This window comes from Pituophis catenifer, unplaced genomic scaffold, assembly GCF_029215685.1.
Source record: "Pituophis catenifer annectens isolate HBS135680 unplaced genomic scaffold, rPitCat1.0.hap2 SCAF_13, whole genome shotgun sequence".
Taxonomy (NCBI): Eukaryota; Metazoa; Chordata; class Lepidosauria; order Squamata; family Colubridae; genus Pituophis; species Pituophis catenifer.
The window spans coordinates 22,230,981-22,374,304 of NW_027256893.1; the positions used below are offsets into that span (position 1 = coordinate 22,230,981).

The following is a 143,324-nucleotide window of genomic DNA, read 5'->3' on the forward strand; positions in this document are numbered from 1 at the left end:
TTAACTGTACTTATTACACTCATCCCATGCATAACGCATCCATCTCTGGCTCACCCCGACATCCCATTTATTCGAAGATCCATTTGTCATGTCTGCAATCACCAAAATGAATGGAAACTTCCTGGCATGATGGATAGCACTCCTAATTAGGACTAAAGACAAGATCTACACTCAGGTGAAGTTTTTTCTCTCCTCCCTCTCTCCTCCCTCCCTCTCTCTCTCCCCGACTCTCTCTCATTTCCACATATAAGGATTGCCCAACTGAGTTTGCAACTCATGTCCTTCTGGAGTACTTGTCCACTGTAGATCAAGTGACCATGAAAGAATAAAATGTCCTCAGGCAAAGGCTGAATTTTCTCCTGGTTTCTTGAAAGTTTTCTTCTCCTACAAAAGGAGTTTCTAGTTATGATCTCTTTCTACAGAATGGGCCAGCTCACCAAGGCCAACTTGCTGTGGGACAATTCAACCATTCAATTGAATTATTTAAAATAATTTTGAAAATAATTTAATTCTTGTATTCACATTTCATTTTGTCGTAGGTAGGTAGATGGATAGATGGATAGGTAGAGAGAGAGAGAGGTAAATAAAAGGTAGGTAGGTGGATGGATGGATAGGTAAATAGAGAGATAGGTAGAGAGAGAGAGAGAGAGAGAGAGAGAGAGAGAGAGAGAGAGAGAGAGAGAGAGAGTAGCTATCATAGATACGATAGGCAGACAGACACAATAGATAGATAGATAGATAGATAGATAGATAGATAGATAGATAGATAGATAGATAGATAGATAGATACGATAGATGGATGGATGAGCTAGATAGATAGATAGAAGGTGGTTTCACTAAAACCTTTGCTTCAAATTGCCAAATTTTGAACTCCACTTTGATTTCAACCTAACTTTTAATTCAATCAAATTGTTGAGAATGCATATCATGGATGGCTCTTCTCATTGCTTCTTGAGAAAGAGTCTCATTGTCTTCTTGGAAACCTTCAGAATTTTGGAAAGAGACTTCAAGGATAAGCATAATGGAGACCTTCCCCCCAGCCCCCATATACAGAAAAGTAAGATCTGTATGAACATTTTCCAAGCGGCCTCGCTGCTTCTACGAAGATAGATAATTTAATCTCTGTCATTGGCCTGTCTCTGTCACAGAGAACAATGGATAGTCTATTCACAATTTATAACTATATAGAAATTAATATTAGTAAAAGGTGTCCATTTAGTGTCTCACCTTCAGTGCTAAAGGTGACAAAGATGATGGATGCCTCCAAGACAATGGATTTATCTTTAAAATGGGGTAATTACACACTGGATGCATGGGTGACATAATGACATTGTGGTTTTATATTAATAGAAAGAAGGAATGTCCCTCCCGTAGCTGAAAAAGTGGTCAGCCAGGACATAGCAGTTTTGATTCTGATTTCTGCTAACCACAGTAAAACAGAAACAGCAGCAGTGGGTCTCTCTCTCTCTCTCTCTCTCTCTCTCTCTCTCTCTCTCTCCTCTCTCTCTCTCTCTCTCTCTCTCTCTCTCTCTCTCTCTCTCTCTCTCTCTCTCTCTCTCCATAAAAGTTTTTCTCATGCTTTATCGTCGTTGCAAGGCTCCTGGGGAGCTGTTGGGTTAAGAAATGGAAATCAACAATATTGCATTAACGTCCTACAACAGGAGTGTGTCAAGCTCAATTTCATTGAGGGCCACATCAGGGCTGTGTTTGACCTTGGGGGTGGGGGGGCGGGGGGGGGCGTGGCCAGCTTGACATTGTGTCGGGGGCACCTATGGCAGCCCGAGTGCTCTGTCAGCAAAAATTGGCTCCCAAGCTCCTTTTTCGGCTGCAACCCTCTGTCAGAGAAAACAGACCACACACAGCCCTCCCAAGCTCCATTTTCACTGGCAGAGGCACCGCAGGCTGGTCTTTCATTGTTTCCAGGGTTGCCCCCCCCCGTCCCCGTGGGCTAGGTCCAAGATCCGGCCCATGGGCTTTGAGTTTGACACCCCTATCCTACAAGATTGGCCCCTAGAGCTGCAGGTTCTACTCTTCTTTGGGGCTATGAAGTATTCATAAGTCTTGATGGAACAGCAGACTAAAGCACTGTTAAGTAACACCAGCTGCCTGCAATTACTGCAAGTTCAAATCTCACCAGGCTCAAGGTTGACTCAGCCTTCCATCCTTCTGAGGTAGGTAAAATGAGGAGCCGGTTTGTGGGGGCAATAAGCTGACTTTGTATAAAATAGAACACCGCTGGGGGGGGGCAAAAGCCCTACTAAGCAGGTATGTACAAAAGTATGAAGGCTATTGCTTAATGCATTGTAAGCCGCCCTGAGTCTCCGGAGAAGGGCGGCATATAAATCGAACCAATAAATAAATAAATAAATAAATAAATAAATAAATAAATAAATAAATAAATAAATAAATCTTGCCATGGCCCAACCCATCATGACACGTAGAGTATCTTGAGATCATTATCAAATTATGTGGTCCGATACAGTCTCCGTTCCTCCCAAAGTTAAACTGATGTTTGGATGCTCTGGACACAGAGCGTGGCCCGATCTTGGTGTGTGAAGGTGTTGACAAGGATCGAAGTTTTCCAAAGAATGAAATTACTTAATCATAATGGGAGGTTAAACTGTTGTCTAGGAGTCACTGATTCCTTTTCCAAGCATGCTGGTCCTTGGTGTCCTCTGAGCTTGGTCGTTTTCCTGGAGAATGTTTCATTACCCAACCACATAATCATCAGTTCTAGAAGGGAGTGAGGTTTGCAGAGATGATGATGAGGAGGAGGAGGAGGACTACTGTGGGGTCCTTGGTGGCCCCACAGCTTGGTTGTCTTCTCGCAGTTGTTTCATTACCCAACCAGGTAACATTATCAGTGCTAGAAGAGAGTGGGGTTTGCAAAGAAGAGGAGGAGGAGGAGGAGGAAGAGGAGGAGGAGGAGGAGGAGGAGGAGGAGGAGGAGGAGGAGGAGGAGGAGGAGGAGGAGGAGGAGGAGGAGGAGGAGGGGATTGTGGGGTCCTTGGTGCTCTGTGAACTTGGTTGTTTTCTTGCAAACATTTCTTTACCCAAGATAGGTAACATCATCAGTGCTAGAAAGGATTTATTGAACAGAAAGAGAGGGATTATGAGAATTATAGCAGCTACAGTATTTGCCATTTAGAACTAATATTTCTTGTCTGCATGAGAGTGGATTTCCCCCCCCCCCCGAAATTTCTTTTCTAACAATCTTCCCGAGAGTTGGTAAGAAGGCAGATCTTTTCATCATTAACAAAGAAGCTTGAAGCTGGCTGTTGACACAACAGACCCCTGAATTTCTATCAGCCTGAGAATCAACTATTACTGTTGAGTGGCAGAACACATGTTTTGCAAGAAAAATCCCCCGGCTTTAGTATTAGCATCTCCTATTAAAATAGGATTTGGTTATGGCTTGTATATATTCGCAAGAACCCAGGGCAGCTTGCCATAAATTTGAAAGCTCTTTTGTTTCTTAGGGATTCTTGCAAGATTATTTTCTGACACGAGAAAAGATTGTTGATAACTTATGAAACAGATCACGGATTGTAGCATTTTCTAGAAAATGATTTAAAAAAACCTTTTAAAAACATTTTAAATCAGAACATGATTTAAAAAAAGAAAAAGAAAAACCTAAATCCCTGGTCGTTAAGAAAATCTTTAAAGAGAAAATGACATGAAGTATCAATGTCCCAGAAAATTAAAAGGTAAAGGTAAAAGTTCCCCTCGCACATATGTGCTAGTCGTTCCCGACTCTAGGGGGCGGTGCTCATCTCCGTTTCAAAGCCGAAGAGCCAGAGCTGTCTGAAGACAGCTGTTCTGTTCTGTTTTATGCTTTTTATTACGCTCCAAATACATAAACCTAATGCTGAAGCACAAGAAGGACTTAAAGGAAACTACCTAGACTGGCTGTGAATTCAGCTTGTCTTCTGTTTGGGTGGGGCGAGACTGGGGGAATCATAACACAGATTTCATGTCCACTGATGCCGACACACAACAGGAAGAATCGTAGGCAACTGTGGCATAGCAGTGTGACACTTCTGGGTGCAAAACCCTAGAAATTCTTATAATACATGTTGATGTTTATCATGCATTGTTGACCCTGCTCATTACAACGCGAAGGTAGTTTGGAGAGGGGGGAAAAATGGGATTTCTTTTTTGAAACTGCGTGGAATGGTTTCTACCATAAATGGTTGCTAACGGGTCTTTTATTTTATTTTTATTTCATTTATTTAGTTTGTCGAACATGTCCTAGACAACAGGTATAAGTATAAACATGGACATGAACAAAGAATGAATACAAATAAATGGGGACTAGGGGTTAAGTTTCGTGTTGTTCATTTTACGGATTGTATTCTGATTGGTTCAACGGGCAAAATAAAGCTCTCCCTGACTTGCTATAGCTAATTAAACTTTTTTTTAAAAGACTTTCTCGAGTAGATTCGTTTGGTGAACATGGCTTATTCTTAGTTCTTTTTTGGGGGGCAGGGGAAGGCAGATTGAAGTGGTTTTAGTTGGTAGTCCTGGATAGTTTCTTCCCTGACCTTTGCAGTTGCAATGATGCTTTTAGCGGCAGGAACATAGAGCGTGGTATTCCGTCATTAATTCATGGTTGCATTATTACAACCCATAGTTAGTAACAGAAGATGAATGGAGTCTTAATAAGTAAGCTGTCCAATTTCCTTCTCTCTGTGTGTATGTGCTCTCTCCCTCTCTCTCTCTTTCTCTTTCTCTCCCTTTCCCCCCCTCTCCCTCTCTCTGTGTCAGTCTCAGAGGTGGGTTTCAGCAGGTTCTGACTAGTTCTGGAGAACTGGTAGCAGAAATTTGGAGTAGTTCGGAGAACTGGTAGCAAAAAATCTGACTGGCCCTGCCCTCATCTATTCTCTGCCTCCCAAGTCCCAGCTGATCAGGAGGAAATGGGGATTTTGCAGTAACCTTCCCCTGGATTGAGGAGGGAATGGAGATTTTACAGTATCCTTCCCCTGCCACGCCCACCAAGTCACACCCACAGAACCATTAGTAAAAATTTTTGCAACCCACCACTCTTTCCTCTCTCTCTTTCTCTCTCTTTCCCCCCTCTCCCTCTCTCCCCCTCTCTGTGTCTGTCTCTCCCCATCTCTCTTTCTCTCTTTCTCTTCCCCCCTCTCCCTCTCTCTGTCTCTCTGCCTCCCCCCTCTCTCTGTCTCTCTCTCTCACTCTCTGTCTGACTCTTTCTCTCCCCCTTCTCTTTCTCTCTCTCTCAACTACGGAAATAACCCACCACAGGACTCCACGCTCATTGGCAACCCGGAAGCCAGAAGAGTGCAAATTTTATGCAAAAGGCAAAACATCTGGCATTCTCATTTACTCAGAACATGTACTGGGAGTACAACTCTATCTCCATATGTGGAAAAAGCAAAATGTCCCAACATCCTGTTCTTCTTTGTACATTGCAACAGAGGACATAAAGGCATATTTATATAGGTACTCAACTTCCTTTCATTCATCAGTTCCCGCAGAGAACTCTGGGGTGACGGATACCCATTCACTTTCATTTAGGCTCCACTGAATATAATAAGCAGACTAAGGGTAAACTACCCAGTTGAAAAGGGAAATTACGTTCTTAACTCCCTTCTCTATCCAACTCACTGGGTTGAATTTTTTTAGAAGTCTAGATCAGTTATATGGACCCTTATACTTTTCATGACTTACTTGGAAACTTTGACCCCAATGTAAAGGCTTCTTGAATTCCGATATGGCCCTAGGGAATTCTGGGGTTTCCGTCTCAGCATCTTTGGAAAGCACCAGACTAGAGAACGTTGGGTGTTCCACTTGGCACAGACGCAAGTGTGAACAAAGCATGTAGAGATGAAGTCTATAGAATCAAAGCTGGGGAGAGTTACTGAATCCAACTTTATGGCTAGCACAGTTCATACTTGAGGGATGGTGGACCATTTAACCAAGGAGACCTCTCAAAATGGTGTAGCTTTCATGGGTAATTTGTAGGTAGAATTGGGTTGTGTTATTGAACTTGGAGATGACTTCTGAAGACCCAAGTATTTATTGGCAAGCGTGTTAGTGTGGATAAGATCTATTCGGCTCTTGGAAAAACAATTGCTTTATTCTTGTTACTGGAGGGATGAATCTGGGTCAATAGATGCATTTTGGATATGTACCAATTCTTCAATGATTTAGGACTCCATACTGAAAATAAAGAAATAAATGGAAGAGTGAAAGAGGAAAATAAATCTCAGTGACAAGAACGCCCTTCATCCAGTGTCTCCTTTCATCTGGCTGCTTACAGCCTCCATCTTTGCCATCGTTATATATTACAAAACGTGTCTCCTATAAACTAAAAAGGGATTCTGTTAAATTGTTATAATGTACCGCTCTGGATTATAACTTGATACAAAATTCAAGTTATTTATATGTATTTTCAGCTGAAAACATCCTGTCTGGATTTCCAATATCATAAGATTAAATCTTGCTAAGACATAATAGTACAGATGGTCAGGCCGGAAGAAATTAGGCAAATATGAAAGAAAAGAATATTATACTCTTCTTGTGCGATGGGGAAAAAAATATGATTTATCTTCCAAGGAGATTATAACCACAGCTATTAGAATCAAGAAAATCTGATCTTGCAGGAGTGATCATTATTTTAACTCATTTTTTTGTTTAGCCTTCGAAGCGCGCGCCTCACTCAGCTAAAGGTTGAACAAGAAGCCTAAACCCAGGGAAGAAAGGGTGATCCTCACCTCCACTAAAGTTTAAAGTTTTATTAAGTCAACGTTCATTGATTCAATTGTGGGAGAAAACACATTATTATCTCTGTAACCTCCTGCAAGATTAATATAATACTCAGTGGACTGGGATATCCCTAAGAGCAAAAGCTTTGTTTTGAATGAATTAACCAGCAATCCATATGGATCAACGTGGCCTTCTATCAAGATATGTTCAGTATCTTTAGAGGTCATAAACAACATATGGTAGAAACAGGCCTTTGCTAATGTTTGACCATACAGTCAATATGAAGGTTTCGGATTCTGGTAACCCGTTTAAAAGAATTTGTCCAATTGGTTTTTAAGCCAACTGTGTCCATGATATTTCTTGTATGTTGAAGCATGAAGCAACAGTGCTGCTATGTTTTGAAACTCAAAATATTTCCTTCTGAATTTCGTTACTAGCCACTATTCTATATTCTGCATTTCATCCCAAGTCACTAGTGGACACATTCTGCTGGTCCATGTTCTACTTAAAATATAATATATTGCAGGGGTGAAATTCAGCAGGTTCTAACAGGTTCTGGAGAACCTGTAGTGGAAATTTTGAGTAGTTCAGAGAACTGGCAAATATCACCTCTGGCTGGGGTGGAGTGGGAATGGAGATTTCGCAATATCCTTCCTCCAGGAGTGGGGAGGGAATGGGGATTTTGCAGTATCCCTCCCCTGGAGTGGGGTGGGAATGGAGATTTTGCAGTATCCTTCCCTTGCCATGCCCACCAAGCCATGCCCACCAAGCCACACCACACCCACCAAGCCACGCCCACAGAACCGATAGTAAAAAAAATTTGAATTTTACCATTGGTATGTTGCCCATGAGAAGATACGTATCTTTATAGTTAATTCCAAAAAACTTAGTAAAAGTCAATGTTCCAAGTTTATCTGGACTCATAATCCTTATGAGTTTTTAGATCAAAATCTTATTTAGCTCTTTGCTGTTTTATTTCAAATTATTTCAAGTTCTTAAGCTTATAATTAATTTTTCCTTTGTTCAGAGTTAAAGATAAAACTCACCCAATGAGTTTTCAAAGTTATCATTCCAAAGGTCTCTAATAACTTTAGGGTGCTTACTAGGCAGTTTCCAAAAGTGATTAGAAAGTGAGGTTTTTGAATTTAGGGTCCTTTAAAAGTCTCCGCTGCAGTTGTGACCAACTTGGTTGATCTCGATGTCCCTTGGTGCTCAAACCCATGGAAAATCGCTGTCCTGCAGTCTCCTTGCAAGGACCAGCAAGCATAAATGGGCAATCTCTGGTCCTTTCTTTATCCAGAGAGATTCCAAGGAAGTGGTTTATTAATAGGTTTCTTGGTCTCTGCTGCAGTCATCAGCTCCACTTGATTTTTGACCTTCTACATGTAGGTCCCTGATAGTAGATACAAGAATCAGAATTGTGTAACATGGAAGCATACACCCAAACAATGACTACACTTGAGACATGACAAAAAGGAGTGATGCCTTCGAAACAGGATAAATGAAAATCATTCAGAATTACCTCTACAGGGAACAATGAAGAATAATGTGGCTCAAAGGAGCCATTTCCAACAGGACATGTGTCTTAATGAAAGGGAATGTTTCTGTACCTCCACAATAGGATAGCAGAAGACAAATGCATCCAACATGGCACATTTTCAGGGCTGTGATAAATGACAGATAGGTGGCTCCATACATCTTGGAAAGATGCCATTGCTGCAATGGTCAAATCCCCAAATATTGATGGGTCCACAACCAAGAATTTAGTAAAGTAAAGGTAAAGGTTCCCCTATCTATGTGCTAGTTGTTCTCGACTCTAGGGGGAAGTGCTCATCTCCGTTTCAAAGCCGAAGACGTCTCTGTGGTCATGTGGCCGGCGTGACTCAATGCCAAAGGCGCATGGAATGCTGTTACCGTCTCACCAAAGGTGGTCCCTATTTTTCTACTTGCATTTTTTACGTGCTTTCGAACTGCTAGGTTGGCAGAAGCTGGGACAAGTAACGGGAGCTCACCCTGTTACATGGCACTAGGGATTCGAACCGCTGAACTGCCAACCTTTTGATCGACAAGCTCAGTGTCTTACCCACTGAGCCACCGCATTCCTCTAAGAATTTAATACTTCGATGCAAATTTGCATCCAATTGCCCCATTTTGAAAGGAGCTGAAACGGCTTGCTTTCAAAAGTTGCATGTGCTTCATCACTCGAAATTTTTAAGAAGAGATTGGACAGCGATTCTTCCAGAGTAGTATAGGGTCTCCTGTTTGGGCAGAAGGTTGGACTAGATGACCTCCAAGGTTCCTCTCAACTCTGATATTCTGTATTTGTCCAACTCGAACTGAAATTTGAATTCATGACATTATCATTATGAATTAAGAAGAAATAAAAAACACTGAATAAAATTAAGCTCTGGGTGTTTGGTAGATGTTCTCTTTCAGTTTGCGGGGGTGGAGCAGAATTGAAAGTGCTCTGGGGACCAGCATCCCAGCTGTATAGGCCAACCTTGATTTTTAAACTCTTCAGGGAAAGGATAGCAGGAGATTCTGGTAGAAATGTAGTGAGTCTAATTAACTGGAACCAACCAGCAACTCAATTTCCCAAGAGGCTAAACGACATTCAGAAACCACATTCATTTTCCAGAAAGATTAACCCCACCAGAGTCTGTTAGAATGGTATTTATCAACCATGCACTTTGATTTCAAAAGAGAATTGTGTTTGTGTGTGTTTGTTGAAAAGTGTGGGGGCGGGAGGGGGGGGGAGAAATTCACTCCCCTTTGGGTTCGAGAAAAAACAACAACAGCACCACATCTTTCGGGTTTATTCTCCAAGGCTTTCTGCAGTGTCACATTTATATAACAAGGATGAATCCCAATTTAATTAAACTGCCCAGGGACTAAGTATCTGTGTTCAATATAATATTTGAACAAGAGTGGAAAGGGGGGGGCTCCATTTACATGGAGTGGGGGGTGTCATCCTGCCAAGCATCTGCCTCCATCGTCTCATCTGATTCGTAGGAACGAGCTACAATTTTTGCATTTTTGGAATTCGACAAAGATCACCCAGCTGCCAGGGTACTTTTCAGAGCTTAAAGACCAAATCAGGGCTTGAATTGCCTCCAACTTCCTTTTTGTCGCCCTTATTGTTACTGACAATGGAGTCGGAGTCACAAAGGCAGCCGGATTGCAAATGTAACCACGCGCCAGGCTTTTAAACATCCTCAGCAGCTGTTATAACAGGAGTTCTTCAAACAAACAAACAAACAAACAAACAAAAAACGAGAACAGTCACAACAGAGAGTATCGTTCCAAGCAGATGCATGCAAAATCTGACCCATTTCGGAGCCGGTAAATGCATTTTTTTCTCCATATTTTTTTTTTCCATGGCCTAATGTGAAAATTGTATCTTGATGGGCTCTCAGAATCTAGGGAAAGAATTTGAATGTTGAGGCATAAAATGCTTCTGTACCTTATCTCTTGGGAGATAAGAAGAAGGAGCACAAGTAAAGGGATAATGTGCTGCAGGATTATTTTCCATAGCTCTGGAAACAGAGATGGCTATGCATTCATTTTGAAATGCCTGGGGCACTAAATGAAGTCCTTGGTGCTCTCTGAACTTGCAGAATTTCACTAGAAATCGTAGTGCGAGTGAGGTTATCTCCTCAATAATTCCTCGATTAGGGTATTGTTTTCTGCTTGATGGTTTGTCTGGTATTAATCCCTGCTTATCTGGGAGCTGGAAAGTATGTGCTCTGATCTTTTTGGTTCCTTCTTAAAAGGTAAAGGTTCCCCTTGCACATATGTGCTAATCGTTCCTGACTCTAGGGGGCAGTGTTCATCTCCGTTTCAAAGCCAAAGAGCCAGTGCTGTCCAAAGATGTCTCCATGGTCATGTGGCCAGCATGATTAAACACCAAAGGAGCATGGAACACTGTTACCTTCCAAAGGTGGTCCCTATTTTTCTACTTGCATTTTTTATATGCTTTCGAACTGCTAGGTTGGCAGAAGCTGGGACAAGTAACGGGAGCTCACCCTGTTACGCGGCACTAGGGATTCAAACTGCTGAACTGCTGACCTTTCAGTTGACAACCTCAGCATCTTAGCCACTGAGCCACCACGTTCCTTCTTAGCTTTTGCAATTGTCTCTTTTGAATGGTAGGTAAGTGTGTTTTATCTCTACATATCTATTCACGGTGATTTGATTGGTACATGGAACTCAAGGAACTTTTTGCTAAATTATATATATTTTTAATACAATTGATCTTTTAAATACTTTGAATTTCCCAAAAGATGGTTTGGAGTCTGCAACTCTTTAAAGCAGCTTCAGCTTCTGCAGATGAATTGCACAGGCCTATTGAAGAGGTCACTCAAAGGGAAATCATACGGATGACATTTCATTCAAATGAAAGAAAGGAAAAGAAATCTCAGTTCATTGTTGTACACTCCCCAGGGTCACTTTCAACAGATGAGTAGTTATACAAATTTGATCAATCAATCAATTTATCTATTTAAATCTACTTACTTGGCACTTTTATCTCACACAGTGATCCTAGGTGGTTCATAGCAACCAGGTCAGTACTGTATTTGATTATATTTTAATATATTTTTTTCCATTCAGTATTTTTGGGTAATCACAAGCATCCTCCCTAAAGGGTAAGTTATTCCTTTTATAACTAAACCTTAAAAAAATAAAAGATCAGAATCCCAATAGTCAGTAAATAATAAGTATCTATAATGGACATCACCGATAAAATACATCTATCATTACCAACTGTGTGTCCTCCTGTCCTTGGAGCAAGAGACTAAATGCTGTTTACACACACACACTATTATAACCAGCAGCCTCCTGCCAACTATCAAAATCAATCTCACTTTAGGTTCACCCTCTAGGGAAAACATGGCCATCATTTCTTGGCCTTTGGGCTAAGATCAAGTGTGGTGTAAACATTATTTTTCTTGGTATGTTAAACAAACAAATACATACATAGTAGCTCATGTCCCTTATGGCCTGCCATTGTTTTCCATCTGTAGAACCATGCCATCTGGGGGAGGCCATCCTAGTTTTGATCTATTTTGTCTTTGAAGCTATTCTCTCCAAATAAATTTGGCTTCTTGACTTCAAGGTTATGATTTTGGCAGGATTTCTATTTCTCTACCGGATCTTTCTTTCTCCCATTTTTAATAGATTCTTTCTTCAATTTGGGAGGCAATCTGCGTCATCTTCCAACCAGAGATGAGAATTTAGTCGTCGTTACATCTTGTATCTCAGAATAAGATGAGGGCAAACGCAGTTTCCAGGATCAGTCAAGGTTGTTTTGGGTGTAAGAATTGTAAGGAAAAGTAGACCCAAAGGGTACATCAGGATACCCAATTAGCCCATCTTAAATATAGATACAGGGACGCGGTGGCTCAGTGGCTAAGACCCTGACCTTGTTGATCGAAAGGTCAGCAGTTCAGTGGTTTGAATCCCTAGTGCCGCATAATGGGGTGAGCTCCTGTTACTTGTCCCAACTTCTGCCAACCTAGCAGTTCAAAAGCAGGTAAAAAGTGCAAGTAGAAAAATAGGGACCACCTTTGGTGGGAAGGTAACAGCGTTCCGTGTGCCTTTGGCGTTGAGTCATGCCGGCCACATGACCACGGAGATGTCTTCGGACAGCGCTGGCTCTTCGGCTTTGAAACAGAGATGAGCACCGCCCCTTAGAGTCCAGAACAACTAGCACATATGTGTGAGGGGAACCTTTACCTCTACCTCTACCTTTATCTTAAATATAGATACATTATACGGAACCAGAAGAAAGCATTTAAAACAAAATAACAAGGATGCCACATGAGAATGTAGGGCATCGAAATAACTTTTGTTCGCTTCCTCGTTTCTAAAGGGAACCCAGTACATCGCATCAGACAATCTGCCTATTTAATTGGGAATATATCGAAACCCAGAAGAAGTTTTTCAAACAGTAGTACTTGGCTTTAGACATCAGAGAAGCTCACGTTATGGATTGAGGTGTATAGTCTCCATTTCTGGCTGAGATGTTCCTTCTGCATTGTCAGCAAGCCACAGACATGAGCCAGGTTGCGTCTAAGGATGGATGGTTGGTTTGACTTTAAGAAGATCCCTTCCATGGCAGCCAATTCAGAGCAGGTGGATACCTCCTAGGCCTTTTCCATAGAGTGCTTATCCCCTTCAAACAGATGGTGCCTTAGCTCTATCGGCTTCCCCACATCTTGCCTCCCAACAGGCATCCTGCTTTAATAATTTCCCTGCCAGAGCATTGAACATCTCGTACTATTACAAAGGACACCGCCAAAACGAGAGCTCAGACCTTCCAGAGATGACACCAATCCAGTTCCTCCATTGTTTGCACGATTTGGAAGGATCTTCCTGCAAGGCTAATCCAATAGCATCTCTCCCTAATGCTCTTCTTGCCATCGGGGAGAAATATAGATGCTTGACTAGAGGCTTCCACCACCCCAGTGGTGGAGGCAAAACTCCCTAAATCAGAAGTCACTAAGTAACTCTGGGCAGAGTTTGGGTTTGAAGAGCCAAGGAAAGGAAGCTGTGCAAGAGTTTCCGTAAAATACTTCTGAAACAGAGCCCCAAAGAAAAATGAGATCAAAGCTTGGAAAATAAGGGATGCATTTCAAAACAGGAAGGAGAACCTGGACTTTGAACATAGCAGCAGCTATCATCATTCAAAAGATCTCAGATCTTCCAAACTTTTTTGAGGTTGAGTGGGATGTTCTTGGTCTCCATGGTGGGAGAGACTTTCCGTGAAAAAGGAAGTCTTCTCAGGTTTCTGCAAAATCCAAAGAAGTGCAGATTTGGCCGTATAACCGAATTTCAATCCACATCAAGGTTTGGAGACAGACAGTTCCTCATTAAAATGTCAACCAAACAAAATTCTCTATTTTCCCTGTTCCTAAGGTAAAAGGTAAAGGTTCCCCTCACACATATGTGCTAGTCATTCCCGACTCTAGGGGGTGGTGCTCATCTCCGTTTCAAAGGCAAAGAGCCAGCGCTGTCCAAAGACATCTCCGTGGTCATGTGGCCAGCATGACTAAAGATCTTGCTAGGAATATAGTAGGTTCCTTAAAGTGAGGTGGAGATGCTCTCAAAAAGAAGAGTTGGGACTTATTGTTTATTGGTTTATTCAAGATCCTACCAGGAGCACAGAATGCTGTTCCCTTCCCACCAAAGGTGGTCCCTATTTTTCTACTTGCATTTTTTATGTGCTTTCGAACTGCTAGGTTGGCAGAAGCTGGGACGAGTAATGGGAGCTCACTCCATTACGTGGCGCTAGGGATTCGAACCACTGAACTGCCGACCTTCTGATCGACAAGCTCTTAGCCACTGAACCCTGTTCCTAAGAAACTACTATTCCCATTCTATTCCATCTTCCCAACAACCCAACAAGGTAGGAAAAGATGGAAAGAAAGGAACTAAGCTGAAACAGTCTCAAACAACTAGGAAAGGAGATTGCATCTTGAATCCCTGGATCAATTGTTTCCTCCTATATTGCACTGTGTATTAATCATGTGCATCCTCCATCCCAGTTTGTCATGCAACATTCAACAACACAACTGCAATTCTATAGGAGAAATGAAGAGACAAAAATGCATGGAACAGAATGTTAAATTTGCGATGGTGGCAAGTATCTGTAGCTCAGGTATAGAATGAAGGTGGATGTTTGTTGTCTGAGCTTATGGGTTGGTTTCCAAATATTTCATTACCAGGCTAGCAATAGCACTTGGACTTATATACCACTTCACAGTGCTTTCCAGCCCTCTCTAAGCGGTTTACAGAGTCAGCCTATTGCTCCCAACAATCTGGGTTCTCATTTTACCCACCTCGGAAGGATGGAAGGCTGAGTCAACCTTGAGCCAGTGAGAATCGAACTGCTGGCAGTGGGCAGAGTCAGCCTGCAATACTGCACTTTAACCACTCTGTATCTCTTTATGTCTCTCTCTCTCCCCCTCTCTCTGTATCTCTCTGTCTCTGCCCTGGCCGCTTCTCCATCCCACACTGTCGCCCTTACCTTCTCAGGCCAGGTGAGGAATGACTGGGAGGGGAAGGCGAGGGGCAGGGTGGGGCCGGGTCAGCTAGTAGTGGAATCACCCGACAGGGAGCCACAGCAGAGGGCCCAAATAGCCGCATGCGGCTCCAGAGCTGCAGGTTGCTGACACCCGTTCTAGTCTAACTAGAGTGTGACATTGTCTTTTTCCCTCAAAACCAGAGATCCTGGTTTAGAAAAGCTCTAGGATCTACAGAACTATTGCTTAGAATAGATCCTCCTCTGCCTTTTTAATTCAGTGCTGATGCTAAATTAAAAAGGAATTTTGAAATCCCTGCAGGGAAAACCAGTTGGGAAAACCAGTTGGACGGGATCAAATGAAACAAGAGTAAAAAGTGGATTACAACATCTGTCCGCCAGGTGGAGATATAGAATCGCCTTCTACTTCTTGCAAAGTGAACTCTTTAAACACCCGCTGGCAGAAACACACAAACATACATCACTCAAATGGCCTTGGAAATTTGGAGCATTCCCGAAAGACAAAAGACTTGTATATGGCCTAATTGAGCTGTTTCCTTTTCAAGCCTTACAAAAATCACTTTTGTTGCCACATGCGAGGCTTGCAAAAGCGATAGGAGCTTTAGGAATGCCACAGAGAACATCTAGCTCAGCTGATGCGGAGATGATAACGAAATAATTAAGTCAGTCACTCCAAACGAGGAAATCTCAATTATTCTTATGATCAGCCAGTTCATTTTGCCTGCAACTAAAGCAGCGTTTCCCCCCCCCTTCCTCACAGTAAGAACTGCGAACTTATTGGATGACGTACCGAAATATATTTCACAATATTTTTTGAAGTACAAAATCGATCAGGGTTTTGATAGAATTCTTCCAGAATTTTAACTTCAGCTTGGAAAGAAAGAATTCGTGCAGCTTTTTGGGCATTCATTTTAGAAGTGCTTCTGTGTAATTGTAAGCCTCCCACTTGTTTTCACAATCACCATCACGTATTGTCCAAAATACACAGTGTAATCACACCCAACACGCAAAAACATGTTTCCAGTCTCCGGAGTACCTCAGGGGGGGGAAGGCCATTTTCACCCTCCCCAGGCTCCAAGACTTGTGGACTTCAGCTATGCTGGCTGGAGAATTCTGGGAGTTGAAGTCCACAAGTCTTAAAGCTGCCAAGTTTGAAGACCTCTGAACTAGAATCTAGATTCTAGATTAATCAAGGATGGGTTTTCCTGATACTTTGGCTTCAGAAGAAATCATTAAGTAATCAAGACTCTCTCTGGATTTCTTCTGCAGGAATCTGCCCAGTTCCGTGATTCCATAATTGTTTATTTAACAATATTGGCATGCCCTCCTTTAACATAAATATTAAATCACTGTTGTCCTAATAAACATTGAGACTGTATATCTGTGAATGGAACTACCCAGATTCTAGGACGACTAACAAATTTCTCAGCTCCCACCAGATGGCGCTTCATATTTCAAATTAATTCTAGAAAGTGAAAGAAGGAATCAAATCTCTGAATCTGACTTTTCCAAACAATCTTTGAAGAAGAAGAAAAAAAAAAAAACAGATGCGGAACACATGATCTGGAAAGAGAAGCACTAACAAAGCTTTTCTCTTCCGTCAACTTTCACAATAATGTTTATTACAGCTGGGATAGCAGTGGATCTAACTCAATTTCTAGCCAAAGCTGCTGCTGCTATTATTCCTCCTCCTCCTCCTCTTCCTCCTTCTTCTCCTCCCCCTGTTCTTCCTCCTCCTCCTCTTCCTTCTCCTCCTTCTCCTTTGCCTCCTCTTCCTCCTCCTCCTCCTCCTCTTCCTTTTCTTCCTCCACCTCCTCCTCTTCCTCTATTTACACGACAAACATCCACCCTGTTGCACTGTATGGAACTGAATGCTGGGCAGCAACAACAGGGACCTAAAGCTCCCTCTATGCCATGGAAATGAGAAAGCTCCATTGGATATCGGGCATCTCTTTTCTTGACCACAACATAAATGACATGATTCTACAACATTTGGGTGTGGCACCAATTATAGAGAAGATGAGAGAACACTGGCTCCACTGTTATGGACATGTCCAGAGAGCAGCACCTTCCACCACGGCCAAGACTGCCTACCAACTAGAAGACAATGGCTGGTGATTTTGTGGGCATCCAAAGCAGAGATGGCAAGACACCATCAACAGAGATATGCAGGCAATGGGCCTGCACCCCAGAGACACAGTTGACAGTTCAAAGTGGCATTCAATGATCCGAAAAGCGGGTCCTGCACCTGTGGGAATACACGAAGGAGGAGGAGGAGGAGGAGGAGGAGGAGAAGAAGAAGAAGAAGAAGAGGAAGAGGAAGAGGAAGAAGAAGAAGAAGAAGAAGAAGAAGAAGAAGAAGAAGAAGAAGAAGAAGAAGAAGAAGAAGAAGAAGAAGAAGAAGAAGAAGAAGAAGAAGAAGAAGAAGAAGAAGAAGAAGAAGAAGAAGAAGAAGAAATGGAGCTTGGGAACCCGTTTTCACTGGCAGAGCTTTCAGACCCCCACAGGCACCAACACAAGTGGTATCGAGCTGGCCACATCCACCCTGGCAATGCCTCCCCAGGACCCTCAAAGTCAAACACAACCCTGATGCGGCCCTCAATGAAATTGAGCTTGACACCCCTGCTTTAAAGGATCAAGGAATTGGTGATGGGAAAATTTGTGCCTGAATTTGTGCCAGGGTGGACACCCCCAAGATAGAGGAAGGAGTGACCAGTTTTAGATGCTCAAAATGGCATATCTGTTCCTTCAGAGAATCCTCTCTAAATTGCATGTTCCTTCAAAATTTACTTTTTTATGTGATCAGCAGATTTATCCTTTCCTCCATCAAAAGTTTGTTGGAATGTAGCAAAACCTATCTAACTACCAGAAGTTGTAAATGCTCCAACACTGTGTGGCTCCCAGAGTTGGTAGGTTAATTGATAGGTTGATGGGTAAAAGATGGTTCATCTTTTCAGTTTAGAGTTAGCAACTGCCCTAGAGTTCAAAACTGGCCCAGTTTTTTCCATACCAAAGGGAGTTCCTCCAGTATGTTAGCCAGGAGATAGATTTCTAGATTGATTGATGGATTGTCCGTCACCAAGACACAGAACTCTGTTATTCTATTCAAGTTTGCTGAACCTTTCTCAGTCTTTCACTTTTTTCCTCGAAGTTCATAATAGTTGGTTTCCTTCAAGCAGTGAAAAGATCCTGCTTGGTAAACAGCTATGTCCGACATAGGATTAAATAATGCAACCTAAGCTCTTGGATTTCACTGCTGTGTTGTAAGAGATCTACTTGGTAAGGAACAGGCTTATTTATTTATTTTTAATTAAAATCAGATGTTCAAGTTCAAGGAGAGGAGAGAAGAGTCAGGAGGAAGATCTGGTTGCGTGCCGTTTTCCATATTTAACCAGTTTTGCTTTTGGGAAAGCAGTTTTGCTATATTAACTGTCTAAATGTGGAATCATGAACGTAGAGAGGAGAACATGTAGATCATGGTTTTTGAAACCGATTTCCTGGCTATTGAATTGAAAGGCCATTTTTTCCTTTTTTCCAGATTCTTTCTCCTTAAAACACGTGAGAGTTTGAACCTAAACAATTCCAACTTTCTTGGGCATAAGGATGCTGTTTGATGTGCCGAATCAATGACATTTGTTCATCTAAATTTGCTATTAGTATTCAGGATGTTGGGGGGGGAAAAAAGAAAAGAAAAGAAGTGGGTGGAACTTCACTGTTCTTTGCTCTGGAAAAAAGTTTTCATCCGTTTTGGATTTCTACCACTCTTTCCCAGATGCTGACTAAATGTTTCAAAAACCTGAAAAAGCTGCATGTGCTGGCTTCTCTGCCAGGCAAGTATATTCAAGGACTTCTTTTAACCAAATCACAGACAATATACCACTGGTGAGAGAGAGAGAGAGAGAGAGGGGGAGGGAGGGAGGGAGGGAGGGAGGGAGACAGAAACAGAGACAGACAGAGAGACAGAGACAGAGACAGAGACAGAGACAGAGACAGAGACAGAGACAGAGACAGAGAGAACAGCTAATTTTCTGAACTATTGAGTGCTTCTACATCCCATGATCAAATAATATAGGTTTTGTGTCCATATATGTGTGTGTTGTAACTCATAAGCAAGAAGCATCAGTGATATACTAGCTCTGGGCTTCATGAAGAGTTGTAGAGGGTAAGAAGGCAAAAAATAACAGATTTAACAGATTAACAGAGTTGGAAGGGACCTTGTAGGTCATCTAGTCCAACCCACCACCCAAGCAGGAGGCCCTACACCATTTCTGACAAATGGCAGTCCAATCTCTTCTTGAAAGCCTCCAGTGATGAAACTCCCACAACCTCTGAAGGCAGCTTCTGTTCCATGGGTTGATTGTTCTCACTGTCAGAAAATTTCTCCTTGTTTCCAGGTTGAATCTCTCCTTGTTCAGTTTCCATCCGTTATTCCTTGTCTGGCCTTCAGGTGCTTTAGAAAATAGCTTGACCACTCAAATATTGGAACACTGCTATCATGTCTCCCCTGGTTTATAACTTTCTATGTATATAATTCTTGTACATGAAGAAACAGCAGCTGTTAAGGTCAGACCTCAAGGTCATTGTCCAAGACTCACAGCCTGAAGGACATAGATTCAAGACCTACCTGCAAGAAGTTGCAGATGATAAGAGCAGCAATAAACTACCCTACTCCAATTCTTGATCTGATGTCATCCATGAGCGCAGCTGGTCATTATCTCTTCCTCTTCTTCTTCCTCCTCCTCTTCCTCCTCTTCCTCTTCTACTACCTCCCTACTAATCCATAAATATAAAACTTATGTCCCTAGTTATTGTCCCTAGCTATTTTCAAAATGAAAATCTTGGATGCTGCTGGTCCTTGGAGAGAGTTGCTTTCCACAGGCAACAGACCCTCCCCTTCAAAATTTGCTCTTGGTTTTAATCAACTTCTATTGCCAAAAAAGAAAAAAAAAGTTATGTAATTATCATCCAGCTGGATTGGATAAACCTCATGCTTTCGCCCAAACGTGGTGCCAAGGGAGTCCTGGAAAAACCCTCTTTGTTGGCCTTTGTATTTGAGCTTGTTACCATTGTGACTCATTCTGAAAAGCCACAAAGTGTCTGTTCATTTCATAAGAACTTTGTGTTGAGTTTTATGTACACAGCTGGGGACAATTCCTTCGTTCCTGTTCACTGATGCATCATTTAGATAGACTAGAAGTCTGTCAATTTAGACTTGATACATCAGAGAATTTCCTTGTTCCCTCCCTCCCTCCCTCCCTCCCTCCCTCCCTTCCTTCCTTCCTTCCTTCCTTCCTTCCTTCCTTCCTTCCTTCCTTCCTTCCTTCCTTTCCTTCCTTTCCTGATCTGTCCTTTTGTTCAAATTCACCAAAATTCAGATTGTGACATGATCATTGCTGGGCTATATTTGGGGATGGAGAAGCATTGGACATAATGGCACTCACATACTTTCAAGACTTCCAGTCACAATCAACACAACTAAACAACCAACACATATGTTCCAGGAGCAAATCCTGTTGCTTCCCACTTTGGCGAAGTAAGCAGAGCTGAGGTTCACAGGTGCTATGTTTCAGTGGCCATACCTGTTCTCTACAACAGCTTCCCTTTAGAGACCTAACTTGTCTTAAGTTGCTGCCCTTCCAAAAATGTTTAAAACCAGAACTGTTTCAGAGGTGGCATGGAAAGTGAGATGACCCTATATCTACATGGTTATATGTAGTGGCTGCTACAAAGAAGAGGGGGTCAACCTATTCTCCAAAACATCTGAAGGCAGGACAAGAAGCAATGGATGGAAACTAACCAAGGAGAGAACTAACCTAGAACTAAGGAGAAATTTCCTGACAGTGAGAACAATCAACCAGTAGAAAGACTTTCCTCCAGAAGTTGTGAGTGCTCCAACACTGGAAGTTTTTTAAGAAGACATTGGACACCCATATGTCTGAAATGGTATAGGGTTTCCTGCCTGAGCAGGAGGTTAGATTAGAAGATCTCCAAGGTCCCTTCCTTCTATTCTTCTGCACGAAGTCACCAAGATCTGAGTTTCGCTCAAAGGAGGCTTTGATTAGACAGAATCTGTAGATGAGTTCAAATATTCTTTAGGGAGAGAACCTTCAACCATGACAAGCCAGCAATTAACTGCAGCAAGACAGAACTGAAGCAACCCGCGTTAATCCACTGCTTTAATTTCCCAGAATCCTCTGGTGCACTGCATGGTTGAAAGCATTGTGGGAAATGAAAATGGTAGCTTGGAGTCCTCCAGCTGCTTAATGCCCCAAGTGACAGCTGTATGTTATTTCAAGATAATATGTTCTGATAGTAGATTACGGGGTCCATAATGCATCACAATTTGTTGTTGATTTAAGCAGATGCGGTCATCTGAGGAATGTGAAGCATTTAGACTAACCGCAAAGTGACCCTGGGTATTTGGTGGCCTTTAAATCCAGATGTCAACTCTTGGGAAATGAAAACTATTTTCTGTCACTGATATAGTTTTGACCTCCTTTCTTCCTGACTGTGTTGATAAGCTCTAGGGCATGTCCTTTATAAATAGTGGAACAATAATTAAAAAGGAAAATGGAAAGAATGCCAGAGCTCAAGAAGCAAAATATATAATAGTTTTATCAGCCTCTCTCTCTCTCTCTCCCTCCCTCCCTCCCTCCCTCCCTCCCTCCCTCCCCCCCTCTCTCTCTCCTACTCTATCGAGACTTAATGTTGCAATAGGAAACAGAACCCTGTGAAGGTCAGGAAGTTTTCAGATAGTCCAGTTAAGATCAGATGGTGATCTGGATAGTTTCTTGGGGAAAACACACGTAACAAGCAATTAAATGCTGTCCTGGTTAGCTCACTTGCCAAAGCCAGATAGCATAACTCAATGATAAGTTGGTGAACTGAATCAACAAGCTGCTAGGATGTCTTGACTTTGCAAATTAAGTAGCAGAATTGTAAGAGGTTGGAGAAAGAAAAAGGGAAGGGAAGGGAAGGGAAAGGAAAGGAAGGGAAGGGAAGGGAAGGAAGGAAGGAAGGAAGGAAGGAAGGAAGGAAGGAAGGAAGGAAGGAAGGAAGGAAAGAAGGAAGGAAGGAAGGAAGGAAAGGGAGGGGACAATGATCATCTTTGTTTTTTAGCCAAGGGAGCCAGCATTGTCCGAAGATGCTTACCTGGTCATGTAGCCACCATGACTATACACCAAGGGGCACAGTACACTGTTACCTTCCAATGAAGTGCTAGCTATGTTTTTGAACTGCTAGGCGGGCAGGAGCTGGGGCGAGGAACGGGAACTCACCCCAACCCCATTATGCAGTGCTCGGGTTTCGAACCTCGGCTATCAGCTTTCCAGCTGACAAGCTCAGCATCTTTAACCACTGAGCCATCAGCCCCCTGTCCTACATGAAACAAAACAAAACAAAATACTTTGGTCTCTTTACTAGCAAGAGGGGAAGTCATTTGCAAAGAAGTTACAAAACCAATTCGAATGAGTTATTGATCCAGCTATCCTTTACTTTCATGCCTATTTCAAGAAGTCAAGCATTTAAGGAGACCTTAAACATATACTGTAGATCTACCTACCCACCCCGTGGTTGGTTCCTTTGATTTGAGATCGTTTCAGTCGATCTGTCCCAAATCAAAAGAGAAAGAAAAACCATCCTGTAGTTTGGTGTCGGATTAAAACTACTTATTAGTTTTACAGAGGAATTATTGAGTCTGTCATCTGCACCTCCATAACTGTCTGGTTTGGCTCTGCAACCCAACAAAACAGATACAGACTTCAGAAGATAATTAGAACTGCAGAAAAAACAATGGCTACCAACCTGCCTTCCATTGAGGACCTGTATACTGCACGAGTCAAAAAGAGGGCTGTGAAAATATTTACAGACCCCTCGCATCCTGGACATAAACTGTTTCAACTCCTACCCTCAAAACAATGCTATGGAGCACTGCACACCAGAACAACTAGACACAAGAACAGTTTTTTCCCAAACGCCATCACTCTGCTAAACAAATAATTTCCTCAACACTGTCAAACTATTTACTAAGACTGTATTACTATTATTCTTCTCTTCCTTACTAGTATCTATCTTTTCCCACTTATTACTATAACCATGTCGCTTGTATCTTTCAATTTATATTGTTTTTATTTGTTTCCTAGTACGATTTGATAGCTTATATATGAACGTATCTTTTCTTTTGTGTACACTGAGAGCATATGCACCAAGACAAATTCCTTGTGTGTCCAATCACACTTGGCCAGTAAAAAAATCTATTCTATTCTATTATTAGTAACCTTGACTATCACTAAGTGTTGTATCTTTTTATTCTTGATGAATGTATTTTATTCTCCTTATGTGCACTGACAGCATATACATCAAAGATAAATTCCTTGGGTGTCCAGTCACACTCGGCCAATAAAGAATTCTATTCTATTCTAGTTTCTAAGAACCACAATGGAAAGATTCATTGAGGAGTAGGCCCAGCCTGCTGCCTTATTTAACATCTAATTTCAGAAACAGAGCAAGTTTTTTCCCTGACATTCATTCCCAGTTAATTTTAATTAGTGCCCTTCTAGTCTCTCCTGATTCCTGGCTTTTCTTTAAGATAACCGTCTTGTGCAAGCTACCTTAAAAAGTAAGTGAAATATATATATATATATATATATCCAGCCTGACTAAGTCCACATCTGGTTTTTTTTTTCCCCTTTCCTTCAGACTTCCTCTGGCAGCCACTTAGGAGCCTGCGCATCTGGGGATGTTTGAAAGCATACAAAGGAATTGCTGGAGCAAGCAGAAGTGGAAAAACCTCTCAAGAAGGAAGTGAAGATGTGCTCATAAAAAGAAAAAGGGGAAACAAAGAAGTTTTACAACTCAAATCTCTCTCCCCGAGGTATCTTGGACCGACCGAGGAGGACTAGAAGGAGGGAAGAAAAAGTGGAGAAGATGAAGGTGAACGTTTCTTTCAGGATTGTGGACTGCGTTTTCAAAATCCTCCTGCTGCTGCTCTCCATTTTAAATCCAGCTTCTGCACCTCCGCCGCCCACCTTAAGGCTCTCGGAAGAGGTCGCAGGCAGAGACCTCATCCCAGCACCCATCATTAAGTTTCCAGGTGACGTTTCCCCCAAAACAGACAAAGAACTGGCATTCGTAAGTTGAACATGTTGTTATTATTGTTGTTGAAATAGTCTTGCAATATTTGTGCAAGACTCCTTCCAAAGTTATAGACCAGAGACCAAAAAATTGTTGGCAGACCGACTGACTTCCTGGTCTCAGAAAAGCCTTTCTTTCTTTCTTTCTTTCTTTCTTTCTTTCTTTCTTTCTTTCTTTCTTTCTTTCTTTCTTTCTTTCTTTCTTTCTTTCTTTCTTTCTCTCTCTCTCTCTCTCTCTCTTCTCTCTCTGTCTTTCTGTTTCTTTCTTTCTTCTCTCCCACTCTCTCTTCTTTCTCTTTCTCTCTCTCTTTCCTTCCTTTCTTTCTTCTCACTCTTCTCTCTCTCTTCTCTCTCTATCTCTCTGTTTCTTTCTTTCTTCTCTCCCACTCTCTCCTTTCTCTCTCTCTCTGTCTCTCTTTCCTTCTTTCTTTCTTTCTTCTTTCTTTCTTTCTTTCTTTCTTTCTTTCTTTCTTTCTTTCTTTCTTTCTTTCTTTCTTTCTTTCTTTTTCTTCTTTCCTTCACCAAGGCAGAACAGTGTATTTTTGAACACTCTCACTCCAGAGTGAGAAATTTTCAGATTTCTGAGCCTTGAATAAACAAATCTGAAGCAAGCCCTACAGGTTTCTTTCAGGATGACCTACAATATGCTTGTAAGTTTTTGTTTTTGCTTTCTTTTATGTGCGTATAAAGTATAAGCTTTAAGAGTTGGGACTACCATCTGGATGATTTTCTTACTCTGTTTTTTTTCTTAACATATGATTTATGCATAGTCAGAGAGGCCCCCTTACTATTTAAAGCTTAATTTTTCAGCCAACTTGCTAACGAGTCTCAACTCTCATCTTGAAAGGCAGTAATTGCCCCTTAGGGCTCTGCCAGGGTTATGTTTTTAGCAAATCTGTTGGAAAGGGTGTGGGGGGGGTCTATAAAATGTTAGTTATTATAATTACAATTTCTCCTCTGCCTGTACAGTGATTCTTTAAAAGTTGACTGTCTAGAAAACACATTAGGAAGAACACGCTCCCGTGACTTAGTAGCCTGAGAGTTTATTTATTTATTTATTTATTTAGAAGATTTATATGGCTGCCCACTCACTCTGTGATTCTTGGGTGGCTTGCGAACAATTAAAAAAAAAACCCCAATATAAAAAAGAATAAAAATAATAAACCCGCAACAAAGAGTGGTTTACTTTGTCGTACAAATTCCTTTTTTTCTCTTGACCTTCGTCATGATACTGTATAACACTGCGGCCAAACTGCAGAATTCAAATCCTCATATCAATACAGGAGAATATTTGTAGGTCAGGAGTGAAATGAGAGTCCTTGGCGCTCTCTGAGTTTGGTTGTTTTCTTGCAGATGTTTCAATATACTAGCAGTAATGATGTTACCTAGTTTGGATAATGAAACATCTGCAAGAAAACAACCAAGTTCAAAGAGCACCAAGGACTCAACAGTCTCCTCCTCCTCCTCCTCCTCCTCCTCCTCCTCCTCCTCCTCCTCCTCCAACCTCACTCCCTTCTAGCACTGATGATGTTACTTAGTTGGGTAATGAAATGTCTGCAAGAAAACAAACTCAGAGAGCACCAAGGACCCCACAGCTGCCACCACCTCCTCCTCCTCCTCCTCCAACCTCACTCCCTTCTAGCACTGATCATATTACTTAGTTGGGTCATGAAATCTCTACAAGAAAACAACCAAACTCAGAGAGCACCAAGGAGCCCTCAAATCATGAGGGATGAAAGACTAACTCAAGACATGGTTGATACGAGCTTCTGTCCTTGTTCTCCAGGTACAGATTCAAAGCCTTTGACCTAGCTGTTATTCCAACCATAGATGACATCAAGGTGTCCTCATGTTATGGTCAAAAAGTAAAAAATGGCAGCCATGATGGAATGACTGAAGCTCTGCCTGTTTGGTTTGAGTTTGGGATTTTTTTGTGCACCACATTGGCTTCCCTCTTTACCATTTAACCATCCTCTAGGACACCCATCTACCATATTGTTATATGAAGCAATAGTTACATTGCCCAGCCTAGTTTTAATGTTGACGTCAACTTCCAAGATGGACAAATGATGACTTATTTAACCTGAAACATGCTGATCGTTTTTGACTTGATTCTTGTCCAGCCAATTAAGACCAAGACAAAGGCAGGATTAGGCAACCGTAGGTGTCAGCCCTGGAGGCCAACTTTTTTTTGGATCTTCAGGGCTGCCATATTTAATGCTGTGAGAAACTGGGAGAGGGATTGCATGGAGTGGTGGAGATATCTAGCCATAATAACATTCCTTTCTCTGAGAGTCAAGGACATTCAGCCCTGCACCTGGAATGGCATGACTGGGAGGCATCTCCAGTTGGAACAGTGCACTGATTGGCCCATGTGATGGACATGTGGGTGGAGGGGAAGGAATTTAGACTTTCTTTTGGGTGGGGAAAACCTGGAAGCTTTCCGATTTGGATTTTCCCAGATGTGCCAATATGACATCTCTAATAAAATGGAACTTTGAGGAACTTTTAGCCTTGGAGTTTTCTTTCGTTGGGGGTGTTTCTTGGAACCCTGACAGTAGGGCTGATCTTTGCTTTGGGGCCATCGTTTGAAAATTTTGATTTTTTCTTTGTTTGTTTTCAACAAGAGAGGTAGCCGCTAAGATCCATTGCTTTCTTTCCATGTTCACTGCCCATCTTTTTCTTCTCTCCAAAAGCAATACCTCAACAAGTATTATGGATGTCCCAAAGATAATTGCAACCTACTCGTCCTGAAGGACACTTTGAAGAACATGCAGAAGTTCTTTGGGCTTCCTCAGAGTGGAGAACTGGACCAAAACACTATAGAAACCATGAAAAAACCAAGGTGTGGCAACCCGGATGTGGCCAATTATAATTTCTTCCCCAGGAAACCAAAATGGGAGAAAAACCTTGTCACGTACAGGTAGGTACCAAACTGGCACAATGTCTTTTGAAAACGATTACCCTAAGAAGGAGAACCTTTTTTAGTTGTTCAAACCACTTGGAGGAGAAAGAGCATCAGCTTTCAGAGGAACTTCCATCTCCAAATCTAGTTGTTGAGGTTGGCTTGGTTGAGGTTGAAAGGGCTTCTTGAAGGTCCAGTATTTGTTTCCTCCACTGGTCTTATGTTCGCAACTGCCCAGCAAGAAACCAGTAAAAAATTAAAGGATTCTACTCTATTGTTCATTCTTCTCAGAGTTTTTAGAGGAAGACAGCATCACTCAAAGAATTAACATTGATGTGACAGCCCATAAATCTATAGGTCCGTGATGGCAAACCTATAGCATGCGTGCGGTGGCCAGTTGCTCTTCCGGGTTTCATTGCACGCATACGCAGCGGCTAGTTGGTCTGGCACACATGCATGCAGTGGCCAGTTGCTCTTCCGGGTTTCGTTGCATGCATACACAGCAGCCAGCTGGTCCGGCATGCATTCATGCAGTGGCCAGTTGTTCTTCTGAGTTTTGTTGCGTGCATACGTGGCGGCCAGCTAGTCTGGCACGCATGCATGCAGTGGCCAGCTGCTCTCTTCTGGCTCCGACGCTCGCAGGGGCTCCAGGTTCAACACTCAGTGCCAAAAAGGTTAGCCATCACTGCTATAGGTCAATGTAGACTCTATGCAAAGGGTTGGCAGAAATCTTTGCAGCTTTCCTGGCAGGAAGTGGTTTGTCATTGCCTTTTTCATAGGGAAGAGAGAAAGTGACTGGCCCAATGCAGCTGGCTTCGTGCTGAGGCAGGACTAGAATTCATGGTCTCCAGGTTTCTAGCCAGGTGCCTTTACACTACAAACTGGGCTCTCTCTTTAACCGGTGCATAGAACTGGATTACCAAAATGTGGTCAAAGAGAAAAATGTCCCATTTTTCTACAGGACCCAATTTTACCCATCTTTGGCTGCATCCGTTTCTTTGGTATGCTTAAAAAAACAGCAAGTAATTCCAATCCAAAGTAATCTGTGAATTCTTGGTTTACAGAATTACGGATGGAAACTAATCAAGGAGAGAAGCAACCTAGAATTAAGGAGAAATTTCCGACAGTTAGAACAATTAACCGGTGGAACAACTTGCCTCTAGAAGTTGTGAATGCTCCAACACTGGAAGTTTTTAAGAAGATGTTGGATAACCATTTGTCTGAAGTGGCGTAGGGTTTCCTGTCTAAGCAGGGGGTTGGACTAGAAGACCTCCAAGGTCCCTTCCAACTCTCTTATTCTATGTTCTTATTCTATAGACTAGGTCTTTCCACAAACTCTAGAGGAGTCAAGGGGTCCTCCATGCTACAGAGGGACAACCTTGTCCTTCCACCAACTGTTCTTTAAGAAAAGAGCCGTCTTCCTATTTGAAAGCTTGCAAGCATCCTTCCAGAACGGTCATTTTTAAGAGTAGAATGTCTCTTTTTTTGCTGTTCTTTAAGGGGGAAAAAAATCAAAACCTAAAACTTGCATTCCGTTGAACTCCATGGAACAGCACACCACAGGCTCCTGTGTGTCTGCCTTTCTCTTCTCAGAACTTTTGATTTGGCACTTTGAGCTGGAGATGATATTAATCCCACAGCCGTGTTGTGTCTGCAGCAGCAAAACTGAGCAGAAATCACAGGGTGACTAGGACAGGAGATATTTGAAATGGCTCTTCGTAGACTATGGGTTGCACAAGGTTCAGGCAGAAGAAATATACTTTTTTTTTAAAAAAAAAAATCCATCTCGGTTTCAGCTGGAGATTACTGTTTACAAGCTTCCTCCTTTTCTGCACCTCATTCAGATGACTTGGCTGGCCAGGAATTAGCTGTGGAACAAAAGCAAATTGGCTAGCGGATTTGGGAGTCAATCCAATGAAACAAGAGTTTCGTATAGAACACATAGCCAACAAGGATTGGCTTTGCAAGGATTTTTCTTGTGTTTGCTTGAAAAGAGGGTTAAATTTTAGGATGCATAAAGTTATTCCAAGCTGGCTTGTCAAGCTTTGCAGATCCCAGTCAATCCAAGATGATTCAGCAGATAAATTTACAAGCACAGGTATTGGAGGATTAGAAGTTTGCAAGAATGCAAATTCCTCCTCCCCTCCCTGCCCCCTCCCCCAAAGGAAGAGTGGTAAATGATTCCATTCACCATCAGAAGGTTTTTTTAAAAAAATAGAACAGAAGGAGGAGTGGGGGAGGGAGAAGGAAAAAAAAACAGGGAGAAAGGGAGTGAAAGGGAAGGAGACGAAGAAAGGGAGGAGGAGGAGGAGGAGAAGGAGAAGGAAAGGAAGGGAGATGGAGGCAATGAGAAGAAGGAAGAGAAATGGAGAAGGAGAAGGGAGATAGGGAAAAGAGATGGAGATGGAGAGGAGGAGATGGGAGGGAGGGAGGGAGGAAAAGGGAGACAGGAAGGAAGAGGAGAGTGAAGGGAAAGGAGATGGAGACAAGGAGGAGAAGAAGGAAGGGCAATCGAGAAGGAGAAGAGAGAGGGAGATAAGGAAAGGAAGAAGGAAAGTGAAGGGAAAGGAGATGGAGAGAAGAAGTAAGGAAGATGGAGACAGGAAAGCAGAGAGTGAAGGGAAGGAGATGGAGATAAAGAGAAGGAACAGCTTTGGAAATTAATTCCCATTCTGCATCTGCTGGTGCTATCTGCTGACTCTGGCCCAGAAAAAAAATACAGCATTAAATGAACGGGTTTGTATGCAGGATTAAGCATATGAGGTCTATCACAAAGATAGAGAACCTGAGGACCTCCCCATGTGTTAAACTACTCTTCTCAGCCTTTCTCCTGTCTGGCTATGTTAGGGAGAGTTATCGAGAACTATAATTCTGCAGTAACAAAGTGGGTCTCCTCCAGGGCTGGAGCCCAAGAGGACAGATGAAATCATGTCTGGTGCCATCCAATGGCCGTCCAGCTTTTGTGTAGCCCAGAGGAGACAGACTTTTGAGTCAGAGGTCTGTATCTTTGCTGACAATCATCATCATCATCATCATTATTTTTGTCTTAAGAATTCTAGGCTATACCCCAGATCTGGATTCTGAAACGGTTGATGATGCGTTTGCCCAAGCCTTCAAAGTCTGGAGTGATGTCACGCCGCTGGAATTCTCCCGAATTCATGATGGAGAGGCAGATATCATGATCAATTTTGGACGATGGGGTATGCACATAATAATACCAGTGGTGGGATTCAGCCGATTCAGGCCAGTTCGTGCGAACCGGTAGTTAAATTGCTGACTGACCACGCCCCTTCCTGCCCTACCCATTCCAGGAGTCCCCACACACCCCATTTTGACTCCCAGGTAAGTGCAGGGAGGCTTCCTAGGCCCAAAATGGAGCACGGGGAGGGCGGTGCACACCCCCCACCCCCGTGGCCCATTTTCACTCCCAGGAGGCTTCAGGGAGGCCTCCTAGGCCCAAAATGGGGCACGGGGGGGACCATCCCCCTGCAGCCCATTTTTACTCCCAGGGGGGTTTAGGAGGCCAAGTGCTGCCTGTCACACACCCCTGGCCACACCCACCAAGCCACGCCCACAGAACCGCTAGTAAAAAAATTTGAATCCCACCACTGAATAATACAGTGTATCAGTTCCTACTTTGGTTTCTTGGTTGAGTTGAGTTGATTTGAGTTTCACCTGGGTTTTACTCCAGTGAGTAAGAAGCCCAGTATAAAGACCAACCACCTCTAATGGGTGTGTGATTCAAATGGCTCCAAATGAAACCTTGGATGGTGTCAAAGAAGCCACAGGCAACCTCAGGAGCCCTGCCAGCCATGGAAAAGTGCCAGGACCTCTCTATTCAAAGAGAAAAAAAATCTGTAAAATAGAAGAGATCTCAAAAAGGGTTCTGTGCCCAAGGAGACAATGGAAACTTGCAACAATTGGATTCCTTAATCGCCAATAGTCAAAGGAAGGGATGGCTTCTCTTAATCCTAGAAAGAAATAAGATCAAAAATAAGGAAGTCCCAACTCTCTCAAGATCTTGGGAAGCTAACTTGTTTACTGGACTCAGGAACCACAGTCTGGATTAAAGGACGTTTTGCCCAATCCTCCCAAATCCAGTTTGTCTAACCTACCCTTCTGCTCCCAAAGCTGCTTTCCCAAGAGGCAACTGGACTTTCTGGTTTTTCTTTGAAGATATTTCGCTTCTTATCCCAGAAGCTTCTTCAGCTCTGACTGGATGGTGGGCAAGAATTGAAGAAGCTTTTGGGATGAGAAGTGAAACATCTTCAAAGAGAAACCAGAAAGTCCAGTTGCCTCTTGAAAAAGCACCTTTGGGACAACCATGACCTGGAGGACGGAGAATCTCCAAAGACATTTACCCTTCTACTCAAGAGTTTAAGAGGGTATGGGTATGTATATTGCTAATCCATAACCTTTTGTGGTAGTAAGATTGCATTTTATTCATCCCTCGCTCCGATATAAGCCTCAGATTTCACCCAACAGCAGAAATAATGCTTAAATTAGCACTCCTGCCCCAAACGTGTCCTGATGCCAGGATCTGATGCCGTTTTGCTTTTGTTCCTTCTTCTGCAGAGCATGGGGATGGGTATCCTTTTGATGGTAAGGATGGTCTTCTGGCCCACGCTTTTGCTCCTGGACCAGGCGTTGGAGGTGATTCTCATTTTGATGACGACGAATTTTGGACTTTGGGTGAAGGCCAAGGTAAGACAGCTGTTTTCACTTCAGAGCCTACTCAAGGGTCATTGGCTGCTATTGTAGTTTTTTTGTTGTGGTCCGCCAGTGCCCTGTGGAGCTGGCAGCAGAGTTGGACAGTGAGGAGGTTGGGGAGGAACACGGGCCAGTCCTGGGGTCTGGGGAAGGCTCGAACGAGGGCTTCTGTGTCGGAGGCAGAGAAAGGGCCATCTGGGAGGTACGTGCTACCTCCAGAGCCTCCAGAGTTGGACCTCAGCGAGGCAGAGGAACAGGGGGAGCCTGTGCCCAGTGCGCGCATGCGCAAAGCTGCCAGAAGGCAAGAACAGTTAAAACAAAAGGGATGACTCGGGAGTAAGGCTTGGAGATGATTGGCCCCTCCCATAAGACTTAAAAGAGGAGCAAAGGCACGTGGGCCCTTTGCAGGAAGCAACATTGTTAATTCTGTGCAGTTTAAAGTCTGAAGCTCTGTTTGATTCTGGACTCCATGTGGCTTTGCCAGTTAGGTCTTTGGCAGCGTGTCAAGGGAGATAAAGGTGGGTGATTATCAGCCTTATCCCAAAGGACTCTTTGCAACTATTTGGGACTCATCTGTGAATGAACAGAATTCACAGCCGTTGAAATAAAAGAGGTTTCTGAGATTACTCGTGTGTTTTACTGACTCAGGAAGCCTAGGTCAGAACAGTTCTGCTGATGAATCCTCTGTCCTCTCCTTTCTAGTGGTCAGGGTGAAATACGGCAACGCGGATGGAGAGTTTTGCAAATTCCCCTTCCTATTTAGCGAGAAGGAATACAACAGCTGCACTGATGCAGGACGAAGCGATGGGTTTCTGTGGTGTTCGACCACCTACAACTTTGATACAGATGGCAAATATGGATTCTGCCCCCATGAATGTAAGTCGAAGGGTGGCTGTGGAGCTTTAAGGAGGCTGCTTTAATCGGGTATTGGCTTATGGTCTCATGACAGGGTAGATGCGAACCATTGAATCTTCTCAACCTTCGTGTGTGTTGGTTTCCATAAATTCATTTGATCTCTCAAGGGACAAGGGCAGAGGTGAAATTCAGAAGGTTCTGACAGGTTTTGGAGAACTGGTAGCAGAAATTTTGAGTAGTTCGGAGAACCGGCAAATATCACCTCTGGCTGGCCTCAGAGTGGGGTGGGAATGGAGATTTTGCAATATCCTTCCCCCAGGAGTGGGGTGGGAATGGGGATTTTGCAGTATCCTTCCCCTGCCATGCCCACCAAACCCCACCACACCCACCAAGCCACGTCCACAGAACTGGTAGTAAAAAAAATTGAATTCCACCACTGGACAATGGTCTCACCATTGGGTGAGGGGATTAAAATAAAGAGCCAGGATGTTGAGGAGGAGCTGCAAAACACCACTGGATTCAAAAGTTCAGGGAAATTGATGATGTGATACCATGGTTCCTTCACTGCAACAGAGAGGTTGACAAAGCCAATGAGTTCATGAGTGGGCAGGAAACCAGAATCCCTGCCAAGTGAGAACCATCTAATTCCAAACGCCAGTTTTATTACTGCAGTAATTTCTCCCTACCGGGCATTTATCGTATGCTCGGCTACCATCAAAGAGAAACAATAGTAAGCAAATGTCCATTTCCCCTGAATGAAGTCAAATGTATATGTCCCAGGATAATGGTGCAGCAGGATCCAATCTGGGTCAAGCACCAGAACCAGAGATGTAGTCTTCCAAACTTTTGGATTCATGCTGGAGACCATCCTCAGAGAACTTCTCTTTCACCAGAATGGAGAGAGAGAGACGTTGTCAGGGTTCCAAGTAACACCCCCAACGAAATCAAACTCCGAGGCTTGAAATTCCTCAAAGCTAATTTTTATTAGAGATGTCACATTGGCACATCTGGGAAAACCTGAATCTGAGAGCTTCCGGGTTTTCCTCACCCCCCAAAAAAGTTCAAGTCCTTGCCCATCACCCCACATGTCCATCAAACAAACCAATCAGGTACCCTCTGGAACAGAAGATACCTCCCCAGTCTTCTCAGCACAGCTGCAGGGCAAAGTGGCCTTGACTTTCTGGAAAGAATGTTATTTTGACTACATATCATCTTCACTCCAGACAATCCCCCCTCCCATTTTCCCACAGTAGAATTTGTGGCAGGCCTGAAGGGTCAAAGGTAAAAGATCTCTCTTTCTGTCTTTCCCTACCCTACCCAACCCAACCCTTCTTCAGTAATCCCTTCCCTTCTTCATCAATTCCCTTTTTAAAGAACTATCATGGTAAACGTAACAATAAATCAGTCCCTCGATCCAATTTTTTTTTATCACAACACTCATCATTTCCAGCTACCATGGCTAATTCCCATGAATGATGTCATCGCTCGTAATGTATTACTGGTTACAATTCTAGTGTCTCAGCTTTGACTCTTTGATTTGCGTTTGATAGGAAAGCAGGATTTAAGGACCATAAATCGTATATATAAAAACAAAATCTGTGTGTCTCAATATTTCCCCAACCTCCCTCTAACTTTTGACGTAGCTGTTGAGAAGCGGATATAATAAAAGCCATTGAAACGGCAGCTGGTCTGAATGTAAATGTAGATATTTTGACGTTATTGGCAGAGAGGAAAAACAAGCCCTATCTCTCTGCAAATCTTATAAATACATACATCCTTGAGAAAGTGTTTGTCTTGAAATTCACCAGGAAGGAAGGACCCTTATTTAATCCGTACTGTTCTTTCCTTGCCTATTTTGTTTTACATCTTGCGGCTGTGATGATCTGTCCTTTGTGCCCGTTACTTTAGAACTAAACTTGGAAATGCTTGTTAAGCAGGGAATGAAGACAGAAAGAAGACTTTTCTTTCATGGATCAATATTTTGGGGAACCTCCCAAAACTCACTGCCCTTGAGAATGGCGAAACAGGGAAATTCTGCGAACAACCTTTGAGAGCCTCTGTCCTTTGGGAATTGGGATCCTGCCTTCCAGCATTGTTCCCCCATTGAATAGTCTTAGATTCTCTTTTTAATTATTGTTATTCCAGTGCTAACGTTGTCTCTGCTATCAAAACTGCAGAAGCTGCTAAAGAGAATTGTGGAAAAAACAGAGGATTTGGAAACCTTTGGTGGCTGTGCTCACCAAACAGAAAACAGCCTTCTTTGGACATGGAGGCAATGATTATTTCCAGCAACACTACATTAACTTTCCATACTGTTTTTTTTTTCTCCTAAATTGTCAGTGGTTAAGCTAATAAGATATGTTGTTAAAAGGCCAACATTGGCCGAGTTTATAGCCCAAAGCTGCTTCCCCAGTAAATGAATATGCCTGTCTTAGCAGCCTCCATTCCCTTTTCATTCTCCAAAGAAAAGCTGTTTTAAAGGCAGTCTTGGAACTCCGATGCTGGCTGCATCCAGACGTGCATTTTAACTAGCGTTTCTGGAATGGTCTTCTGAACAAACAAGAAACGTGGCTGGAAGGCTAAAGGAAACTCATTCTCAAATCACTGAGTCAATGAATGACATCTGTTGCAACTTAACCAGCCACAACAGGTTGTGGTGGGTGGATGTAACACAATTAGCTTCAAGTTTTTTGGGGAAAAAAACCTGGATATTGACTAAAGCAATGATGGCAAACTTTTTCGGCATGGAAGGCCCAAACCGGAATGCCTCTGCATGTGTGTGCACCGGAAATCTGAAGACAAGCTGGTCAATGCACATGCATGCGCTGGCCCGAAAATTGGCCCCAAAATGGCCTGAAAACAGCCTGGAAAATGGCCTGAAACCGGCCTGAAAAACAGCCTGAAAATGTCCTGAAAAATGTCCCAAAACAGCCAAAAAACAGCTCAAAGAAAAGTGTGTTTTTTACAGTTTTTGGCCATTTTGGGGGCCATTTTCAGGCCATTTTCTGGCACTCTGATGTACGGGCGGGTGGGCGGAGCCTTCTGCCACTGGCGCTACTGGATCGAGTGATCCAAATAGATCTGGCTGAATTTCACCACTTTTAATTGTACAGGGATGCAGTGGCTCAGTGACTAAGACGCTGAGCTTGTTGATCGAAAGGTCGGCAGTTCAGCGTTTTGAGTCCCTAGTGCCACGGAAAGGGGTGAGCTCCCGTGACTTGTCCCAGCTTCTGCCAACCTAGCAGTTCGAAAGCAGGTAAAAAATGCAAGTAGGAAAATAGGGACCACCTTTGGTGGGAAGGAAACAGTGTTCCATGCACCTTTGGCGTTGAGTCATGCCGGCCACATGACCACGGAGATGTCTTCGGACAGCGCTGGCTCTTCAGCTTTGAAACAGAGATGAGCACCGCCCCTTAGAGTCGGGAACGACTAGCACATATGTGCGATGGGAACCTTTACCTTTACCTTTAATTGTATGCCTCTTACCCTGCAGCTCTTTTCACCATGGGTGGAAACTCGGATGGGCAACCGTGCAAATTTCCCTTCCTGTTTGAGGGAAGATCCTTTGACAGCTGCACCACAGAAGGAAGACAAGATGGGTATAGATGGTGTGGCACTACCGAAGATTATGACCGGGATAAGAAATTTGGATTTTGTCCAGAGACAGGTAAGAAGATCTTTGGTACAACTGGCATGGGTTTGTTTGGAGGAAAAAAAAACATATACTACCTTTTTCTTCGGTGTCATCAGACCCAAATTATAGGCTTCTGGAAATCAAAGCGATAATTCATAATAATTACAACAAAACTTCTAAATGACCAAGCAAGAATTTGATAGTATACTATTAACTGCTCCTGCTTTTATTGATTTAGAAAAGAGTGCAGAGAAGAGCAAGAAAGATGATTTGGGGACTGGGGGCTAAAAATATATATATAAAGAACAGTTGCTGAAACTGGGTATGTCTAATTTGATGGAAAGAAAGACTAGGGGAGACATGATAGCAGTCTTCCAGTATTTGAGGGGCTGCCCCAAAGAAGAGGGAGTTAAGCTATTCTCCAAAGCACCTGAAGGCAGGACAAGAAGTAATGGGTGGAAACTAATCAAGGAGAGAAGCAACCTAGAACTAAGGAGAAATTTCCTGACAGTTAGAACAATTAATCAGTGGAACCACTTGCCTCCAGAAGTTGTGAATGCTCCAACACTGGAAGTTTTTAAGAAGATGTTGGATAACCATTTGTCTGAAGTGGTGTAGGGTATCCTGCCTAAGCAGGGGGTTGGACTAGAAGACCTCCAAGGTCCCTTCCAACACTGTTATTCTTTTTTTTTTTTAATGCAGCAATGTCTACCGTGGGTGGGAACTCTGAAGGACAGCCGTGTGTTTTTCCTTTTATATTCCTTGGGAATAAGTATGATTCTTGTACTACTTCGGGACGGCAAGATGGGAAGATGTGGTGTTCTACAACTAGTAACTACGATGAAGATCGCAAATGGGGATTTTGTCCGGATCAAGGTACAGATTTTTCTCCTTCTCTTCCTCCTCCTTGTAAATGTTACAGCATTTCTTCCAGTACTCCAAGGTATCAAAAACAAGGAATACACCACAGTTTTAATGGACCAAAATAAAGGTCAAAGAATCAAAAAACATAGTTCTTACAAAACAGCCTACCCTTGCGTTGTTTTCTATGTTTTCTTATGTTTCAAACCTAGCAAAATAGGCTAGAGTTTTAGGTTGCATTGCAACATGTCCTTGGTGAATCAAAACATTTCTCTTACAAGCTTCCCTCATTCTCAGAAGTATAACTGAGATCATCAAATGTTCAGAAACAATTGCAAAAACACTCCCCCCCCAAAACATCCTAAGAAACTCACAAATGAGTCAACTGTGAAGTTAACCATAAATCATTCCTTCTCACACAGTTTCCCAACAGCTGGATCGGGAATGTTTGAACATGACTGAAAAGTAGAGTTTAAATATCACATGTCTTTTGTCTTCGTAGTTAATTTGGATTTTACAGTACTCGGTATATTTCATGAACCCAGCTTTAGACACCTCTAAGTCTTAGTTTTTGACTTTGTACAAGTGACGCCAACTATAGTTTAGCAATAACAGTAGCACTTATATACCACTTTACAGTGCTTTATAGCCATATCTAAGTAGTTTACAGAGTCAGCCTATCGCCCCCAACAATCTGGGTCCTCATTTTACCGACCTTCTTTTTTTCTCAATTTTTAAAAATTAAACTATAAAGCATTATAAAATGCAAAATACAAAAGTAAATAAAAGGGCAGTGAGAGGGGAGAGAGAGAAGTGAGGAAAAGGTAGGGAAAAGAAAAGACCAAGAAGCACTGACTTCCATCTCTCTCTGTTGCAGTAGAATAAGGCATTAATATCAAATCACCGCTTTTTGTTTTTCCATAATAATACGAACAAGTCATTCCTATAAAGATCTATCAATCTAATCTGTAAAACCCAAAGTCAAAAGTTACATTCTTTTACACATCAAGCATGAAGTTCAGAAGCGGTTTCCATGTGGAAACAAAAGTTACTTATGTTCTTTTCTTTCATTGTGACATCTTCGGTCTTGGATGTCTTTAAAGCCCCAGAAAGTGCTTTTGTAAAATGGTTAGGTTGACTTCACAAAGAGATATGTATGGACAATATCATCCAGCAGTCATAAAAGCTGATTTATTTTCTTCCAGGGTACAGTCTGTTCTTGGTTGCCGCTCATGAATTTGGCCACGCAATGGGACTCGAACATTCTCAAGATCCTGGCGCGCTCATGGCCCCCATCTACACCTATACCAAGCACTTCCGTCTTTCTCAAGATGACATTCAAGGGATCCAAGAACTTTATGGTGACGTTTCCAGTTGGTTCAAACCTATCTGAAACATTTGAGTCCATATCAGGGGTGAAATGCTACCGGTTCGCTCCGGGGTGGGGGGGTTGGGAGGTCATGAGACTGGGTGGGCACCGCCCGAATCGGTAGTAAATAAATGCTTTAAAAAGTTTTTTAAAAAAGGTTCTGATATCACACCTGTGCCACACGATTATCAGAACTTCTTTTTTTTACTTTTTTAAAGCATTTTTTTACTACCGGTTCGGGCGAATAGGTAGTTAAAAAATGCTTTAAAAAGTAAAAAAAAAAAGTTGGCCACGCCCACCCAGTCACATGACACCCCCCCAAACAAGCCACGGCCAACAAGCCACACCCACAGAACTGGTAGCAAAAAGATTTACATTTCACCACTGGTCCATAGCATGATTAATCTTATTGCTCAAGCTTTTCCAGGAGAACCTGAAATGGTAGAATAATTGTGGCGAACCGTTTGAAGAAAACCAGATGCCCTGTTCTCTTTCTTTACCTCTTTTATCTAACCCCCCCTTTTTTTTTGCATTACGGGTGGGGGAGAGAAAAGGCAGAATGAAGGAATCCTGATATTGCTTCTCTTTCTGATTTCTAAGCTTAAAAGAAGAACGTCCAGATCATTGTTGACTTTTCCTTGATTTGTAGGGGGTTCTACTGATGTTGGACCAGGACCAAAGCCAACTCTTGGACCTGTCACTCCTGAACTTTGTGGCCAAGATCTTGTCTTTGATGCCGTGGCTCAAATTAGGGGCGAGATCTTTTTCTTCAAAGACAGGTGAGTGGTGGGGGAACCAGAGAAGGATCTATTCGATATTTATCTCTTCCTTTACTCTCCAGAAAACGAGGGAAGGTCACTGCTTTTTCCCCCACACTTTTCTGTGGCCGGAAACATGCTTTACATGCTGGTTGTCTGGTCTGTAGCCTTCCCTTCTGTCTCACAAGGCCATTCTCACATACTGTTACGGGTAGTTCTACCATTCATTTAGTGACTGTTACAATGTTACAACGGCACTGAAAAAAGTGACTTGGGACCATTTTTCACCCACCTGTTGTAGCCTCTCCATGGTCACATGATCAAAATTCAGATGCTTGGCAACTGACTCATATTTATGACGGATGCAGTGTCCCAGGGTCACGTGATTCCCTTTTGTGACCTATTGACGAGCACAAGTCAATGGGGAAGCCAGATTCACTGAACAACCGTGTTGCTAACTTAACAACTGGGGTGATTCACTTAACAACTGTGGGAAGAAAGGTCGTAAAATAGAGCAAAGCCCACTTAACAACCGTCTCACTTAGCTACAGAAATGTTGGGCTCCATTGTAATCATAAGTCAAGGTGTACCTGCGCAAGGAGCCACGCTTTGTGCGATAACAGCTGGGACTGAACCATGTTTTATTCTCTAATAAGAGCCAAAACAGTTGTGTTTGTAGTTATTTGGTTATTTGGGAGTACAGTTTAGGGAGTGGTATGGTGGCCTAATGGTGGAGCTCTTGTCTCACAATCAGGAGGCTGTGAGTTCGATCCTAAGTAGAGGCAGATATTTCTCTCTCTGGGCACAATGAGAATATATCTGCTGAACAAAACTCCGCATTAGTGACAGGAAGGGCATCCGGCCATTAAAACACTCTGCTAGCTCCATTCAGCTGTCCAGACTCCACCCCACAAGGGATTATGGTGTCATTAAATGAAAATGATGAGTTTAGTTTTGGATTCAAGGCAGTATAATAACACACGCAATGAAAAAGTGCTTACAAGAAACAACCAAGTTTAACATGTGAATCCGGACCGACGTGTTGAAAATGCCAACTGAGCTCGTGTTGCTGTTACCAGCTATAAAGCTGGGTGGTTTTTTCCTCCTCACACAACCGGAGAGCCAGCTCTCGTTTAAAAACAGGGAAAAAAAGAAAGATAATGCAACTAAAAAGCCTAATCTGACAAGCCATTTGCTCAACATCTATCAAATGGCAGCCTTGTCTGACTCTTTATACACTGGCGTTTCCAGACTTGCTGCTTGAGAAATGGGCCAGCTGGTTTCAGCTATTAGTTTTGGAGTTCTTTAAACAAAACGAACTGCTCATCAGAGATGGAGGGAGGGAGGGAGGGAGAGAGAGAGAAAAAAGAGATTACACAATAATGTTTTTATTAACATCCTGTCCCATAATTTCCTACATACTGCCGCTGAAATCAAACCAGAATTAAGTTGGTTTTTCTTTCTTTTTCTTTTTTTGTCATGTTCATAAATCGAAAGAGGATATCAGCTCAACAGCTTCCAAATTGCTCCTTTCATTTCCACTGATGAACAGTTTTAATGTTCCCGGGTTTCATTTACAGCCAAGCTGTTTTGATCGATGATTATTAGATTTGATCTTTTTCAGTTGCTACGATCATAATCTTCCAGAGTAATGGAATACAATACAAAGGTTGGCTTTTGCCGAACGCGTATCCATCTGTTCAGTGTACAGCGCAGGGGAAGGCTGAAAGAGTTTTAAGTGCCTTGTAAATCAGTTTATTTGCTAGGATAATTGAAGCACCCGCTATTCCATCTTTCTTTCTTGCTTGCTTGCTTGCTTTATTTTCTTATTTTTGTTGTTGTTGTTCTTTGCTAAGAATTAATGTGAGTGCTGGAGAAAATTGTTATAAATGGCAAACGTCTGGGTGCCACACATTAAAAAAATTCATGGGACAACCCCCACCAATAAAAGATTGATGCACTGAATAATAACAAAACCCTCCATAATTTAATGTTTATGTTATTAGTAGAATGCGAGCATTGGTGTGTGTGTGTGTGTGTGTGTGTGTGTGTGTGTGTGTGTGTGTGTGTTTGTTTGTGTGTGTGTGTCAGTAGTGGGTTTCACTTACGGTTGCTAGCGGTTTGGAACTCTGAGCGCTTGTGCGTGGCACTTCTGCGCATGAGCGGGGCATCCGTGATGACATCCTGGCAGGTGGGCGGAACCTCCCGCTGCCACTACCGGTTCGCCAAACCACAGCGAACTGGTAGAAACCTACCACTGGTGTGTGTGTGTGTGACACATGAATGCACTTTGCTCAGTTTGCATAAAAAGCACCTCTGCCAATAAAGTTGCTTGTCATTTTTTGGCTAGATTCTTCTGGAGAACAGCTAATGAACGGAGTCGTCCAACGGGACCTTTGCTCGTTGCTGTTTTTTGGTCTGACCTTCCAGAAAAAATTGACGCTGTCTATGAAGCCCCTCAAGAAGAGAAGTCAGTATTTTTTTCAGGTAAGATTTGGGCTGAAGTCATCTAAACACACATATGCAAACACGCACCTGGATTTCTGTAAAGCCAACTGCTCCAACTAGAAGAATAGAATAGAATAGAATTTTTTATTGGCCAAGTGTGATTGGACACACAAAGAATTTGTCTTGGTGCATATGCTCTCAGTGTACATAAAATAAAAGATACGTTCATCAAGAATCATAAAGTACAACACTTAATGATAGTCATAGGGAACAAATTAGCAATCAGGAAACAATATCAATATAAATCGTAAGGATACAAGCAACAAAGTTACAGTCATACAGTCATAAGTGGAAGGAGATGGGTGGTGGGAACGACAAGAAGATTAATAGTAGTGCAGACTTAGTAAACAGTTTGACAGTGTTGAGGGAATTAGTTGTTTAGCAGAGTGATGGTGTTCGGGGGGAAAACTGTCCTTGTGTCTAGTTGTTCTGGTGTGCAGTGCTCTATGGCATCATTTTGAGGGTAGGAGTTGAAACAGTTTATGTTCAGGATTTGAGGGGTTCTGTAGATATTTTCACAGCCCTCTTTTTGACTCGTGCAGTATCCAGGTCCTCAATGGAAGGCAGGTTGGTAGCCATTGTTTTTTCTGCAGTTCTAATTATCCTCTGAAGTCTGCGTCTGTCTTGTTGGGTTGCAGAGCCAAACCAGACAGTCATAGAAGTGCAGATGACAAACTTGATGTTCTTTAGAAGATTTGGCCTCCAGGATCCAAAATTTGTAGCCAGGAAGATGTTCTAATCTCACATTGTTGCTTAGTCCATGTTTATTTTATGTTAGGAAGAAGGAAGCAATTCATTTATTTAGTATGCCAATGCAAATTTTTCATTCAATTGCCCCATTTTTGAAGAAGCTGGAACGGATTTCCTGCAGAAGCTGTGAGTGATCCATCATTGGAGGATTTTAAGAAGAGATTGGAAGCCATTTATCTGGAATAGCATAGGTTCTCCTACCATGAGCAGGAGGTTGGACTAGAAGATCTCCAAGGTCCCTTCCAACTCTGTTATTTTGTATTCTGGTTTGACCAAAACATGGTTCTCTTTCAAAATTTGCCCTGTTTTGAATTTTGCAGGGCTGAGTTACAGTTAGAAACAGCCCAACCTTTCCCCATTTCCATATTTTAGAGAAAAAATATTTGCAAAAGAAAGGACAGGTTTTGTACCATAAACTATACAGTGAATTTTTTTTTTAAAAAAAGTATGTTGTTGAAACTGGCACAAAATTGCATTCACGTTTGAGTGCAGAGTGTTTTTATATGAAAAGAGACTTTTTGTATATGTTGGAGTGGTACGACATGCGACAAACCAAACATTTAACCAAAACGAGAAATGGAATCGAAATGAAACTTCCATCTCTTCGCAGACCATCTATTTTCACGCAGCCACGCCTGCTGATCTGGGAAATGATTTTCAGTGGTTGCCTCAGCCAAATAAAAATGAATAGCGATTTTTTTTTTTTTTGCTCTGATCTACTACACAACAACACAAGAGAGTGAAGGAAAATAAAATGAGTGGGGATGTAGAGAAATTTATTTATAGAACAGGGGGAAAACACTTGCAAAGTGATTTTTTCGTAGCTGAATGGCATTTTAATCCTTATAGTGTATCGTATTACATGATAACTGGATATAGTCTAAACATCTGATAAGTCCATAATTTATAGTCTCACTTCCTGTGGTTTTTTAGAAGGAACAAAGATTTAAATACTATTTATGTATTACTTATTAAATGTATAGGCCAGGAGTGAAATCCAGCAGGTTCTGACAGGTTCTGGAGAATCGGTAGTAGAAATTTTGAGCAGTTCGGAGAACCGGTAGCAGAAATTTTGAATAATTCAGAGAATTGACAAATACCACCTCTGGCTGGCCCCAGAGTGGGGCGGGAATGGGGATTTTGCAGTATCCTTCCCCCAGGAGTGGGGAGGGAATGGGGATTTCCCATTCCCAAACCAAGCAGGAGAACGCTTTCATACGTGATGCACAATTTTGTCACATGCAGGGGGTTAATTCTGAAATGGGAGTGTTTGGCCTGTCCCAATTTACCTCCCTAATTTACTTAATTTCGCTTCACTGCCTGAAATCCAAGACCCTTTGATTGAGAAAAACCTCTTTCTCCTTCCTCTTAATCTCAACAGAGATCATGACAATCTGATGCTTTATTTTCCTAGGAAATGAATACTGGATTTATACAGCCAGCACCTTGGAAAGAGGGTATCCAAAAAGACTTACCAGTCTCGGGCTGCCTCCTGACGTGCAACGTGTCAATGCTGTATTTAACTGGAGCAAAAACAAGAAGACTTACATTTTTGCAGGGGACAAATTTTGGAGGTAAGGAATCCTGCAACCCCAACGCTGGGATAGCGTAACAATGCTAGGCAGTTAGGAACATTGCACAGATTCACACACTCAGAGACATCACTAAAAAGCAGAGACATCACCCTGCCAACAAAAGTGCATATAGTCAAGGCTATGGTTTTCCCAGTTGCAATGTATGGCTGTGAAAGTACCAGAAGAAAGGCTGAGCACCAAAGAATTGAAGCTTTGAACTCTGGTGCTGGAGAAGACTCTTGCGAGTCCCTTGGACTGCAAGGCGATCCAACCGGTCAGTTCTAGAGGAGATCAACCCTAACTGCTCTTTAGAAGGCCAGATCCTGAAGAGGAAACTCAAATTGGCCACCTAATGAGAAGGAAGGACTCCATGGAGAAGAGCCTAATGCTGGGAATGATTGAGGGCAAAAGAAGAAGGGGACAGCAGAGAATGAGATGGCTGGATGGAGTCACTGAAGCAGTCGGTATGAGCTTAAATGGACTCTGGGGGATGGTAGAGGACAGGAAGGCCTGGAGGAACGTTGTCCATGGGGTCGCGATGGGTTGGACACGACTTTGCAACTAGCAACAAGCAACAAAACACCTGTTTGCTTGTCCAAGGAAATTCAGAAGTTAGAAGGTAGAATTCTTTATTGGCCAAGGGTGATTGGACACACACAAAAATTGTCTCCTCTGGTGCATAAGCTCTCAGTGTACATACAAGCAACAAGTGATAAAACATGACCATCATCATAAAATACAATCATCATATATCATAAGATCCAACAGTCGGCGATAGTCGTAGGATATACAGTAAATAAGCAATCAACATTGATCATAATAGGATACTAACTAAAAGGCAATCAACATCAATCATGAGGTACGAATAATAAAGATAGTCATAAGAAGCTAAGGAAATGGGCAATAGGACAGATGGAAAGATGAGAAGGATAACAAGTGAGGAAGGAATACGTCTTTTTTGTTCCTGTCTATTTTACAGATACAACGAAGTGAAGAAGAAAATGGATCCTGGCTTCCCTAAATTAATTGCAGATGCTTGGAATGGCGTCCCAGACAATTTAGATGCTGCCCTGGAAGTGAGCGGAAGTGGTAAGCTGCTATTTGTTTTCTAAGATATATATATCTTGTATGTGTGTGTGTGTATGTATAGATGTATATATATATACATACATACATACATACATACATACATACATACATACATACATACATCTATATATATATATACACATACACACAGTAGTGGCCAAAATTGTGAAAACCTTTTGGGAAAAGTGTATTTTTGAGGTTTGATGGCTAATAAGATCACTTTTTGGGGGGGAGTTTCAAGATAATCATATTCCACTGCTGGAATGGCCTGGGAATCCCAACTGAAAATCTGTGGAGCCGACTAAAGAAACTTGTTAGTCAGAAGCGACCCAGCAATAAAACCCAGTTAATAGAAGCCATCATTCAATCTTGGTTTCACATTATAACAGCTGCAGAACTAAAAGACTTGGTTCACTCCATGGGAAGACGTTGTAAGGCCGTAATTCATGCTAAAGGTTACTCAATGAAGTATTAACTGAAATGACTCATTTTTTCTACGTGTTTCACTTTTCTTCTTTATCCTGTATCTGCTATTCTAATAGCAAATCCTTCATAAAAGTTACTGCATTACCTTCTTGATTAAATTATCTTTCCGATGATATATAATTTTATGGCACGACTCTGAAAAAAAGTGGTGTTATTAGTTTAGAAAATACACTTTTCCCAAAAGGTTTCCACAATTGTGACCACTACTGTGTGTCTATATATATATATATATACACACACACACACACACACACACACACACACACACACACACTTCAGCCTGCTACTGCATTATTTTTGGAGACATTGCCTGCTGCCGTGGTCACTGAAAGGCCGACAGTTTTGGCAATCTGCCGGCTGCCACAGTAAATTTCTCTCTTCGGTGAAAATCTCCCACTGCTGTAAAGAAATTTAGGAAGGGTGACCTTTGCTGAACTTTGCTGGGCTGTCTGAATAACTCGTCTCCAGCAGAGTAATCCTAACCCCCTGTTTAATGCAGCCCAGATTCTGGTTAAGGAATCCTGCCTTTATTAGTAGATGTGTGGGGTGGGGGCAGGGAGAGAGACTGAGAGAGAGAAACCTCCTTTGAACTGAATCTCCTAAATGGCTGAGAACTTTTCACAGGGGTTGAGTTGGGAAAGAAGGATGGAAGCTCAAATTCAAGCTTTTAACCCTCTGTCTCCATCTTTTCCTTTTTTTAAAAAAATGGCATGCTTGAAAAAAGAAGGGAAGGAAAAAAAATATTTCCAGTAATATGATTCTTACTGGCCTCTGGAAAGTATAGGCTTCACTCAGTCAAGTTTTTACAGTTGCAACAGACCGATTCTGCTAAACCCTCATTTATGGATTACGTGTAGGGTTGGAGATGGCCTAGCCATCAATCATAGCAAAAAATCTCCCATTTTTTCCTCCCTGGGGCACAACTAATCAAAGATGCAGCTTTTATATCTTTTGTGGCCTCTACAGTCCATTTCCAGAATGGATTGGGAGAAAAACCTGAGCCCTTTTTTTTTTTTTTTGGTGATGGTTAGAGGAACTCAGAGATGTGGACAAAGCTGATATTTTAAATCATGTAAGTTTCTGCTGAACCGTATGCCCCAAATAGTCCTACTCATAAAGGGGCGACTTTCAACAAGCCACAAAAACAAGTTCCCAGAGCATGGGCTCCAGCACCAGCCCAAAAGCTTGGAAGAATAAACTTTTGCTCCTGGTGACCGAATCAGATTGGATTCTTCAATATTATCCCGGGGACGTGTATATTTACTTTCGTTCATGAGTCACCAAAACTTGATGTAACCTTTGAAATGATGGCCATTTGTAGTCCATCCTGGAGATAAGAGTGGGGCAGGGGGAAGTTTTTTCCAAAGTTTTTAAGGGAAAGAAAGTGGAAGTATGGTCTCCTTAAACATCTTTGTGGAACGTGAAGAAACTTGAGGGGCCAGATGGTGATTGAAGAGGAGTCACAGAGTTCCCTACGTTAGTTTTCACTAGAGTAGAGCTTGGTAGTTGATGGGGAACCCAACATCATCTTACCTCAATCTGTGATGTGTAAAATCATGGTAAGCCAAACCATGATTTATCTATCAACACAACAGTTGCTTATCTAGGTTCGCTATGAAGGTGAAGGTTCATTCTCCGAGCTTCCTGAATGTTTCGTTACCAGGCTAGGTAACAGCTTCAGTGGAGTTTCTGTGGAGGGGATATCAGTATTCTGTTTATAAGGGCTTCACGTGTGGGGGTATCAAGTGAGGGTCTTATGATGGTTCAGGTGTGACTCATCATTGAGTCTTGTGATGGGTCAGGGACATTGGGAAGTGAACTCAGTGGTGGGATTCTACCGGTTTGGATCAGTTCGGGCGAATCATTTGCTCCGACTTTCAGCCGTGAGCAAACCGGTTCTCTCTTTCTTTGAAGTGGGCCCGCCCACCTGCCCCTGCATTATACCGTATTTTTCGGAGTATAAGACGCACCAGAGTATAAGACGCAACTACCTTTTTTGGTGAGGAAAAGAAGAAAAAGAAATCTCCCTCTGCCTCTGAGCAATTTTGCCTCCTTGCAGCAAACAGCAAACAGCCTGCTTTACTTTCATTTTCATTTTCAGCATCGCTTGATTAGCACAAAGGGAAAAAAATCTGCTCCAGCAATTTTCTTCCTTGCAGCAAGCAGCAGAGGCCAAAACAGCTGAGAGCAAGATAGCTGAGAGTCAGGAGGCTGATCCAATCAACTTGTGCTAATTAGGCTGTGCTAAAGCTAAAAGGAGCTGTTTTTTCTTGCTGTTTGCTGTAAGGGCTTTGGCTTCTGCTGGGGGGCAGAAGCCAAAGGGTGGGGGCCAGTGGGTGGGTGGGGCTACATTCAGTATATGAGATGCACCTAAATTTTCACCCCCTTTTAGGGGGGAAAAAGGTGCGTCTTATACTAAAAAAAAAACTGTACATACCTATATTTCTGCTTCCGAAGCCCAGCTGATCGGGGTGGCAGAGTGAACTGCCACTCCTCAGCTGGTTTTCTTGCTCTCAGCAATACAGAAGTTCAATTTTCTACAAAGTGTGCACATGCAAAGTGCATGCTCAGAGAACCGGTTATTAAACCAGTAGATCCCACCACTGGATGAACTGCTGGTCGGGAGGGGGGTTGCGTGGGTTGGTTGATGGTCGATGCTGTCTCTGGTTGGCTGTGTGGTTGATTTGGATTCCTGGGGGGTTCACAGGCTGGTTGTAGGTCAATGTGTCTGTTGATGGAATTGCTTGTGGAGTGCCAGGCTTCGATGAACACACGAGAATGGTGGGTGGTAGGGTAGCCGATGGGTTTTGTGTTGCTCCAATCAAACCCAGCCACTGAGTTGACTCCCAGGTTATACAGACACCTGCTCTAGCGAGTCCCAGAACTGTGATTATATATATGCTTGCTAAAGGTTGTTTTCTCCTTGCAGGTCACAGCTACTTTTTCAAGGACTGGTACTACCTGAAAATGGAAGATCAAAGCTTAAAGATTGTGAAAGTCGGCAATGTGAAATCAGACTGGCTGGCTTGCTGAGCAAAGCGCCCCCTTTTCCTAACCAACCATTTATATCTGTTTTGATGTGTAAGAGTCCTATGCCTTACCCCACCATTAGAAATAGAGCTATATCCTAATTCAGGGGCTTGTCTGGTACCAGCCCAACCTATTCAATACCACTACTTGACACAACGGTTTCATCTGATAAAGGACAGTGACTTGGAAGCAAGTCCCATCAAATCCTTCCTTCTCAAAAGCCTTTAGAACTCAGAATTCCTAGATCTGACATTTCTTCTCCTTCCGTCTCAAAATTTAAGCTATATAGGCCTGATGTCATTGCTCAGTGTTCCAGATTGGCAAAGCTACTGCTAAGATATCGTCATGGCCATCTTGTTCTCATTTTTGAAAGCAATCATTAGCAAACCGTACGCAGAGATCAAAATATACCCCTAAATGTAGAAAGTTAGCACGCCAGGAAGTTGGTGGCTTCAACACATGCCAATCTTCTAAATTTAGAGAGAAGAAAAATGGAGGGTTTAGATTATTTTATTTTTTTTAACAGCCTGGAAGAATCAAGTCCAGCCATATACAGATCTTGTTCTTTCAAGTCAGGTTGGACATGAAATGAAATTATATACCAGCATCCCGAATCTTGAAAAAGTTCCAATTACAGAAGCTTTGAAAAGCCTTCAGGCCTTCCAACTTACCTGTAAGTCAACTATGGAAAGGAGAACTTTATATTCTGAATTTTGGCCTCTGAACTTTCCACATTTTCTTGGGGGCAGGGGGAATCTTATCAGTTTCGGTTCAGATTCGCCCAAAGGGGCCTGCTTTTTCCAAGAAGAGCTTTAAACTCTGCCGTTCCCGAGTGCTTCGTTTGTGATTCCCGTTTCTTTATCCACGGTGCTGCAAAAAAGGCCGAGGCAAGGCACAGGCTGCCTGGGGATATTGTGTTAAGCACTGAAACACGATGAAGTCACGGGGGAAGAAACTTGCTACAGGTATCCCTCGACTTATGATCAGAATTGAATCGCCAAAATTTACGTTGCTAAGCAAATTGGTTGTAAAGTGAGCTTTGTCCCATTCTATGACCTTTCTTGTCACCGTTAAGGGCATCATGGCAGTGGTCTAGTAACATGGTTGTTAAATGAATCGGGCTTCCCCCTTTAGTATGCTCGTCAGAAGGTCACAAAAATATGATTGCGTGATCCCGGGACATTGCAACTGTCATAAGTACATGCCAGTTGCCAAGCAGCCGAATTCTGATCACATGATCATGGGAATGCTGGAACAGTCGTGCAAAAAATGGCCATCAGTCACTTTTTTTTCTTCAGTGCCCTTGTAACTTCCAACGGTCACTAAACGAATGATGGTAAATCAAGGACTAAGTTTTTTTTTTTTTTTTTTTTAAAGAAAGGCATATCTTTACTTAAAACCAGCTATTTGCTTCATGCACTTTGCCTTCTACAGATCTTAAAAGAAACACAGATGGAGTGACCCATGAATTTGAAGTTGACATGTTGTAAGAAAGGCCAAGTTTTGAACGCTTCGTGTTTTATTTTTTCTTCTCTTTATTGTACCGGGATGGCTTCCTCTTCCTTCCTCTTTCTCGTCCGCCCATTTCCTCACGGTTAGATTTTAAAGCATCAGGCAATGCAAACCTTCCACTGTAGACCCCAATGGAGGGATGATGTTCATAGAAAAGGATTTTTAAGAAAAAAGAAAAGTGTACATACCAAAAATCAGTGTTACCAATAAAGGAAGAAAACCAAATCTTCTGTGAGTGTCCAGTTTCTTAAATGAGTTGAGAGGGGCTTGCAAAGGAGAGCTAATGTTCATCAAAGTGCTAGAATTATGCATGAAGGGTACACATTTGGATTGCAGATAAAATAAAAAGGGAAGGGAAGAGGAAGAAGGGGGTTCATTTTAGGAGAAATCCAGGCTAGTATTTTCTTGTGTGGGGTTTAATTTTGCTTAAAAATGCACAATGTTACAATCCTTGCCAGAATGCTGATGTTTTTTTGACTTTGAGTCAGTGGTGACTGCCTGGATACTGTAAGTCCTTGGCAGGACTTTGGAAGTGGTTTGCCATTACCTCCTTCCTAGGGCTGGGAGAGACTGCCTGGCCCAAGGTCAGCCAGCTGGCTTTTACGCCTAAGGCAGGACTAGAACTCACAGTTTCATGGTTTCTAGCCTGGTGCTTTCACCATTACACCAGACTGATACTCTGAAGTCTGAAGTTGGGGGCCAATGATTGAGTCTCTTACACCACTGGCAAAATCTTGATTGCAGGAGATGTAATTGGCCGAAGCTGGTACAGAATGTCTCAATTGATGAGATACAAAACAAAATCAGTCATGGGTTCGCCAGGAGCTGGTTGCTGATTGGATATCAGCTGGTATCAATTGTTGTGGCCTGTCGGCCGCCGGCCCCTCCAGCAACCAAATCAGAGGAGGGGCAGGAGGCATGGGAGTCAGGGTCAGCCTCAGGGCAACCTGGGAGCTCCGAGGGGGAAGAGGGAATGGAGCTGGCAGAGAGAGAGAGAGAGAGAGAGAGAGAGAGGGAGAGAGAGAGAGAGAGAGAGAGAGAGAGGCGGAGCCTGGGCCGTCCATCAGCCCTCAGATGGCGAGTCAACAGCCCCAGATCTGGAGGTGGCTGATGAGGAAGAGGAGGAACAGCTGGGCCCAGTGCCTGAAGCACAGATGAGCAGAAGGCAGAGGAGAGGAGAGCAGTGGAAATCTGTGAGCCGATCCTTGGGACGGAAGAACCACCACTGCTAGCAAAGCCCCACCCTAGCTCTGAGGATAAAAGACAGGGGGCAGGGATGAATAGATGTGGCAGACAACTATTCATCTTCTGGACGGATGGACTTGTTAACCTGCGGCGAGAGAGAAACTTTTTGCCAGGGCTGCCGGCACTCCTAATAAAGGAATTTTAACTTCAGAGGGTTTGTTGTATTTGGGGAGCTGGGTCAGAACAATTAATCAATAATATCAATATCAATAATCTGTAATCATCTACTTCAACAATGCTGTCAAGACTTGCTGTCAAGCCCAGGAACCAAGAACGGCATATTACTTAAAAGTAGTGTCTTTTATTTCTTTTCACCTATAGACAGAATCTTGCCAAACTAAAGCCACTATCCGCATAACTCTAAATATATTCTTGAACTGCCAGGGAGGGTCAGTCTTCACGCTCTTCCTGCCTACCAGACATTCCAAACTCAACTGCTTCTTTGCCCTCTGGGAAGCAGCCCCTCCCTCCCGGGAATCCAGGCTACATTCCACCACACCTCCCTCCATTCAACATCCATAAGGGCTCTCTCTTTGATTGTTCTACAGGAAGTGAGTTTGTCGCCAATGACTCGGTTCACTTGCCATCTCCATGTGCAGGCTAGGTCTACCTTTGCTGCCTGGATTCAAATGTCCGTTATTCTTATGAATCACTCCAGAAAATGCAATGATGGGGTGGGGTGGATGGAGACTTATTTCCATCTCTTTATTTACCGCTTCCTATCAAGGTGCATAAGGGGACATGGTGGCTCAGTGGCTAAGATGTTGAGCTTGTCGATCGAAGGTTTGGCAGTTCATTGGTTCGAATCCCTAGTGGCGCGTAACAGGGTGAGCTCCCATTACTTGTCCCAGCTTCTGCCAACCTAGCAGTTCGAAAGCACGTAAAAAATGTAAGTAGAGAAATAGGGACCACCTTTGGTGGGAAGCTAACAGCGTTCCGTGTGCCTTTGGTGTTGAGTCATGCCGGCCACATGACCACAGACACGTCTTCGGACAGCGCTGGCTCTTCGGCTTTGAAACGGAGATGAGCACTGTCCCGTAGAGTCAGGAACAACTAGCACATATGTGCGAGGGGAACCTTTACCTTTACCTTTATCAAGGTGCATACTGGCCATGCCTTCTGCTTAACTGTTACTGGGATACTGAAATTGCAATGAGTTAATCTTTTTCTTGTTTGATGTCTTGATTTAGAAGGGAAGAGTGTTGTTTCTGTCCCTCCGTCATCTTTTATGCACTGCTCTAAGTGTGTAAGGAGATTAGAAGTCTTATCTGATTACTTTCACAGCTCATTACTAGAAGTTTAACCGGTCCTTCTCCTGTGTGGCTCTCAGTCTTTATCATTCCCAAAGGTTTTCCAGTATTTATGAAGTTGGTCAAAGTACATCTCTTTTGCCAAGCTTTTCATTGTTAATTACCTTAATGACCGATGTTAACATTGGCTTTGATTTTTGTGGGTCTTAATTATCTCTTTACAGTTGGCATTATTATTTTATTGCTAGAAGCGTGAATGTTGGAATAAATCAAAAGGCAGGATTATCCATTCCACAATCAATAATCATTGATCCAATTAATCCAATGAATTAATTTTGAAAGAGGTGGAGGACATCTTGGTCAAGGACACCCAACTAGAAATCTAACTAACTCTAAACTCGTATCTGGATCCGTTCCAGTCGGGTTTCAGGCCTGGATACAGCACGGAAACGGCATTGGTCGCGTTGGTTGATGATCTCTGGAGGGCTCGGGACAGGGGCTGCTCCTCTGTCCTGGTCCTGTTAGATCTCTCAGCGGCTTTTGATACCATCGACCATGGTATCATGCTGCACCGGTTGGAAGAGTTGGGGGTGGGAGGCACCGTACTAAGGTGGTTCTCCTCCTTTCTCTCCGACCGGTCGCAGTCTGTGTTGACAGGGGGGCAGAGGTCGACCCCGAGGCCCCTCATATGTGGGGTGCCGCAGGGATCGGTCCTCTCGCCCCTTTTGTTCAACATTTATGTAAAGCCGCTGGGCGAGATCATCCGTGGTTTTGGGGTGGAGTACCATCAGTACGCTGACGACACCCAGCTGTACATCTCCACCCCGGATCACCCCAACGATGCCCTTGAAGTGATGTCCCAGTGCCTGGAGGCCGTACGGATCTGGATGGGGAGGAACAGGCTCAGGCTCAACCCATCCAAGACCGAGTGGCTGTGGTTTCCGACGTCCCGATATAGTCAGCTAATGCCATCGCTGACTATTGGGGGCGAATCATTGGCCCCCACGGATAGGGCTCGCAACTTGGGTGTCCTCCTGGATTCACGGCTGTCGTTAGAAGAGCATGTGACGGCCGTGTCCGGGAGGATTTTTCATCAGGTTCGCCTGATCCGCCAGTTGCGTCCCTATCTAGATCGGGACTCCCTACACACAGTCACTCATGCCCTCGTTACTTCTCGTCTGGATTACTGCAACGCTCTCTACATGGGGCTCCCCTTGAGGTGCACTCGGAGGCTCCAACTGGCGCAGAGTGCGGGCCGCGCGGGTGGTGATGGGAGCGACTTGGAGTTCCCATGTGACACCTCTCCTGCGCGAGCTGCACTGGCTCCCGGTGGTCTTCCGAGTGCGCTTCAAGGTTCTGGTTATCACCTTTAAAGCGCTCCATGGCTTAGGACCTGGTTATTTACGGGACCGCCTGCTACCACCAATAGCCTCCCACCGGCCAGTACGCTCCCATAGAGAGGGGCTCCTCCGGGTGCCGTCGGCCAAACAATGTCGGCTGTCGGCCCCTAGGGGGAGAGCCTTCTCTGTGGGGGCACCTACGATTTGGAACGAGCTCCCCCCGGAGATACGTAGGATCCCGGATCTGCGCACCTTCCGCCGCGCGCTTAAGACTTTTCTATTTTATCAAGCTGGCCTGGCCTAAATCTCCCCCCTTTTTAAATGTGGAAATTTTAAATTTTTAAATTTTAAATTCGTCTTTTTATAGGGGTATGGGTAAGGCATTTTAAATTGGGGAGCCATTTTAGATTTAATTCTGTTTTAAACGTATTTTAATTGTTTATATTGTATGTTTTTAACTTTGGCTGTGCACCGCCCCGAGTCCTTCGGGAGAGGGGGCGGTATAAAAATCTAATAAATAAATAAAAAATATAAATAAATAAATAAACTGCCTCTAAGTCTCTAAGCTGCCAAAAAAGCCAACACAGTTCTAGGCTGCATAAACAGAGGGATAGAATCAAGATCAAGTGAAGTGTTAATACCACTTTATAATGCCTTGGTAAGGCCACACTTGGAATTCTGCATTCAGTTTTGGTCACCACAAGGTAAAAAAGATGTGGAGACTCTAGAAAGAGTGCAGAGAAGAGCAACAAAGAGGATTAGGGGACTGGAGGTTAAAACATATGAAGAACGGTTGCAGGAACTGGGTATGTCTAGTTTAATGAAAAAAAGGACTAGGGGAGACATGATAGCAGTGTTCCAATATCTCAGGGGCTGCCCCAAAGAAGAGGGAGTCAAGCTATTCTCCAAAGCACCTGAAGGCAGGTCAGGAAGCAATGGGTGGAAACTAATCAAGGAGAGAAGCAACCTAGAACTGAGGAGAAATTTCCTGGCAGTGAGAACAATTAATTAGTGGAACAACTTGCCTCCAGAAGCTGTGAATGTTCCAACACTGGATGTTTTTAAGAAGAGATTGGCTAACCATTTGTCTGAAGTGGTGTAGGGTTTCCTGACTAAGCAGGCGGTTGGACTAGAAGATCTCCAAGATCCCTTCCAACTTTAAGATTTCTGGACTTCAATTCTCAGAATTCCCCAGCCAACATGGAATTCTGGGAATTGAAGTCCACAAATCTTAAAGGTGACAAGTTTGGAGACCTCTGATCTAACTAAACGTAATTTTGTAGTCCTCAAGCTAAAATTGTTTCCCATGAATTCCCAATTCTTTCCCAACATTTTCTCTACCTTTTCTTCATGCCAGCCAGGACAAAGCATATCTAGGAGAGCAGGATGAAGAAGCCAACAATCAACTTTTCTACCCTCCTCAATAAAATGGGGCATTGTTTCCAGGAATTCTCTTAAAAGCTTCTCATTGTCCAATTCCATGCCTCAAAGACGTGTTTCCAGAGGGAAAGAAAACCGGCTCGTTCCAGACGATGACTAACCTGTTTGGCTACAAAGAGCCTATTCCTGGAGCCAACATAAACCTCAACTTTGAAAGAATAATTAATGGTAATAATGCCCGCGGCCGAGAGTTTGGCAACGGGACAGACATCTTTCTAACTTACGTGGCTCCTTTCTTTAGCAGTTTCAGATCTTCTGGATTGTTGCAGCAGGTAAGTTTTTAAATTTCAGATTGCATAGCTTGGCCCGTACAGAAATTAACAAGAGCAAAGGCCACAAGTCAGTAGTGAAATCCAAATTTTTTTATTACTGGTTCTGTGGGCCTGGCTTGGTGGGCATGGCTTGGTGGATGTGACAGGGGAAGGATACTGCAAAATCCCCATTCCCACCCTACTCCAGGGGAAGGATACTGCAAAATCCCCATTCCCACCCCACTCTGGGGCCAGCCACAGGTGGTATTTGCCAGTTCTCCAAACTACTCAAAATTTTCACTACCGGTTCTCCAGAACCTGTCAGAACCTGCTGGATTTCACCCCTGATTTGCAGACTTCAGAAAATATTTGAAAAATAACTCACAATTCCAGAGGGGGACATTGTTCAGTGCATTTAGGCTTTGTTTGCAAGGTTAACTGAGTTTTATATACATGCAGCTAAGTACAGAATGAAATGTAATTAGGATGTGAAAGTGAGTGTCTCAAAGATGGGGGGGGGGGTTTCTTCAAAAGGCAACTGAACTGTTTTTTTTTTCCTGGAGGAAGAAGAAGGTGTTTCACTTCTCATCCAAGAAGCTTTATCCATTCTGATAGCTGGGAGGAATGGAAGGCTATAAACAAGAACTAATGAAGCTTCTTGGATGAGAAGGGAAATGTTTTCTTCTTCCTTCAAGAAAAAACAGTCCAGTTGGCTTTTTAAGAAAAGAAGAAAAAAACACCTTTGAGACAACTATGACCTGGATGATGGAGAATCTCCACAGGTGTCAAACTAGGCAATTTTTGCGTCACGATTCTGTGACGTTTAATTGCACTTGTGGCAGAGGTGAAATCCAGCAGGTTCTGGCGAACCGGTAGCGGAAATTTTGAGCAATTTGGAGAACTGGCAAATACCACCTCTGGTTGGCCCCAGAGTGGGGAGGGAATGGAGATTTTGCAATATCCTTCCCCCATCACACCCACCAAGCCACGCCCACCAAGCCACACCCACAGAACCGGTAGTAAAAAAATTTTGGATTTCACCACTGCTGCAAATTATCATCTCCCACCTCTTGGGGATGCTTGAATTTGGATTCCCCCTCTGAGCAATTGTCCCTATCAAGTTTTAAGATTCTGCCATCCTACTTGTATATTCCAATAACAAACTTCAAGCCCAGGAGGCTTGAAGTCTGCAGCAAAGACAGCGTATTTCTAAAGCCGCCTTCCTTAATCCAGGGGTTTGCAGGAGAGGAAAACTACACCTCCCAGAATCCTCCAGCTGCTTTCAGATCAGTTTGACATCCTCTTTATCCCATTGTTTGCAGCTCGGCTCCCTGGCTCGAGCAAGTAAAATGAGCAAACAGTGACATCTGCAGGACTGATATAAGATTCCCTGGCAACGTGTGATTTGTTGTCACTGGGGGGCAGTGTTTCTCAACCTTGGCGATTTCAAGATAGGCCCAGTTCCTATCTTAAGCCAGGGGAATTCTGGGAGTTGAAGTCCACAAATCTTAAAGTCGCAGAGGTTGAGGAACACTGGTACAGGGCTACCCAGAGATCATCATTCCCAGCTATTTTGAGAACTGGAAATAAGGCTCTATAAATCAAGGGTCTCCAACCTCGGCAACTGTAAGACTTGTGGACTTCAACTTCACAGAATTCCTCAGCCAGCAAGAGACATTATTTTACATATTTAAGACCAAGATCCAATTGGCAAAGACTTTGCTTTATAGACACTCAGCATATGAAGGATCACTTTCCATGACATTATTTTGCAAATTTAATTGAGTTGTTTGGGCTGGAAATAACATTCTACCTTTTATTATATTGTATGTTTGTCTAAATGTTTAAATATTATTATTTAATGACTGAAATTGAAGGTTTCAAGGTTTTTCAAATAACTGTCTTTTCCCCCATGCACCCTTTCCATCTCTCTGAAGATCCCCCTTTAATTCTTTAAGTTTCTTCATTATTTTATTCATTAAACATGAAACTCAGTCAACTGGACATTAAAAATGTGTCACAAATACCATTGACTGGTGCTAGTGGTTGATACCGGTTGCTGCCAGCATCCTAGGTATCAACCAAGTACTTTCTTAAGATGTACGATGTTCCAAGTAGTGCAGTTTTTTGCAGTTCCGCTGGTGTTATTGCAGGAAGCTGCAATTTCTTGATGCGTTTTGTAAAATTCTTGGACATGGTACCAAGTGCCCCAAAGACAATGGGCATCACTGTGACATGTTTCATTTATTATTGTTGTTGTTTGTAACAAAATGAACTATAACCAGAGGCCACACTCTTCATGTATTGAGATTGAAAACTTAAAAAAAAAAAGATATTCCATCCACTCTTGTAAAGGGGCTGAAGACATGTAACCTTGAGTCTCTCCATCAATCTGCTCCAAGAGTATGATTTTTTTTAACATGATAAAAAAGGACGCATCGTTAAATCTATTGGAGGTGATCCTACTGGATGCATTGAGTGAACAGGAAGTACATTAAATGAAATGGAAATTGACCTAAGTCACATGTAGTTTCTCTGACCCGGTTCTATCCACTCCTTCTCCTTTTTGAAATTCCATGGCTTCCAGAGTGTCTGAAGGTTGCATGAAGCAGGTTAACCCCATGAGATGTAGAATCTGCCAAGCAAAGCTCAAGTAGCACCCTGGACAGCACCTCTGATGTTCAGCAGGTGGGTTTCCAGAGAACTCCATTTTTGCTCCATCAAGGAAAACACAAAACTGAAAGTTGCTCCTAACTCTGGTGGGAAGACTGGGCCTTTAAAGGTTTTTCTCTTCCTCCACGCTTAAAAGTCTAAGAAGGTTGCACTCCTATTACTTTCAAGACACTCATCGGGAAACTGAAGCTTTTGGCAGCACTGTGTATTTATCCTTTTCTAATACAATCAAGGGACGTGGTAGCTCAGTGGCTAAGACGCTGAGCTTGTCGATCGAAAGGTCGGCAGTTCAGCGGTTCAAATCCCTAGTGCCGCGTAACGGGGTGAGCTCCTGCTACTTGTCTCAGCTTCTGCCAACCTAGCAGTTCGAAAACACATGAAAAATGCAAGTAGAAAAATAGGGACCACCTTTGGTGGGAAGGTAACAGCGTTCCATGCACCTTTGGCATTGAGTCCTGCCGGCCACATGACCATGGAGATGTCTTCGGATAGCACTGGCTTTTCGGCTTTGAAACGGAGATGAGCACCGCCCCCTAGAGTCTGGAATGACTAGCACATATGTGCGAGGGGAACCTTTACCTTTACCTAATACAATCAAAGGGAACAATGGCCAGTGCTTGATGTTGAAGGGCAAAGATAGACTAGAATAGAAAAGTTGGAAGGGACCTTGGAGGTCTTCTAGTCCAACCCCCTGCTTAGGCAGGACTACACCACTTCAGACAAATGGTTGTCCAATCTCTTCTTAAAAACCTCCAGTGTTGGAGAATTCAAAACTTCTGGAGGCAAGTTGTTCCACTGATAATTGTTCTAACTGTCAGGAACTTTCTCCTTAGTTCTAGGTTGTTTCTCTCCTTGATTAGTTTCTACCCATTGCTTCTTGTCCTACCTTCAGCTGCTTTGGAGAATAGCTTGGCTCCCCCTTCTTTGTGGCAACCCCTGAAATGCCAAACTGATTTTGAACCAGTGATTTTGGACAAGCTATTCATCCCTTTGCTTCTGAATCTAGATAGTCAAGGAGTGATGGAGGCATACCTTTTTTTAATTGATGGCATTACTCAGAAGGTCACAGCTATAGCTTTGGACCTATTGAGCATTGTTGTCAAGTCAATAACTTTCAATTTGACGAGTCTTGTTATTTATTATTTACTTCCTTTGGGGCTGATTTAATTACTAAGCATTTTTTTTTTTAAAAAAAACCACCTTAAAAATATAACCTTAACCCACAATTTTTTTTTTAAACCACCTTGCTGTTTTATGTTTTCTGCTTTTTGCTCCTGGAGGGCTTTAGATGAGGTTTTGTTACCTGCTGAAATGCAGGTGATCAAGGTAATGACTCTGTTAATATCACACAAGGGTATTTCTCATTCCCTGAGAAAGCAAAAAAAAAAAAAAATCAGAGGCCCAGCTGTTACAATTGCCAACTCATCTAAAAAAGAATGTTTTGTTCTTTTTCCCAAAAAGGCCTAGACGGCTGGAACTGCTATTTTTAGGGCTTGAGTGTGGTGTGCCTGAATCAGCAGAGAAAGAAGTATCTGGAGAAAGTTGAACAACCCTTTCCCACTTCCTTTTCCTGTTCACACCTAAGGGTGAGTCTTCCAGAGCTCGAAGTTGTGATCATCAGCAGCAACTCAAATCCAAAGAGGAAGTTGCTGCCTTCAGTTGCCAAGGTCTCCTTCTTCAGTCTTTGGGTTTGATAAATATATTTTTTATTGTTTTATATCACAAATTCCATTTCTATATTGAACAGTGTGTTTTCTAGGTGTCCAAAATGTTAAATTATAAACATCATCACAGGCATTATAATCATGTACATATAAACATATATTATCAATGCACATGTACATATAATATAATATCAATCGTTAGTGAAAAGTATACTATCTTCCATTATGGTATCAATTATCTAGCCATCAAAATATTTACTCATTGGTTTTTCTTTCTCATGTAGTCCATATTTCACACAAATCCACTCCTAACCTCTGTATCTGCCAACCATTTGTAGAATAGTTCCCATGTTATAAAACATTCAGAATCTTCTTTTTTCCTTTGGTTTTTAGATTTAACCTATCTATTTCTGCACATTCCAGAATTTTTTTTTATTATTATTATATTATCATCTGTAGGGGTTTCTACATTTTCCCAGTATTATGCCTATACAATCCTGGCTGCTGTTAAGAATATGTAAAATAGACTGCAGGAAGAAATATCCTTCTGGGTTCAGCTCCAAGTGGGGAAAAAGACACTGGAAACATGGAGACTCCTTGGAAAGATGGTTTAATGGTGGTCAGGATCACATGGCTTGAGTTCCTGAACAGAAAAAAGGGCAGATACAGCGAGTCTCCGGGTTTTATGCTCTCTCTGGCTTTGAACTTCCTGGGGCCCAGGATTGGTCTTCAGACTTCCAGGGGGTGGGGGTCTTAGCTAGCCCTGCTGGCTGATGATCTTCCCAGGTGCCATGTGGTGAGTTTCTGTCCTAGATGGGTCCCATTGTCTTGCAGATGAGGTCCATTGACAAAGATTGAGTTTCTGCCTCTGGCCCATTAACAAAAGGGTGGGGGCAGGAAGGTGGGAGCTGCTTTGTCCCTAAAACATGCTTCTCCATTTCTCATCCAGAGAAACATAATATTCTGCCTTTTTAATATTTCCCAAAATATTTCATTCTTCCAGGAAAGGGGTGGGTGCTAACTTCCTACAAGACTTTGGGTCAAGAGTTTTTGGCAGAAGCCAAACTTCTCTGGAGCGTTCGGGAGGCTTTCTCGCCTGCCTTCCAAATATTTTCCTTACAGAATTCCTACAATTTTTTTCCCCCTACAATTTCCTACATTATTCTCCTTGCAGAATGGAGCTCCGGGGCAACCAAGAGTTACAATTTTTTTTTTTTACAGCTTAGATCTAGGTTTTCTCCCTCCGCTGCCTTTCAACCAGGAGCCAAGTTCCTCATCCTGCAAAAGGAAAAATCGCAGAGAATCGGAGTTGGAGTTGGGGGGGGAAAGGCTTCCCTCGCTCCACCTTTACCTCTCGCCTTCCCCCCCCCCCCACACACAACCCGCCCAGGGCCGGGTCAGGTCGAGGTGTGTCGCGCAAGCGCCTTGGAGCCCGGGAGGGGCGCTGCCGGCACCAGCTGCGCCTTTTTCAAGGTCCCGATGCTGCTTTGCACAGAAGCGGCGGCGGTGGCGACTTTGGAAAGCGCCTTGCCAGCTGGCGACATGGGGAAGCTGCCTTCGCTCACGCCGCCGGAGCAACAGCAGCAGCAGCAGCAGCGGCGGCTCTTCCTCCTGCCCAGGCAACAGTCGCTGGCCTCCCCCTTGGTGCTCAACCCCTTCGTGCAAGAGAGGCGTCTGGACGCCAAGGAAAAAACCTGGGTTAGTTTGGAGACGGGGAGGGATCGGGAGGGAAGAGCGCTTGGGCAGCTGCGTAAAGGAAAGCGCACGGGGGTATAGGTGAAAAGAGGAAGGGGATGTGGGGCTGGGGACAAGTGGGGTGGGGTGGGGGGGAGAAGCTGGTGCCCCCGAGCTGGAGTAAGGCTAGAGGGAGGTCCAAAGGCGGTTCCTGGTCACTTGGTACCGTTTTGCTTCTGGATTTGAGAGGTTCCTTGGGCGGGTGGGGGGTGTCTCTCTGAGCTGGGCGGTTTCCTTGCAGACTTTTTATGACCCAACTAGGTAACATCATCAATACCAGAAGGGAGTGGGGTGTGCGGAGCGGAGGAGGAAAACTGTGGGATACTCGGTGCTCTCTGAGCTGAGTGATTTTCTTCCAAACGTTTTATGACCCAACTAGGTAACATCATCAATACCAGAAGGGAGTGGGGTGTGAGGAGTGGAGGAGGAGGAAGACTGCGGGGTCCTTGGTGCTCTCTGAGCTGGGTGGGTTTTTTTTTTTTTTTTTTTTTTTTTTTGAGCAGAGGTTTCATAACCCAAACCTAGATAACTGATAATGTTTCCTAGTTTGGGTCGTGGAGCGTCTGCCAGAAAACCCACCCACCTCAGGGAACCCCCCCAAGGGACCCCACGTTTCAACTTTTGAGCCTACAAACGTTCTCCTTTATTTCTGGGATTAATTGCGACGCTCTGCGTTTTATTCCTCCCCGGCGTTAGAAAGTTGCGCTGAATTTATGTGGTAGAGGTGTGAAATGGAATCCTATCTCTGGAAATGTGGGGGGTGGGGGGTGGGAGAAGACTTCTCTGTTGGCTCGTTCGTGGCTTTCCTTGGAATGCCCTAAATATACCCTGGATGGCTCCGTGTCACCTGCAAAGCCCGAAACGCAGCTGAAAACGGCGGCGGGGAGGTGGGATATGGGGAGACTCCCTGGAAGCCTAAAGGAAGGCGCCGTGCAGGCAACTTCCAAGAAGTTGGTTAAGGGTTCGCAGCCCGTAAATCGGATGGATGGATGGTTGCGTTGCAATTTGGGCGGTGGGTAATTGGGTTAAGGGAGATAGAGGGGAGGGAGGAAGACATTAATAGTTAACTGAGTTGGAAGGGATCTTGGAGGTCATCTAATCCAACCTCCTGCTCACCCAGGAGACCTGTACTAGGGATTCGAACCGCCAACCTTTCGCTCAGTGTCTTAGCCACTGAGCTACCTAGTCAGGCTTTGACTTGCAGGAGAATTTTTTTTAAAAATTGTTTTGAATTAGGATAGTTCCTTTTTTGGGGTTAGAAAAGCTTTTAGCATAAAGTTGAAGTTGTGTGGGGCAGGATTATGTACTCTTTGGGTTTGCTTAAGAAGCGCCCCCCTCTCCTCAATGGCTCTGGTGATTTCTCTCCCCCAACCTTTTTTTATAGAACTCAAGAGTTGTGTGGGGGTTCTAAAGGTCATTTAGTCCAGCCCCCTGGCTCTGGCCAGCAATTGAAGTGGGGAGGGCAGCCCCAGCAACTTTCTTAGAGGTGGCTTTGTCTCTTCTTGAATGTATAATTTTGAGAGTTTTAACCTCAATGGCTGTGATAAACTACAAATAGACCACACGACGGAAAGAAATAGAAGAGAGAGGGAAAAAAAATGAAAAGTGCAGTAAAAAAACAGAAAAAAAGAGAAAGATGGAGTGAAAAATGATTCACGGACAGCAAAAATTATTTTGTCTGTTTTAGCTCCTCGTTTAAGTCTGTTCTTTGTTCTAGGCCAGAACAACTTTTCATATATTTATTAAATTTGTAGCTCCCGCTGACTCTGGACAGAGAGAGAGAGAGACAAATCGTACTTAGTTTTTTCTCCAGATCTTGTTCAGCCGATCTTTATTTTTCAGTCCTTCCTCGCAGGGTTTGAGTTCCACTTTTGTAGCTGCATATGGCAACTTTCCATTTGCAAAGCATGTCTATTTTCAAAAATACATCTTTTGTGCAAGAATCTGCCAAGAAGCTTTGCTAGAATTTGGTCCAAAGTTCTGTTTAAAAAAAAAAAAACACCCAAAAAACCCCAAAGGTAGAAACTAACAGATAGACTGCTTCAGCATGTGGAGGTTCCATATCATGATGACGAATAGCCTTTTGATTGATGTTCCTTGCTTCACTCTTTAAAAAGAAGACTTGATTAAACCAAATATCCTTTCTGCAGCTTGTTTACGAGGAGAGCTGCACCTGTTGCACTTCTGCCTGAGGACAGTGCAAACTTTTTCTCTCCAAATTGCTCTCCCCTCCTGCTTACTTGTTCTTGCAACCCTATTATGAAATAAGTGCCTTTTCGTACAATTTCATAGGCGCGGAAGTGAATGTGAAAAATGTTCTTGTTTTGGTAAAGAACAGACAGGAAGGGAACAAAACCCAGACACTTCGAAGAACAAGATCTGAATTCCAGAACTCTTAAATTTAATATTTAACATGTTATTTTTTTTTTTAAAAAAAAATCCTGATAGAATAAGCAGATTTACAGTAGATGGACGGTAATGCCTGCTCAGCGGTTGTCTGTAATGTAGGTTTATCTCTGACTTGGGTTTTATCCTGGTCTTAGTTTCCCCATTTCTCAATTGCAAATGTTTTTTTTTTTAGAACTTCTCCTTTTGCAAATGTTTATACCCAAGAGGACAGGATGTTCCTCGTTTAGTAGCAAGCAGAACTTATTAAACAGGAATTGCTGTGGAAGTTGGATGGGTCTACCTCTCTTTTAAAACAACTCATTCCGTATTTGCAAGTCGGGCTCCCTGAGTTGTAATCAGTTTAGTTTTAATCAGTTGCTATGAAGATGGTTTCCTTTGCTCTGTTGACAGCTGAAATTTATTGGCTTCTAATCTCTGCAGTCAGGATTTCCCCTGCTTGTACTGAGATTTATCTCGGTTGAGGTCTTGGTTCACAATTGAGCTGTACAAATACTAGCCTTAAACAGAGTTTACAGAAAGAGGGAATCATTTCTGGTCCGTTATTTCCTTTCCCATGTGATTAGAATCGGTTGACTCAGCCTAAATTCTGGCAGGGAAATTTTTGAAAACAAAGCTGGGTGAGAATACAGATAGTCCTTGAATTATGACCACAATTGAGCCCAATTTTTGTGTGTGTTGCTAAGTGAGATGGTTGTTAAGTGAACTTTACCCCCTTTTACGACCTTCCTTGCTACAGTAGTTGTAGTGTGAAAAATCGTCCATTTTTCACTACCATTGTAGAAAGTAGAGGTCTACCTGTACAGTTGATGAGTAGCAAAACCAAAATTCATTAAAATCCTGCTAGTTTTGTTGGTTATATTAGCTATATATTGCCCGGACCACTCAAAACTCTGGTTGGCTAGTTTTAAAAGATTTAATTCTAACAAAGTTGTCGTTTCCTCTCCCATTTCTTAGCTTGTGACTTTTTTTTTTTTCCAAAAGCAGGAATAACCTGATATTCTAAGAAAGTAAGCCCACATTCTTGAATGCTTTCAGATAAGCCTTTACTGTTTTCTCCCAGAAAGTTTAAAATTCTTAAAATCTTGCCAGCTGCCTAACCACAAAGTCCTTGCACCAAGTTAAAAACTCTGAAGTAAAAGAAAAATCAAATAATGCAAAAAAGAAAAAAGTTTTCTCTTGAAAATATATATATATATATATATATATATATATATATATATATATATATATATATATATATATATATATATATATACACACACACACACACACACACACACACACACACACACACATACACACACCCTTCCGTCCTTCCAAGGTGGGTAAAATGAGAACCCAGATGCTGACTCAATATGCTGACTCAAACCGCCTCTCTAAGCGAAGGAAGGAAGGAAGGAAGGAAGGAAGGAAGGAAGGAAGGAAGGAAGGAAGGAAGGAAGGAAGGAAAGAAGGGAAGGAGGAAGGACAATAGCCCATAGCCTTATATAGTGCTTTACAGCCCTTTATAAGCAGTTTACAGAGTCAGCCTATTGCCCCCAACAATCTGGCTACTTCTAATGACTGGAAATGTGGAAAATATGAAGGGATATTTTACCATTCACAAAAAAGAGAAAAAATACTGGATATAAATACATATGGCAATTGCTGCTTACTTCCTTAGATATCGTTCTTTTTCTTCTTTCTGTTATTCTTCATGTTTTTTCTTTTACCCTTCCATAAGCTTTACATTCTTCTCAGGTTCTGTAACTTTTTATTTATTTATTTTTTATTTTATTTATTTTTATATGCCGCCCTTCTCCGGAGACTCAGGGCGGCTTACAATGCGTTAAGCAATAGTCTTCATACTTTTGTATATTTTATACAAAGTCAGCTTATTGCCCCCACAAACTGGGTCCTCATTTTACCCACCTTAGAAAGGATGGAAGGCTGAGTCGACCTTGAGCCTGGTGAGAATTGAACTAGCAGTGATTGCAGGCAGCTGGATGTTAAATGCTGCCTTAGTAGGAGGCATTAGCCTCCTACGCCACTTTTAAATCTTTGCAAAATCTTCACAGTGTTTGTCAAGTTTGAAGGGTATGGACTTCAACTCCCAGAGTTCCCCAGCCAGCAGGGGGAATTCTGGGAGTTGAAATCCATGTATCTTAAGCTTGCTAAATTTGATAACTAGGAATTATATGAATTATATGATTCCTGTATTGCTTAAAGGAAGAGTATAATAATTATATATAAAATAGAATAGAATTCTTTATTGGCCAAGTGTGATTGGACACACAAGGAATTTGTCTTGGTGCATATGCTCTCAGTGTACACAAAAGAAAAGATACGTTCATCAAGAATCATAAGGTCCAACACTTAATGATATATGTATATATATAATATTATACTTTTCCTTTAAGCAATACAGGAGTCATTTAATTCCGAGTTTATCAAATTTATATGAATATTTATCAAATATATATATAAAAGCAGGTCAAAACCAGCCACAAGCAAGCTGTTCTTAAAAATGCCTTCTGGACATTTTCAGGAGCAAAGCAATTCAAAACCTGTCTAATGTACTCTATGAAACAATATTTTCTTGCCCCAAATGTGTCATTGTCTCGGGACACACCCTTTGGCATCCTTCAAGCCTCCCGTCTCGAATCTGAAGTTTGTTTTAGACAGAAGATTGGGCAGACCTGGACATCTGCCAGCCGGAAGGACATTTCATAATCTCCCTTGTGAGCAATCTGCATTCCATCAGAGAAGTATTATCTTTGAAGGAAGAGAAACAAGTGGTTGCTTTTAGCTGCAGGTTACAAATAGATATGGTGCACCTCGCAAACTCTCCAAGAATTTGCAAATTCTGAGGATTGAAGTCTACACCTCTTCATAATAATTTGTAAATTTTGGGAGGTGAAGTCCATACTTTTCATAATAATTTGTAAATTCTGGGAATTGAAATCCATACCCATACTTGTTTGAAGGTAGTCCTCAACTTACAACAGTTCATTTAGTGACTTTGAAGTTACAACGGCAGTGAAAAAAAGTGACTTATGATCATTTGTCAGAGTTACAACCATTGCAACATCCCCATGGTTGCACGATCGAAATTCAGATGCTTCTCAACTGACTTGTATTTATGACGGTTGCAGTGAAGTCATCTGATCCACTTTTGGGACCTTCAGACAAGCCGAGTCAATGGGGAAGCCAGATTCACTTAACAGCCATGTGACTAACTTAACTGCAGGGATTCTGGGACACCGTGGCCATAAAATGGGGCAAAATTGACTTAACAACTGTCTCGATTAGCAACAGAAATTTTGGGCTCAATTGCGGCCATAAATTGAGGATTATCTGTGATTATAGGATTCCCCTTAGCAATATCTTCATCATCTTAAAAGGAAGAGAAAAAAATTCCTGCTGTTTCAGCTGCAGGTAACGATACAGCTTGCAGTAATTGTTCTATTAGACTAAAACAGAATAATCGAGTTGGAAGGGACCTTGGAGGTCTTCTAGTCCAACCCCCTGCCCAGGTAGGAAACCCTACTCCACTTCAGACAAATGGTTAGCCAACATCTTCTTAAAAACTTCCAGTGTTGGAAAATTTACAACTTCTGGAGGCGAGTTGTTCCACTGATGAATTGTTCTAACTGTCAGGAAATTTCTCCTTAGTTTTAAGTTATATAGATTATAAATTTAATAAATAATATATATTAATAATAATAAATTTATAATAATAAATTATAAAGAATAAAAGCTTCCGTTGACCTTTCCTTTTGCAACGGTGCCTGTTTTGAAACCTGGTTTGTAGGAAGACAATGGTATGATTTAATTTCCTTTTTAGTATCCTGGGTCATTACTTCCCATATCTGATATTTTAAAATGTGAAAATATGGAACACCAGGCTCTTTCCTTTACGTTCGCCTTGCCTTGGTGACCTCTTTATTTAAGCCAACACTGAACTTAACTTTGGAGGATCTAATCGCATCTAACATTTCAAAGAATATTTTCTCCTTTCTCCTTTCTGCCTCTTCCTTTTAATAAGGCTTTTTTTTTTTTCATTTTTTTCATTTTATTAAATTTGTATACCGCCCTACTCTCGAAGGACTCAGGGCGGTGAACAGGCACGAAATGAAACACATAAATACAAAAGTTAAAACATGATTAAAACCCAATTAAATAATTTTTAATTGCCGTGAATTATCAATATATGGTCCGCCTTAAGCGTTGAAGAAAAGTCTTTCATTTTTGTGAAGATGCTGGGCTGCATATTAGTATACAGTAGTGGCCAAGATTGTGGAAACCTTTTGGGAAAAGTGTATTTTCTAAAGCTAGCTAATAATACCATTTTTTTTTTTTTTTTGGAGTAGTACCATAAGATCTATGGAAAGTTAATTTAATCAAGAATGTAATGCAATAACTTTTATGAAGGATTTGCTATTAGAATAGCAGTATAAAGAAGAAAAGTGAAACACGTAGAAAAAAATGAGATATACAAAAATGATCACCATGTCAGTTAATACTTAGATGGGTACCCTTTAGCATGAATTACCACCTTACAACGTCTTCCCATGGAATGAACCAAGTCTTTGAGTTCTGCAACTGTTATCATGTGAAACAAAGATGGAATTATTGCTTCTATTAACTGGGTTTTATTGCTGGGTTGCTTCTGACTAACAAGTTTCTTTAGTTAGCTCCATAGATTTTCAATTGGGTGAAGGTCTGGGCTATTCCCAGGCCATTCCAGCAGTGGAATAGGATTATATTGAAACTGCAGAAAAAAATGATGTTATTAGCCATCAAACCTCAAAAATATACTTTTCTCAAAAGGTTTCCACACTTTTGGCCACTACCGTACCATTAAATTAATATTTAACTATTTCTGATATCTGCCAGCTGAAAACACATCCTGAAACAAAGCATCTTACTATTCAGAAGGTTTCTGAAATTTACATTAATTTACATTTGCTAGAGTTGGTTGCACATTAAATTACTCTTAGCAGGACATTGTTTTCTATATCTCTCTCTGGTTGATTAATGATTTATGACCTAACCCAGGCCATTAAAAAAGTTACTTAAGTTTTCCAAGTTTTTATCCAATCAATATTTGCCTGTAACTTATTTACTGTATTCAATATTCATTGATGACAAATCCCTTTCTTTATGAATTCCCCAAAACTCTGGTTAAAACACCTGTCTAGGTGGCTCAGTGGCTAAGACCCTGAGCTTGTCGATCAGAAAGGTCGGCAGTTCAGGGGTTCGAATCCCTAGTATAGGTCTCCTGCGTGAGCAGGGGGTTGGACTAAATGACCTCCAAGGTCCCTTCCAACTCTGTTACTGTTACTGATATTCACGGAATCTTGTGGCAAGGAGTTCCATCTGCAATGCATTTTGAGCTATAGCAATTTAACTTTTTCATCTCAGATATTTTCTGGATTGCTGGTTGTTGCATCACCCACATTCAAATGTGAGGTGATCTGACTGTCCTTTTCACCAGCTCCTGAACTCAGTTCTCGGTTCTCTGGCATACCGTTCCAGGAACATTGCTTTTTAGGAAAAAATAATCCAGTCCTGTGCATTTGTTTTTGAAAGGCTCTTGAGAGAGAAAAAATGTGTTTAGAAATACTTAGTGGTCAATTACTCCAGTTGAACTGAATGGATGGCTCTTAGCCCAGAGAGGCATGACTATAGAAGATGAGTTTGCAAAAACATGTAATCGTTTCAAGGACCCGTCAGCTTCATTTTTACAACATGCAAAGCTTGTTAACTTTAGCTTGAGTTATTTTACGATCCAGTGCGTAATACCCTGCTTTAATCCAGCAAACGTGTTGAAATAAGTTTTGGAAAGACAACCTTAAATGGGAATATTAGAAAGGTAGCTGGACATGGGGTTTGAGTTTAACAAAATAACAGAGTTAGAAGGGATCTTGGAGGTCTTCTAATCCAACCCCCTGCTGAATTAAGAGGCCCAATTCAATTCCAGACAAATGACTGTTCTGTACCTTTTTAAAAACCTCCAACCAGACTTCGGGAGGCAATTTGTTCCACAAATTAATTCTTCTCACTGTCAGGGAATTTCTCCTTAGTTCTAGCTTGGTTCTCTCCTTGATTAGTTTCCATCCATTATTTCTTGTCCTGCCTTCAGGTGCTTTGGAGAATAGCTTGACTCCCTCTTCTTTGTGGCAGCCCCTGAGATATAGGAACACTGTTATCATGTCACCCCTAGTCCTTCTTTTCATTAAACTAGGCATACCCAGTTCCTGCAACCGTTCTTCATATGTTTTAGCCTCCAGTCCCCTCATCCTCTTTGTTGCTCTCCTCTGCTTGTTAAAACAATGCCCCAATAGAACTTGTAGTAAGTAATGCCATCCTACAGATATTGGGAGCAAGAGAGGTGGCAAAGCAAGGAGCAGATGTTGGCTACAGGCCCTCTGACCATGGACTCATTCTCTTGGGAATGGACGTAAAGTTTGACTGAATGAGTTGACTGGATCTTGATGAAGGGAATAAGCATCATATAATACAAAATTTCTTTTGTCCTAAGAGAAACCAAATCTAGTGGTTTGGCTCTAGAGGTCAGCTGTGAAGTCCTCAGGCCTTACAACAGCTCTTTGGACTTCAACTCCCAGACTCTCTAGCCAGCATGGAGGCTGGAGGATTCTGGGAGTTGAAGTCCTCGCTCCTTAAAGTTGCCAAGGTTGAGAAAAACTGCTTTAGAAATACAGAGTATACAGTATTTTTGGAAATATTGATCTGCCCTGGACCAATGTGGACCCAACGGGTCTTTGAGAAGAGAAAATCTATTCTTGAATGGTCACTAAACAAACTGTTTTAAGTTGAGGATTCTCTATATTGAGGCAAACTCTCAAGTTTCTCTGCATTGCAGAAGTCGAGCAGACCAAGTTGGCTCTCATCATGATCGGATCTAACTTGGATCTCAACACTGGATCAGCAAGAAGTGGTTGAGTCGAGATTGTTCCCCGATGCACAAATTTAACCCGAGACTTCATGTTTCTGAAGTCAAGAATTCCAGAGGTTGTCTAGATGTCTCTTTAACATTGTTCCTTCTTTCTCAGGTGTTCTTATTGGGCCTTATCCTCCTCCCTCTACGCGTTGCGTTCATCCTGCTCCTTCTGTTGCTGGTATGGCCTTTTGTGCTTCTCGCGACATCCTGCACCAATGAAAAAGGCTCGGTGCCCCTCCAAGGATGGAAAAGGTAATATGGGAAATATGTTGACTCTACACAAATCACCTCCTGTTTGTGTTTGTAAATGTAGCTTAGGAACCCAATGGTGCTCCGATAACAAGAGATTTGGCCCAATTCCAACATTTTGGAGCAGAACGGGATTAAAAACTCACAGGCATTCAACCTTGGACTTAATTTTGTCCTGTTTGTAGCAAGCAGAACTGAAGGAGTCAGTTGAGACTTCGGAGAAAGGCGGCATACAAGTTGAACAAATAAATAAGTAAAGGACTCTGATGTTTTATTTTTGTCCTTTTGAAAAACGAATGAATGACTCTAAACTTCTTGTTTTTAAGATTGGAAGATGTGTGTTTCAGTGTTAGCTGACCTGTATTTTATGGAGTTAATGATAACAATGTTTATTTGATAATTATGTTTATTTTCTGCAGCATTCAGAAATCTGTTCCAAAACTCTATCCTTCTGCCTATCCACCCTTTTCTTTTAATTTTGCTAACTGATCTCTTGCGATAATACATAAATATGAATGCTCTTCCTGGCACTTTTTCCAAAGTCTCAACAGCTTTTTGTGGTGACCAAAATTTAACTTCCTTGTTTTATGCTTTTAATTGCAAGCTGTACACTTTTCATATTGTATGCGCATAGCTTTGTGGGTTTGTTTGTATTGTACGTTTTGGTAATAGTTCTTTCCCCCTCTCACGCACAGACCCCACCTACCAACCAATGAAAAGAGCTGGAAATAATTTTTTTTTAAAAAAAGATGCAAATGAATAATTAGAATGTATTGATTCACCGGGTGGGAATTGCAATGGTTGAATGAGCCAGTCAAGCATATGTAAATGTTGGAAATAGCTCCAAGATTTGCATTGTAGAAACGGGGAGAGGAATTCTGCATGGAGCCATGTCTTAAAGAGCTGGGGAAATAGGTGAACACTCTCTCTCTCTCTCTCTCTCTCTCTCTCTCTCTCTCTCTCTCTCTCTCTCTCTCTCTCTCTCTCTCTCACTCTCACTCTCACTCTCACTCTCACTCTGTGTGTGTGTGTGTGTGTGTGTGTACACACAACTCATATTTACATTTGAGTCAGTGTTGATTCTTGGCACAACTTCCTGGATAACTTTTCTCCCTGCAGTGTTCTTGGCCAGATTTCAGAAGCAATTTGTCATTGCCTCCTTTCTAGGGTAGAGAGAGAATGACTGGCCCAAGGTCACCCCAGTTGGCTTTGTGCCTAAGGTGAGACTAGAACTCACATTCTCCTGGTTTCTGGCCTGAGGCCTTAAGCCAGGGGATGGGCCCCTTTACGACCTGTGGAATTGCTGGCTCAGGAATTCTGGGAGTTGAAGTCCATAAATCACAAAAGGGGCCATAATTTTCCCCACCCCACTTTAACCACTAGCCTAAACTGGCTTTAGGCTGCACCTGTTCGTGTTTAATTACAGACAAAGCTTCCGTCGTTAAACAATGAGGTCATTACACGAGTCGTCATGTGTCGGTGATTGATTTTATGACCATTTTGGCCATGGTCGTTAATAAATCTTTTTTTTAATGGGAAATTACATAAAAAAATAATAGAATATGAATATGAAGAGATATGTATATTATGGGGTTTCAATGCAATAATAGACAATGAGTTGGACTATAAACCTACAAAATTAAAGAGGAAGATAAGAAAAACATTGCCAAAAACTTTTTCCACGATGATAGAATCCATTCTATCCACAATCCATTTCTGCACTTTCTAATATTTTTCTAATCGCTCCATCATCTGTTGGGATCTCTTCACTTTTCCATTGTTGTGCAAATACAATTCCAGCTGCAGTTAAAATACGTATAAAATAAAATATGTCTCCTCCTTGTTATACTTATCTGGTAAAATGCCCAACAAAAACAAAAATATCTCTTTATTTCTGTGCAAGGAGGCTATCCAACATCGGCCTCCTCATCTTTGGCCGAGCTTTGTTCTTTGCGATGGGCTTCCAAGTCAAAGTCAAAGGAAAAGTCGCTAGTCCTCAAGAGGCACCCATCTTAGTGGTCGCTCCGCACTCGAGCTTCTTTGACAGCATCGTTTGTGCCGTGGCAGGCTTGCCTTCTGTGGTGTCCAAGGAAGAGAATGTCTGGGTGCCCATTTTTGGAAGTAAGTGTCCCAGCAAAACTCGAGCAAACCGACACTTTTCCCACCTTCCTTTTTCTTTGCAAATTTATTTGCAAATTTATTTTATTTTATTTTATTTTTTGAATAGGGTTCATTGATGCCCTCCAGCCCGTGTTGGTCTCACGGAATGACCCAGATTCACGGAAGCATACTATCCAAGAAATAACGAAACGGGCGACCTCCGGAGAACAATGGCCTCAGGTACCATGTCTATAGCTTCTTCATATTTTCGGAAGCTTCGAGAAGCTTCAGGTGAAGGAAGGATTGCTTTCCTGCAGAAAATAGCTGAAACTATTTTTTTTTCCCTCGGGGAAGAAATAGGTTGTGGCGTTGTTGCAAATCCTCCGTGGCTGAGTTTAGCTGAATCTGCCTCTTTGGTTTCCTCTAAGCTTGCATTTCCTTCCATCCTGTTTGCAAAAATAAAGACAAATTTAGAGTAGAAAAAAAAAAAAGCAAAATAAATGGTCTTGAGTCATGGTCGGCATTGCATTCAGGACAGAACAGAGTTGGAAGGGACCTTGGAGGTCTTCTAGTCCAACCCTCTGCCCAAGCAAGAAACCTTATACCACCATTTCAGACAAGTGGCTGTCCAGTCTCTTCTTAAAAACCTCCAATGTGGAGCACCCACAATTTCTAGAAGCAAGTCGTTCCACTGGTTAATTGTTCTCATGTTAGGAAGTTTCTCCTTAGTTCTAGGTTGCTTCTCTTCGTGATTAGTTTCCATCCATTGCTTTTTGTCCTGTCCTCAGGTGCTTTTTACTTTTTGTACAGTGGAATTAAGGTGGTGAAGAGTGGTGCGGTGGCCTAGAGGTGGAGCTCTCGCCTCACCATCGGGAGGCTGTGAGTTTGATCCTAGGTACAGGCAGATATTTCTCTCTCTGGGCACAATGAGAATGTATCTGCTGAACAAAACTCCGCATTGGTGACAGGAAGGGCATCTGGCCAGGAAATACTCAGCTCCATTCAGTTGCTCAGACTCCACCCCAATGCAAGGGATTATGTGGTCATTAAAAGAAGATGAATTAAGGTGATCAAGTAAGGTGAACTTTCTATCCCTGCTAGACACCAGTTCCTAAAGGAAATCATCCTGACTATCCTTTGGAAGAACAGATACTGAAGCTCAAACACCTTGGCCAACTAATGAGACGAAAGGACTCATCAGAAAAGACTCTGATGTTGGAAGGCAAAATGGAAGGCAAAAGAAGAAGGGGACGGCAGAGGGATGAGAGGGTTAGATAGGATCGATGCCATGGGCAGTTAAAAATTGCCAATTCTTTTTAAGGATGGTAGCTTAATACATCTGGAGGTTATCCTTTAGGAGAAATTTGGTAAACTTGGTAATATCTGTAGCTGAAAAAAACAGCGTGATTTTAGAGTGCCCTCTGGCGGTAAAAAGGATTTTACTAAACTGTCCCAGTGTTTAAACTTCAGAGAGAAATCACAATGATCTTTCTCAACTGCTCTTTGAGAAAAACATTGTTTTTTTTTATCACCCAGTCAAACTTGAAGCAGGAATTGTCAAATTTGCAGAATAATTAAGCATGAATTTTCTTTCTTTCTTTCTTTCTTTCTTTCTTTCTTTCTTTCTTTCTTTCTTTCTTTCTTTCTTTCTTTCTTTCTTTCTTTCTTCCTTCCTTCCTTCCTTCCTTCCTTCCTTCCTTCCTTCTTTTTCTTTCTTTCTTTCTCTTTCTTTCTTTCTTTCTTTTTCTTTCTTTCTTTCCTTCCTCTTTCTTTCTTTCTTTCTTTCTTTCTTTCTTTCTTTCTTTCCTTCCTTCCTTCCTTCCTTCCTTCCTTTTCTTCTTTTCTTCTTTTCTTCTTTTTCTTTTTTCTTGCTTTCTTTCCTTCTTCCCTGTACTCTAGGTAATGATTTTCCCAGAAGGGACGTGTACAAACCGATCCTGTTTGATCACATTTAAACAAGGTAAGGAAGGCTTTGCCAGATGACTTATTTTGGAAAAGCAGAAGGAACAGTTCAGGATGTATGTCAGACATTTCAAAGCTTATTATGGATGTGTTAGAGTTTCCTGTTTCCTATTACAGTAATATAGATGAGCAGTAAAGCACATGGTGACTGTGTACTTGATGTGCTCCACTTATGTGGTGCTTTATGTAAACAAAATTTCTAACAGGATGCCACAAGGCAAAGAGAGAATGAGGGACTGGGTGAAATAAAACAAATGGCCTCTTTTGTGGCCATTGGGAAACTTTTTGTCACATTTATTTTATTTTGAGGTAAATAGATATTATTTATTTTCTGCAAATGCTGGAATTCCAAGCTAAAGATGCAGGGACCTTCAAAGAAATTGCTTTTATTTTCAGGAGCTTTTATTCCCGGGGTTCCCGTTCAGCCCGTGGTTATTCGCTACCCTAACAAGTTGGTAAGTTTTGAATTTCGACAAAAGGAGATTCCCATCTTGAAATTCCTCTGCTCCCTTTGGCCACTGGGAAATTAGCTCAGTTGTACAGGCGCCCCTCGATTCAAGACCAGTTACTTCGCAACAGTTCCAAGTTACAACGGGCCCACCTTGGGCTGCTTTGACCCAGATTCAAAGTCACAGACCCAGTTCAAGCATTTGGCAACACAACTATGTTGATGGATGTTGTTTGAAGTATCCTGTGCTCATGTGATCGTGTTTTACGACAATTTTACTGAAACCCGGCCCCTCCGATTTTCAGCCAAATCATATCCATAGCGAACCATTGGTTCGCTTAATGACTGCCACAAAAACAGTTGTAAAATTTGAATTGGTCCTGTGACTGACTTGTTTCGCAACCATCCCGAATTAAGATAGCGATGGACAGGCTTCCATTATGGTGGTAAGTTGAGCACTAACTTCCCCAGGGATTTCTAACCTCCCTGACATCTGACATTAAAATTAAATTTCTGATATTAAAATTCAGTCACTGATGACCACGTCAGCAATGTATCTCTTATGGCTGAGAGATTCCTGTCTGTTTAAAAAAAAAAGTTTTTTTTTCTTTGTCCCTTGAATAATTCTGCAAAATTGCCCAATCAATCTTTCTGTCCTTAGATTTGGTAGAGACCTTCAGAAGCTGTTTGTGGCTACTTTTATTCAAAAGACACAGCTCTGCCCTCCTTCTCTTCCTAGACTCCAGCTTGCCACTAAAAAAAACTTAACTTTCCAGCCTTGATCCGTTTTGTGACCGTGTCTTCTTATTGCCGAATAAATTCTCTCTCTCTTTTTCCCTTTCATTTAATCCCTCCAGGATACTGTGACATGGACCTGGCAGGGATACAGCTTGTAAGTCTTCGGACAGAAATGTACTTTCTACAGATTTATTTGTGTTAGGCGGGTTAGTTCAACGCAACAGTTTTGAGCATTGTTGCCTTTTTAAAATTGTTACATGGATCAAAGGGTTTGTGGTGGCAATTGGTAATAATGGTAATGATGGAGCTGGTGATTCTCCCCCTCTCCCTCCCACTCCTCCCTTCTAGCATTGATGATGTTACTTAGTTGGGTAATGAAATTTCTGCAACAAAACCACCAAGCTCAGAGATCACCAAAGACCTAAAAGTCCTCCTCCTCCTCCTCCTCTTCTTTTCTTCTTCTTCCTCCTCTCCTCCTCGCCGCCTCCCTCCTCCTCCTCACTCCACCTCCTCCTCCTCCTCCTCCTCCTCCTCCTCCTCCCCTCCTCCTCCTCCTCCTCCTCCTCCTCCTCCTCCTCTCCTCCTCTTCTTCTTCTTCTTCTTCTTCTTCTTCTTCTTCTTCTTCTTCTTCTTCTTCTTCTTCTTCTTCCTTCTTCCTCTTCTTCTTCCTCTTCCTCTTCCTCCTTCCCCCTCCTCCTCCTCCTTCTCTTCCTCCTCCTCCTCCCCCTTCTCCCCATTATCATCTGGAGTACAACAGTAGACCAGAATTTCTACTGTTAATCATTGTGGTTGTAAATTGAGACACCCACATGACTGGGCCCAATTGTTTAATCATTTTTTACAACAGTTGCTAAGTGAAGTCTTAGAGGAATTAATCTGAATGCTAGAAAGCAACCTTGTAAATATTTTCTGTTTTTCAGCAAACAGGCATTAGTACTGACTTTGTGCCAGGTCTTTACGAAAGTGGAAGTGGAGGTAAGGAAGAAGGGGGAAAAAAAAGAATAATGGCTGTGTAGTCTGGTTAAAAAGAATAAATTGTGTCCATTTCTTACTTATTGGTGGGGAAGGGAAGGAGAGAGAAAGAGAAAGGGAGAAAGAGGGAAAGGGGAGAGGAGAGGAAGGAGAAAAAGAAAAAAGGGAGGGAGGGAGAGAGAGAGAAAGATGGACAGAAAGAAGAAAAAAGGAAAGAAAAAGAAAGAAAGGAAGGAAGAAAGAAAGAGAAAGAAAGAAAGAAAGAAAGAAAGAAAGAAAGAAAGAAAGAAAGAAAGAAAGAAAGAAAGAAAGAAAGAAAGAAAGAAAGAAAGAAAGAAAGAAAGAAAGAAAGAAAGAAAATGTTTGTTGTTTTACTTCCAAGGGTTTATTCTCAACAGGGTACAAAGTAATACCTCGTTTATTTTAAGGCGTGGGTTTTCCTTTCCTAAGGCTGTAGCTCCCTCTTGTGGCAGACAATCTTACTTCCCCCTGGCTGAGAAATAAATGAAAAAGCTGCAAACTCTGTTGGACCATTATGCACTTTTTATTGAGGCTGCCCTTATTTTTCAGTTCCTCCCTGTTCATGTCCCATCTGAGGCAGAAAAGAAAGACCCGGCCCTTTTCGCCAGCAGAGTCCGTAACCAAATGGCAAGGTCAGTGTTTGTGGGAGAATATTTCTTTCTTTGCCATGGAGGATGTGTGAGCAAGGTTGCTGCACTATCTACAGGCGGGTGGAAATATTTTATTGTGAGTTTTCATACAGATTCCTTCCTTCCTTCCTGCCTTCCTTCCTTCCTGCCTTCCTGCCTTCTTTCCTTCCTGCCTTCCTTCCTTCCTTCCTTCCTTCCTTCCTTCCTTCTTTCCTTCCTTCCTTCCTTCCTTCCTTCTTTCTTTCCTTCCTTCCTTCTTTCTTTCCTTCCTTCCTGCTTTCTTTCCTTCTTTCCTTCCTTCCTTCTTTCCTTCCTTCCTTCCTTCTTTCTTTCCTTCTTTCCTTCCTTCCTTCCTTCTTTCCTTCCTTCTTTCTTTCCTTCCTTCCTTCCTTCCTTCCTTCCTTCTTTCCTTCCTTCCTTCCTTCCTTCCTTCTTTCCTTCCTTCCTTCCTTTTTTTCCTTTTTCCTTCCTTCCTTCCTTCCTTCCTTCCTTCTTTCCTTCCTTCCTTCCTTCCTTCCTTCCTTCCTTCCTTCCTTCCTTCCTTCTGGATGAATAATTTTTTCTGGATTCTTCCTCATCCCCAAAGAATTATTTTTATAGCCTTAGGAGGCAAGACATTTCTTGCAAAGACCAAAGAAATGGCTGCCTCCGTCTCTCTCCCGACTAATCTTTTCAATGTTTATATTCTCCTGGTTAAATATGCTTTCTATTTGGATTTTATGGAAGTTCTCCTGGTACAACCTGCCTTAGTCAGCTTGGCCATGGCCTTTGGGCAGCGGCTTTCAGTTTAGCGCTGAACGGATTTTGTGGCTTTTGTGTCTTTGAATCGCAGTGTTTTGGAGGTGCCGGTCACAGATCACACTTACGAAGATTGTCGGCTCATGATTTCGGCAGGGCAGTTAACTCTCCCCATGGAAGCCGGTTTGGTCGAATTCACAAAAATCAGCAAGAAGTTGAAGTAAGTAGGCCAATTCCATTCCACAGGGTGGTTGTCATGGGAAAAGTAGGAGGAATAAAAAAAAAAATAAATAAAAATAAGAAGAAAAAAATAGGAGGAATAAAAAAAAAAAAAGGAAGACGAATACAGGCAGCCATCAAGTTATGACTGCAATTGAGCCCAACATTTATGTGGCTAAGTGAGACGTTTGTTAAGTCAGTTGTGCCCCATTTTACGACTTCTCTTGCCACCGTTGTTAAGTGAATCACTGCAATTGATAAGCTACTAGCATGGTTGTTAAATGAATCTGGCTTCCCCATTGACTTGACTGGTGCAGAAGGGGATCATGTGACACCGGGACATTGCAACCATCCTAAGTACATGCCAGTTGCCAAGCATCTGAATTTCGATCACATGACCATGAGGTCAGAGGTCATTTTTTTTTCAAGTGTAACTTTGAACAGTCACTAAATGAACTGTTGTAAGTCGAGGACTTACCTGCGTTAGGTATGTTCGCTGTCTTTGAGTTCTTGATAAAAATAATAAAGGTGGGAATGTAAGTAAATGATACATCTGGAGGAGTAGAACTGGAGGTTCCCTGCAGTTGCCTTAGGATCTTCCTGCTTAATCAGAGAGCTGGAGGGATCCAAGGGAAAAAAGGAAGGTGATCATCATGGATCTCAAGCCTGGGATTTGGTTTCTCGCATCTGCTGTTCGCAGGTTGAACTTTCTCTGGTTATAAATAGAAATCGGTGACATTGAAGCTGACATGAAACCTTAGTAGGGTTGGGAGAAAAGTCCCAGGAGGGCTCAGTTGGGTTTCTTAGAGAACCTTGTGGGCAACTTCAGTGACTATCGAAGAGGATAGGATAGGATAGGATAGGATAGTTGGAAGGGACCTTGGAGGTCTTCTAGTCCAACCCCCTGCTTAGGCAGGAAACCCTACACCACTTCAGACAAATGGTTATCCAATCTCTTCTTTAAAACTTCCAGTGTTGGAGCATTTACAACTTCTGGAGGCAAGCAGTTCCACTGGTTAATTGTTCTAACTGTCAGGAAATTTCTCCTTAGTTCTAGGTTGCTTCTCTCCTTGATTAGTTTCCACCCCTTAAATATTTAAAGATCCAATAAGATATGGATTTGGCAACATTAAGAGTGGAGTTTTCAGGCACAATTGTTGCAAAAGTGCTGAATTGCATAATTGCAATTGCATAATTGTCTATGTATCATATATATATCTGGTCAGAAGCATCTTTTTTAAACCGTCTTTCTCCTTTTTATGCATGTATCCCATAAAGAAATCCAACTGCTCTTAAAGGGGTGTTTACGATAACTCTTTAAGAGACCGGCTCTCCACCTTGTAAATGTGAATCGCTGCCCTCTTAGTTTAACTCTTCTGGCTTCCAGGCCTGAATTTCCCTTTGAAAAGTGGAGGCTGCTTCATGTCACCCCGTCTCTTCCTCTCCTCCCCTCCCTCTTTTTGGACAGCCTCAAATGGGACAGCATCCGCGATCAGCTGGATCAATTTGCAAGGATCGCCAGCACGTCCAAAGGCGGTCGGATCGGCATCGAAGAGTTTGCTAACTATTTGAAGCTGCCCGTCTCGGATGTCTTGCAAGAGCTGTTTACTCTCTTTGACAGAGTAAGTGTTTTGTCTGTTCCTCCCAAGGGCAAAACAAACGAGCATTGTAGTGTTTGCAGAAACGAAGCTTGTGACAGAGGGAGGGAGGGAGACAGAGAGAGAGAGAGAGAGAGAGAGAGAAAGAGATCTTGTATGTGTGTATAGAGAAAAGAGAGTTTTAATATGTAATACAAAACGGATGAGAAGTTCTGCAGTATTGAGCTGGGGGTGGGCTCTAGATTAAGAGCCAACAAACCAGAGAAAAGATTTAAGAGGGAGGGTTGCTTGAAAAAGTCTTCCCCCTTCCAAGTTTGCAGAAGGAAAATTCCACCCTCGCTAGGCTTGGGTGAGGCCCCCGCGCCCACAATAGATTCCAGCTGTGGAAAACATGACGTGTGCGGACATGAAGGACTGCGATTTCCTTTGGCAGCGGGAATCTGCTCTTGCAGAACACGCCCAGCTCTGCTTCTCTTCACACACACACACACACACACACACACTCGGAGCTTCTGAAAGACGCGGCAGGTTCTGGGACGCTCCACCATGTTCCTTGCTCAAGCTTTGCTAGATGCTGCCACCGGTGGTGGTGGTGGAGGAGGAGGAGGAGGAGGAGGTGGTGGTGGTGCTGGAGCCTTCCTGAAGAACTTGACAGGAGGAGGAGGAGGTGGTGGTGGAGGAGGAGGTGGTGGTGGTGGTGCTGGCGCTTTTCTGAAGAACTTGACAGGAGGAGGAGGAGGTGGTGGTGGTAGTAGTAGTGGAGGAGGAGGAGGTGGTGCTGGAGCCTTCCTGAAGAACTTGACAGGAGGAGGAGGAGGAGGAGGTACTGGAGGTGCCCTCATACAAGGCCTTGGTGGACTCCTGTCAGGAGGAGGAGGAGGAGGCGGCAGTGGTGGTGGTGGAGGAGGAGGAGGAACAAGTGGCGGTGGCGGTGTCAGCAAAGCTGCCAACGTTATGGGTCTTCTCGGTGGTCTTGTGAACATCATCAGTGAAGCCGCAGCCCAGTACAAACCAGAGCCCCCGCCAGCTCCTCGCAGCCATTTTGCCAACGTGGAAGCCAACGAAAGTGAGGAACTACGCCAGTTCCGACGGCTCTTCGCCCAACTGGCGGGCGACGACATGGAAGTGTGCGCCACCGAGCTGATGAACATCCTCAACAAGGTGATGGCCCGCCATCAGGACCTGCAATCCGAAAGCTTCAGCCTGGACACTTGCCGAAGCATGGTGGCCGTCATGGACAGCGATGCCACCGGCAAGCTGGACTTCTACCAGTTCAGGTATCTCTGGAACAACATCAAGAAGTGGCAGTGCTCCTTCAAAGAGTACGCCGGCCCGGCAGGGAGAATCGAGATGAGGAATCTGCCCGCGGCTTTCAAGGCCGCCGGGTTTAACCTCCATGAGCAGCTCTATGCCCTGATGATCCGTCGTTACGCCGACGAAGACGGCAGCATGGATTTCAACAACTTCATCAGCTGCTTGGTCCGTCTGGATGGAATGTTCCGGGCCTTCAAATCCCTGGACCGACGTGGGGATGGAAAAGTCCAGATGAACATTGAAGAGTGGTTGCAGCTCACCATGTACTCTTGAAAACGAGCGAGGGATGGAAAGACAAAGCAGTGGTTTGCTCCACCTTGGACCGTACCATTTATGGGGTGGTTTGAGGGAGGAGGGCTAGATGTAAATATTGCTTCTGCCGAGACTTGAATTAAACCTTCCTGCTTACAGTGAGTGCCTTTTGGCTGATAGCACCTCTGGGTTATTGAGAGTAACCAATGCATGCATTTTTTAAAAAGAACATTTGCTTATTGCTGATGTTTTGGTTTGTTGTTCATAGCTGGGCCTGAATTCTGCAATAGTATTACGGTTGCAAGCTCATGTTAGCCATGTTGGAAGTGCGTGGGAACCTGTGGGTTATTTCACGGGCAACTAGGAGGGAAAAACCCAATATTTTGTTGCAAAATAAAAGATGGCCTACTACTCTCCTTAGGTTAATGCCTACATTGTGCAAAACGAAGCAACAGTTGTTATTGTTATTCCAAATTTTCTCCCTCTCTGCTTTAGGAGAGTGTTTTGATCTCCTTTCCTTATTTTGTTTCCAATATTGTTCTGATCTTCTCCTCCTAAATTGATATTCGTGGATTCTAAACCTTGAATAATCCCTGGTCAGGTTAAGGTAGTTCTTCTTGTGCTTTTCAAAAGTCTGATCTGACTTTCATTTACAGATGTCTCTATTGTTGAACATAACCTGGAGCTCTATTGTCCTCTTATCATGGATGGGCACTCGGGATCCTAAACTCCTTTTTGAAAGAATAAGATTAACCGCTCTCAACCTGTTGCCCTCTAGACTCGGTATATCTGTGTTTTCATCATAGTCAGTAATGATCACTTGGGGTGATGGACACAGCAGTCTGGGAGATTTGGAAAACAACACGGTGTGTAAATGCAACCGGAGGGAGATGACACCTGCAGCTTCTGGGTTAGCCATGTTCTCTGTTGCTTTTGCTGAGTGCTGGTTTGTCAAAGAAAGGAATCATGGCAAAAATAGATCTAGTCCTTTAAAAGGTCTCTCTGTTGTAAAGAAGAGAAAATAAACTTGGATTATAACAAAAGGAGAATACTGTGGATTGTTTGTTTTGTAGCTGTGTGGCCCAAAGTGGCAGGGAGAAATATACTTTGCTTTACTACACCTTTCGTTTTTTTCCAAAGAAATCCTGCTTTATATATAGGTGTGGGTTGACATAAAAACTCTTGGCCATCTTAAGGTATGAACATTTGTGGCAGATGGAGAAATGAGGCCCTGGGTTAAACGTGGTTATTTGTTTTTAATCTGGAAAATTATTTTAGATGTGGTTGTCCTTGTGGTGATCTGAACAGGCCCAAAGATGACATCCCTACCTCGTCTGAAAGAGATCCATAACTTTGCCCTGAGTCAATCCTGTAGACATCTCAAAATGTGCTTCGTTCCTTCTCACTGATTTTGATCGGCTCCATGACTCATATCTATGCCATTGTGTTGACTTGGTTTGGGGCTTTTCCCGTGGTGGTTGAGAGTGTTTTGTGCGAACTTGCCTTCATGCCTTCTTGAGCCAACCCTAGTTGGACAAACTCTAGTTGCAATAATATGAGAACTAGCATCTCCAAACCAGTTCAGAGGAAGAAGGCCTGTTCTCATTGCTTGCTCCATGACAGTTGTGTCAGCTGTGCCCCTTCTTGGCCAAAAGCCTCAGAGGATAATTTGCTGTTGCACAAAAGTTCCTAGTTTCAAATGAGGAACCCAACTGACCAGCTTTCTGGATTGTGGACAGCCAGGTCCTGTAGCTGCAGATCTTGTTAAGATTCTGAATGTTCAGGGTTATATTTTTTTAAAAAATCCCTCCTCATCTCCTGGTTCTCCCTAGGACTATGTCATTCTCTCTGGCAATAGAATAAGAATAAGAATAAGAATAAGAATAAGAATAAGAATAAGAATAAGAATGAATAAGAATAAGAATAAGAATAAGAATAAGAATAAGAATTGGAATGGAATGGAATGGAATGGAATGGAATGGAATGGAATGGAATGGAATGGAATGGAATAGAATAGAATAGAATAGAATAGAATAGAATAGAATAGAATAGAATAGAATAACAGAGTTGGAAGGGACCTTGGAGGTCTTCTAGTCCAACCCCCCTGCTTAGGCAAAAAACCCTATAGCATTTCAGACAAACAGTTATCCAATCTCTTCTTAAAAACTTCCAGCGTTGGAGCATTCACAACAACTGCAGGCAAGTTGTTCCCCTGGTTAATTGTTCTAACCATCAGGAAATTTCTCCTTAGTTCTAAGTTGCTTCTCTCCTTGATTAGTTTCCACCCATTGCTTCTTATCTTGCCTTCAGGTGCTTTGGAGAAGAGGTTGACCCCCCCTCTTCTTTGGGGCAGCCCCTCAGATATTGGACTGAAGTCCATCCATCCATTTGAAATTGTTCATGTGTGTCTTTGTGTTCTATCTGATCATTGTTACAATGATAAATGTGAGCCTTATGTTGGTTTGAACCATCTGAGTTTCTCAGGATAATTCCATCCCCTTTTAATGCTTGATCTGATGGCCTCAGTTGTTGTCCCTCAGGTTGGCCATTGATGTTTCTTGGGATAATTCCATCCTTTTAAAAGAAAAAGAAAAAAAAAAGAGATAATTTTACAAGGGTGGTGCAACCAAAACAGGAGAGAAAGATTCACCCAACGAATTTGCTGAAAATGTACTTGCATTATTTAGAGGGCTGCTTTAGCCAAGGAATAAGTTCAATTTTTGTTTCTTTGCCAAGTTTCCTTTGCAGACCTTTCTGAAGAGGTGGGGAACTGTATTCAGATACTACTCTGTTTTTAATTGCTCGTCCCTGCTTTAAGTACAGAAACACATTTTTGTTCTCTCTCTTTCTGCCTCTCTGCCTCTCTCCTGCATCTTCCTTTGAAAGGAAAACAAGGACTCCCTTGAGAGAGTCAAGCAAGTTCTCTTGATCATTAGATGGGCTGGTTTCTTGGCAACGCATCCAAGGAGCCTCCCTCTGCTTTGGCGCTAAAGATGTTGTAAGGCCTAACTGCTCTCGTTTGCAGAAGGGGTACTTTTTCCAAGTAAAGACCTGGTCTGACTTTGCCTTAGCTGGTTGAGATCAAGCCAGCTGCTTCTGTCTTCTGCTGCGTCACAAGAGCAGGTGCTGATCTTTGTAGGCCAAATTAAGCATCGTTGACAACTGTACACAGCAGAAGTCCAGCCTATCCCTCCCCTTCCCTCCCCTTTCAAGGCAGGCTTCCAAGAGGCAGGAATGTCACACGGAGCAGAGAAAGTCGGTGGAGGGCAATCCTGAACGCAGCCGCTTCCTTTCCAAAGGAGAGTCAAGAATTTCCCCTCGCAGATCGAGGAAAGTCAAAAACCCATGGGGTTCCCTGGAGATCTCTTTAAAAAGAAACTATCTTGGAGGGTTTCTGGAGGCCTCATTTTAGCACCATAAAGAGTGGCCATGACTCCTTTTTCCATTCTAGAGAGGTGTGGGGGCATTTTGTGTTTGTTATTTTTCCACCAGGTTCTTGGCATCTGTTCAAAGTTCTTGATTTGGAGGGTGAAGAGAGAAGCCAAGGTTCCCTGGCAGCTAAAAATCTGCATCCGGGGCCTGCTGTTCTGTAATCCGTCTGCAAGGAATTGTGACATGGTCATTAAACACTGGGGTATTTACGGAAATGGACTTAGGGGGTCAACTAAAATTTTAGGAGGGGGCTTCAGACAGATGCCCCAAAGAGCTTCGAATTTGGGAGAGTTATCCAAGTCCACATTTTGCCTCACAAAATGCCTTATCAGCCTAGGTCGTTCCAGGACTGCCTGTAACCTTGCAAGGGAGATTCATCAGGGGTGAAATTCAGCAGGTTCTGCAGAACTGGTAGTGGAAATTTGGAGCAGTTCGGAGAACCGGCAAATACCACCTCTGGCTGGCCCCAGAGTGGGGTGGAGATGGGGATTTTGCAATATCCTTCCCCCAGGAGTGGGGAGGGAATGGGGATTTTGCAGTATCCTTCCCATGGAGTGTGGTGGAAATGGGGATTTTGCAATATCCTTCCCTGCCACACTGACCAAGCCACGCCCACAGAACTGGTAGTAAAAAAAATTGAATTTCACCCCTGGCCTTGGTTGTTTTTGTTTGCATTCAGTGGTTCGGTTCAGAAAAGGAACTGAATGGAACAAAAATCCAGGCTTACGTTGCTAGAAAAATTAACAAAACTTTATTTTTTGTTAAAGCAAAGGCATTATTTTTTTTTGTTTGCTCCTTCCTCCCCCCCTCCACCCAGCAGAAGTCATTCTTCCTACATTCAAGAAGGAAAATAGAAGTTTTCAAGGGCTGCTCCCATTGCATTCCATTCTCTTTTGAAACCAGGAATGTAATCCTCTTCCCTAAGGCTGGTATGCAAGTCTGTAGGTTTAACCCTTTCTGTGCTGCAGCTGGCAGACTGAAAGAAGGGTGCCATTATTTGGGCATGAACGCAAAGCCGGAAAGCTTTGAAAGGGCGCCACCCTGCAGTGAATAACTGCAAAATCAGATGTCTCCTTCAAGGATCTTACAAAACCTGATTCAGACTTTTGGGATCTTGCCAAGGAGCTGTTCTCACTTGCGTGGTGGTTGTTACCATTGTTATTTTCACCATTGCCATTATTTTTAGGGGACTTAGAGGCTAAAACATACTGGAATTGGGTCCGTGGAATGAAAAGGAGGATTGGTTTCTTGATGGCATGGTGGTTTTAAAGGACCTCAACCAAATGGATGGGGGAAAGAGACCAATGGTGGGTTCCTCCCGGTTCGGCCCAGTTTGGCTGAGCCAGTAGCAGTGACGATATGACATCACCGAACCGGTTCCCTTTGTTTGGGAGCTGGGCCCTCCCGCCCACCCCTGTGTTATTCTTACCTTTTATTTGGCCCTGCCCCCAATCTATTCACTGCCTCCCGAGTCCCAGCTGATCGGCTAGAAGGAAAAAAACTGTTTAAACTCTTGCCGTGGGGCTTCAAAGAGCCGCCCTACAGCTGATCAGTGTTAAAAGGCAGTGTGGTGGTAGACCAGCGTGCTCGAAAAACAAATGGGTAGACCGGTGCTTCCAAAAACAAATGGGTAGACCGGTACAGCTCTGCAAGCAGTTAAAAGCCTGGTAGACCAGTACCTCTGCTAAATCCTAAAGAATTGTCACATGACCATCAAACCACGCCCACAAAATAAGCCACAGCCACAGAACCAGTAGTAATAAATTTTAGAACCCACCCCTGAAAGAGACACGTCGGCATCACCGAGCAACTTCAACAACGTTTGTGATTGTCTTGTGTTTCGTTCAGAACGGCGATGGGACCATAGACTTCCGCGAATATGTGATTGGCTTGTCGGTCCTGTGCAATCCTGCCAACACGGAGCAGACGATCCAGATGGCATTTCAGGTAAATCCTCTTCATTGAGGACTCAAGGTGTGCTGCAGCCCGGATCTGCAAATACAGGTAGGGCATATCTGTGGGTGGAGAGATTCTGTGCAGAGCTTGGACACCAGTCATATTATCAACCCTGGAAAACATTGAATTAGGACAACCTTGCTAGTCTATAACAGGGCTCTGGTCTCCAAACTTGTCAACTTTAAGACTTGTGGACTTCAACCAGTGGTGACATTCAATTTTTTCCCCTATTGGTTCTGTGGGCGTGGCTTGGTGGTGGTCCTGTTGATGTTACTCATGGCCACACCCACTCAGTCACATGACCCCACCACCAAGCCACACCCACAGAACCCAGTAGGAAAATGTGTATGAGCACCAGAAGGGCTCATAGTGAATACTGTGGCTGAGAGAAGCCGAAATTTTCTCCCTCCATTCACAGCAGAGCTGCTGCGCTGCTCCTTTATCCCCCCAGCCCCCTCCCTCCTGGTGGTCGAAGTATCTTAAAGGGACAGGCTGCAGCAGCTCTGCTGTGAACGGAGGGAGAAAAGTTCGGATTCTCTCTGTTGCAGCATTTAACGTTAACTTCAACTCTCAGAATGGTTGGCTGGGGAATTCTGGGAGTTGAAGTCCACAAGATTTAAAGTTGCCAGGTTTGGAGACCCCCCCCCCCTTCCCGGTCTACAGCACTCTAAAGGGGATGCTAGCATCCTTTGAGCCTAACAAGTCTAAACTTTTGCATGACCAAGAGCTCATTATGTGAAAGCTTCACAAAATTGTGGGCCATATATTTATTTATTTATTTCCTTTCTCCTATCGGTGGTCTGTGTTTTTTTTCCATCTCTCATCCTCTACAACAGTGTTTCTTAACCTTGGAACCTTGGAAGCGGTGCTGGCTGGGGGATTCTGGGAATTGAAGTCCACCCATCTTCAAGCTACCAAGGTTGAGAAACACTGCTCTACAAGAATCCTGGAAATTGGAAAGTTCTGTACTGTATCTTAGCTGTTCCTAGCCCTGTTCTCTTCTGGACAGAGAGCTCTGAAGTGGTTCCTGGGATCTGTTGGATCCACTCTCCCAGCTTAGGAGACACAATCCTGGGTGCCTCCTACCACCAGGGACCAAATTGGCCTTGATTTTCTAGATCTTTTTTAGTTCCTCCTTGAGGCCCTGATCCTTCTTCAGCTTCTCCTTCTGATATTCCAGTCACTTAGCACTGCTACATTTCTTACTACTGCTGCCTTCTGATCTGAAATCTGATCTGATGGGAAAGCCATGATCTGGGTGGTATTAGATGTTCTTCTGAGAATGGGACTACATGGCTCTAAAGTAGTGAACCCTTCATAACAAGAGAAGGTGATTCTTTCGGGAATTAAGTCTTCTACCGCTCTAAGATGAAGAACAGAGCCTTCAAAAGAGGGTGGACAGAATACCATTTCCCCAATGGCTTTAAAAGAAATCTGGGAAGGGTTTTCCATGCATTCAAAGATTGACTTGGAGATGTCTCGGAGCTGAGCTTCATCCTCCTTCCCAACAAACACTCTTTGTTTTCAGCTTTTTGACATTGATGAAGATGGCAGCATAACAGAAGACGAATTTGCCCTAATTATCCGTTCATCGCTGGGGCTTCCTGACCTCGATGTTTCAAACCTCTTCAAGGAGATCGATGCTGACAAATCTAACAAACTCTCCTATGGTAAGGAAGCCAAGTGGGATTTAAGGAAATGAAGATTCAGAGGGTACAGTTGGGAGGAGACTTGGGGATGTGATGTAATGGCATGTGGGAAGGAAGTTGGGAGATGGGATGAGGAGATGCTGCCAAGGGAACAATATAATAACAAAACAATAGAGTTGGAAGGGACCTTGGAGGTCTTCTAGTCCCAGTCCCTGCTCAAGCAGGAGACCCTGTACCATTTCAGGCAAATGGTTGTCCAATCTCTTCTCAAAAACCTCCAGCGATGAAGCACCTACAACTTCTGGTGGCAAGCTGTTCCACTGATTAATTGTTCTGTCAGGAAACTTCTCCTTAGTTCTAGGTTGCTTCTCTCCTTGGTTAGCTTCCACCCATTGCTTCTTGTCCTGTCTTCTGGTGCTTTGGAGAATAGGCTGACTCCCTCTTCTTTGTGGCAGCTTTTCAGATATTGGAACACTGTTGTCGTGTCACCCCTGGTCCTCCTTTTCATTAAACTAGATAAGAGAACAGCTTAGCCCACGGCTGTATAACTAGCAGGGCAAGAGCCTCTCAGAAGAGACCCTCCCTAGTTTCTTCACCTGTAAAGGTGAGATGGGGGGAGGGGGGAGAATTTTATGTTCAGACTTGCAAAGTTCTGTCAACGTAGCCTCACAATGAAGTTGACTTAGGTCATCTGGTTGTGATTCCTATCTGGTTTACCTAACACACATAAGTTGCCTTCTCCCAGGAATGGGATTCAGCCGGTTTGGATTGGTTCATGTGAACCGGATGTTAATTTTAATCTGGTTCGGCTAACCGGTAGTTGCCAGGACTGGCTGACACTGCCCACCCTGCTGCCCCTCCCCTCCCAGGAGTCTGCATGTGGCCCATTTTGGATGCCAGGTAAGTGCAGCGCTGGCATGGAGGCTCTGGGAGGGCGAAAAACAGATCTCCCGGAAGTCCAGAAACAGGCCTGTTTCCAGCCTCTGGACGGCCTCCAGAACCCGGGGAGGCCGTTTTCGCCCTCCCGGAAACCTAAGGAAAGCTTCCGGAGCCTGGGGAGGGCAAAAACACCCCACCATAGTGCAGGAGGCTGAGTAGGCCACTCCCACCATGGCAACGCCCACCCAGCAACCAGGCAGAGAACTGATTGCTCAAATTTTTGAATCCCACCTCTGCCTTCTCCTGGTTTAGTGTGACCTCAGACCTGTTCCCATGTTTGAAATAACATTGTTCATTTTTTTTAAATTTTTTTAGAAGAGTTCAAGGATTTCGCTGAGAAGCACCCTGAATATGCCAAGCTGTTTACAACGTATCTCGAGCTGCAACGCTGCCAGCTGTTGACAGAGGCGGAATTCACTTCCGGGGAAGTCACCCCTACCACCCCAAGCTGCCTATCTTCTTCGGAAACAACGCCGGTGCCAAGGAACAAAGTCTGCCCTCTAGTAACCGAAAATGAGCATTCAAATATTTCAGATAAAAAAGAAGACTGAATCTAAAAAGCCTAATAATATATTCCTTAATTTAAGCTGCGGAAGGATTCCTTTTATTAAATCCAAATCTTGGTGGGATATATATATTTTTTAACCAGACCAAGTAAAGCAAAAAACTTGCTTTTGGAATGTACGCGTTCATGTGTTGTGTGTCGGGGACTATTTTTCAATAAATAAATTTGGGGAAATCTTTTGCTACTTCTATTGCCTTCGTGGTGATTCTGTTTCCAGAAGAATAATTTTGCTCTGAGGTGAAATTGGAGGAGAAAAAAGTATGCTAGGCTACGTTACCTCAAAATCAGAAACACCTTTTCTGACTAGCACATTTTATTCAAAGACAGCACTTTTGTGAGCTTCAGCTTTGGAATGATGATGATGAATAGCGATGGTGAATAATGATGAACTATATGAGGAATGGTTAAGTGGATTAGGTTTGTCTAGCCCAGGGGTATCAAACTCAAGGCCCACAGACCGGATCTGGCCCACGAGATGCTTAGATCTGTCCCGCGGGGCCATCCTGGAAACAGCAAAGGTCTGGCCCATCATGCCTCTGCCAGCAAAAACAGAGCTTGGGGACCCCCACGTGTGGCCCTCTTGAACTCCATTTTTGGCCGTGATGGCATCCTGCAGCCCTCTGCCACCGAAAACAGAGCACCCTGAGCTCCATTTTTGCTGGCAGAGGGTTGCAGGAGGCTGTCTCAGTTGAAAATGGAGCTCACGAGGGCCGCGCATGGCTCCCCCGAGCTCCGTTTTCACTGGCAGAGGGTTGTGGGAGGCTGTTGTCAAAAACTGAGCTCATGAGGGCCACCTGCGGCCTCCCCTGAACTCCATTTTTGCTGGCAGAGGGTTGCAGGAGGCCATCGCAGTTGAAAATGGAGCTCGCAAGGGCCGCGCATGGCCCTCCCAAGTGCCATTTTTGCTGACAGAGGACTGCAGGAGGCCGTCGCAGCCAAAAACTGAGCTCGGGAGTCTGTTTTCACTGGCAGAGCACTCAGGCCACAGGTTCCCTGACACGAGTGATGTCAAGCTGGCCACGCCCCCCCGCCCCCCCAAGGTCAAACACAACCCTGATGCAGCTCTCAATGAAATCGAGTTCGACACCGGTGGTCTAGCCTATCAAAAAGGAAGGCTTAAGGAAGACACGATAACTGTATTTTAGTACTTGAGGGCCTTTCAAAGAGAGGAGGCAGAAGTGGGTTTCAGCAGGTTCTGACCAGTTCTGGAGAACCAGTAGTGAAAATTTTGAGAAGTTCAGAAAACTGGTAAATACCATCTCTGACCGCCCCCGCCCCCATCTATTCTCTGCCTCCCGAGTCCCAGCTGATCGGGAGGAAATGGGGATTTTTCAGTAACCTTCCCCTGCCATGCCCACCAAGCCATGCCCACCAAGCCACGCCCACAGAACCGGTAGTAGAACTTTTTGAATCCCACCAGTGAGAGGAGGGCTTATTCTCCAAAGCACCAGAAGATAGGACAAGAAGTAATGGGAGGAAGCTTATCAGAAGGAAATTCAACCCGGAAATGAGGAATTTCCTGGCAGTGAGTATGATGAATCAGCAGAACACGGCTTGCCACCTGGAGTTGTGGGTGCTGGAGGATTTCAAACATAGACCAGACAATCATTTTGACCTAGATGATATAAGGTCTCCTGCCTTGAGCAGGGGGTTGGACTAGAAGACCTCTGAGGTCTCTTCCAGCCCTGTGGTGGTATGTTCTAGTAACGTTTTTTGTGAAAACATCGTACAAGCCCCGTTTTCTCTGCTGAGCTCTCAGTTCCTGTGCCATTTTCTTGGCAGAGATTTTAATTTTTCACATTTCTGAACCATTGTGCAGGTGAGTCATTGCTACCATCTTTGTCTTCTTAAAAAATCATCATCATCATCAAAGTTTGGTTACCTAGTTTAACTAACAGCTGTGAGATCTCCTGATTTAAAGTGCTTACCAGGATCTAGACTGCTTATCTCCTGAAACTGGGCAAGACTAGGTCAGTAGTTCCACTAGTGGTCTAAACCTCTGCACAATTCGAACCAGGTTCATTTATAACCCAAAGTTATTTAAGAAATAATCAATTAGCCAATAAATCACCAAGGGCTGAGTCGTAAAACCCTCTGCTTTCTACAACGGGCAAAAATGAATGCAAGTTGCATCATGAATGAATGCAAGTTGCATCCTGATATTGATGTAATTAACGTGGCCCAGAAGATTCTCATCCTTGAACGAGAAGCTTTTTAGTCCGGTGTCATGATGGAGAATGAAATATCTTGCGCCTATCTTGAGGGAACTGATTTAATTATCTCCAATCAGCAATTTAAGGGGTCTGAGTGCTTAACAGAAGTGAGGCACCATCACCCTCTCGTGGCCACTGATGGCAATTGCGCTTATGATATTACCTAGTTTGGGTAATGAAGTGTTTGCCAGAAAACAAGCAAGCTCAGAGAGCACCAAGGACCCCTCAGCCGCCCTCCTTCTCCTTCTCCTCCTCCACAAGCCTCCCTCCCATCTAGCACTGATGATGTTATCTAGTTGAGTCATTAAATGTCTGCAAGAAAACAAGCTCAGAGAGCACCAATGACCCCTCAGCCACCCTCCTCCTCTTCTTCCTCCTCCTCCTCCTCCACAAACCTTCCTCCCATGTAGCACTGATGATGTTTCCTAGTTGGATCATGAAACGTTTGCCAGAAAACAACAAGCTCAGAGAGCACCGAGAACCAAGAATCATGCGCTGTTAGTTTCCCACAAAGGGGGGGGGGAAAAAAAGATCAGTAGAATTCTTGAAGACCATGTCAGAGTCAGATCATCATGGAGAAAATCTATGTGGTCACTAAGAGTCATAAATGACTTGATGGCACAGAATCAGATGTTTAGAGGGCAGATAATCCATTTTAAGATCAATTTTAAGATGATCCTTTGCTACATGTGCACTCTTCCTGGAGATGAAAAAGACAAGCCAACACCTCAACCGTCCCTCTCAGCCGATGCATTTAGGATTGCTTCCCTTAACAAGCAAAATATTGGGACTGTCTGCTCTGCTTGGGAGTTGGGGACTGGAGGCTGCAAGAATGCCTCTGGAACTGGAAGAACGGTTGCAGGAATTGGGTACGTCTAGTTTAGTGAAAAGAATGATTGGAGTGACATAATAGCAATCTTCTAATATCTGAGGGGCTGCCACGAAGAAGAGGAGGGCCACCTATTATTGCATTTCTCTGGCCCCTAATATGACCTTCAAACTGAAAAAATTCAGAGATCTGCTTGATTTATAGGACTACTAGCTGGACACCCATGCTTCGCTACGAAACCCTGTGCTCGGGCTTGAAAAATTGACACTTGCAGCTTGAAACTTAATGTAGAATGTATAACTCCATAGCATCAGAGTGTCTTAATATAATGCAAGTGGCAGTTGGAACAGGGGGGGGAGTAGAATGATCCAGCCTGCAGCATTCATCAGTATTCATCTGGCTAGCATCCTGTCAGTGTGTGAGAGAGTTGAGGAGTGTTTGGAAGCTCAAACAGTATTTGCTGTGTGAGCAAGAAGGAGACAGGAAGGAGGCTGGGCATGGCTTAGCTCAACTGTTCTGAAGTAAAGCTGCTTGCTGCTGTGAAAGTAAAACTGAAACTCCTCTCCTCTGCTTGTGTTTTGCATTTGTAACAGATTTCTTTTGAAGTAGGGAGGGGGAGTACAACTCCTTAGCATCAGAGCCTGTTAATCATAATATAGGAAATACTAATGCTCTGATGGCCATTTCGAAAAATCCTTTCTTAGTGAGCACCTAGAAGCCAAAAGGAACATATGTGGGAAAATTCAAGTTTGTAGGCTTTACGGTTCTGGAGATTTTGTGATTAATGCGTGAGTGGTTAGGAATATAGATTCCTAAATTCTTCCGTTATAGGTTAATTAACAATCCCTTAAGACAAGGCAACCATCTCTTCATGTGATATATAATCTGCGCAGAAGTTCTCTTCCTTCTTGTACTGAAACGTCCCATTTCTTAGATCAGCTACTTTTACAATTGCTTTTCCTTCTAACACTTTTTTCCGATCATCCGTCCACCTTAATCTAACTTAAACCAAGATTTCTTTGGCTCAATTGTACTATTCCTCAATTCTCTGGGCATTTCCCAAAAAGATGGTATCTTGGTTCCCCATCAGCCCTAAGGACAGAGATGTCCACCTGAATCCTATAAAGCATCTCAACTCTTTAATCCAATTGCCATTTTCCCTTCATTTGGCCGCAGCCCCCAGCAATCATCAAGGAGAGCCAAGAAGTCTGCTCAGAAATAATCAAATATTATGAAAATATTGGTCCTAGCCAGAGTTGACAAATGGCTTACTCGTCATCAACCTTGGATGGTGAATTTCCAGCTTCTTTCTCAGCCTTGATGGGCTTAATTCAATCAACCCGAGAAGAACGGTGCTCTCCAGGAGATGGATATGACTGGCAGGACTACAGTTGAGGAGAAGAGCATCTGGGTTTTGCCAGCACAAATACAACCCTTTGTTCTGCAGTTAGTTTTAAAGGTGGGCAGCATCTCACCTTCAATGCAGTTTTGAAAGCATGGGTGGAGTTCAGATTTTGTTTCATAAAAAACGAACATGGAAAAGAACAGAAGCTGGAGATGACAAAGAGGAGAGGGAATAGGTGATCTGCCCACCTTTGGCTTTGCCTCTTTCCTCCTGTTGCTTCATCCCCACCCACGGTTGGCATGGAGACCCCAATGAATGATGCCAATGGAAGTTGGCCCTTGGCCAAAGAAGAGATTTCCTCCATGGTAGTCTCCTCTCCTTTCACTTTTATCCAGAATTCACTACCCAATCAGACATTCATCTTGTTGCCTTAATTCCATCAGAGAGATACACAACCACAGAAACACAAACATGGAATTGCTTTTCTATCCACTCTCAATACCATCTTAAACTGTTCGGCTTGACTTTCTTCCAACTCTGTAGTTTGCATTAATAACTTGATTCTTTCATATTGGTGGTTTTTGCTGTTCAAATGCAAAAGACTTTCAAATCCCCAGAATCTACCTGCCTACCAACCTACCTACCTTCCTCCCTCCTTTTGTTCCTCCTCATCTCTATCCTTCCTTCCTTCCTTCCTTCCTTCCTTCCTTCCTTCCTTCCCTCCCTCCCTGCCCTCCCTCCCTCCATCCTTCCATTCCTCCCCACCTCTATTCCCCTTCCTTCCTTCCTTCCTTCCTTCCTTCCTTCCTTCCTTCCTTCCTTCCTCCCTCCCTCCCTCCCTCCCTCCCTCCCTCCCTCCCTCTTTCTCTGAAAGGGACTTATTTATAGATGTACTTACTCTTGAAGCTCCTAGGGCAGTGTTTTTAAAACATGGCAGTTTTTAAGATGTGTGGACTTCATCTCCCCAGCATTTTGAGAGTTGAAATCCACATATCTTAAAGTTGCCAAGTTGGGAAAACTTCTCCAGAATGTCTTGTTCTGAATGTCAATTTATGAGGAACCAAATTGACCGCTTGGTTCCTACTTTTCTCCTCCAAGTGTTGGAAAAAACTGATATTCGTCCATTGCCAACTTCTCCCTCACTTTGCAGAGTGCCAGACGGATCTTTCTGGTTCCTGGGCTGACTTTAAAAACCTCACTGAAGCTTGAAGGGCGGGACAACAAGGATTCCCCAAGTAGCTGAGCAGCCAGAGAAGGGAAACCACCCACAGACAAAATATTAAGAGCAAAAAAAATAAAATAAAATCATTTTATTCCAAGGGAGTGGAAGAACAGTTTCAAAAATGGAGGAGAAACATTCAATCTTGCTTTAAAAAGAAGGACCAAGGAAGAGAAAACGAGAAATCACCTCAGATGTAGTTTGATGAACGATTCGTTGGCAAAATGTGCATGCCACATTTTAAAAAATAAAATAGACCACAGGAAACTCAAGGAAGCTATGCAGCATTCTGAGTCTCTTCCATCCTTTCATCAAGAACCTTGTCCTTCAGCCAAGACTCAAAATATGAAGATCCTCACACCACAAGTTTCATCATCAGCCAAGGGTCATGTTTTTCATTATGCACATCTTTTTACAAAATGACACCAACTTCTTCTTCTCCTTCTTTTTTAAAGAGTTATGCCAAAGAGGTTGTGCTGAAAATCACCCAGCATCTCCCATCTTACAAAACTTGATGTCATGCCTTAATAGATCCCTTCTGTTGATTTTTTTTATTTTATTTTTTGCAGGAAACAGTCTTTGCACCAATCCATGACAGAGGAGGGTAAAACTTGTCACTGGCGGCCAAGCTGCCTTTTTTTCTTTTTGGCAAATAACTTGGATCTCTGCAATTTGTTAGTGCTGTATCTCCACTCTCACTCCAATTCAGGAAAAAGTCAAGTGCCCAAATTTTCATGTTTTGTTCCCGTTGTTAATATGTGTTCATACATTCTAAATAAGACAAACATGCTCAACTTTCTGGTTCAATTCAGAAATAGTTTGATTTGGAAGTTCGGCCAAGTTTCAGTCCAATCTCCAAAGTTTTGCGTAGCTCAGGAGTGTCAAATTCAAGGCACATGGGCTGCATCCAGGCCGCCCTGGGGTCAGATCCGGCCCACAGGGCTGCCCTGGTCTACCTGCGTAGCTTCGGCCCAGTGTATCCAATGCAAGGAGGAAACATGCCAGCAGTTTGGGGAGTGGCATCAAGCTGGCCACGCCCCCCCAGCTGGCCATGCCCACCCAGTCAGCCACGCCACCCATTCCCCCCCAGCCCTGATGTGGCCCTCAATGAAATTGAATTTGACACCTCTGGCATAGCTCATACTCCACTGCAGATGCTTGCAAGGAAGTCCATGTGTCTTAGCACTGATCTCATTTCTGTTCCACTCTAGATGCATAAAGGAAAGGAGTTAAGGAGTATCTTTTAAAAAAAAAAATCTAAGGGATGTGGTGAATCAGTGGCTATGATGCTGAGCTTGTTGATCGAAAGGTTGGCAGTTCAGTGGTTCAAATCCCTAGTGCCGCGTAACGGGGTGAGCTCCCGTTACTTGTCCCAGCTTCTGCCAACCTAGCAGTTCGAAAGCACGTAAAAAATGCAAGTAGAAAAATAGGGACCACCTTTGGTGGGAAGGGAGCAGCGTTCTGTGCGCCTTTGGCGTTGAGTCATGCCGGCCACATGACCACGGAGACGTCTTTGGACAGCGCTGGCTCTCAGCTTTGAAACAGAGATGAGCACCGCCCCCTAGAGTCGGGAACGACTAGCACAGATGTGCGAGGGAACCTTGAAAAAAATCTATTTTTTAAACTGATTTTCGTTTTGGCGCAAATGATAACAATTCCACCCCAAGGGAACATCATTTCTTATCATGTGCTCTTTCTATCGAATGAAGGGGGTCTCGTTCGTTTTAAAGCTTCTTCTAACTCTTAAGAAGCCGTGTTTAAACAGCTGCTACCTTTCTAGCCAAAAGCTAGTTGACTTTATCACCCCTGGCATTTAATGTTTGCAGAGCAATGCAGCAGGTCTTGTTAGATTAAAATGATTTCTTGGATCGGTTTCCCTGTTGGGATTTTATTTGATCTTTCAGCCTTTGAGCATCCAACATTATGGAAGCATTTTCAATCGTTGCAACCTCGTTCGTCCGAGTAAGCAGAGAGCATGATGCAGAGGTGCAAAACAGAAAGAGCATGTTGCAGATTGGGGAGGAAATGGTTGTGGTTGAGTTTCGGGATGCTTCTGTGAAGACTTCCAAGGATTTCATCATCAACATGTTCTTGAGGAGAAGCATTGTGGTAGGATGACCTAAAAACAAACAAACAAACAAAAAAAAAAACCCCAAGTAAGTTGTGAGTTGGCCAAGAGATTAAGATCTCTCCATTTCCCCCCCTTGCAATTGTGCACTCTTTGTGCAGTCTCAAATTGTCAATCTCTCCTAAGCGTTGGAAGATGAATCATAGTGATGCGCATCCAAATTGTGGTCAACCTTGAAACACTGAGAAGGAAGAGCGAAGAGACGCTGCAATAGCCCTGAGCTGTTGTAAGACTTAGAAAAATTAAAAAATCCTTGTTCCCATTCTATGCAGGTAAATCAGGGGTGGGCTGCTGGGGGCTCGCAGAGTTCGGGAGAACCTCTAGCTAAGATTCTGTGCAGTTTGGAAAAAACCCCAAATCCCACTCCTGGCTGGCCCCGCCCACCCAACTCCACCTCTCCCAGGAGTCTCTACGCGGCCTGTTTTGGATGCAGGTAAGTGCAGGGTGCGTGCAGAGGGTCAGGGACAGCGAAAAACGGGCCTACCAGAATTTTGGGAAGGTTGGAAATGGGCCTCAAGAGGCTGTTTTCGCCCTCCCAGAGGCTCGAGGAAAACCTCCAGAGCCTGGGGAGGGCAAAAAACGGGCCTACCAGAAGTTCAGAAAGGCTGGAAATGGGTTCATTTCCAGCCTCCAGAGGGCCTCTGGAGCCCAGGAGGGGCCATTTTCACCCTCTTGGAAGCTCAAGAAAAACCTCCAGAGCCCGGGGAGGACAAAAACACCTGCCCCCCCGCCATGGTGCAGGAGACCAACGAGGCCACGCCCACCATAGCCATGTCCACCCAGCAACTGGGTAGAAAACCCCTTGGTAAAATTTTTGAAGCCCACCCCTGAGGTCATTGGCATCCTTCAGTCTCAAAAGACTATGGTATCGTGCTGTGGAAAGAGGTCCTAAAACCTAGTGTGACTAAAAGGCCAATTCGAGAGTGGCAATCCCTTCCACACTGAGGGCAGATACATTCTGAGGTTTACCCCTGAGGTAAATAGAACATTAAAACATTGGCACCACTGTGAATCATCCAGGTTGGTTTTCTGTAAAGGAAGCTCTGCAAAACCGCTAGCATTGTCCCTCTAGTAAAGCACGATGCCTTAACTTGGTGGACGAATTTGGTGGGGGCCTACCTCCATTTTCAATGCCGAGTGTGAAGCAGGGGATGTAAGAGATGGTGCTGCTGGTGTCGTGCGGAACAGGCTGTCCTCACACAACGTGCTCCAAGGGAGCACCACTTTCCAAGATGTCAGTTATGGAGCTGGAGGCTTAGAGATGGAGCCTTGGTTCGCGCCACCCATTCTTTGCCATCCTCCTCAATTAACCCAGAGGATCATTCAGCATCCAACAGGGCTTCCGACTCCTGACGGTTCAGGGTTGGGGTCGCCAACTGGAATTTTAGTTTCTGAAGTAACAGGAATTGATTTGAATTGATTTCCATCTATCATCCATCATCTATCTATCATCTATCTATCTACCTACCTATCTATCTATTTATCTTTGATCCATTTATCATTCATCTATTTTCTACCATCCATCCATCTATTCTTTCTCTCTTATCTATCTATCTATCTATCTATCTATCTATCTATCTATCTATCCACCCACCCACCCACCTACCTATCATCTATCTATCTATCTATCTATCTATCTATCTATCTATCTATCTATGATCCATCTATCATTCATATATTTTCTACCATCCATCCATCCATCCATCCATCCATCCATCCATCCATCCATCATCTTTCTCTCTCATCTGTCTATCTATCTATCAATCAATCTATCTATCTATCTATCTATCTATCTATCTATCTATCTATCTATCTATCTATGATCCATCTATCATTCATATATTTTCTACCATCCATCCATCCATCCATCCATCCATCCATCCATCCATCCATCCATCATCTTTCTCTCTCATCTGTCTATCTATCTATCAATCTATCAATCTATCTATCTATCTATCTATCTATCTATCTATCTATCTATCTATCTATGATCCATCTATCATTCATATATTTTCTACCATCCATCCATCCATTCATCCATCCATCCATCCATCCATCCATCCATCCATCCATCCATCCATCATCTTTCTCTCTCATCTGTCTGTCTATCTATCTATCTATCTATCTATCTATCTATCTATCTATCTATCTATCTATCTATCATCCATCTATCATTCATATATTTTCTACCATCCATCCATCCATCCATCCATCCATCCATCCATCCTTCCATCCATCCATCATCTTTCTCTCTCATCTGTCTATCAATCTATCAATCTATCTATCTATCTATCTATCTATCTATCTATCTATCTATCTATCTATCTATCTATCTATCTATGATCCATCTGTCATTCATATATTTTCTACCATCCATCCATCCATCCATCCATCCATCCATCATCTTTCTCTCTCATCTGTCTATCTATCTATCTATCTATCTATCTATCTATCTATCTATCTATCTATCTATCTATCATCTATCACATTTATATGGCTACCCATCTCACAAGAAGCAGCTAACAACAATCAATGAAAGAACAATAACGAAGGGCCCTGCCCTGAAGATACTTTCTAAAGTCCCGGATCTTCTCCCAGGTCGCCTGGAAGATTGGGCACAATTTTTTCTCCTGTATGATTTGGTTCTGTTTTATATGATTCCCCCTCCCCCCCACACCCCCAGACTGAATGCATACCATATGTTATTTACTTTATTTTATTCTCTTGGGTTTTTCTTAGGAAAAGTGCCCAGAGTTGGTGGAAGTTGGTCACTCTTTAAATCTCTTTCCCTAAATGTAAATAAGCAAATAAGCCAACAATTGAAACTCTTGTCAAACCCGATTAGGTGCAATTTGGTCCTGACAGATTCAAGATTAAGCCTGCTTTGGGGTGGGGTGGGGTGGGAGCAAATCCAATTGAGGACTTCTCTCTCTCTCTTTTTGTACCTTGAGGGGGCAGCTGATATTACATTTACCAGCCTGCTGGTGTTCTCCCACCCAGAAGCTCAGGGGGAAACAAAGCAGAGCCATCTACTCTTCACCGAAAGAAACCAAGACAAGAATTCAAGAAGTCTAGAAGCCAAGGTTTTTGTTTTTTTTTCTTCCCCCTCTTCTTTCTTCTTTCCCTGCCTTGGAAATCAGATGTTCTGGCCTTTAGGAGCAGCAGAGAAGAGAACCAGCTACTCTAGGCTAAAACCTTCTTTGGAAGAAGCTTTGCTGCAGGGCAGGACATCTGTGAAGCTTTATCAATCCAGTAATTCAATCATGGAGAGAGGTTTAAAACGCTTCTCCAGTGCCTTGCCCACAGTGTCTTCCTGGTCCTGAGGAGGAGGACGAAGATCATTCAGAAAGGACTTCAGCCATCCTTCTGCTTTCTGCCTTCCACCCACCCCCACCTTCAACTGGGGGGGCGGGAATGGACCATCTTTCTAGCATCTCCTGAAATAGTGGAACAGGCTAACGGTGAGTCTTTGTAAGGACTTCTCTTTGGAGTCCTCAGGAAAGGTAAGTGAGGTTGGGATCAGGTTGAGATCTTGGGTGGCTGGCTGGTGATGCCAGTAAGAAGGTTCTCAGTGAAAACTGGCAGGAGAGATCAGAGGGTGGCAGAAACCCCACAGACCATGCATGGGGGTGTTTCTGGGTGGATTTGCACCCAGGTGTGAGCAATTGAGGACCAGTTTTCCCCTCCTAGCCAGTGGGGCTGCCGACATTTCTATAAAAAAAAATTATAACCTTGGGTGAAATCAGTCATAATTTCACACAAGGGTTTGCAAGTTGTTTAGTCTCTTAGGCATTTCTGGATTGCACACCTGTGTGTGTTTGTGTGGTTACTAAAGACACTTTAGCCAGACTGTCACAGGAGAGAAAAAAAAATGAAATTCAGATTGGTTTATTGCAAAATGAAACCTGGGTAGCATCCAAAACCACATTCTGATCACCCCAAAAGCAAAATAAGAGATATTTGCATAACGAAAAGATTTACACCTAACCTTGGAGTGATGTGATGCTTGAATGTTGATCACAGTTATTGTTCGGTAAGGCAAAACATTGATGCTGTTCAGATAACCTTTATCTTAAAAAAAAAAATAGCGGGGAAAATGCTTTCCCTTCTGTCATTAAACCTGATGATTAAAAAAAAGGAAGAAAGAAAACAAATCTCATGACTACACTGACTTTTAAGGAATGCAGGAATAGACTTTTTTAAAAAAAGAAAAAAGAAAAAATGTATCAGTAAAGTTGGTTTCATGATTTCACTGTTTCTTGCCCCTCGATACAGGTGAATCTGGAACCACTTGGGTTCTGTTCTTGTATTGTTTTCTGGCTTGTATATACCGACAACATGTAAATGGCAGTTTGCAGCTCAGTTTGGGAAATTACTGCATTATAGAATGACAAGTTTAGGCATTCTGTGAATTTCTGCAAGAAGAGATTCTTTCCAGGCGAGAAAAGAATAGCACCAACATACAGGGGATTTAAAACCACACCTAAATTCTAGATTATGAATCGGATTACATCAAGTTGGGCATACAACCCTCCCATTGAAAAGGAAATCCCGATTGCTATTAGGCGTTTTTCTACCCCTCCTGCAGCTCTGGAGAATGTTTTACACAACTCGAGTCGCCTGGACAAAAAGTCTGCCTTTGATTCGGATTCTGAAACTTTTTTTAAAAAAAACCGGGACCGCTTCGTTGTCACAATTTGTGCCCTTCCTCGATTGTCCTTCGGTTGCTCTTCCCGAAAGGAAATGTCTATTTTTCTATTATTTATTTATGCAGCCCCAGAACAGCAGAAGCGTGAACCTCAGGGAGCTTCGGGGGGCGCGTTGTGTCGAAACAGGCGCAGCTTTTCTGCTGGAAGTGGTTAGCTTTAAAAGGGAGGCGAGGCCGAACCCCCGGGGTGTATATATAAATGGAAACGGCCCATTCGGGATCCAAGAAAGAATCTCGGACTTCCGAGAGCCGGCCCAGAGTTTCTCCTCCGGACGAGACAGAAATCTTTTGGGATCCCTTTGGGAAACGACGACCCTCGCTAAGCAGTTGCCCGGTTCCGCGCGTCGAAGTTTGAACTGCCATGAATACCTAGCAACGGGTGGGGGTCGCTTAGAACCCGCCGCATTTGCCCCCTTCGGGCCTAGGGGCGCAGGGAGTCCGCTGCTGAGATTGGAGTAACGAGGGGTGGGTGGGTTAGACCGGGACAGCGGCGTCGCCACTCCGTCCTCCGCAAACATCTCCCCCTCACCGCCCCCAAGTCGGAAGGGTCCTCTGTCTCAGCTAAGAGGAGAAGAAAAGAGACAGAAAAGAGAAGGAAAAAGCCTGACTAGGTGGCTCAGTGGCTAAGACACTGAGCTTGTCAATCAGAAAGGTTGGCGGTTTCGAATCCCTAGGGCAGGTCTCCAGCGTGAGCAGGGGGTTGGACTAGATAACCTCTAAAGTCCCTTCCAACTCTGTTGTTAAATTTAAATTTGACAGCTCCCTCTTGATTCTTTTTTTTATTTTTTATTTGGAAAGGGTGGTGGAAAAGAAGCGACCGACCTGGAAAGCCCCCTCCCCGGGGTCGGGTGGTGGTCTCTGGAGGCGGATGGGAGTGTGTGGGGTGGGGGGGAGGGAGGGGGCGGAGGACGCTCCTCTGGCCCGGAGGTTCTGCTGGCCCGGCGCCCTCCTCCCTTTGGCGGGCGCGTCTTTGCGCTGCGCTCTTGGAAAGAGGCTCTCCAAGGGCGCAGCGGCTCCTGCTTTTTTCGCTCGCCTCGCCGGCTCTTCTCCGCTGAGTTTTTCCTCCTCTTCCCTCCCCCGCCCCATCCCCACTCCACCCTCTCGCACCTCCAGAGCGAAGATGATCAAACCTCTGGTCCAGGCGGAGGAGCCTTCTGCGCTGCCGCCGTCTCCCCCGACCAAGAAAGACGTGGAGCTCTTGCTGGTGAAGGAGCAGAACGGGGTGCAATACACCAGCAGCCACCTCCTGGAGCACGCCGGTCCCGGGTATAGCCCCGCCGGCGCCCCTCTGCAGGAGCGCGAGACTTGGGGCAAGAAGATCGACTTCTTGCTCTCCGTGGTGGGCTTCTCGGTGGATCTGGCCAACGTCTGGCGGTTCCCTTACCTCTGCTACAAAAACGGAGGAGGTAAGTCCGAAGACCACCCGAGTTCATCCGACGTGAGGGGGCGGGGGGGACCTGATCTGCAGCCTTCCCCACCCACCCATCCCAAAACCTGTCGGTATATCCCATCCTCTCCACTTCAGTGGGGAAGCCGGAGGGAAGCCGGAGGGAAGACGGCCATCCGGCTTCCCTTTGGCGCTTCGTGTTTCTTGGTTTTGGAGGACGGGGTGGGTGGGGGTGTAATTGTATGGGTGTGTTTGGCACACCTGGAGTCAGTTCCCACTCTCCTTGAGAAAGGTACACAGGGAGGCTTTTTTTTTTTTTTTTTTACAAAGTCACAGTTTCTATTTGGGACTTCTCTCCTCTGGAGAGCTGGGCTGAAGATCCAGAGATGGCACTCTGGTTTGAAGGAACCTTGCAAAAATAATAATCATCATAATAAAATCCATAAGGATTTGGTCTTTTAGTCTGCTAGAGCTCTAAACTCATAACCTATCTCAACAGGACAAGTTTTAAAAGTTCAGCTAGACTTTATTTCTGATTTTCTTCCCAGCTTCTTTTGCAAGCTCAGATCAAAGGCCATCTTTGTACTATGCTTCCTGCCCTGGCCAGCTAGACTGCTCTTGAAATGCACCCGGAGATGGTGATAGACTGCTTCTGAGCACAGAAGCTCCAATAACCGTCCTTCGGCCTCTTCCCTCCCATGCAGGACTCCTTTGTGTGCCCTTTTTGTATTGTTTTAATTTGTTTTCTGCTTTTGGTACAGTCCACGTTTTCGGTGGTTTTCTCCTTTGGTGGCCACAGAAACATCCCATGTTTGTTTCAGATTCTTTGTCCCAAAATGTTGAACTGGGTTCAAAAGTAGCTTTCTCCCAGAAGGGAAACGAGGAAAGGAGGATGGGGACCCTAACTACTTCCATATTGTAATCTGGCATGAATTTTGTGAATTTGGACTCTGCTTAAAGGTGCTTCCCTCTACTGTTGCCTGTGGAGGGAACATGGTAGTCATTTTCTAAGAAAGCACCGCAGTTCTTTGAGGCCACCCTGAGCATAATGACTCCAGAACAATGCCCATCCAGATGCAATTCTCAAGTTTTCCAGCCAGCATGGCTAAAATTTGGGAGTTTTCAAAATTGCTGGCTTGGGAAAAGTTGGGTTCCAGCAACAAAGACACACATACACACACCTTGCCGAGTTCCAGGTTATAAAGCAACCAGTTTTGTTTTCAAGTGCATAACCACTTGGAAAATTAAGACTGGTATTTTTTTAAAGAAAGGCTGGGGATGAGGCTTTGGTTGAGAAGAAACTGGACTATTGCTAGTTACTACAGCTGTAGTAGAAGATAGAGGGATGTAGTTCACCACAATGGCTCCAGAAAAATCTCATGTTCTCCTGAGAAAACTATGGGAAAACTTCAGTCTGAAAACTCCTCGAGTTTTAGTACATTTTATTTATTGATGTAGAAAATCCTGAGACGAAATGGACTGGGGTTTGGTAGCACAGCTTCAGAAGTTCCTTCCTGTAATATACAGTAAATCTCGTGTACACTATTGTACATGTGCACTATTGTACATGTGTACACTATTGTACACTATTGTACACTGTTGTACACTATTGTAGGCTATTGCTTCTCAATAGATTTGTCCCTGCTAAGGAGTTTCCCTGTTGTTAGCTTCTTCTTGAATTGTTTCAGAATGAACAATTGGTATAAAGAGCGATGTCCGCATTGCTAAATCTGACTTTCCTTCTTTGGCATCTTTTCTGAGTCATTCCTAAATGTTCTGGTTGGGATTTGTAGACGTGCTACTTTGATGGACAAAGGTGATGGGTTGTCTCATTTGGCTTTTCAGCCAGACCCTTTGGGTGCGTCACCATCAAGTGGGGAGGACATTCCCCAATCCAGGTTTTGCAGGAAATCTAGAGTTGGTTGGTTTGACTTTGAGACTCTGTGCAGGTTTTGCTGGGTTGGTCTTGCCATACTACATGTGGATACCTCCTGAGTTAAAATAAGTTGAAATAGAGGAGCAAATGGAAAGACACCAAAAAAGGAGGAGGTAGAAACGGGGGAGGGGGGAGGAGAGAAGAGAGAACTACTGAAATCATGCCAGCTTCAAGAGAGACATGGACTTTGGATCCTGTAGACTTCCTTCCTTCCTTCCTTCCTTCCTTCCTTCCTTCCTTCCTTCCTTCCTCCCACCCTCCCTCCATTCATTCATCCCCTTTTCCTTCCTTCCTTGCTTCCTTCCAGTACAAATGAGTTAAATGAGGGCAAAAGGTTGAGAGAAAGAGAGTGATAGATTGAGAGAGAGAGAGAAAGAGAGAGAGAGAGAGAGAGAGAGAGAGAGAGAGAGAGAGAGAGAGAGAGAGAAAGAGAAACCAGACATCTTATTTCCATGAGGACTTTCTCACCTGAGCTCCTTTTGTGCCTATCACCTACCCCACATAGTTGAAGAAACACCTTCTCTCCAAGCTCGAGGACACAACAGAGCAGAACACCTAGAGCTCCACTGTTTAAGAAGATGGAATGTATTTAATGAAACTGGAAGAATCTCTGAGTCCATGTCTTCCAGTTCAACCAGAGGGGTCCACACCCTCTGATCACATTAACGCCAGCCAGGTCATGTGACCTCACCTCCAAGAAATGTGAGATGAACCATGACCCAGTTTTAAAGTTCTACTGAAATCATGCCAGCTTGAAGAGAGACATGGACTTTGGAGCCACTTTGTAGTCTCTTAAGCTTGTTCCAGAAATGGTCTGGAGATGGATGAGGGCAACAGCCTCACGACAACGGAGGGCAAAGATGGGAAAGTCTTCGGAAAACCACAAGCAGAGACAAGGCCAATCTCTATAGGATTGAACCTACTGTTGACATGCTTTCATCCACAAGCTACCTGGAGGGACACCATCTGTAGGCCTTGCTGGGCACCTGCCAGTCCATCTTGGTGGAACAGAGAGCTTGGCAACTCTCTTGTTGCTAGAGAAGATTAGGCAGCACAAAATGCTTTTATTTTATGGTGCTTGGGGTGGCCTAGTTGCCTGGTGATAATTGAACGCACAGTATGTAATAAGGACCATTGATCCAGTGGTGAAATCCAAATTTTTTTACTACTGGTTCTGTGGGCATGGCTTGGTTGGCTTGGTGTGGCTTGGTGGGTGTGGCTTGGTGGGCGTGGCAGGGGAAGGATACTGCAAAATCCCCATTCCCTCCCCACTCCTGGGGGAAGAATATTGCAAAATCTCCATTTCCACCCCATTCTAGAGCCAGTTAAAGGTGGGAATTGCCGGTTTTCCAAACTATTGAAAATTTCCGCTACCGGTTCTCCAGAACCTGTAAAAACCTGCTGGATTTCACCCCTGCATTGATTTCAAATGAAACAGAACACAGATTTGAGACGTTGATAGTTAGCTCTGAAAACTTTACAAAAGGTAGATGAACATTGACTGATTAGCTGTGCAAACCTTGAAACTAAACCTAAAAATGCAGATTGTGTGTCTGTGTTTGTGTTTGTGTGTGTGCATGTGTGTGTGTGTTTTTTTTTTTTCTTGGTAGCCAGAAAAAGATATTTGTGTTCTCAAAAGTTGGATGGCAGCTTTAGAGTCATAGAGAGCACCTGGTGAAGGCTCTTGAGACAACTGGATTTGTTTCTGATGTTTTGCCAACTGCATAACATCTGGCGAACCTCCTATTATTTAATTGGGGTCTAATGGATGGATGTGGTTTGCTCTCACTGAACCTGACTCTTATGTAATTGAGGTCTGACACACACCCATATGCATCATGTATGTATACACATATGCATCAAGAATAGCTTCAGACCACAAGGTGGACCACTCAATCTTTTGCAACAATAACTATTTAGGAACCCAGCGATTGAAAAAGTCCAAGCTACTCAGCAACTTGGTTGCTCTGTTAAAAGAGATGCTTCAGATCATGACAATATTCTTTTAAAACTGTGAGAAAAATATGAAGCATCGCTTAGAAGCCAAGCATTCAAATTTCACCTTCCCAGAACAATTATGATCTATTGATCATGATTAAAAGCAGATATATATATGTGAATAGAATAGAATAGAATAGAATAGAATAGAATAGAATAGAATAGAATAGAATAGAATAGAATAGAATTTTTATTGGCCAAGTGTGATTGGACACACAAGGAATTTGTCTTGGTGCATATGCTCTCAGTGTACATAAAATAAAAGATACATTCATCAAGAATCATAAGGTACAACACTTAATGATAGTCATAGGGTACAAATAAGCAATCAGGAAACAATATCAATATAAATCGTAAGGATACAAGCAACAAAGTTACAGTCATACAGTCATAAGTGGGAGGAGATGAATGGTGGGAACGATGAGAAGATTAATAGTGGTGCAAACTTAGTAAATAGTTTGACAGTGTTGAGGGAATTTTTTGTTTAGCAGAGTGATGGCATTCGGGAAAAACTGTTCTTGTATCTAGTTGTCTTGGTGTGAAGTGCTCTATAGTGTCGTTTTGAGGATAGGAATTTAAACAATTTATGTCCAGGATGTGATGGGTCTGTAGATATTTTCACAGCCCTCGTTTTGACTCGTGCAGTATACAGGTCCTCAATGGAAGGCAAGTTGGTAGCCATTGTTTTATATATATATATATACCTTATTCATATTCCTGTGATTAAAAAGAAAAACTTAGTCCGAAGGTTATTTTTTAAAGAAATGATTTCCAAAATATGGCCAGAAATCTTGAAAGCTGCCTCTTCTCTTTTCACAGGAGAAACACACACACACAAAAAAATATCTAAACTGGAGAAAGAACAAATAGATTTTTGTGGGGGTTTTAAATTTTTTTCTTTGGAGGTCCCCGAGCGCTTCTTCCAAAACGTTGAGGTGTGGATGAAAAATCCTTCTCTGTGCACCGTTTTGCCTTTTCAGGTTACGGCTCACAAAATGAATGCTTTGATGTCCAGTCACGTGGTCTGGAAAAACAAGAGGAGGAAGTGCTGGGCAGAGCATAGGAGGGAGATTGTAGGATCAAAGTAAAGCAGCTGGGTGTCATTTGCATCTTTGCAAGGCCTTTTTCCAAGGCGGGGGAATGTAGGAGTGAGGGTTGAGGGTGAATCAAGGAAGGGAAATGGAACGTTAAGTCATTGCACTTCTCACTGCACTAGATGTCTCAAAGATGTAGGTTCTGAGGGTTGGAAGGGAACGTGGAGGTTTTCTACTCCAACCCTCCCTGTCCAAGGCAGGAGTCCTTATATATATATATATTTGTTTTATCTTTTAATGACCCTGTATTCCCTTATATCAGGGTGGAGTCCAGGCAAATGAATGGAGCTGAGTATTTACTGGCCGGATGCCCTTCCTGTCGCCAATGCAGAGTTCGCAGCAGATAATTACTCCTTGTGGCCAGAGAGAGAAATACCTGCTGCTAACTAGGATCGAACTCACAGCGTCCTGATTGTGAGGCGAGAGCTCTGCCTCTAGGCCACTGCGCCACTCGCAGGAGTCCTTATATCACCCTGGACAAATGGTTGGCCTGTTTATTTTTGAAAACCTCCAGTGATGGAGCACCCAACAAGGTCTCAAGACAAGCTATTCCACTGGCTAATTGTTCTTCCTGTCAGAAATTTCTCCCTCATTGCAGACTGGATCTCTCTCCATTGCTTCTTGTCTTGCCCTCAGATGCTTTAGAGAACAGTTCCCTTTGATAACGTCTCAAGTATTGGAAGATGCTATCAGATCTCCTCTAATCCTTTTCTTCCTTAGGCTAAACATACCCAGTTTCCTTAGCTGTTCATTGTTCAACTCATCCTGTACACCCCTGATTGTCTTTGTTGCTCTTCTCTGCACTCTTTCTAGGAATTCAACATTGGGGTTTTTTTTGGGGGGGGGAGGGTATTATGATGGATCAGAACTTTCTTTACTTGATACTTTCCAAACCTGGAAAACAAAAGTGGAATATCTTGGTGGTCACCCATCAAAATATTAATCTGGTCTTTGTGAGGTCAACCAAGTCCACCTTATTGGGTCCTCTGAACATGGAGCCTGAGAGTGGATTGCTATTTTGAACCTCAGCTGGAAAAGTCTGCTCCTTTTGAATAAAAATCAAGAGATAGATTTTTTTCAATAAATAAATAAGCCATGTTGGTCATCAATACCTCCTTAGAGTTTTCATCTGGTTGTTCCTTCCTTTGACTTTTTTTGAACACATCTGGCAGACTTCCTTCCTTCCTTCCTTCCTTCCTTCCTTCCTTCCTTCCTTCCTTCCTTCCTTCCTTCCTTCCTCCCTCCCTCCCTCCCTCCCTTTCTTCCTCCCTCCCTTTTTCTTTCCTTCTTTCCTTCCTCCCTCCCTTTCTTCCTCCCTCCCTCCCCTTTTCCTTCCTTCCTTCCTTCCTTCCTTCCTTCCTTCCTTCCTTCCTTCCTTCCTTCCTTCCTTCCTTCCTTCCAGTACAAATGAGTTAAATCTCTCCAGATTTATTTTCTTTGAACATGAACATCTCCCATTAGCTGTAGCTACCCTTTGATATTTAAATTAGCTGTATCCTGATGGGAGAAAGCATTTGGTTTCCCAGGGATGCTGCTGCTGAATTTACTCAGCTCAGTTCTGGAGCTATCACTCCAATGCGGGGGGGGGGGGAGGGAGGGAGGGAGAGAGAGAGAGAGGGGAGGGAGAGAACACGCTTAGTAAAATTCATATCCTATAACCTCCATTGGAAATACTGCTCATTTAATTGAATTTTGTCTGTGTGCACAGAGCTTAGCAAACAGATCGTTGAATAGTCAGAAAAGGACAACACTGAGTTTGTACTTGGATTGAGGAAGAGAACTGGGAAACAAGGATAATCTGATCTGACTTTGGAGTATCTTGGACTGGCTTGTAAGATCTTGAACTTCTGGTGCTGCAGCAGCTTAAGGGGATACCTGTGGAAAGTGGCAGGTTTTCCACCGACAGTCATATCTGCAGAGAATGCCTTCAGTCTGCGGATGGCTCACTCCAATCCCTATCGTTGTCCTCAGCCAACCTGGGACATGTGACCTACAGCCACAAAAGATCCTTCATTCCCTCACCCTGATGTTAGCACATCCTGTTGCTCTAGTATTTTTGTAGATACTAGATACTCTATCCAGTAGAGTGTTTTGCCTGTTTCCATTAATAGACTGATGGAAATGACAATTAATGGGCAAAGAGTTTTTTAAGCCATAGTTCTGGTGAGTTTGTTACTTGGACTTCCTTCCTTCCTTCCTTCCTTCCTTCCTTCCTTCCTTCCTTCCTTCCTTCCTTCCTTCCTTCCTTCCTTCCTTCCTTCTTTCTTTCTTTCTTTCTTTCTTTCTTTCTTTCTTTCTTTCTTTCTTTCTTTCTTTCTTTCTTTCTTTTTTTCCTCCTACTCCTACTCCTCCTTTTTCTTTTTCTTTCTCACATATATTGCAATAACAGCAGAAATCTATCGAGAGAGAAGGCTACCAAAGTTTATCTTGTAGTGGTGGGGAATGATGAAGAGGCTAGGTCTCGAAAAAAAGAAACAAGGATGTTCTGAATACTCTTCTTTTCTATGTTTCTGCAACAGCTGCTTCTTTGTGATCGAAGACGACTTTAAAAACAGCCGAAACAAAGAAACTCCAAGCAAATTCTTTAATGCAATCCTCTTCTGGGGGCGGGGGGACTTTAATGCATAAGAATGCAAGCCAGCAGTTCTTTCATCTGTATTTATTTTTGTCTTTCCAGGTGCCTTCCTCATCCCTTACAGCCTCTTCCTCATCATTGCAGGAATGCCTTTGTTTTACATGGAACTTGCTTTAGGCCAGTATAATAGAGAAGGGGCTGCTACGGTATGGAAAATCTGCCCATTGTTTAAAGGTAAATCCAAAGTCTTCAACCTATTCGGGGTACCATGGATGTTTCAGCTGTCAGTCAGTGGTTGTGCCAGGGTTGAAGGCGATCTGAGCCTTTATTTATGTGCCATAAAGAAGAGAATATTTGTAGCTCGGGATTGAACTCTGGGGTCCTTGGAGATTTTCTTGCAAACGTTTCATGACCCAACTAGGGAACATCATCAGTGCTAGAAGGGAATGGAGTTGGAGGAGGAGGAAGAGGAAGAAGAAGAGGAAGATGAGGGGGGGGAGGAAGATGATGATGATGAGGAGGAGGGGTCCTTGGTGCTCTCTGAGCCTGGTTGTTTTCTTGCAGACATTTCATGACCCAATTAGGTAACATCATCAGGGCTAGACAGTGTAGAGTCTAGAGCATTTATTTATATATTTGGTTTCCACAGTCCCGAGTCTACTTACTGACTCTGTAAACCGCTTAGAGTGGGTTGTAAAGCACTGTGAGGCGGTATATAAAGAATTCTTTATTGGCCAAGTGTGATTAGACACACAAGGAATTTGTTTCCGGCGCGTAAGCTCTCAATCTACCTACAGCAATTGCGACATCATTAACATAGTCATTGTAAAATACATTTATCATAAAACATTAGATACAAGACTTCGTGATAGTCATGGATACTAAATAAGCAATCAACATAAATCATACTAGGATACTAAGTAAACAATGTAAATCGTAAGATACAAGCAACCAAGCTATAGTCATAAGAAGATAAGGAGATAGGGAATAGGGAAGATGAGAATAATGATGGTAACTGCCTTTTGCATAGTTTGACAGTGTTGTAGGGATTAGTCGTTTGGCAGAGTGATGGCATGGGGCTATTCTGTCCCAGCTCCCCGAACACGACAAACCCTCTGAAGTTAACTCAAAGATTCCTTTATCAGGAGTGCCAGAAGCCCCGGCAAAAAGTTTCTCTCTCACTGCAGGTTAACAAATCTGTCCAGTCAGAAAATGAATAGTTGTCTGCCACATCTATTCATCTCCGCCCACTGCCTTTTATCCCCAGATTTAAGGTGCGGCTTCGCTAGCAGTGGTGGCTCTTCCGTCCCAAGGATCAGCCCATAGGTTTCCACTGCTCTCCTCTCCTCTGCCTTCTGTGCATCTGCGTGTCAGGCACTGGACTCAGCTGTTCCTCCTCTTCCTCATCAGCCACCTCCAGACCTGTTGACTCTCCATCTGAGGGCTGACAGCTCCACCTCTCTCTCTCTCTCTCTCTCTCTCTGCCAGCTCCATTCTCTCTTCCCCCTCAGAGCTCTCAGGTTGATCTGACCCTGACTCCCACACCTCCTCCTCCTCCTCTGATTCGGCTGCTGGAGGGGCCAGTGGCCGACAGGCCACAACAAGGAGATAAGTCTAAATGCTATGGCTATTGCTATACTTAGAATAGCAGATTCTTAATTCTTCCATGTGAACCAATACTGTATGGCAGAGATCCCGTTCCTTACACCGAACCACAATAACTCTGCGTCAGATTTATGCCTGGGGACAGAGAGCAGTGATGTTTCTTTGATCTTATGAATGAGTTGATTCCCAATGAAGGTCGGTGACCAACTTTGTGTATAATCTCTTTTTCCTTCGTCTTCAGGCGTGGGCTATGCTGTGATCCTCATAGCACTCTACGTCGGCTTCTACTACAACGTTATCATTGCCTGGTCTCTCTACTACCTGTTTGCCTCCTTCACCATGGGGGAGCTTCCCTGGGTTCATTGCAATAATCATTGGAACACCCCCAACTGCACAGACCCCAAAGTCAATAATTCTATATTCTTCAATGTTAGCGCCAAGCTCAAGAATACTCCCGCGGCTGAATTTTATGAGTAAGTCTGAAGCTTTCCAGGGCTTGTGCCCTCTAGCATTCCTGGATCTATTCCAGCATTTTCCAACTTTGGGTGTATGAGTACCGTATTTTTCAGAGTATAAGACACACCTTTTCCCCCCCTAAAAGGGGATGAAAATTTAGGTGTGTCTTATACACAATGCAAATCCCCAAGGGGAGACATCATAACGAAATGTTCCCAGGTAGATTTTGAAAGTCAGCGTTGAGTACCACAAAGCAGCTCTCGAAGTAACATCTCCCAGTACCTCCAGCTATAAAGTCATTTTGGATACCCCACTAAGAAAGAGCAACTCAACAAGCTAGAAACTCTTTCACAGGGCGGAGAAAGAAAATGTCTGAGAAACTTCAAAACAAATGTATTTATATCTACAGATGCATTTATGGTGTTTCTTGGGTCTTATGTCATTTCTGGCTTGTTTTGCTTTGTTCAGTTTTGGGGGTTTTTTTTGCTTATTTTTCTTGATGACGATGCTTTGTTTGTTTGCCATGCTTTGCGAAATCAAAATTTAGAAGAGAGCGAGAGAGCATTGAGAGTGGAAGAGACATTGCAAAGAGAGAGAGGAAGAGAAAGAGAGAGGGAGGGAGGGAGGGAGAAAGCTATCTAAAAATAACAGAAGTGACATATCAGGTAATAAAAGTGAATGCACCTATACAGTTTGGCATTCAATCTATGGTGGTGCTCCATAGATAGCTTCCTGTCTTCTAGAAAGGTTATCCAAAACTGCCTTAAAATGAGGATGCTCCTTGGAAATATTTTGGCCTCAAGGTCCGACTTTGCTAAATGGATGCCTGAGATCTGTAGACCTCCGTCCTTTCTGTTTTGGAGCCGAGTGTCTACGTTTATTATTTCTGGCTCCATCCTAAAGACCACGATGGGGAAAACAAAGGCAGTCCAACCCACGAAGGCACGTCATGCTCTTTTAAATTCTGCTTCCTGTTTAGGCTTCACTTCCTAAAGAGTATGCTTTCAGTATTGGTCACAGAGAGAGAAACAGAGCCCACCATGGGGAGACAACCAGAGGCCCATCCTTCTACCTCCAATAACAAAGTCTTGCTTATCAACTCCTCAAACATCATTCTTCTGATGCATTCTTGAAAGAACCCTGTTGTATCTCTAGAAACGCTGGAGGATTTTGTCTACTTTTAAGATATCCTCTTAAGCAATGCCACCCAACAAAGATTATTTGGGGGTGCAGCAGAAGTCCTCTGCTCAAGATCCCTGTGTAGGATTTGAGTCACAGTGGACTGGCCAGGAATAACATCTTCTCAATGGCAAATTTCTATGGAGGCTTATCAATCATCCAGGTCATGCTTGTCCCAAAGACGCTTTTCCAAAAGGCAACTGGACTTTGTGGCTGTTGTTGGTTTTTTTCCTTAAAAACGTTTCACTTCTCATCCAAGAAGCTTCTTCTTCAGTGAAGGAGAAGAAGAACAGAAGAAGCGTCTTGGATAAGGAGCAAAATGTTTTCAAGGAAAAAACCCAAGAGTTCTTGTTTTTTTTCTTGAAAATGTTTCGCTTCTCATCCAAGAAGCTTCTCCTTCAGTGAAGGAGAAGAAGAACAGAAGAAGCGTCTTGGATAAGGAGCAAAATGTTTTCAAGGAAAAAAACCAAGAGTTCTTGTTTTTTTCTTGAAAATGTTTCGCTTCTCATCCAAGAAGCTTCTCCTTCAGTGAAGGAGAAAAAGAACAGAAGAAGCGTCTTGGATAAGGAGCAATGTTTTCAAGGAAAAACCCAAGAGTTCTTGTTTTTTTCCTTGAAAATGTTTCGCTTCTCATCCAAGAAGCTTCTTCTTCAGTGAAGGAGAAGAAGAACTGAAGAAGCGTCTTGGATAAGGAGCAAAATGTTTTCAAGGAAAAAAACCAAGAGTTCTTGTTTTTTTCTTGAAAATGTTTCGCTTCTCATCCAAGACGCTTCTTCTTCAGTGAAGGAGAAGAAGAACTGAAGAAGCGTCTTGGATAAGGAGCAAAATGTTTTCAAGGAAAAAAACCAAGAGTTCTTGTTTTTTTTCTTGAAAATGTTTCGCTTCTCATCCAAGAAGCTTCTTCTTCAGTGAAGAAGAAGAACTGAAGAAGCTTCTTGGATAAGAAGTGAAATGTTTTTAAGGGAAAAAAAAAAGCAAGGAAGTCCAGTTGCCTTTTGGAAAAGCACCTTTGATACTTCTCAATGTCGGTTTCACAATCATAGGTCATTCTTAACTTCCATGACTGAGAGTATCCCTGTGGTAGAAGATACCTATACAGATGTTTTGACTTCGGTTGCCTTAAAGTTCTGATTAATGCAAATCTCCCAGGTGTATACTAGTGCTTCAGAACTTTACAAATTGTACAGACATCTTAGTGGAAAAGATGATAATTCATTGTGTTTAACACTGACGGTGATCTTTGTAGCATCAAGATCAATGTATGGACTATCCTAAACTTCTTGGAGAGTGAATTATTTGTGGGGGAAATTCCTCCTCTTTGGAAACTTTGTGACTAAGTGCCCAAATCAATGGAATGACATGTTACTTCCTTCTCTTTTATTTTTTGTTTCTCTCAAAAAGGGCAACCTTGATTCTGAACATGATTTCGCTCATCCCAGTTAGAGTAGGTGGTGGCTTTCAGTGGAGAATCGGGATTGACAACCACGTTCTCCCACCATATTAGATGATCTGATTCTTCCTCTTCTCTCTCTGAATAGGCGGAGAGTTTTACAAATAAGCCGTGGGATTCATGAAATCGGCCAGCCTCGGTGGCAGCTGGTGCTGTGCCTCTTGGTGGTAGTCATAATCCTGTTTTTTAGCCTGTGGAAAGGTGTGAAGACCTCTGGAAAGGTAGGAGAATGTTTGTTTCTTTGTTTGTCTTTAACTTAAAATTTTAATGTATTGGTTTGATTCCATTTGGATAGCCAGAAGCAGTACGGAATTATCATGCTATATTACCGTGTTTCCCCGAAAATAAGACCCTGTTTTATATTTTTTTTGAACCCAAAAATAAGTGCTTGGCCTTATTTTTGGGGAGGTTTTATTATTTTGGAGCATGTGGAACAAGAGGGGGCTCTTCTTGCCGTCTTACCTGATTTCCAGCTCTGTCTCCCTAACCCTAACCCGAGGAAATGTCGGGGACCAGCTGCACATGCATTTAAATATTTTCGGGAGGGCTTATTTTCGGGGACGGCTTATTTTTGGGGAGGCTTATTTTGGGACGGCTTATTTTTGTTTTCGGAGGGGCTTATTTTAGTGCATGCACTTAAAAGCCCAATTGGCCTTATTATCCAGGGAGGTCTTATTTTCGGGGAAACACAGTATACCAATGATAGGTATTTTCCTAATAAATTAGGATTACCAGATCAAGGCAGCCAAAAGTCCAGATGACCACTCAATGGTGGTAGTCCCAAAGCAGGGGTGAAATCCAGCAGGTTCTGACAGGTTCTGGAGAACTGGTAATGGAAATTTTGAGTAGTTCGGAGAACTGGTAGCAGAAATTTTGAGCAGTTTGGAGAACCAGCAAATGCCACCTCTGGCTGGCCCCAGAGTGGGGTGGGAATGGGGATTTTGCAGTATCCTTCCCCTGCCACACCCACCAAGCCACACCCACCAAGCCACGCCCACAGAACCGGTAGTAAAAAAAAATTGGATTTCACCACTGACCCAAAGGTGCTTTTTCCAAAAGGCAACTGGACTTTTTTGGTGTTCATCTTTGAAAACATTTTGCTTCTCATCCAAGAATGAAATTCTTTAGTTTTCACTGAACTGAAGAAGCATCTTCGATGAGAAGTGGAATATTTTCAAAGAAAAAAAAAAACAACCAAGGAAATCCAGTTGCCTTTTGGAAAAAGCACTTTCTCGCTAACCATGTCCTGAACGGTTGAGAATCTCCATAGACATCGATGCTGGTAGAATGTTCTTAAGCAGTGGTGAAATCCAAATTTTTTTAGTACCGGTTCTGTGGGTGTGGCTTGGTGGGCGTCGCAGAGGAAGGATATTGCAAAATCTCCATTCCCTCCCCACTCTGGGGCCAGCCAGAGGTGGTATTTGCCGGTTTTCTGAACTACTCAAAATTTCCGCTACCGGTTCTCCAGAACCTGTCAGAATCTGCTGGATTTCATCCCTGTTCTTAACAGGTATGAAGTGAAGATCATGACTTTTATATATCCCAGATATGGTAACTCTACATGAGATATTATTCAAGGGATGCAAATGGGTGTGCTATCTTGGATATAATGCAGAATAAATTATGGAAGATAATTTTTTTTTGAAGCCATGGAGACTCTCATATCAACCATACTAGACGAAGTAAAACAAATAATCTGGTTGAAGCGATAACAGCTTTCTGTGCTCCTAATAGAGACTTGCATTTTTAATCAACATTTACTGTTGATGGATGGATCCTATTGTTTTCATGTGTTTGGCCTTACAGGTTGTATGGATAACTGCGACATTGCCTTACGTTGTGTTGTCTGTGCTGCTAATCCATGGGCTAACTTTGCCTGGTGCGTATGAGGGAATCAAGGCGTATCTCAACATCGATTTTGGACGATTGAAAGAAGCTCAAGTAAGCCTTCTACCCTCCTACTATCTGCGCTCTCAGCTGTTAAATTCCCGTTCCTGGGATGATTGTAGTTACGATTCTCATGAAGAGATCAAAGGAAATCTCCTTTGACCATTTGGTCTCCTCGTGAGATTTGTAACTGACTTATCAGTGACTTATTATTATCAAATATCATATTGAAAAGCCAGCGTGATTTAAAGATGCCTTATTTATTTTTCTTGGTTGGAATATCCCAGCAAAGCATTTCAGAAGTAACTAGGACAGTCTGCATTAAAGTATGAACCTCTCCAATTCTAGTTGGGATAATAATCTCTCAGGCAGCCTTGTTGCTTAGTCCTGTGATGGTGAACCTATGGCGTGCATGGCCGAGGTGACACGCAGAGCCATCTTTCCAGGCACACGAGCTGTTGCCCAACTCACCTGCAGCTATGCATGTGCATGTGGCCCAGTACGGGCCTCTGGTGTGCATGCGTGCAATTCCGGAGGCCCAGCTGGTCTTTGGAGCTCTCCCGTGCATGCATGCGCATTTGCGTGCAAGTACCTGCGGGCAGCGTGCGCTTGAGCGAAAGACATACACGTGCACAGATGGTGCAGTTCCACACGCAGTGCATGGGGGGAGCCATGTGAAAGCTGTGCATATGCGCAGATGGTGTGGTTTCATGCACAGTGCCCAGGGGAGGTGCCGCGCATAAGCGAAGTGCGTACCTTTTAGGCACTCGGTGAGTAAAAGGTTCACCACCACTGGTCTAGTCTGAATGAAGAGAAAGACTAGGGGTGAATTAGATAGAGCCTTCCAGGACTTGAGGGGCTGCCACAAAGAAAAGGGGGTCAACCTATTCTCCAAAGCACCTGAGGACAAGAAGTAGTGGGTGGAAGCTTATCAAAAAGAGATTCATCCTAGAACTAAGGAGAAAATTTCCTGCCACTGGAAACAATTCAATCAATGGAATGGCTTGCTTCCACAGAAGTTGTGGATGCTCCATCACTGGATGAAGGTTTTCAAGAGACTGGACAGCCATTTGTCCGAAATGGTATAGGGTCTCCTGGTTGAGCAAGAGGTTGGACTAGAAGACTTCTAACCCTGTTATTCTATGTTCTATGTCTTTGGTTGCTGAAAGTTATTAAGAGAATGATGATCCATAACATTTTGAATGGACAGAAGCTCATTCCGCGGTTGGAGCAAAGGGGCCAAATGATGAAACCCCCCCCCCCAATATTGTGTTGCAAACTCTGGCCTTTTAAGTCCTTGTGGGCAACGTTGTAAACCCAAGTATGAAAGAGGGGAGATTGCATGTGTTGTGACATCACATTCCACATCTTGGCATTCTGGCATTCTTTTTGTTTTTATTTATTTAGTTTCTCAAATATGTAAAAGATAACAGGCATAAGTATAAACATAAATATGAACATAATAAATGGAGACAAATAAACGGAGACAGTAGGACAGGGACGGTAGGCACGCTGGTGCACTTATGCATGCCCCTTACAGACCTCTTAGGAATGGGGTGAGATCAACAGTAGACAGTCTAAGGTTAAAGTTTTGGGGGTTTGGGAAAGAAATCACAGTCTGGTAGAGCATTACAGGCATTGACCACTCTGTTGCTGAAGTCGTATTTTCTGCAATCGAGTTTGGAGTGGTTTACCTTGAGTTTGTATCTATTGTGTGCTCGTGTATTATTGTAGTTGAAGCTGAAGTAGTCATTGACAGGTAGGACGTTGCGGCAGATAATTTTGTGTACTACGTGTAAGTCAGACCATAGGCGGCGTAGTTCTAGGTTGTCCAGGCCCAAAATTTCAAGCCCAGTGGCATAAGGTATTCTGTTGTGAGTAGAGGAGTGGAGGGCTCTTCTCATGAAATACCCCTGGACTCTCTCAATTGTAATAATATCCGATATACAGTGTGAATTCCAGGAAGACAAGCTGTATTCGAGAATTGGTCTAGCAAAGGTTTTGTATACCCTAGTTTGCAGTACAATGTTACCGGAGAAGAAGCTTTGCAAGATTAGGTTGACAACTCTTAACGCCTTTTTGGCATTGCTGTTACAGTGAGCTCTGGCACTTAGATCATTTGAGATGAGTACTCCAAGGTCCTTGACAGAGTGAGAGTCGTCTACGAGGTCATATATATTTTTGTGGTGAGGAGCGGTCGTTTATGCTTGAAGGTACCTTGAACTAAGCAATTGATAATGGATTCTGTGGAAGGGAGGTCATATTTTCAGGGAACTTCCAGCAGGGAAGGAACATTAGCGGAGCAGGAATCTGATGTCTGAAATTGAATGTCTTCTTCAGAAGCGGTTGCTTCTCAAATCAAGTCTGCCCTGTCAGGAAGAGCGAGTGGCTTTGTGCCATTGTTCTCCAGAAGAAACTTCCTGCAAACATCTTGGTGTCTGTGGATATTCTCCAATTGTTTTCTTTTCCTTAGACTATAAATCTATAATTTATTATGTGCAAGTGAGCATCATACGCCAGCCCTGGGCCAGAGCAACATTCATAGCAAGGCCGACACTGGAGCTTAGAGGGGAGACCGACTGGCTGGCTGGCATTCCTTGTAAAAACATTTAGTTAAGTAAAAATAGTTTGGGACAGTCACCCTGGGCAGGACGAGTCGCTGGTGAAGTCACTAAATAGCATTACTGCAGAGTAAACAGTTGAGGAGGGAATGTTTTGTTGTGAATGATCAGCAGAGAAGATTTCTCCACAGGGTTAATGTAAAGAAAGATGAAACAATGCTGTGATTTTTTTCCCCACTGAGAATGGATGAACCATGACGTATTGACGGCATAAGAATGAGACTTCTCCGGAAGAATGGATCAACCCAGTATTTGTTAATATTTATTTATGCCTTTGTTGGACTTGTGGCCTGTCATTCTTCAAGCGTTTAAGGCACTTTCCATCCAGGTCTTAGCTGAGCTGGGAGAAAATCAGGGGTGAAATGCAACCGGTTCGCTCCTGTTCAGACAATCTGGTAGTGGTGGCGCTTGGTTCAGTGAACTGGTAGCGGCGGTGCTTGGTTCAGCAAACTGGTAGCGGTGGCAGTGCGAGGCTCTGCCCACCCACCCAGACATCAAGTACCTGTTTTTGTTTTTTTTTTTAATTTGCTTTATATGCCGCCCTTCTCCGGAGACTCAGGGCGGCTTACAATGCATTAAGAAATAGCCTTTTGACCCTCTGCACATGTGCAGAAGGCTTTGCACATGCGCAGAGGGTCCAAAATCGCATGTGACGATGGCAGCGCATGTACTTCCGAACTGGTAGGGAAGGTAAGTAGATTTCACCCCTGAAGAAAATGTCCTAAAGTCAATCATTCAGGTTTACTCCATCACTGAAAAAAGCTTCGCTGATAGTTTTTGAAATTTCTGAACCAGGTAAGTCCTTAACTTATGACTACAATTGGGAGTAGAATTTCCATTACTAAACAAGGCAGTGTTCAATGACTCACGCCTGGTTTTACAACCTTTTTTTTTTTGCCATGGTTGTTAAGCAAATTACTCCGGTTGTTAAGTGAATCACACAGTTGTTAAGCAAATCTGGCTCCCTTCTCCCCGCCCCGCCCCCCGCCATTGACTTTATTGGCTTGTTGGAAGTTGGCTGGGAAAGTTGCCAACCATGTGACCCTGGAATGCCGCAAATATCATAAAATCACATGAGTTGCCAATCATCTGAATTTTGATCACATGACATGGGGATGCTACGATGGTCCTAGGTATGAGGACTGGTCATAAATCATTTTTTTCAGTGCCATTGTGACTTCAAACAGTTGCCAAACAAATGGTTCTAAGTCAAGGACAACCTGTATTTTTGTCCAATTTTTCTTGCGCCTTAACGCAAAAAAACCCCCACAAACAAGCACCTTAAAAGTGCATTCACACTGAATTCTCTTTATGTAGGTATGGATTGATGCTGCCACACAGATATTTTACTCTCTCGGAGCTGGGTTTGGTGTTTTAATTGCCTTTGCAAGCTACAATGAATTCCACAACAATTGTTACAGGTAAGTTGTGCTGGTTTAATTAAGTTGTGCATATCTTTCATCTTTCTATTGTTTTTTTTTTTTTAAAAAGCTATTTTCATATAAGAAGACATTAGCTAGAAAATAAGAGTGCACCAAAAGGAAACCAGGCCCATCAGAGAACATGATGGCTGGATAACATCAAAGCTGACACCACCCAGAGCATAGAACAACTCCAAGAAGTAGTGCAAGATCAGAGAGAGCTGGTCAACAGAATCACCAAGAGTCGGACACAACCGAATGGAGTTCAGTTCATCATCATCATCATCATCATCATCATCATCATCATCATCATCATCATCATCACCACTCATCGTTTCTGATCTAAAGAAGCCTCATGGGAGGCCCTCTCTCACAATGCCATGCCTTGGGGTTTCATGGAAGTAAAAGAAGATGGGAAGACTGTAGACTTTTCCATGAAGCTGTTGATAAAAATAGGATCGCCAACATGATCGCCAACGTCCGATGACGGATATAGCGCAAGAAGAAGAAGACTGTAGACTACAAAAGGATGGAAAGAATACCAAACAATGGGTGGAAACTAATCAAGGAGAGAAACAACGTAGAACCAAGGAGAAATTTCCTGACAGGGAGAACAATGAACCAGTGGGACCACTCGCCTTCAGCAGTTGTGAGTGCTCCACCAATGGAGGCTTTTAAGAAGAGACTGGACAGCCATTTGTGTGAAATGATATATAAGGTTTTCCGCTTCAGCAGAGGGTTGGACTGGAAGACCTCCAAGGTCCCTTCCAACTCTGTTATTCTGTTCCTGATTGATTAGACCAGGGATCTGCAACCTTAAGCACTCAAAGAGCCATTTGGATCCGTTTCCCACAGAAAAAAAAAAAACACACCGGGAGCCACAAAATCTGGGTGGGCGTGGCCAACTCCATGTTACTCCCACCCAGTCACATGACTCCCGTAGCCACGCCTACCCAGCCAGTTATTAGGGCAGAGAACTGGTTGTGAGAATTCCTGCACCTGTTATGCAGAACTGAATCCATGTTTTCGTTTCAGCATCCTGATAGTTTGCTTTCGATTAGAATTTGGTGAGGCCACTTGAGATGTGCATCATGCAATAGTCGTGACACCTCTAATCACACACGCTTATCCTAATGACAGCCATCTGCCTTTGGAATCAGATTGCCATTAATTGTAGCCAATCATTAGGATGCACGCTGTTGGAAAAAAAGAGAGAGAGAAATGAAACATTTCCGGCGTAATTGCTTTTATCCCTGTAATTGGAGTAAATTTACCATACAACGTTTTAAAACGCACACAAAAAAATGAAAAGGCAACTTCACCCAGGTTCTGTTGAAGGCAGGATGACATTCTCTGAAAGGCAGTTTTCTCAATTGTGTTAACTTGTTGGGTGATCATTCAGATGCACCTTCTAGTGTTTTGCTACTGTTTCTCTTCCCTTGCCAAATAAGAGTAAATTTGCTCTCCTTCTGAAATATTTATTTCTCTTTAACCCTCAAAAACAACATTTGCTTCTCAGATAAGTGGAAAGATTTGGTCTTGACTTGTTTAGTAGAGTTGAATTCTTTATTGGCCAAGTGTGAGTGGACACACAAGCAATTTGTCATATGCTCCCCGTGTACATAAAAAGAAAAGATACGTTCATCAAGAATCATAAGGTACAACACTTAATGATAGTCACAGGGTACAAATAAGCAATCAAATCATACAAGTTACAGTCATACAGTAAGTGGGAGGAGATGGGTGATAGGAATGATGAGAAGATTAATGCAGACTTAGTGAATAGTTTGACAGTGTTGAGGGAATTATTTGTTTAGCAGAGTGATGGTGTTTGGGAAAAAACTGTTCTTGTGTCTAGTTGTTCTGGTGTGTAGTGCTCTACAGCGTCGTTTTGAGGGTAGGAGTTGAAACAGTTTATGTCCAGGATGTGAGGGGTCTGTAAATATTTTCCCAGCCCTTTTTTGACTCATGCGGTATACAGGTCCTCAATGGAAGGCAGGTTAGTAGCCATTGTTTTTTCTGCAGTTCTAATGATCCTCTGAAGTCTCTGTCTGTCTTGTTGGGTTGCAGAACCAAACCAGACAGTTATGGAGGCGCAGATGACAGACTCAATAATTCCTCTATAGAATCAGCTCAGTTCCAAATTACTGGTGAGACTAGTTAATCCAAGTTACTTTTTAAAAAAAATGGATCAGGCTTTTTGAATTCGGTTTCTGAAATAATCTGAAATCAAAGCAAATGAAATAAAACAAAATTAAAAAAATTAAAAATGAAAATAATATTTTATCCCAGATCTTGCTTGTTTCCTCACTTCACTCACGATTCTTGCTTCCTCTTTAACCCGCTGTTTTGAATGTTGCCTGACAAACCAATCCAGAATTAGAATAGAATAGAATAGAATGCAAAATAATAGAATAGAATAGAATAGAATGCAGAATAGAATGCAAAATAGAATGCAAAAGAATAAAATAGAATGCAATTGAATTGAATTGAATAGAATGCAAAAGAATAGAATAGAATAGAATAGAATAGAATAGAATAGAATAGAATAGAATAGAATAGAATAGAATAGAATAGAATAGAATAGAATAACAGAGTTGGAAGGGACCTTGGAGGTCTTCTAGTCCAACCCCCTGCTTAGACAGGAAATCCTACAACACTTCAGACAAATGGTATTCAAATCCTATTTGTATATGATGTCATCAACATCAGCTTGGCCCCTAAAATGCTAAGTAAATGTGAAGGGGGGAAAAAGGGAGAAAGATATAGCATATAGATATAAATATAGACATAATCTCTAAATATATAGATTGATCTATTTCAGTTTTGCTTGTGGGTCTACAAAAAAATCACTGGAGCCAGCTTTTTTTTTTTCTTTAAAAATATTGAAAATGCCTTTTCCTTATTATCCTCTTTTTTTCTTCTTCTCAATTTTTGGTTCTCCTCCTAGGGATGCACTGATGACTAGCACAATCAACTGTGTTACCAGTTTCATTTCTGGCTTTGCAATTTTTTCTATCTTGGGTTACATGGCTCATATATACAAAGTCAGCATTAAAGATGTGGCTACAGAAGGTAAGGGGGTTTCTTCCATACAACCCCATCTGTTTCAATGAACGGTTTCCCATAAAAAAAATAAAATAAAATCCTGAGTTATTTGTTGGCTCATCTATTCGCCTCTTTGTGGTATAAGAAGAGTGCCTGGTTTTTTAAAAAAACTAGACGTGTCCAGAAATGTCAAAAAGATAACTTATCCTCTGAATTAAATTTCTGAGAATCTTGTGGGTCTTATTCTATGTTTTCTTTAAAAAAAAAAAAGAAGAAGAAGAAGCAGAAAAAGAAAAAAAACACAAAATCTTATTCTAAACTGAATTCAGAGATATATTTCAGGGTAGGGATGACTTCAGAAGGGTGGGACATAGTGACACCTATTGACCAGTCACAAGTATTACAACAACAAAAGCTATTATGCGTCTTCAGTCGGATCAAGGCAAAGAGAAGGGACAGTGTGGAACGTTTACGCACGTTTACGTTGTTTGAAGTGTATAAAGCTTAAGTTTATAAAATCGGGAAATGCATGTTTTAATATCTTACGTTTATGAAATCGGGAAACCCAAATGTTCTTGTTTCTTAGGAGCTGGGCTGGTTTTCATCCTTTATCCAGAAGCCATTTCAACTCTCAACGGATCAACGTTTTGGGCAATTGTGTTTTTTATAATGCTCCTTAGCCTGGGCATAGACAGTTCTGTAAGTATTCTGTAAGAACCGTGATGGTGCAGTGGTTAGAATGCAGTATTGCCGGCTAATTCTGCCAACTGCCAGCAGTTCGATCCTGACTGGCTCAAGGTTAACTCAGCCTTCCACCCTTCCGAGGTGGGTAAAATGAGGACCCAGATGGTTGGGGGCAATATGCTGACTCTGTAAACCGCTTAGAGAGGATAGAATGATCCTTATTTAATGACCCCATAATCCCTTGCGGGGTGGAGTCTGGGCAACCGAATGGAGCTAGCACAGTGTTTTAATGGCCGGATGCCCTTCCTGTCACCAATGCGGAGTTTTGCTCAGCAGATATATTCTCAGTATGAGGCCAGAGAGAGAAATATCTGCCTCTACCTAGGATCAAACTCACAGCCTCCTGCATGTGAGGGGAGTGCTCCACCTCTGGGCCACCGCACCATTCCATTTTAATTCTAGAGTGATCTATTTCAGTTTTGCTTGTAGGTCTACAAAAATGTCACTGATATATGTCTAAAGAGACAGGGGAGGGAGAGTCTGCAGAATATAGCTAAGATGGTGTGGTTTGACCACTGTTCTTTGTGTGTGGATGCACACTTCATATAAACAAACATCCACTATTCAGGCTGCCATCTTTATTGTTTTAACCAACCCTAAAGATGCCCCTGTACAGACCTTGACTAACCAGCATTAGAACTGTATGACGCAGGAGGTGAATGTTGGTTTGCTCCAAACTGCCCATTCTTAGGCTGCCAACTTTTGACGACACTTCCATCTTCTCTTTCTCCCCAACTCAGATGGGTGGCATGGAAGCGGTCATTACCGGTTTGGCAGATGATTTCCAGATCCTGAAGAGAAACAGAAAGCTGTTCACGCTTGCTGTCTGTATTGGCACGTTCCTCCTTTCTCTCTTGTGCGTATCCAATGTAAGTGCACTCTTTGGAAGGCATGCCTTTGCCAGTGAAATGAAAAGAAATGGAGGTGGAGGTGTGTTAGTACCAATAGAAGAGAATATTTGTAGCTCAGGGTTGAACTGGGGGAACGTTGGTGTTCTCTGAAGACAAATATTATTTTCTTGCAGATGTTTCATTATCCAAGTACATAACATCATGTGCGATATCTCTCCCTCCCTTCATCCCTCCCTCCCTGTATTCCTTCCTTCCTTCTTCCCTTGCCCCCCTCCTCCTTCCTCCCTCCCCTTCTTCTCCCTCCCTCCCTCCCCCTCCTCCTTCTCTTCTTCTCTCCCTCCCACCCTCCCTCATTTTTCTCCCTCTATATTCTTCCCTCCCTCCCTCTATATTCTTCCCTCCCTTCTGAAAGTTTCTGAACTTTCCTTCCTTCCTTCCTTCCTTCCTTCCTTCCTTCCTTCCTTCCTTCCTTCCTTCCTTCCTTCCTTCCTTCCTTCCTTTCTTCCTCCCTCCTCCTTGGTCCTTTCTCAGCTTGGTGATTTTCTTGCAGACATTTCATTACTCAACTGGGTAACCTTATCAGCGGTTATCTCCTCCCTTCTAGCATTGATGATGTTACCCACTTGGGTCATAAAACATCTGCAAGGAAACCACCAAGCTTAGAGAGTTCCAGGGACCCCATGGAGGTGTGTTAAGTGTGCAGGCCCAGTTCTAACAGCTTGACCAATAGTTAAAAGGGGTTTGATGCGCAACATCTAAATCTTATCTCAGGCTTGTCTGAGTTGGTGGTGCTTACTCTTCCTAGAACGTCCTTTTCCTAATGCACATTTTCCTCATTTTCAGATATGTAGGGAATATTTATGCCTACCTAAATGTTTTTCTCCTTTCTTCCCCAGCTGTCAGTGTGGTGATCTGTTACCTATCTGGCACGCCTTTTATGTTGAATGTTCTTACCTTGTAAGAATTGATTTGCTTGTAGCTTAATTATTTCATTTCATTGACGCTTTATGGATATAGTTTCCTTAGGTTTTACCCCAAGATCAGTGGTGGGATTCAAGTAATTTAACAACCGGTTCTCTGCCCTAGTGATTTCTTCCAACAACCAGTTTGCCAAATTGCTCAGAAAGTTAACAACCGGTTCTTCCGAACTGGTGTGAACTGGCTGAATCCCACCACTCCCTAAGATGATGTTTTACAAAATAAATTGAACGATTCTATAAATAAAGCTTTCTTCCTCTTTGTGCATTTGTTAAATGTTGATGTAAAATTGTGTGTGTGTGTGTGTGTGTGTGTGTGTGAGGTCCATTTGAACTCACCTCTTGTTTGCCTCCTGTATCTGCAGCAGCCGAGCTTGTCAATCAGAAAGGTTGGCAGTTCGGCAGTTCGAATCCCTAGTACAGGTCTCCTGTACAGGGGGTTGGACTAGATAACCTCCAAGATCCCTTCCAACTCTGTTACTGTTACTTTCTTGCATTTATTTATTTATTTATTTATTTATTTATTTATTTATTTAGTCGCATTTCTATGCCGCCCAACTCCCAAGGGACTCTTGCTGATAATGTCCTTGTTTTTACAGTAAGGGATAAAGACATACGATACACAGATTTAAAAACCAAACAAGTGAAAATGGCACAACTCCATCTGGGTCACAAAACGAACGAGAGGAACCCCAAGAGCCAGAACAACCATTTGATTTCCCAAAGGTGCTTTTTTTTTTTTTTTAAAAAAAAAAAAGGCAACTGGACTTCCTTTGTTTTTTCCTTGAAGACGTTTCTGAAGAACGGAAGAAGCTTCTTGAATGAGAAGCGAAAGGTCTTCAAGGAAAAACAAAGCCAGTCCAGTTGCCTTTTTGGGGTGGGGTGGGGAAGCACTTTTGGGAGAACCATGACTGAGAATCTCCCTAGACTTTTAAAATTTTGGTTTTAAAAATAAGACCTTGTTGTGCATCAAAGGATGAAAAAGATCCATTGGGACTATATTATATTCCATCTGTCCTTAAGGTAAAGGTAAAGGTTCCCCTCACACATATGTGCTAGTCGTTCCTGACTCTAGGGGGCGGTGTTCATCTCCATTTCTAAGCCGAAGAGCCAGTGCTGTCCAAAGACGACTCCGTGGTCGTGTGGCCGGCATGACTCAATGCCAAAGGCACACGGAATGCTGTTACCTTCCCACCAAAAGTGGTCCCTATTTTTCTACTTGCATTTTTTACATGCTTTCGAACTGCTAGGTTGGCAGAAGCTGGGACAAGTAACTCAAGGAGCTCACCCCGTTACGCGGCACTAGGGATTCGAACCGCTGAATTGCTGACCTTTCGATTGACAAGTTCAGAGTCTTAGCCACTGAGCCACCGCGTCCTGCACCCATCTGTCCTTACTGATGTTCATTCATGTTTTGCTACTGTTAAAATGGATGCTTATATATTTCAGGAACCGGGCAAAATAATTTCTAAGTGGCCCAAGTTTGGAGCATTCCACTGTGTTTTTGAAATGATGGTCAAGCTTATTTTACAAGCTGTTTCCTTCTCATCTTATATAGGGGGGGATCTACATACTGACTCTGCTGGATACTTACGCTGCTGGGACCTCCATCTTGTTTGCTGTTTTGGTGGAAGCCATCGGCGTTTCTTGGTTTTATGGTGAGTGGTGAGAAGAGCAAGTTTAGCTCTTTTATTTGAGACAGAGATGACAGAGAGTCTGTCCCAAAGCTGAGTTTAAACTGTTCCCAGAGTCTTCATGAATCCTGCAGAAAAAAGCTGCCCCAAGACTCCCTCAGGAGGAAGATGTATCTGGAGTATAGCGGGGATCCATTCAAGGTCACGTGGATTTGAGGAGTACCTTGGTGCTCTCTGAGCTTCGTTGTTTTCTTGCAGATATTTCATTATCCAACTAGAGAACATCATCAGTGCTAGAAGGGAGCGGTGTTTGTGGAGAGGAGGAGAAGGAGGTGGAGGAAGAGGAGGAGAAAGAAGAAGCGGAGGAGGAGGAAGAAGAGAACTGACGAGTCCTTGGTGCTCTCTGAGCTGGGTTTTTTTTCTTGCAGATGTTTCATTACCATCGGTGTCTTAACTTTAGCACTGATGATGTTTGGATAATTAAACATCTACAAGAAAACAACCCAGCTCAGAGAGCACCAGGGACCTCTCATTTCAATCCTGCGATACAAATATTCTCATAACTTCAAAGGCTCTAACAAACAGTCATAAGTCAAGGTCTACCTGCATTCCTGTCTGTAGAAACCATCAGGAAGAGTTTATCTTCCATTGCACAGTCGTCTTCTTCGTTTTAGTTTTTGGGAGGAATGTCCACTCAACATCTGAGAATAATATTTTGCTTTCGGAATGGCTCCTGTATGTCAACACACCCTGGACCAAAACGTAAAGCCACTGGTATAAAAAAGAGGCACTGGGAGATTAATCCACACAAAGGCAGACTTGACTTTCCCGATGTGTACATAGCCATAACTCAGGCCACCCGAGGCCTTCTGCAAATTGAAATAAGCGCACTTGGATAACCCTAGATTGTAGTAGCCGTATTCATTATGACTGTGATTTGTAGAGTTTACGAACTGCCGCAAGGCAAACCTGGGGAAAATGGCTTCTTAATCACTCCTGCTTCTGCCAAGTTGCGAACGACAAAAGCCTGTTACTGGCAAACCTCAGAGACCGGGAGCCGAGTTTTCATGAGACCTTCAATTACGCTGTTCCCATCTTGTTGGATAAATGGCTGTAATTGCAGGGCATCTGAGACTCGGCAAGGAAAGGTAGCTTCAGTTCTCTCCCTCCATCAGATGCTCAGCTGACAGCTCGTTTGGATCTCCAGACGCACTTCAGATTCTACAGCTCAATCCTTCTTCGTCTATGGTAGCAGGGAGGACTTCTGGGGAGTTTAATTCTACTGGCTCTGCCCTGTACTGACCTGCCTAGCCCTGTCCCGACTTAGACATTTAGGAAAAGAAAGACCCTCGACTCCATATGGTTGAAGTGATAAGGTTCTTTTACTAAAGATAAATGGTTGCAGCGAAAGTAAAGCTAGATCTGAGTATTCCCGTGCAAAGGTAACACTTTTCCCCTTCTCCCTGGCCCTCCCCTTCTCGACCAGTTCATTAGTATTCCTTTTTGATGTTTTAAGAACTGCTTTGAGGTTTGGCTCCTCTCGATGTCATTTCACATTCTGTTCCCAGGCCATGTGTCCTTGGCAGCTGGCTCATTCCAGTTTGACACCTCTGGTTCTTGTCCACTTGTTCTCCTCCCTCTGTTTGTCTTTCCATTCCCATGCCCGACTTTTACTTCCCCAAATTCCTCCCCTCCCCCACTCCCTTGCATTTTATGGCAGGATGCCAGCAAAGTGAAGAAGCTGAAGATGGCAGGCCGGACATGGCCATTCAGTGCTACCCAGAACCTCAAATGCAGGAAGCACAGATGCCTAAGTGGTCCATAAGCCTGTAGTTGTTGGGGGGCAACTTGGCTTGGAATGTTCTAAAAACATCTGAAAATGTTTTTATTTTTCTTCAACCCTTGTGGTCAATTTTCAGGCGTGGACAGATTCAGCGAAGACATCCAGCGAATGTTGGGTTTTAAACCGGGCATCTACTGGCGATTGTGTTGGAAATTTGTGAGCCCCGGTTTTTTACTGGTATGACCCTTTATTGTTCCTTAGAAATATTTCACTGCTTTATTTATCTTCAGCCTTCTATCTGCAATGCTTCCAGTTGGGCTGGGTTTCTCTTCCTATAAAATGGGCACGACAATTGGAGGACTTCAAAAATATGTCAAAATTGGAGGAAGCGAAGTCACCCACCAATATTGCTTTAGGGACGTTCCTTCAAATACCTGCATTGTATAGCCTCTAATATACAGCTCTTGCAAAGAAATTCCTATGACAGACTGCAATTTTGTACAATGTTATCATGAATAATTTAAGTTATTTTTAATTGGAAAACGACACTGAAATATTCAGATAAAGCACTCAAATCTTGGTTTGAAAATGTAAAATAAAGTCCATTCAGATTTTTCTTTCACCCCAAGAGAGCAGCAAATTTAGATTTATGGCAGTATGGAAATCCATAGACATGTAGAATTTAATAGAGAATCTGAATTCCCAAACATCTCCGTTTTAATGCCTATTTATATCTGATGGTTCTCTCAATCTTGCTAATCTCCAGACATTTGTAGTCTTCAGTTCCAATAGTCCGTCAGCTTACATGGCCATTGCTGAAAATTCTACAGATTGAAATTTAGTTGCTTGGAGCATACTAGGATTCCTAAGAAAAATATTTTTGATAGCTTTTACAGATTTTAAATTTTACAAACATCCTAATCAGATGCCATTTTCAGTGTGCATTGAAAGAGGTTGTGCACAAAATATATGCTGATTTTTTTTATTTTTACTTTTTTTTGTTATTTATTTGTCGAGTACATATTAGATAATATATATAAATATAAGCATGAATTGAATATATAAAATGAATACAAATAAAGGGAACATTAGGACAGGGACAGTAGGCACTCTGGTGCTCTTATGCACGCCCCTTACAGACCTCTTAGGAATGGGGTGAGGTCAACAATAGACAGTCTAAGGTTAAAGTTTTGGGGGTTTGGGGAAGAAACTACAGAGTCAGGTAGTGCATTCCAGGCTTTGACCACTCTGTTACTGAAGTCATATTTTCTGCAATCGAGTTTGGAGCGGTTCACTTTAAGTTTGTATCTATTGTGTGCTCGTGTATTGTTGTGGTTGAAGCTGAAGAAGTCATTGAGAGGTAGGACATTGTAGCAGATAATTTTATGTACTACGTTTAGATCAGACCAAAGGCAGAGTAGTTCTAAGTTTTTTAAACCCAGAATTTCAAGTCTGGTGGCATAAAGTATTTTGTTGCGAGCGGAGGAGTGGAGGACTCTTCTTGTGAAATATTTCTGGATACGTTCGATTGTATTAATGTCCAATACACGGTGCAGGTTCCAGACAGATGAGCTGTATTCAGTAGATATGGGATTGTTCCAAGTCAACCATCTCTTTCCATACCATAGGATGCTGCATCATTATATTTTTAGCCAAAATTGAATTCAGCAATATTCCCAATGAATAGGAGTTTTGGAAACAGATGGAATCAGGTTTCCATCCTCACCTTTGCTGATGAAAAGTCCATGATGCTCCCTAGTCAAAATTGCAGAATTCAGTTAAGCTCCTTATCATATTAATGTAATCTTAATCCATTGTCTTTCTAGAATAATTCACTGTTTCAGGGTAACCTGGTTAAAAATTTCAGGTTTTTTTATTCCATTAGAATGGAGATTAGAAAAACAACAACAGAGCATTGCTAGAGCCACAATAAGTTCCTGCTAAAACCGTTTCTTCCACAGTTAACATCTTTAACTTGATGTTTGAGTGATGGGTCAAATAACTAACATTACGGGCAGATCAAAACGCTTTGGGGCTTTTTTGTACAACGTAATTGCACTTGGCACTCAATATTAAATGTGAAGGGCTGGTCTCCTGTCCAGTGGTGTGACTTGCTTTGATTCTAAATAGATGCAAAAGCTTTGATGAACCAGAGAAGCTGAGTGAGAGGCTTGAAGAATCTCCTAGAATTCTGAAAGGAAAAAAACAGCTGTTTGAATTTGGAAATAAGACCCAGATTCTAAAATGATAGGAAGGAACTTGCATTGGAGTATCTCTGTATGCCACTCACTCACTCACTCACTCACTCACTCACTCACTCACTCACTTATTTATTTATTTATTTATTTATTTATTTATTTATTTATTTATTTATTTATTTATTTATTTATTTATTTATGGATTAAAATAAAATATGCCCTCCTGTAATGTCACTACTTAGCTATTGCTACCCTATCTATCTGTCTGTCTTTCTGTCTGTCTGTCTGTCCGTCCATCCATCCATCCATCCATCCATCCATCATGTAATTATTCTCTTTCTTATCTATCTCTCATCTCTCTATTCTCTCTCTCGCTGTCTGTCTGTATATCCATCCATCCATCCATCCATCCAGTAATTATCCTCCCTCTCTCATCTCTCTATTCTCTGTTCTATCTATCATCTATCTATCATCTATCTATCTATCTATCTATCTATCTATCTATCTATCTATCCATCCATCCATCCATCCATCCATCCATCCATCCATCCATCTATCATCTATATCTATCTATTTATCTATCTATCTATCTATCTATCTATCTATCTATCTATCTATCTCTATTCATAATCATACCTCTTTCTCTTGCTATCTCTTTCATCTGTCTATATATCTGTCTGTCTGTCTATTCATCCCTCCATCCATCCCTCCATCCATCCATCCTTCCATCATGTAACTAACCTCTTTCTCTCCCTCTCATCTATCTCTCATCTCTCTATTCTCTGTCTGTCTGTCTATCTATCTATCTCTATTCATAATCATCTCTCTAGCTATCTCTTTCATCTATCTCTATCTATCTATCCTATCTACCACCTCAACCATCTAAAAAGTAACGATAAACAAAAAATGTTGTCTCTTTTTCTTCTTGCATGCCACAAGAATCAGATGTGAGTCACATTCTCTTTCCACCTCAGCATAAACTTGTGATTCAAAGGAAATTAATTTTGTTTATCTCTTCCGCCTCCTTCCTCCCCCCCTACAGTTTGTAATCTTAGTGAGCATCATAAATTCCAAACCGTTGACCTATGACCAATACACCTTCCCCACTTGGGCCACTTCTGTCGGATGGGCCATTGCATCATCTTCCATGATCCTTGTGCCTGCATACATCCTCTACAAATTACTGAGGACACCAGGGACCTTTCAACAAGTGAGTGGCCGAGCTACGAAATGTCATGGAAATGTTCTTTGCGAAATGAAAATTGCCAGCGTTAAGCTAAGAGTTTGCTTTTCTTTAATTCCGCAAATGCTTCGTAGATAGGTGACCTTTTTGAAACCGAGTCAAAAGTAATTTTGCATTTCAAGAAAAGGATTTGGAACACTTTTGTATTTCCTCTTCTGGACATTTGGAAGCTAAGCCATCCCAGGTCTATTAAGGGACAAACTAGACATGAGGCAGAAAAATCAAAATTTGAATTTCCCAGTGGCTTTTCCCTGGCATCAACACAATTGCAGGGCTTCAGATTAAATTAAGGAAGTGGTCTCTGGAGGCAGGACACTTCTCAGTGGTGCTACAGGGATAAAACACTGGACATTGCCCAGGAGGTGGAAGAGGAGGAAGAGGAGATAGAGAGGGGGGGGAGAGATAGAGGAAGAGAAAAGGGAAGAAGGAGGAAGAGGAGGGGATTGAGGAAGAGGAAGAGGAGGAAGAGGAGGAGGAGGAGGAGAGGAAGAGAAAGGAAAGGAGGAAGGGATTGAGGAAGGGGAAGAGGAGGGGATTGAGGAAGGAGGCAAAGCAATTTGCAGTTTCCATTTTTGCAGAAAGGTTCTTTCGGTGGCAAAAACCTGCGTCCCATTGATCTACCTCACATTGCTCTGCACATACCCCACCCCCAATTACCAGTTCTAGATTGCCTAGAATTAGGACCGGTGACAGACAATAATTTTCTTGTCACCGCCATTGGAAAAATTTTACAGTCTAAACTCTACAAATCCATTAAATTCAAGAGAGCACAGACCCCTGTCTTTTGTTTTATTGCAAGATTTCAGTCAGATATCAACCTTTGGGGTTTTTAGATTCAAATTTATATAGCCTATTATAAAACAGATGAAAACATACAGAGCAGGGGTGAAATGCTACCGGTTCGCACCGATTCGGGCGAATCGATAGAAATAAAAGCTACTGGTTCGTCCGAACCGGTATTTCCAACGATCAGCTGTGCCGCACAATTTATATTTGCTAGAAAGCAGGAAATCCTGATTTCTAGTGAATATAAATCATGCGGCACAGCTGTCCCCTCCTCCCCGCTCGCTGTTCTACTTACCTTCAAAAGGCTCCTTTTTCCATGCAAAGTGTGCATTTGGATTTCACCACTGATGCAGAAGATGTTTCTTTTCTTAAGCGGTTGACCGTCTCTTGCTACTCCCGCTCAACTCCAAATTCTGAGTTATCCTGAAAGGTTTACCCTAATATTATCTAAACTGGGATTTATTGTTTTTCAGTGCAAGGCAGTGGTGTAAAATGTTGATTGAGAAGATCTAACAGGTCTGCAATTTGCAATCAACGAGTACGATGCAATCCATTTGTTTCCTTTCTTGGCCCAAATCTATTTTCATAAAGGGAGAAGACCTACATTATGATTACTTCATCATCATTGAAAGTTTCCTGACCAAATTATCTTTTGGGGAGGGGGGCGAAAATCCACATATTTGCTGACTTATTTCTGAAACTCAAGGGAGTTATTTCAAGGAAAGTGAAAGTTTCTTCGTACGAATGATCCTTATCTATCCCCAGATATTCCGTAACTTATATAGCCATGATGGCGAACCTATGGCATGCGTGCCAGAGGTGGCACGCAGTGCCCTTTCTGATGGCATGTGAGCCGTTGCCCCAGTTCAGCTCCGTTGCACATGTGCGTGCGCCTCCCATTGGCCAGTTGGTCTTCGGGACTCTGCTGCGCATGTGGGATGTGTGTATGCAGGGGGGGAGGCATCCATGCATGCGCAGGGGTGGGGTGCATGCGGGGGTGTGCACACATGCACGGGGGGTGGAGTGCATTGCATTTTGGGGGTTTGGGTGCACAAGCGTGCATTCGTACACACACACGCATGCTTTGGGCACTCAGTCCAGAAAAGGTTAGCCATCACTGCTACATAGAGTTCCTTCCATCATGAAAATGCTGGGTTAAATTTTCTTAATTTCCTTCTGCTTTCTGTTAGAAAATAGCGTACTGCATCACACCACACAATGAGCAGCATCTAGTAGACCAAGGAAACGTGAGACAATTTAAGGTCTGTATTCTCAGCTTCTCTTTTCCACGACATGTAAACCCTGGGGGGTGGGGGTGAAGAGAATATTCATGCAATCTTTTACTCATGATAACTCTGGGTGGCTTACAGAAATAAAACCCTAATTAAAAACCCCAATGAATCCTTATCGCCTTGGGTCAACCATCAAACCAACCATTTGATGGTCTCCATCCCACTCTGGTGTCCTCAGGTCCATGGGCAAAACCATATCTTCAGGGCCTTGCAAAAAAAAAGAAAAAAGAAAAGAAGTGGGAGCCAATCTTATCTCCACAGGGATGGTGTTCCAGAGGGAGGGAGCCACCACAGATAAGGCCCTTCTTCTTGGTCCCACTAGGTGGACCTCCTTAAGAGAAGAGTCTTTTAACATTCCCTGCCTTTCTATTCTCATGGGTTGGGTGGATATAACTGGGAAAAGATGTCCTTTTGACTTTCAGCCATGAGCAATGTGAAGAATAGAATAGAATAGAATAACAGAGTTGGAAGGGACCTTGGAGGTCTTCTAGTCCAACCCCCTGCTTAGGCAGGGAACCCTACACCACTTCAGACAAATGAAGATTATGAGTTCTTCCACAACCCCAGTTTGGGTTGTGAGCTTGGAGATAGCAATCCAACTCTAATGCTTCCTGGGACAGAAGAGGAACGTTGCTAACCATAACTTTGCAACTTTGCAATCCAATGGAATCAATTTTAGTTTTGGGCTTTGGCTTCAGCCGTGATTCTTGAGGGCCCAGTCTCAGAGACACTATTCAAACAACATTGCCCAGACAAAGTCGTGCTCCCTTGTTGTAGGCTTGTACATACATCTTTGTTGCAAATATTTCCGGGTACGGTTTTTTTTCCCCTGAGAAATGCCGAACTATTTCCTTTGGAGTGAAGTCAAGAAAATAGGTAAAGGCAGCTCCATCAATCACACATATTTGTTGCTCAGCAGAATTGAAAGTGGCTGGTAGGCTAGATCTTGGTATAAAATAAGTGAACTAATTGAATGTATTCATTGTAAAATCCTAAAAGTTTTATCAATCATGTTGTCCAGCTAAATCCTGGTTTTTCTTGCTTCTCCTTGCAGCTTCAACACTGGATATCCATATGATAACTGTGACATTTGACAGGAAAAGTCAATATGTTGAAAAACACAGTTGGGAACACCTGAGAAAACCAGTGATGAAGTCTGGGCCATCCTTGGTTGTTAACTGACTGGCTGATTCGGATTATTAATTCCAAATTTCTATGGGCGAAGATTCATCTTCCTGTCAAACACTTAATAGTTCGTAGTTTTTTTTCCCCCCAGACGAACTTCCTTGATAACTTGGTTTTTTAAAAAATATTATTTTTTATTTAATAATAATGGGGGAAAAATGCAACAATTAATTTTCAACAAGCTAAACATGCTCCTGGTCAAAAAGGATCATGCTTGCTAATGCCAGCAGCAAAGACTTAGAGATGTCTACTTTTGCTCAAAGGCCATTTTACTTGGAGCAGAGAGAGAGAGAGAGAAAAGGGGGAAAAACAACAACAACAACAACAAGAATGTTTTGGAATCTTCAACAGAAAAGGAGTGGTTGTGTTTCTTTATTCAAGGGGGAAAATGGTAGAAAAGATTGCTTATGATGACGCTGGATCTGGAGGTTGACCCAGGCATGATTCACCAACCGATTATGCACCCAAGCAAGTTGGTAGGACAATCTTGGACACCTAGACCAATTCTGGTTTGGTAGAGAAATCCAGAGTCAGATCTCCAATGAAGAAACTTTCCCTTGTGCTTCGAAGTCTTTGGCAAGCAAAAACCTGGACCGTTGTAAGAAGTTTTCCCACTCAACTGTCAAATTCCTTTCTTTCGCTGTTCGAGCAGATCGTAACTTCCTTGCGTAGGTTAGGCAACATTATTCAGATACCAAATACAATGTATTTTGTATCCTTAGCAAGAGCCTAGGATGATATTCAATTTCAAATAAATAAATAAAAATGGCTTCAGAGTAGTCCTATCCTCTAGCTATATTTTGTTCTTTATTCGTTCTAAATAAAGAATCCACAGAATGGATTCCTTTAAAAAAAATAAACAAACAAAAAACAGTCAGTCTGGTACCATAACAACATTTTAGTAATTTATGCCATCAAGCAGTATAGCTAAATTCTAATTAACTTTCAAAGAGTTAATTTGAGAAGAGAAATGTTGAAACTTAGCAACTTTCAGTGGCTGATAATTAGAGAACGGGTAAAATCCAAAACACGGAGGTTTCGTCTTAAGTTTTATGACAAGCCTTTTCTAGACTAGCCTGTATCTTTTCAGAGATAATGTTCTCCCACCATCAAAAGTTGCCCAAACACTAGTAGCTAGAAGCTGGATGTTAACACAAGTGGTCAGATCAATAGTCTTCTCGTTCATGGAAGGGTTACAAAAATTCGGACAGCGAAACTCCAAAAGAGAATTCCAAAAAAATGAAAGATTTAGAATCCTCACAAAAAAGAATCCCAACTCTTTTGTCTATTTGACATAGCAGCTTTTTTATACATGGGGGGACTCCTGTGTTGTTTTCCCTGTTTATTAGTTATACATTTATGGAAACATCTACTATATAACGTCATCACCACCCCTGGGCTTAGAAATAATCTAAGGCACCGTTTTCCTTTCAACTTCAGGCTTGGTTTTTTAATTTCTCAGTTTAATCTACCTCCCAGAGAAGTTGTGAGGCTACAACCTCTCATTTCTTTTGCAGATGGTCTGTGTAAAAGACATCTTGCATGAAATGAAATCCTGCAGACAGCTCCTTCTGAGATTCCTTTTTGGCCCCAGCTTCAAAGCCCATGAAGAAACTCAGAATGATGGACCTCAAAACCCTTCCTTCTTTACAGATGACTTGTAAACCCTTGGAGTCCTCCCATTCCTCTACTTCTATTTGGAAGACAAGCATGAAGTTGTTGTTTTTTTTACCTGATCCGCTTTTTTTTAAAAAAAAAGTTAGATTTGGTAGCAGTATATTCTTGACAATTGCTTTAAGTTCATCACCATCCAGGTTCACCTCTGTCATTTATGCATCTCATCCTTCTTTCCTGCCTTTCTCATCTTCCTTCTTTGTCCCCTTGAGAAGTCGAAGTTCTCTTGCTTTGTTTTTCAACTCTTTCAAGCAAGCGCCTTTGGGATAGGTGTAATGTTTTGATCATCCTTTTTAGACCACCATTTTGGGTGAGAAAGACCTTTGACTATCTGAAGGCCAGGAGAATCATCTACTCTACCACCACTATATATCTTCCTGGTAAAGCTAGTTTTCTTTTCAATCTCTGAATCGAGAATCCAGATGACCCCCAACGTGCCTTAACATCAAAACAAATTGCTCAGCATTTGTGTGATATCCATATCCAATTAAGCTAAGAAAACGTGAGTTGCAATGAAGAGGGTTTGTGAAGAGCAAAGCACGGCATTCAGAAATACAGAAGATATTAGTCTTCATTTTGGTATGTTCAATGCATTCTTTGCAGAGTTCCTTAAACCTTCTTATAATAGTCTTTCCAGTTTGGGCTACCCTTCAATCAGCTAACTAATTCTCCATGTCTCCATGGTGGCTGGAGAATTCTAGCAAATGAAAACTGCATTTCTAGAGGACACCAAGATTGAAGAAAGCTGCTTTAGATGCAGGACTAAACAATGTGAATGGCCTTGCCATTCTTCTTGGATCCCAAATTGCCATCCTTCTGCTAGACTGTCTGCTTCAAATTAGAATTGAGTAGCTTTTGAGGGACATAGCAGCTCTGATTCAAATGACCATTAAATATTCTTTCACCTCACTCTCTAACTACAGTGCAGAAAGAGAAAGGGACTCGTATCTGGATCATCAGTTCTCATGATATAAAAACCAGAGTTTCATAAACAATGTCATGTCTATCAGCTGCCATTTTGTTCTCCAACACCAAGAAGCTTCCCAACCCTTGAATCCAAGTCTTGATGGCATACAATAGATAGATTTTCATGTCACAGCATGGAAAGAGAAAAAAAGCAGAGGTCAGGGACTGAATTCCAATGAATTCAGATGAATTTTCCACTCCCGGCACCGAGTTGTTTTCAGGGAATGAACAGCAATAGACTGAATCGTCCACTGTTGTGTCTTCTCGGAGCACTTTGCCTGAAAGTAAAGACTACATTGACCAGAAACTTCCACATTCTGAGAAGTGTCCTTGCTATGTGAAGTCTGTTTCCATGCCTTACATCTGAATTTACAGGAAAGCTTGATTAACTGTGCTTGGTGCTTGATGGTTTCCCTGCAGACGTTTCATCACCAAATTAGATAACGTCATCAGTGAAGCTGCTGACTGATGATGCACTGTTACCTAGTTAGGTCATTAAACATCTGCAAGAAAACTATCAAGCTCAGACAGCACCAAGGACCCCACAGTTCAACCCTGAGCTACAAATATCCTCTTTTACCTTGAATTAACCGCTATGAGTGGCACGATATCATTTAGATTAAACTTTGTCCTCTTATCCCTAAGGCTCTTCTTCAGATGTCTTCTTATGTGTCCTTTTCAGAAATAGAAATAGAAATAATAGAAGAGTTGGGAGGGACCTTGGAGGTCTTCTAGTCCAACCCCCTGCTCAGGCAGGAAACCCTCTACCATTTCAGACAAATGGTTGTCCAATCTCTTCTTAAAAACTTCCAATGTTGGAGCACCCACAACTTCTGGAAGCAAGTCGTTCCACTGATTAATCGTTCTCACTGGTCAGAAAATTTCTTCTTCGTTCTTGGTTGCTTCTCTCCTTGATCAAATTAAATTGTAGGAAGGAATGCAAAGTCCTACCAAGTCAACCTTCTCCAAGTCCATTTCATTTTCTCAAAATGGGACAAAATGTTCACAAAAACCCCTTCCTCTAATTCAACGTCGTTTCAGCATGGGAAAAAAATTCACAACCTTACAAGTTGTTTTGAACTTACTGTGGTCTTCAGTTCTAGTCTAGAACTGAACTTCTAGCCGAAGTCCCTTTCCAACGGAGACATATTGCTGGATGCCTTGAGGAAGTTTATCACTGGTGAAACTCTGTATTAAAAAAAAAATTCTTTCTCCATCTATCTCAGTAGACATTTTTCAAGGTTGCCTTACAGTGAGAGCTTTATCTTTCACATTTCTTTGGGTTTCCTTTTGCTTAATTTGTCATGCCTTTTTTTTTTTCTTTAATAACCAAAGGGAAAGTAAGGGTACGTCTGTGTATATCAATCTTTTAAAAGTCCTGTTTTCTGTTTTCTTTTTCATAAAAGAGTGGGAAAATGTAGATTGTAAAACCAACAAATGAAAAACGTGTTCCAATCAAAATCTGTCCCTTCTTTCTAAATTGAATCTGGTCGGCGGTCAATTCGGTTTGGAAGGATGGGCTGGATTTTGCCTCTTTGTGTAGTGTTATAAAAGGAGAATAACCTGTTTGTATAGACAGCACTGTGCAATGTTTTCCAAAGCTGCCTTAACCAGATAGATAGTCTTGTGTGATTGTATGCTATAATCTCAAGAAGAAAAAAAAAAGTATTTTTCTGTGTAAGTTTTATTGTCGAAAATTGTTCGTAGTCCTAAAATGGGTGGAGAGAATTTAAACTGCCATTCTGGTCTACTTTCCACCTACATTGCGCAAAACAGGTCAGGCTGAGATTCTCCATGAACGAAACCACAGGAGCCCAACCTTCATTTCTCAAATCGGTATAAAGAAATAAAATTCTTTGTTTTAAGAAGAAGGACACTGTCAATTTTCACCTTGGCGGAGGGTAAGATTTGGAAGTAATTTGCTGGGAATAAAAAAGAGACATGAATGTAGGAGGTGGAAATCAGGATAAATGGGGTAAAAAAAAAAGTGTTTGCAGAAGCAAAGATTTTTCTTGCAATAGCCTCTGATTTCTTTTCAAATAAACATAAATTCGGAGGTGATTAAGAGACTCACACACCACTAAAAATGCAATCTGAGCATGGTGTAGCCAAGTGTCTTCAATTCACACTTTCTTCTGTTGACTTTGGCTCTCTGCCAATGGTCCAACAACACTTCTCTTTTATCAATCCATCCCAATTGATATTTTGGGATGT

General features: G+C 42.8%; 3 protein-coding genes and 1 pseudogene across 3 annotated transcripts; all 4 read left to right on the forward strand.

Moving 5' to 3' along the window:
- Positions 1-23,489: 23,489 nt before the first annotated feature.
- On the forward strand, positions 23,490-49,798 carry MMP2 (matrix metallopeptidase 2). The gene is made up of 13 exons (XM_070952661.1): positions 23,490-23,902; positions 26,601-26,827; positions 29,861-30,009; positions 31,385-31,513; positions 32,222-32,395; positions 35,868-36,041; positions 36,711-36,884; positions 38,075-38,230; positions 38,888-39,017; positions 41,347-41,483; positions 43,669-43,828; positions 44,808-44,917; positions 48,333-49,798. The coding sequence occupies exons 1-13, from the start codon at positions 23,699-23,701 to the stop codon at positions 48,434-48,436; spliced, it is 2,028 nt and encodes a 675-aa protein (XP_070808762.1). The 5' UTR covers positions 23,490-23,698; the 3' UTR covers positions 48,437-49,798.
- An 11,489-nt stretch (positions 49,799-61,287) lies between these two features.
- LPCAT2 (lysophosphatidylcholine acyltransferase 2) lies at positions 61,288-90,841 on the forward strand. The gene is made up of 14 exons (XM_070952683.1): positions 61,288-61,506; positions 71,010-71,149; positions 73,050-73,267; positions 73,374-73,486; positions 75,146-75,206; positions 75,605-75,663; positions 76,514-76,548; positions 77,315-77,369; positions 77,937-78,019; positions 78,849-78,974; positions 80,442-80,595; positions 87,418-87,516; positions 89,054-89,195; positions 90,429-90,841. Exons 1-14 carry the CDS (start codon positions 61,288-61,290, stop codon positions 90,662-90,664), a joined length of 1,740 nt encoding a protein of 579 aa, XP_070808784.1. The 3' UTR covers positions 90,665-90,841.
- LOC139323366 (calpain small subunit 1 pseudogene) lies at positions 80,915-87,507 on the forward strand (annotated as a pseudogene).
- Positions 90,842-104,240: 13,399 nt separating the features above from the next.
- On the forward strand, positions 104,241-138,363 carry SLC6A2 (solute carrier family 6 member 2). The gene is made up of 14 exons (XM_070953230.1): positions 104,241-104,526; positions 112,213-112,344; positions 113,957-114,188; positions 116,889-117,021; positions 118,607-118,741; positions 122,626-122,729; positions 125,680-125,804; positions 126,364-126,476; positions 127,262-127,390; positions 129,908-130,007; positions 131,903-132,003; positions 135,007-135,174; positions 137,184-137,255; positions 138,340-138,363. Exons 1-14 carry the CDS (start codon positions 104,241-104,243, stop codon positions 138,361-138,363), a joined length of 1,854 nt encoding a protein of 617 aa, XP_070809331.1.
- The last annotated feature ends 4,961 nt before the right edge of the window (positions 138,364-143,324 follow it).

What these genes read in the sequence shown, in the direction of transcription:
- MMP2 (XM_070952661.1), top strand. Translation starts at nt 23,699, where the DNA reads ATGAAGGTGAACGTTTCTTTCAGGATTGTGGACTGCGTTTTCAAAATC. An exon ending in GATCAATTTTGGACGATGGG is followed by an intron (nt 30,010 to 31,384) that starts GTATGCACATAA and finishes CTTCTTCTGCAG; the next exon opens with AGCATGGGGATGGGTATCCT. An exon ending in GACTTTGGGTGAAGGCCAAG is followed by an intron (nt 31,514 to 32,221) that starts GTAAGACAGCTG and finishes TCTCCTTTCTAG; the next exon opens with TGGTCAGGGTGAAATACGGC.
- LPCAT2 (XM_070952683.1), top strand. Translation starts at nt 61,288, where the DNA reads ATGCTGCTTTGCACAGAAGCGGCGGCGGTGGCGACTTTGGAAAGCGCC. An exon ending in ACGCCAAGGAAAAAACCTGG is followed by an intron (nt 61,507 to 71,009) that starts GTTAGTTTGGAG and finishes CTTCTTTCTCAG; the next exon opens with GTGTTCTTATTGGGCCTTAT. An exon ending in GTCCGTAACCAAATGGCAAG is followed by an intron (nt 78,020 to 78,848) that starts GTCAGTGTTTGT and finishes TTTGAATCGCAG; the next exon opens with TGTTTTGGAGGTGCCGGTCA.
- SLC6A2 (XM_070953230.1), top strand. Translation starts at nt 104,241, where the DNA reads ATGATCAAACCTCTGGTCCAGGCGGAGGAGCCTTCTGCGCTGCCGCCG. An exon ending in CCCGCGGCTGAATTTTATGA is followed by an intron (nt 114,189 to 116,888) that starts GTAAGTCTGAAG and finishes CTCTCTGAATAG; the next exon opens with GCGGAGAGTTTTACAAATAA. An exon ending in TAAAGATGTGGCTACAGAAG is followed by an intron (nt 125,805 to 126,363) that starts GTAAGGGGGTTT and finishes CTTGTTTCTTAG; the next exon opens with GAGCTGGGCTGGTTTTCATC.